Raw genomic sequence first — 144,179 nt, 5'->3', positions numbered from 1 at the left:
TACACACTGCTACCTAACAGACAACCGCAAGCACAGTCCACGCTAAGCGTATGGTCCCGATGGTGGCGCCGCTTGATTTAGCAGCGTTCTTTCCTGGAAACATGCGTCCCAATACTGCAAAAAAATATATGACGCCGGAAACTCGTTAGTGGGACATGCCATAGAGTGCGAAAACATACTTCCCATTTTCTCATTTCGCACACACGTTTCTGACGTATGCGAAGCCGCCCGGTCGTACGACGTTTGCGTAATTTATTACTTTTAAAACATTTACTTTAATGTGCAGGTTTATTTAGTGATGTTAGGACGATGTTCTCTGCATGAATAGATTATTAATGAGGCTTATTTAATCACGAGTGCCCTTAATAATTATTGTTGAGACAATATTTTACTCTAAATTTCTCTTCAGAGCCTAATTAGGTTAATATTCGTTAGGCTTAATAATTTCGTTGTAATTAACCTCCAATTGGCTTCCTTATCCTTATATAAAGATGAAACGAGAGCCTCGCGGCCACCACTATTGCGAATGTCCCGTCTATTTTGTTTTTTCACGCTATTTAGTAGTTGTGCAAGTCACGCCTTCCTCCCAAATCATGTAAATAATGACGGGATCCCCAATACAGAAGCGTTATACCTATTGTCCCCTTTCTGTGTGTGTTTTGCCTAATGCCTTGCGTGTCGGAGAAAGTCTGACAAAGAAAGTCCTTATTTGCTTTCGTTATCGTCGCTTTTTTGTACTGTTATCTATTATAGCGAGTTTTTACATCCTATTAGTAACTAAGGAATGAAATAGTGTGAAAACATTATATACATCGTATATGAAACGCCTGCATTAGGAAACCCCTCAAAAAATGTAAACGGAAGAAATCTGAAATTGCGAAATTTATTCAGCGAGAACACGACATTCGACGAGATACATTCCAATTTTCGATATCTACGATAATGGCATCCCCTAATGAACAGCAGACCAAAGCGCACGTACAGTCTTGTGTCCGCGGCGTGCATTTCCGAACAAACTGAATGTCGCGCGCGACATGACTGTTCTGGCCACGCAATGCGAGAGTGCGTCGAGTTGCTACTGCACAACAGAGAGGTTCGCAGAAATTTTTTGCAGGCGGAGGGGGCGTGCATTCGTTGGGTGGTGGGGTGGGGGTTGAGGCGAGGTAGGTTAGCACCAAAGATGCATTATTTGCGGTCTGAACTGCACACATGAAACCAAAATTAGAAACAGCAAATTAGTGCCGGGCTTGGAAAAGCTACATTGAATTTTATTATTGACCAACGAACTAAACTTAAGCAAAATGCGAGAAGGCACTATCACTTGGTGAAAAGAGTGATCAATTTCGTTGTGCGAAGGTTCTCAACTCATGTGAACTGATCACCAGCACACTGCACAATATGTTGACCAATATATACAACTGCAGTCAGTCTGTCTTCCTTCAATAGCAGCTGAAGACACCTCAAGTTTTTCTGGGCAAATATCGTGATTACACGAGTTTTAAAGTCATTCCTGTGTTTCATTACACGCTCTTTGTGCACATTCAACATACTAAGGACATGCAGCCTGCAATTTGTCATTGTTGGGCGTAGCCAGGTTTTTACTCTCCTCATTGTACTGAAGCAGCGATCGACAGTCCAGGTGGTAACTGGCAAGGCCAGAGCTTTTCGAAACGCGCGGAAGAATGTCTTGATCAGAAGCAGAGGTTCACAGTAAGTTATTTCTGAAGCGTCCCAGTTTAAAAATAAATTATGGGTTTTACGTGCCAAAACCATTTTATGATTATGAGGCACGCCGTAGTGGAGGACTCCAGAAATTTCGACCACCTGGTGTTCTTTAACGTGCACTTAAATCTAAGCACACGGGTGTATTCGCATTTCACCCCCATCGAAATGCGGCCGCCCTGGCCAAGACTCGATTCCGCAATCTCGTACTCAGCAGCCCAATACAATAGCCACTGAGCAACCACGGCGGGTGTCCCCAGTTTCGTTGTACCACATCTCGTATCAAGAGATGCCCGCTTGCTTGAAATTTGCGATGCAGTAAAAGCCTTGGAGTTCTTCGGCAAGAACAGCAAACTCAAAATGGCTCAAGTACTTCATTTTTGCTGGAGGCAGCTACAGAAGCTTAAAGCTCTTCCCATTGCTTTCAGAAAATCGCCGAGCCAAAGAGGCAGTGAGAGAGTACAAGTAAGGCACATATGTTACCACATGGTAGAATTCCTCCGGTGAATGAATCCCGTAGACGTTTCGGTCCGTCTGACGAGAGACTTGACTTGGTAAAGATATTGTTACGTGTGGAAAGACACAAACAATAGAAACTACTTACACGGTATTTACACTGAGGCAGTGTAAATACCTGCCCCCCTCCTTCCGAAATGCGGCCGCCGTGCCCGGGATTCGATCACACGACCTCGTGCTTGGGAGCCCAACACCCTAGCCACGGAGAAACCACGGCGGGTGCAGGTCTCCGTCGGTGGACGGGAAACATTACCGGGAAATGTTTACATTACCCATTTACGCAAATAACGATCGCTGGATATCTGCCACTGGATATTTACTGCTCTTCAAATAACCTTTTGGTGCAAACTTTGGTCACTCGGTATGTGTTGCTGGTTATGCACCTCTTTTCATATTATTCATAATACTGAACAATATCAAACATGTAATCAATAATTACCGTCCAGTCATAAGATACATTGCTAATAGCAATAACGTCGCCGGTTATCTGTAAAGGAAGGGCGCATCGTCAATATGAATTTGCATTGAAGGGTTGCCATAAGGCACAAATCTTGTTACTAAAATTTCGTATGCCGATTATCTTTGTAAATCACTACACAATGTCTCTGAAATAATTCTTTTCGTGTTTCTGAAGGTATTATTGCCGTTCGCGTGTTTAATGGTCACGCGATTTTGTTTTACGAGACTACGATGCGGAGTGCCCCCACTGAACTTTTTCCTTCACAGGCCTGACCTGGCTATATCACATGTGTGTTCTACGTGCAGTGACAGTGAATCTCTTGACTTCCTTTATCGATGTCTCCGTTCATTATTCAAAGCTCTTCAGAAGATCCCTTCCGATAATTTGTCTTGAATTCGACACCACCGGCAATTCTTTCCTTTGGCACTACCGTGCTAGATTATAGCCACAGGAACGTTAACGTCTCTGAGCCCCTCTGCAACCTTCTGCGAGACAAAAAATGATTCCTTGCTAAAATTGTTTACTTTTTGTGCTCACATAACGTTTACTGCAATATTTAAATATTTGAGCCTTGATATCTGCAGCAGTAGACATTTTAATTCACATATTTAATAAAGGTTTCAAATTTTTTCCCTAGAAAAATTAACGATAGTAACAGTCTTTCCACCGCCAGACTGCTGGCCGGTCTCCCATAGTGGTTTCTGCCATTTAACTAAGGAACAAAATCGAGAGTCAATACGTGACAATAAAACCAATTCGCAGTCACAAGCTATCACTATTGATTCGTCTGCAGCCGCTTAAGTGGTAGCTATGTATTTGAATATTGGAGGGGATGTTGTGGAATAAAAGGAAGGAGCAGAAATTTTTTTAAAACAAAAGTGTAATTTTACTGGAACGATTGCAGAAATACTTAACTGCGGTATTCGTGACAGCACTGGCAGGTACTGCACAGTTTTTTTTTATCATGTTTAAGAAGCATATACTCCCATGTCCGGAAAAATTATTTTATGAGAAAACTCCAACCCACTTCGGCACAAACTTGCAATTTTGTTATTTAGTTTAGTGGACAATCTTTCAATTATTACAGATGATAAACATTAGAATTAAAACCAGTAGACTGAAGTTTATATACAGTTATATAATTTTCACTTCGCATAGACTAAGCAAAAAGACTGCTGCCTCTAGCACTAGTTAAGCAAAGGCTGGCAATTTTAAAAGCTTTCTTCAAGACACCGAGTTCACTCCTTGGGTCGCCGTCACCCCGGGCACCTCGTCTACCGCCGGTGTTAAACGCGTCGTTGCTTACCACGAGCTTTCTTTGCCATACTGTACAGCTCCGGTTTAACGGGCTGCTTGGCCTCCTCCAGAATTGCTATCAGTTTTGCGGCATACATCTGCTGGGCCGGAATGATGAACGTGTGAACCACGGCTGGTTCGCCTGAGCGCGAGACGTGGCTCGACCTATGCGCGTAGAGCTCCGGGCAGTCCGGGCAGTCGTAGTTCACCACCAAGCACACGTTCTCAAGGAGCAAGTCATGCGCGACCTTGTCCGTCGTCACGAGCACATTTGACGCACCAGTCCGGAACATGGAAACGATCCAGTCGCGCTCCTTTTTCGTCTTCATGCCGTGAAGGCCAATGGCAGACCAGCCACGGACTCGCAGATTCCACGCAAGCTCGTCTGCTTTCCTCTTCGTGTCGGTGAATACAACGGCTTTCTTTGACTTCTCCTTGAGCCCGTCGTCCAAGAGCTGCGCTAGCTTCGTTTCCTTCTCTTCCTCCTGGCAAACGTCGACAGTCATAACCACGCTATCTTCAGCGGGTAGCTGTGCCATCCCGAACTCGATTTCGATGTAGTCGTGGAGCACGTCGTCGACAAAGGGCCTAAGCTCGTTTTGCCAGGATGTGACCCACATTATCGTCTGGTGGTCCGGCCGGCAGAGCTCGGCAACCTTGATGACATGGGGCTTGAAACCCGTTGCCAGCATGCGGTCTACCTCGTCCAGCACGAGGTACGTGCAGCGGTGCAGATTCAGCTTGCCTTCTTCGAGGAAGTTGATGAGGCGTCGAGGCGTGGCCACGCAGATGTGGCAGCCCCTCTTCAGCTCGTCGTACTGACCTTCCATGGGCTCCCCGCTCGAGGCGCACACGCTTCGCAATGCAGCGTGCCCACCCAATTCTAAGGCTACGTTGTGAATCTGCTTGGCCAGCTCTCGTGTCGGAGCCAGCACGACGGCGATGGGCCCATCTCCCTGTTGCAGGGGCGGCTGACGGCTGACGTGGATTACTGCCGGCACGAGGTAGGCCAGCGACTTGTGTGATCCCGTCTGCGTGATGCCCAGAAAGTTTCTGCACATGAGGGCGATGGGCCAGCAGTGTGCCTCTATGCACGTGGGCGAAGCGTGGTCGCGTGAGGCCTCGATGCTCTTGACGATGAAGTCCGGGAAGTTGGACTCTTCCAGAGCAAGGATGGGCTTCGGGACGTTGTTCCCTTTCACCGATATGCCGTTGACGTTTCTGTAGGCGTTCACTTTGGCCATCGACCGGCTTGTCGTGGCAGGGTGCCCTACGTACAGGTTCTTCTCCAACGGCTGCAGCCTGATCTTTGTCCAGTCAGGCTTGCGTAAAAACCACCCAACCTGGCTGTTCCGGTAGTTATTGGCTGAATTACGCAAATCATAAAACCTATTCTCGAGAAAGTCTCCTTGGGGTCTCGCTAGACGCGGTGGTGGTGGCCAGAACCACATCATTTCGTTCCCCGCCTTCAACAGGATGTCTTCTACGATTTCGGCGTCGGCGGCGTACGGGCCCGGCGGTCGTTGTTGGAGCGTTGGTGTTGATGATGATGACGTCATAGACTGCGGCGCATACCCACTGAGTGGTAACAATAGACCAAGAATTTACATCTGCATCTAAATCACGAAAAACAAAAATAATGAGGTCGGAAAAGCAAAATACGTTATCGGAACAGACTTTAATTGCTGGATAAAATAAATAAAGGAAGAAAATTCACAGCAGAGCCCATTTCACGCTGAATGTTTGTGTTAAAGGGACCGAGAACCGCCTTGTCATGCCGTGGGATGCTGGTTGAAATGAAAACATCGTGATTTATATGAATAAAATCGAGCATGATTTTCGCTAGTAAGTAAGAATCAGTGGATGAGCTAAAGCCTCGCAGCAAACACTTCATTTCTTGAGAATGAGATCAAACGTCCTACGTGATATGCTTAATGCGCTGGGGGCAAAAAAGCTGGAAGATCTGTGGCCAACGGAGCGTGCGAGCCAATAGGGAGCGCGAGCTGCAGACACAGACATGTATTACAGCGCACACATGGTATGCGAAAGCTAAAAGCTACAGTTCATCGTCAAACAGGGGCGTCTAAAGGTTGCTATGAGTGCGCTACCACCACTGAACTTGTATTTCAAGATACCCACGCCGTGCACATATAGGCACTGCTACCTAGCAGACGACCACAAGCACAATTCACACTAAGCGTATAATCCAGATGGTGGCGCCGCTTGATTTAGCAGCGTTCTATTCAGGAAACATGCATCCCAATACTTCAAAAAATATATGACGCCGGAAATTCGTTAGTGGGACATGTCATAGAGTGCGAAAACATACTTCCCATTTGCTCATTTCGCACACATACGTTTCTGACGTGTGCGAACCCGCCCGGTCGTACGACGTTTGCGTAATTAATTATTTTTAAAATATTTACTTTAATATGCAGGTTTAATTAGTGATGTTAGTACTGTTGCCTGCATTAATATATTATTAATTAGGCTTATTTAATCACGAGTGCCCTTAATAATTATTCATGAGACAATATTTTTACCCTAAATTACTCTTGAGAGTCTAATTAGGTTAATATTCGTTAGGCTTAAATAATTTCGTTGTAATTAATCTCCAATTGGCTTTCTTATCCTTATATAAAGTTGAAACGAGAGCCTCGCGGCCGCCATTATTCCGAATGTCCCGTCTATGTTGTGTTTTTTCACGCTATTTAGTAGTTGCACAACTCACACCTTCTTCCCAAATCATGTAAATAATGACGGGATCCGAAATACAGAAGTACTAGACATAGTGTCCCCTTCATTTGTTTGTTTTGCACAATGTCATGCGTGTCGGAGAAAGCGTGACAAAGAACGTCCTTATTTCCTTCCGTTATCATCCATGGCTTTTCGCTACTGCTAACTTCTATAGCCAGTATTTACGTCCTCTACGTAACTAATGAATGAAATAGTGTGAAAACATTATATACATCGTATATCAATAAAAAATAGAAACGCTTGCATTAGCAAGCCCCTTAAGAAAAGAAAAAGGAAAACAAACTTAAAAATTAAATTATGAGGTTTTACGTTCCAAAGCCACTTTCTGATTATGAGGCACGCCGTAGTGGAGGACTCCTGAAATTTCGACCACTTGGGGTTCTTTAACGTGCACCTAAATCTAAGCACGCGGGTGCTTTCGCATTTCGCCCCCATCGAAATGCGGCCTCCGTGGCCGGGGATTCGATCCCGCGACCTCGTACTCAGTAGCCCAACACCATAGCCACTGAGCAACCACGGCGGGTGTCCCCAGTTTCGTTGCACCACATCTCGTACCAAGAGATGCCCGCTTGCTTGAAATTCGCGATGCAGTAAAAGCCTTGGAGTCCTTCAGCAAGAGCAGCAAACTCAAAACGGCTCAAGTACTTCATTTTTGCTGGAGGCAGGCAAGTTTTATATGAACAGAACAAACGTCTACGGACTTTTCACGAGTCAACTATCATACATTAAGCTTCATCGGAAAAAAAAAAGAATGAAAGATTTACACAAGGCTTCTCAGCTTCGGCAATAACTAATTTCACAAAGATCGTTGCTCTTAATTTTACGCTTCGCAATGCATCACCGTCACCAGATGTTTCGAGCTCATGATCTGTCGGTTGTGATGCCGAGGGCCCCGCGTGGAGGCTCCGCGTCGCCACAACTTTCTGTCACACGTCGCCCGCAGCCTTTCCAGACCCGCGTTGCCAGTTGCGGTCGCTGCTCGAAGTCGCAGTCACAGAGGCCCACGTGCTGAGGTCCTGCTTACATCTCTTAGGAGTGAGCAGTGCAGGAGGGCGCTATGCTGATGTCTCTGGCTTCATGGGCCGCCGCTCGCCGGAATGATCCGCGTGGATGATATGCGTCACGTATCGGTGGTGCCGAATCGGGAGACCGTAGTCAATCGTTCGGCACGTTCGCGAAGGGCGAAAACAGAGGAAGAAGGTGAAGAAAGGCATTCCTTTAAGATCGACCAAACCAAGTCAAGTGGCAATTTCTTATCAAAAATTATCACATGACACGTATACCACATATCCATTAATCTCGTATATTCATATGAGAACACATATGAACCATATGTGTTGCCATATGATCACAAAGATCAAAAAGATTTTTTGGTAGCGAAGGGAACCAAGGAAATCTGAAGAAAAATTGTTTCCTTGGCTTGTGACGTATTGCAACTATTAAGTGGGGTTAAACTTTGCCGAAGGCTTCGCTTTCTTAGAAGTAAGAGGGAATGAAAGTGAGAAAAAGGCAAGTTTGCCACCTGCGGGAGCCGAACCCACAACATCGGTCTCACGTGCGCGGTGTTCTTCAAATGGAAATAAGGTGGCATCTATCCCTGCATCAACGTTGCCCAATATTTCACACCAATAAAATCAAATGGTTAACTTTATTACACAATAATATGAAAAGTGCTTACAAATATATTTTGTCCCATTGCCTAAAGCTACTCGTGATGGGTTCGATACGAAAAATGCATTGCAATAATTAGCAGTCTTATACAAACGAAATAGCGAAAGTATCATACATAAGCGGTAAATACTATATATAACCACCAGAACTGCGCTAAAAACGAACAAAGCAAAACAAACAAAACTCAAGGACGTGCTTGGCAAGATAAGAAGTGGCATTTGCACGTAATGTCAGAATTTCTTGCGAGTTGTATTTCAAGAGGCAAATTATTCCACTGCTTAACACCAGAGAATTGAATTAACCTTTCGCCGTACACATTCGAACTTAAAGGGAGATTAAGATTATCGTTGCGTGCATGCCCTATGTTTAACGACGGAAACGTGAAAATGGTACGCGGCAGAGGTGTGCTTGTGTTTATTATTTTATTTACTAAGGAGGAAGTCTTGTAGTCTCGTATGTCAGTAAACGGCAGTATACGCAGCCTCTGAAATAGAGGATTAGAGGAATGACGCACCGACGAGAAAGTAATCGCACGAACAGCTCGTTTTTGTAATTGGAATAACGGATTAAGGTATGTGATGTACGTTTGGCCCCACGACTCGCAACAATAGCTAAGGTGGCATTATCAAATGAAGGATGCATCGTCAATATGAATTTGTATTGAAGGGTTGCCATAAGGCACAAATCTGGTTACTAAGATTTCGCATGCTGATTATCTTAGTCAATCACTACACAATGTATCTTAAATAATTGTTTTCGTGTTCCTGACGTTATTGGCGTTCGCGTGTTTAATGGTCACGCGATCTTGTTTGACGAGACTACGATGCGGAGTGCCCCCACTGAACTTTTGCCTTCACAGGCCTGACCTGGCTATATCACATGTGTGTTCTACATGCAGTGACAGTGAATCTCTTAAGCCTTCCCTTATCGATGTCTCCGGTTCATTATTCAAAGATCTTCAGAAGGTCCCTTCCGGTACATTGCCTTGAATTCGACTCCACCGGCAATTCTTTCCTTTGGCACTACCGTGCTAGGTTATAGCCACAGGTACGTTAACGTCTCTGAGCCCTCTGCAACCTTCTGCGAGAGACAATGATTCTTTGCTAAAATTGTTTTTTACTTCATGTGCTCAGATAACGTTTACTGCAATATTTATATATTTGAGCCTTTGAGCCTTGATATCTGCAGCAGTAGACATTTTAATTCACATATTTAATAATGGTTTCAAATTTTTTCCCCAAGAAAAATTAACGATAGTAACAGTCTTTTCACCGCGAGACTGGTGGCCGGTCTCCCATAGTGGTTTCCGCCATTTAACTAAGGAACAAAATCAAGAGTCAATACGTGACAATAAAACGAATTCGCAGTCACAAGCTATCTCTATTGATTCGTTTGCAGCCGCTTAAGTGGTAGCTATGTAGTTGAAAATTGGAGGGGATGCTGTGGAATCAAAGGAAGGAGCAGATATTTTTTTTAAACTAACGTGTAATATCACTGGAATTATTGCAGAAACATTTAACTTCGGTATTCTTGACAGCACTGGCAGGTATTGCACAGTTTTTTTTATCATGTTTAAGAAGCATACTTCCACGTCCTGAACAATTATTTTCTGAGAAAACTCCAATCCACTACGGCACAAATCTTTCAATCTTGTTATTTAGTTTGGTGCGCTATCTTTCAATCTTACAGATAATAAACATTACAGTTAAAACCAATAGACTGAAGTTTATAGAGATTTATATAATTTTCACTTCGCATAGACTAGTAAACAGGCTGCTGCCTCTTGCACCAGTTAAGCAAAGGCAGGCAATCTTAAAGGCTTTCTTCATGACAACGAGTTCTTTTCTTGTGCCGCCGTCACCGCGGGCACCTCGCCGACCGCCGGTGTCAAACGCGTCGTTGTTTAGAACGAGCTTTCTTTGCCATACTGTACAGCTCCGGTTTAACGGGCTGCTTGGCCTCCTCCAGGATTGCAATCAGTTTTGTGGCATACAGCTGCTGGGTCGGAATGATGAACGTGTGAACCACGGCTGGTTCGCCTGAGCGCGCGACGTGGCTCGACCTGCGCGCGTAGAGCTCCGAGCAGTCCGGGCAGTCGTAGTTCACCACCAAGCACACGTTCTCGAGGAGCAAGTCATGTGCGACCCTGTCCGTCGTCACGAGCACGCTTGACGCACCAGTCCGGAACATGGAAACGATCCAGTCGCGCTCCTCTTTCGTCTTATTGCCGTGAAGGCCGATGGCAGACCAGCCCCGGAGTCGCAGCTTCCACGCAATCTCGTCGACCTTCCTTTTCGTGTCGGTGAAGACAACGGCTTTCATTGACTTTTCTTTGAGGACGTCGTCTAAGAGCTCGGCTAGCTTCGTTTCCTTCTCTTCGTCCTGGCACACGTCGACGGTCATCTCCACGCTATCTTCAGCGGGTAGCTGCGCCGTCCTGAACTCGATTTCGATGCGGTCGTAGAGCAGGCCCTCGACAAAGGGCCTGAGCTCCTTGTGCCAGGATGTGACCCACATGATCGTCTGGTGGTCCGGCCGGCAGAGCTCGGCAATCTTGAGGACATGGGGCTTGAAACCCATTTTCAGCATGCGGTCTACCTCGTCCAGCACGAGGTACGTGCAGCGGTGAAGATTTAGCTTGCCTTCTTCGAGGAAGTTGATGAGGCGTCGAGGCGTGGCCACGCAGATGTGGCAGCCCTTCTTCAGCTCGTCGTACTGACCTTCCTTGGGCTCCCCGCTCGATGCGCACACGCTGCGCAATGCGGCGTGCTCATCCAATTCTAAGGCTACGTTGTGAATCTGCTTGGCCAGCTCTCGTGTCGGAGCCAGCACGACGGCGATGGGCCCATCTCCCTGTTGCAGGGGCGGCTGCCGGCTGACGTGGATGACTGCCGGCAGGAGGTAGGCGAGTGTCTTGTGTGATCCCGTCTCCGTGATGCCCAGAAAGTTCCTACAGGTGAGTGCGATGGGCCAGCAGTGTGCCTCGATGCACGTGGGCGAAGTGTGGTAGCGTGAGGCCTCGATGCTCTTGACGATGAAGTCCGGGAAGTTAGACTCTTCCAGAGCGAGGATGGGCTTCGGCACGTTGTTCCCTTTCACTGATATACCATTGACGTTTCTGTAGGCGTTCACTTTGGCCATCGACCGGCTTGTCGTGGCCGGGTGTTCCTCGTACAGGTTCTTCTCGAGCGGCTGCAACCGGATCTTTTTCCAGTCAGGCTTACGAAGGAAACATCCAACGTGGCTGTTCCGGTAGGCATTGCCTCCATACCGCGCTTCACGAATCTTATTGCCGCGGAAGTCGCCAACGGCTCTTCTTACATGCAGTGGTGGATTCCAGAACCACATCATTTCGTTCCTCGCCTTCAACGGGATGTTTTCCGCACTTTGGTCACACGAGACTTTGTCACTCCTGGCGTCGGCGGCGTTAGGGCTCGGCGGTCGTTGTTGGAGTGTTGTTGTTGATGATGATTACGTCATAGACGGTGGCGAATACCCACTAATTGGTCAACAATCGGTCAAGAATTTACGTCTGCATCTAATTGTTGAAAAGTAAAAAGCAAAAATCGCAAAAGCAAAATACTTTATTGGAACAGACTTTAAATGATTGAGAAAAGAAAGAAAGAAATATTACGGCAGAGCCCATTTCACGATGCATGTCGGCGTTATAAAGGGACCTGTGTCTCGCGTTTAAGTTTAATGGGACGCTCTACCAAGACGGGTAAAGAAAAATAAGACGAGTTCTTGATCAGCTGCTATTCCTGCTTCGCTTTGGTTTTTCAGTTAAATTTGTGCGTACCAACGCCTCCGTGGCGGGTACAGTATTAAAAGCAATGACGGACGTTCCGCCCCTTCTGCCGCCATGGTTGAGTGCTGGCCTCCAGATGCAAGTCGTTCTGCTGCGCCGGACCATTTGAATGTGGCACTGCCAAGGTCACCAAGCTGCTCTGACGAGCACGACATGAAATCCGACGGTGGGTATACCGAGGCCACAAACCGCCAGTTGATGAGGAACCTTCGTAGGACTGCAAGCGTGAGTGAGCTAAACTACAATAAGCCGCCCTCATAGCACACGTATACAATAGCCCAAATCCCCGCCGCTGCCTCAGGCAACCTCAATTCCCTCAGTAGGCAAACTCTAACTGCCTCTCTTGGGAGGCTGGCTCCAGGGCAAATCAGAGGGATCTTTATTATTCCGAGAGGAAACACACTGTTTTTGTGTCGACACGAACCATCATCAACACTTTGAAAGCTGTTACCCAGCTACGAAATATACTTTTCCACTCATTCATCGTACATGGAGGCAGCACCACCACCGGCGTGGTCGACGATGTGGATAAATATATTGATAATGCAATCTGCCAATGTTCACCTCCTCAACTGTCCATGTCACAGACATACAGCGTTTTGGACGGTCGATCAGCATAAAGGTCATTTTTGAGGGAAACAAGTTACCAACACATGTGAAAATGGGACATGCGAGACATCCTGTCCGTCCATATTTCCTTAAGCCATTACAGTGCCGTAAATGTTAAAATCAGGCACGTACTGCTCTGTGTGCGAACAAGGCGACATGTCCCCGCTGTGGTCCCCGCTGTGGAGTCTACATATGATGGGCCTCACTTGAAGTGCCCTAACTGCGATGCGCCGCATGAGGCAACGTCAAGGGATTGTCCAAATCAAAGATTGAAACGCAAACTGAGCGGTGACAACAAAGCGCACGTAAAGCTACGAGCCGTCGGCCCACCTAGGCTGCGCCACCAAAGCAGATCGCTTTCAAGCTAAAGCCCGCGCGACCATGCGCGGCCAAAGTACAACACCGCCCCGCACTCCCCTCCACCGGTGCCATGCGTGCGACGGAATACGGCGCGCTTCCTCCGCTTGCGCACGCGAGATTGGGCCGCCATCGTCGGCTCACCGTCACAGGTTTCACTCGCACACATATCGTACGGCGCGCGAGGACGATGTTATCGCGAGACGAACCCGGTACGTATGCATCGGAAAGAAAACCTGTAGCAGCTGCCAGAGTAGGTCAACCCAGCGCTCCTCCGCTTACCTTTCCCCTCCGCGACGCTTCGCCTCGTTTCTCCATCCCCACTTCGCTCAACGCTACCTACACGTTCCTCTAGGTGGCGTTACTTTGCCGGGCGCTCAATGCGCTCCTTCGTGCATTCCACGTCGCGTGACTCTCTGCACCTCCAGGCGCCTTTCCCCCGCCGCTTGTTTCGCGGCTTCAACAGACACCGCCGATTTCATGAGCTGGGTCACTTACGCTTGCGCGTAAGTTGGCCGCGTCTGTACCGCTGCCCTGAAGTTATATATGGAGGCAAGAATAGGACGCTTAAGCTTCGCCTTTAAAAGTGAAAAGCGATAGCATTCAATGATCCCTAACTGCTTCTCACGCATTGCAGCAACTGCAGCTTTTCTAACCGTAATGTTTACGGGGAAACGCTGGCGGCAAACGCTATGCATGACGGCGAGCTTTCTGGTAGAAACGCGGCCTCTTGCGTGGTCCGATCTTTCGTTATTGTTTCGCACTTTTAATATTTCAATCTGAGAAGGAAGGCATGCGCTGTCGGTGTTTTGTTTCATCACATTTATTTGTCGGCTGTCATTCTGAAAATTCCGAGGAATAACTTTGTGAAGAATGTAAAACAAAGTATGAGCAAATTTAATGATAGAAGAACATATTTAGTGTCATATAGAATGCTGCGAGGCCTCAGACAAGCACCGCCGATTTGAAGAGCTGGCCTGTTACGCTTCCGCGTAAAACTGCATATAATGTCCCGAATGATTCCCTTGGCTTCCTTATCTGCTGACTTCACGTTCTTGTGGCTAACAAAACTCGGGCCTTCCTCATTGTGGAAACAACTGTGCTTTAACCCTACTCTTCTTTGTTTTCAAGGGTTTAGCATAAGGCTCGGTGCTACTTATGGAAAGAAGTATCATCGCCTCTTACTGTCGCGATATGTTAGCAGTTTCGATGAGTAAAAACAGAAAAGTTGTACAAGAGCCTTTCGTCATTGTTGCTTCTGAAACGACAGAGGCCTACATCGAAGCACCTAGGCAATTGTTTCGTTCATTCATGAAACAAATAGAAGGAGTTAAGCTTGCAACGTGAAGCTAGCGCATATTCTTGAAGCAACTGCCAGAAGTTTAGGTCGAATGGTGCAATACAACCATTGTTTTGCGCAAAAATCAAGCTAAGGATATCAATAGTAGCATTAACGTTCTTCGTATCACTTTAGTACACTTTAATACCAGAGTATAGGAAGCCTCGAGCTCGCTTCTTCCCGACGCCGCCCCAGCAGCGGGGGCCGCCGGGGACCTTCTCCATCGGCGTCGCCGCCGCTGGGAGGCAGTTCTCGAAAGTTCGGAGTTGGAAGACCAGCTCTGGGCCGTCCGGCAAGCCGAAGATGCCGCCCGAGTACAAGGACTTCGAGCCGCCACCTGAGGCCACCACAACAAAAACTGCCAGACCATTCTTTTTAATAAAGTTTCTTCTTATTCTTCTTCTGAATAGCAGCTCAAGAAAAAATACGAGCGAAGTAATTTTCCCGTTTCATATAATAGCTCATTTATCGGTCTGCGAATTTGACGCCACCAGGGCTCAGTGGTTGTAAAATTAGCATTCATCATCATCATCAGCAGTAGCAGCATCATCATCATCGGCCTGTTAATGTCCACTGCAGGACGAAGGCCTCTCCCTGAGATCTCCAGTTACCCCTGTCCTGCGCCAACCGATTCCAACTAGCGCCCGCGAATTTCCTAATTTCATCGCGCCACATAGTCTTCTGTTGTCCTCGATTGCGTTTCCCTTCTCTTGGTACAAAAAATTCACATAGGGAGTACTCAATTCGTTTCATGTGTTTCCTGAAGCGTTCTTTAGGAACATAGCATTTTTGTTGTTTTTCGGCATACTTACTCATTCGGGACTGTCATTTCCATGAAAATGTGATACGAAACCCTAGAACGGTCAGGTGCGTCTAGATAATTCATCAGTAAAAACAAAGATTAATTGAACTCGTACGTGTGCCCAACCTGTTCGCTAGATAAAAAGGAAACTGAAGGTCGCTTCGAGGGACTTGGCCTACGAATATCAAAAACTCAACGAGAACGGCGACTTGGAAGGTATCAGCACCTGTGATTAGCACATTCTTATTTGGTGCAGCTATATTTCTTTGTTTGAACTTTACAAAAGAAAACATAACGTTTGACGGAAATGAAATCCAACTTTTCTCAGTCCCTGCGATATAAAGTGTAGGAAAGCTGCAGGTTTTTCAAAGAATATTAGATGTTGATTGTATCACGCTTCTGAGAGCTTTTTCACACTAAATATGTCAAACAGAATATTAAAAATTAAATTATGGGGTTTTACGTGCCAAAGCACTTTCTGATTATGAGGCACGCCGTAGTGGGGGACTCCGGAAATTTCGACTACCTGGGGTTCTTTAACGTGCACCTAAATCTAAGCACACGGGTGTTTTCGCATTTCGCCCCCATCGAAATGCGGCCGCCGTGGCCGGGATTCGATCCCGCGACCTCGTGCTCAGCAGCCCAACACCATAGCCACTGAGCAACCACGGCGGGTAAGCAGAATATGTCTGCCTAAAGGAAGAAATTCAGGGACGAAAAGGATATTTCTAAATTCAACCGGTCGCGAATGGTTTACCCCTGTTATTTCGATACGTTTGTCAACAGTGCATTAAACTCTTTGTCCAGTGTTTAAAGTCACGGGGAGCACCGCCCCCCCCCCCCCTTCAGGTTTAAAGGTGGGGCTCGCCCCCCTCGGCAGGTCAACTGTAACACGGCGGCACCGATTCGACTAGCGCTGGAAGTTTTTATTGGCAGTAGGGCCTTGTGCGAGGCAATTCTAACTTTCACATTTAATCTTTAGATTAATGATTTAATCGCAATTAATCGGGCGATGTGGCATAAGGAAAAGAAGTCGCAGTTTCGCAGGAAGAGCGAAGCATCGATTGAGATAGTAAATTAGTAGGCAGCTATACGAAGGATGGCAGTTTTATCGGCCTATAAGCTTGTAACCATTCGCTTATACCAACTAAAATAGCAAGCGTGGTGTCACGCACGCACAAGCAAATTAACCTTCGTGCTGCATCTCGCTTGAACGCGAACTAAGCGGTGAAAACCCAGCGCACAAGAAACTATTAGCGCTCCGCAACTACACTCTGTCCTCATCGCAGATCACTTTCAAGAGAGGTCCCGTGCGGCCGCGCCATACGCAGCAGCCGCCGGAGTAGAACGCTTCCTCCCTCCCTCCCGTGCCTTGCGCGCGACGGAAGACGGCACGCTTCCTCCCCGCTTTCCTGCCTTGCGCGCGAGATTGCACCACCATCGTCCGCTCACCCTCGCAAGGTTTCACTCGCACATACAGCATACGGCGCGCGGCGACGATGTTGTCGATAGCTCTTTGACGTTATGTGGAACATCACGGTGACGACGACGGCAGAAATGCTCCTGGAGTGTCCATATAATTGCTATCGCGATAATACCCGAACTACACTCAGAATGATATGTGTATTTGCAGAACATCCATAAAAATTGCTTTGGTTCTAGAGAAAGTTGGCTACACTACAATACTTGAAGTTGCCTTCTTCAGCACCAATAAAGTAAACAAAAGTTAACGTCCAAAACACAACTTCTGCGGCCTATGTGAGCTGTGACGAAACAGACTGTCACGTATAAGTCACATTTAGTCATGTACGAAGTCCCTAGTGCGGTACACATCAAATCCAATATTACAAGGAGTGCCATTCCACAGTAGTCACATCACGCATGCCTTTTAGAGCGCAGCTCCGAGGTGCCCGTTCCTGCGGTGACCGTCGGCGGCGGCGGCGTGTAACCGAACGAACGAGCACAACAGCGAAGGATGAAAGAGCAACGCGGATCGTTCTGCGAGGGTCGCTAAGAGATGGCGCCAGAGCCTCGTACGTCGTCTGGTCAATTCTTTATCTTTCTTCAGTCACTACTTTTCACCGGCTAACAAATGTTCAATGTTATCCCACAACGCAGGACGTGCCTGCATGCATCATAAGTATCCTGAATGTTAACGATAGTTCTATCCGTTGAATGTTGTTACCAAAGCTTTTTGTAATCTGATTGTATGCGCGAAGCGAATTGTGTAGTACTTTATGGAAGCCATGCGGGCACAGTCGATTACACTGGAACCTTCGACGAGTCATATATAAAAGCCGACGCGCTTCACCTTCAGATCACATTTTCGACGATCACCGACTCTGATCACCGCTATCATTGTGTTTGAGTGTTACTTGTCTTGCTGCGCACAATTTCGCCCAATAAAAAGTTAAATTTGCGACTCACAGTTTCGACACTGTGTCGTTCTTCACTCTCACTACCACGCGAAAATATAATTTAACGCAAAATAGTGTCAGCAGTTCTTTCTTAACAATGAGCTCCGCAACCGGTGGAAGTGCTTCGTCTGCCGCAGCTGATGAAATATAGCTGCCCGATCAGAGGCTCAGAGCCGCCGCCGATAGGACGCTGTCGTTCAGAATCAAATTCTTTTCCGCCATGTATCGCGAATTCAAAACAACAGCTGCGCTAAAAGTTCGCATTAGGCAGTACCGTATTCGTCGGCGAACTTTTAAAGAGTGCAACTCCTAGGCTCTTAGGCGCCCGTTCCTGCGGCCAAGCGGCGTAACCAAGCGAACGACGTAGGCGGCTACATGCGACAGTCTATCTGTCGCGTGTAGCCGAAGCAACGGAAGTCTCAGAATGACCGCTACAGGTCTCGCATAAACGCTACTTAAGCAATAGTGTGCACGTCACTACATCGCTTGAATGATAATCGTATTACCGTCGACATACATTGTTCTTGCGTATTTCCCTTCGCCCGTCTTTTATGTAGACTGTTACCCGTAACGCGCTCACGACTTTCAAAATCCTAATCAAGCATTCAGTACTACACTAAATCAAAACCGTATAAACCACCAACACTCCCTGGATGTCCATGAGTTGTTTCAGCTGGACATTCAATACCTCATATAGAGGTTGAGATAGCTACAGTTAAAAGCACCTTGATAACTTGAAAGTGGCGATACTCTCCTCCCCGCAGCGCTTTCCTCCTCGATTCTCCTCTCGTCCGGCTGCGCGCGCTGCGCACGGCCCGCTTTTTTTTCCCCTTGGCTCCCGCGGACGGGCCGCAGCATTCGGTGAAGGCGCGATATTGGGCCAGTTGCGCGCCCCAGTGGTGCAGAAAATGTTGAAAAATGGTGATAACAGCATTGATAATGCTGAATGTAACGTTTATGAGAAGGCTGGTTTCTTCTCAAAGCCGTGTGAATGGGGCACACTGGTTTAAATTAGCTTTGAGGCGAGCTCTACACTCCAGACATGTTTTCTGTCGCATGACAAGATGTTTTACTTTGTGCATCTGATCTTGTATTGCTTGTGGTACATCTCTCTGCGTTTGCCTTTTTGTTTTCTTGCCTGTTCGCGCATGAGCTCCGTAAGTATTATATTCAGCGTGCCTTCTTATAATGAATTAGTCGCGAGCAGATCGGCCGTCCATGTGTTTGCCTACTCAATATGAAAGTAGCTTTTGCGCTGTGGTCTCTAAACTGAATAAGACGGTTGCGTAATTTCAATGCGAACAAGCATGCATGCGCGATAATGTGGACACCCCCTGCACATTGCCTGTATCCGTGAGAAAAACCAAACAATAACCGTCACCCACTCATGCATGCGTTGTATAGCGCAATTCGAAGCAAATTCAAGAACTGAAAAAACGTAGTGTGGACTAGCTACCGCTCATCACCTGCAATATCACGGGTATACTTGCCATTAATTTCTTTCATGTCCTGCAATCATTGTATCTAAGTGACGGACGCACGTATTGAAGTAAGCTGTAACGAAATCTCCTCTACAAGCAACTATTTGGGATTTCAGTAAAACAGGCAACGGATCCTATAACAGTCACGAAAAGCGTGATCGCGAGGGTGTATCTTTGCACATAATTTGTTCACAGAGGAAAGCAGAACATATGGTGCTGCATTTCCGACTGACGAACAGTTGACGACGTGCAAGGCGATAGAGTCCCAGCAGAATATTCAGCATACTGAGGACAACCCAATTTTTTTGCAACGTACAAATTGGCGCAGCAAGAACCCTGATGAGCAGGCCGTAATAATTTTTTTAAATACCGTATTTGGAGATGATTTCCTAGGAGCAATAAACAAAGTTCTTTCGGCCAATGTTGCGCAGTTGGTGTCATAAAACTCAGGCTTCTTGCTGCAGTTACATGAGCTGCAGCACGGCATAGCGCTACCGCAGGAAACACATCGTGCAACGTTTTCTGCGCCGAACAAAGGAGAAAAATGGCGACAACAAAAAACGCAAGCAGAACGCAAGATCCACGTGCTTCCAAGGGTGACGGCAGGGAGACCAATCGTCGTTAAGAAAAACGGGAACAATACCGGTTCCCACGGAGGGGACGCGCAAGGGGCGAGGAGACTGCGAGGAGGTCGCGCGGCGGCGCCAGAGTTCAAAGAGTGGCGATAATTTCAAGTTATCAAGAGACTTTGGCTATAATTACGTGATATTAACGTTCATGGTACTGTCAAAAGTCCTCTTTTTTACGTTGAAGAAATGTTAGATGCCTCTGCTGGATATTTGCTACATTGTCTGATTATTAGTATGAAGCTGAGATGTTAAAGGTAGAAGGCCACTCGCCACAAAAACCAAGTCGATAAAGTCGGGCTAACGCACGCTGACTCATTTGAGAACATGTGCGTCATCGCACTAGCACGCCTAACCCTTTGAGCAACGCGTCGCGCGGTTCCCGTTCTGAGACCACGTGACTTGCTCCCGTTGCAACTGTATGCAGTAGACTTGCTTGGCAGGCGACACATCAAGAGGCCCCCTTTTTGCCGCAGACGATGCGGTATCCTCGTGGTTGAGCTTCCGCTGTAAGATGCCGTGTGTTCAAAACGTGCTACTGCCGCTTACTCAGAGATAAAACATGATGCAAAACAGCTCAAATAAAATGAGGGGAAAAATTGAGAGTGACAGGATCGTAATGGCTACTCTATACTCTACTTTTCTTCCTCATGTCTTGCGCTACTTTACGTCATGTCTAGGCACCGTGCAACTAGCTAGCCAAGCAAATAATCTTGCTCGACCCAGAGGTAAAATCTGGTACGCAAGCGTCCCCAGTTCCAACACTGGGCTTTCTTCGCCAGAAGCCGGCCGCGCCATGCAAAGTCCTGTAGAAACTTTGTGGGCGCGTACTCGCTTCGCCGAGTATCACTCAATCTGGTTTAAGTGATGGAACGTAGATCAGCGAAGCAGGTCTGTGATCACTTTGTCTCCGTTTGCATCCCTGTGAACTACTCACTACACAGCTAATCGGACACCCGTGCAGTGAGCATCGAAAACTTTAGCGAGCGGAATTGTTTTCGCGCACCGAGGTGCACACATAACGCCTGCGCCGCAGACGAATCGCAAGGGCGGCCTTAACCTGCGACTTCGCAGATACAGCCGCGAACATCGGAACAAAAAGTCGCAACGAAGAGAGACATTTCGCAAGCGCGCCACACCCAAGTGCCGATGGCATCGCGTGGAATCGTACCAGCCAGACCGATCTTATGTGTGCGCCCTGTTTGTTATATACGCGCCCCGACCTGCACTTTCTTTGCCACGCAAAGACGTGTGACCCGCGCCGCTTTCCAAGAGGATAACGATCGCTCCGTGGAAGTTACCGCGTCTTCCGTGTCGCGGCCGACCAGCCCGTGCAATCGATGGCCTCCATACGGGGCGGAAACTGCGTGTACCGAAACATCTAAAACGACGCCTACGGCTCGGTTCGGCCCACAAAAGGGTTGACGCCGCCCGTGGAAGGCGCTCTTCCACGTGCCTCAACCTTGGATTTCGGCGCCTTCTAACAAAAAGCAAACGAAAATATGCAAACGAATGAGTAAATAACCTGTGTTGGAAAACAGTGCGCAGCGAGCGAAGACGAAGAATGCTTTTAAGTAAGCAAATGCGAGTCCTATCTTTCTCAACGCTAAGTGCTCTATTGCAGGGTGCGCGCTTAAAACGCTCTGCTCTCTCTAGATATGTATGCGTGTATTTTATTTCATATAGATGACGTTACGTGCTGTAAGGAATTCGCAAAAAGAAAAAAAAAAGAAATAAATATCGCAGTGTTGCCCCGAAAGGTGAAGCATTGACAGCGGCAGCAAACTTGTATCAGACGAAGTACGGCTCGTATTGTCGTGGGCAGTATAAAGTGCAGTAAACATTTGCGTACGAAGTAAATAAATGTGGTGTCACGTACGCGCCCAAAAACGCAGGTGAACAGAGTTCATTGAATGACCACTAACACATCGCCGTCACAACGCTGGCGTAATGTGCGGCACCGGCAGCGGGGAGCGCACGTGCTTCTCCCAAAGCGAACGTTCTCCGCTGCCGCTCCCTTCACAGTTTCAGCATGTGTCGCGCATGCAAAACTCGGCAGATCACGTGACGTCCACCAGTGGGCGCGGCAATTAAGACAGCTCGCACGATGCCACCAGCCTACACCAAGGAGGTTATTTAAAAAAAAAAATGTTGGCTGTCCTGTAACCGAGAGATGTAAGCATGAAAAGAAAGTTCGAAGAATGAAATCGTGCGAAATTCACCCTTCTTTGAAGCATGATTAAAATACGCATCCCCTTAAACGGTGTTAACACCTTTCCAGATGAAGGATGTAATGCACATTAATGCACTCACTGTTCGGGTGTGTTAAGTAGAAAAGCCTTTTTTGCGAGAGAGTAATTAAGCCTATGAGTAACTGATCCATTAAACCCATTAAAGGGCACCGTAAACGTAAATGTAATGTGATACAAAAGATAAAACAGCACCAACAGGTAAAAAAATATGCACCGACACTGACAAATTATAACCGGTATGCTTGGAAGATTTTAGCCACACGGCAGCGCGCAAAGCTCCCACCACTGCGATGCAGATGCCGTGCTCAGGAGGGCGAGCCATAACTTCAGCATAGCTTCGGAAATGGCGTCGTGTGCTGTACTCGGTAGGCTAATGATTTAGCTGTGCCCCCAAGTCCTGCTTGCTCAACAGGTGCACAGTCGGGACATCGATGCCGCTCATTGAACTGGTGTGACCGTGTTAAGCTATAGAGGGATCGCAGCGGCTTCGCTTAAATTATCGCCATAACCGCAAGTTGATTTTTGCCGGTCTGAAATCGGCTCATCTATGACGCTGGGCAAAGCGCTAGCTAGTCCCGTCTAAAACCATTCGAACTTGGCAGTTCAGTGACTGAAAGTACGCAATCGTTGGACGTACCAGTGATTTTATCAAGACTGATTTAGCAGCAGAAGAGCCAAACGTCGCAACCGCTTAGCCGACGGGCAGATTGCTTTCGGTTAAACGGTACATATATAACTCTTTCATTCGTCTGAAGATACATGCGACACGGTCGAAGATGTTGTTAAAGAATTTATTTACATTCATCTATTATTCTGCTTTGCGGTGATGTTACAGTGTTCAAGGTTAAGGCAGTTCTAACCTGACAGAGGTTCCGGCCGTCATTTGTGCCGCCTGTCCGGACATCACTGGAACTAAAAGCTAAGAGCCGTGCCATTACTATGCAGCATTGCTTACAAGGAAAAACCAGCGCTCGGAGTGCGGACGTGCAAGCAGGACAAAGAATAATGGATGGCGAACTCAACACTGACACCGGACAAAAGAATCGCCTATCAGGCTCCGCAGTGTCCCGTTACTCGACCGCAACAAGACAGGAAGTGAAGGTAAAGGACGTGGCTGGTCCGCCATGGTCTCCCGTTTCCTTGCAGCTCGTATACCTACGCCACATGACGTCCGCTGTACGTACGCCGGGCACAGCAGCAACGGCAGTCCACGTCTTTCTCGTCTGGCGGGAGGACGCGCACGCGGTCGACAATGACGCTGCAGATCAAGCTCTCGACTCTGCTGCTCCTGGTAGCTACTCTGTGGCGGCCCAGTTGCCAAGAAGCGGCCAAGGAAAGCTCCAGCAGCGGGGCCAAGAAGGCCGAGCCCATGTCGGGAGGCATCGCTTTGCCCGACCTCTACCTGTGGAAGGACTCCGGCCTCTCAAGCGACCTGTCCCTGCCCGACGCGCCGCACGCGCTCCTCGACGTGAACTACGCCGGCATGCTCGTGTCCGAACTCAACAAGACGTACACGCTCGAACAGACGAAGGACGCCCCGGAGGTTAGGCTGCGGGGCTACCTCAGGTGCGGCTCTCCGTACTCGCTGCTCATGGTGGATCCGGACGCGCCCAGCCGGAAGCAGCCGGAGAAGCGAAGCTGGCTCCACTGGATGGTGCTCAACGCGCCGAGCAGTGAGCGCTTTCACGACGGAGACGTCGCCATGCCGTACAACGGTCCGAACCCTCCCAAAGGGTCGGGACCTCACCGGTACGTGTTTCTGGTGTACTGTCAGGACGGGGCGCATCTGAGCAAGGAGGAGATGACGCCCAAGGAGAGGCCCAGCTACAGGATCACTGAATTCGCCACAAAACTGGCCACGAAGATGCCCGTAGCGGGCTGCTTCTATTACGTCGAGAACGCCTGAGTGGAAGTCGGCGTCGCAAGACACCTTCAAGCGCGTGGCGAGTATGCTGCGGTGCCGAGGCGCATCAGCTGAACCGCCGAGCGTACGTTGTGCGACCATGGCCGTCGCTGAACTGTGTAATACACCCGAAAACCGTTGGTAGAGCAAGTTGGTACGATAAAATTTTCAAACAAGAGGCAGTGCCCACGTCGACTGTTTTCCTATCGTCTGTACGTCTTTCCTGGGTATGTGGCAATAGCAGTGTACATCTTCGTAGACCTGGTTGCCAAAAGAAACACGTTGAAATGAATCGGCCTTATGCTGCGAAATGTTTTCTTTCAGTATACTCATGCTAGTCTCGTTATTTTTCGCGAAGACGCCATTGCACGCTTAAATCAGATCACGGCCCCGATTGACCCAGACTGGCTGCGACCACGAATCGCAGGAGACTGAGGGCGCAGCACAATGTATTTGTAGAGTCGCGCGACACTGCCAGAATTTTTGCATGCGACGCATCATCCGACCTTTCAAAAGTATTGAAAGTTAGGGTAGCTCGTACGGGTTCGTTGCTGGCGTAATGGCGCCACAGAAAGTAAGGACAGTGTAGAGATAGCGAACACAAGCGTCGTGGTTGTACTGAATTGGTGCTTCATTGCTCATTAAAGCAATACAGTAGAGCTTCATTAGAGCTTCGCCATCATGCATCACAGCAGACTGCAACACACGTCCCAGAAACGGCAGCGAAGAAGTGCCTTTTCTATCGATAAACGCATCCTCGAAAAGGTGCCGCCAGCAATGCGACCAAGCGCATACACTTCCTCAGAGGTTGAGACATGGAGGGTACACGTCGTCAAAAGCACATTTCAATGTGTAACGCTTAGTGCAAAATTCAGAATAAGATAAGCACCATTTAGAACGTTACTGTCACTTTTTTGCACGTTGAGGCAGGTATACTTAGCGCCGCAGCAACGCATATATAGTCAAACCTCGATTTAACGAAGTGCTTCCCATTTCCCGGCAACACTCCACAGAGCCTAATGCACTGAGAAGCTTGAAGGAACGAAGTAAACTCAACATCTCACCCAATTTAAAGAAGTCTTGGGGGAAACTTATTCATGTTAAATCAACTTTCAAGCTTTCAAAGTATGGGAAAAAATGCATGCAACAGGAGAAAAGCCGCATTCAAAATGCCTCAGAATTATATATTCCTACAGTACGCACATTGCCATGCTGGTGAAAGGCGGGCCAATTTCCTTTCATGAAACAGCCCCTATTGTAGTGTCTCAAATTCCTTAAGCTCAGCGTCAGCTCTACCAGATGGCTACAGCTGCTCTGTCTCGGCCGAGTTGAAACAGGTATTGCCTTCTCTCTGAAGCCTTAGTGTGCAATTGTGTAGTCCTGCAAAGCTCATGAAGGCAAATTCTGCATATTTGCTTATTATACATTATTTGACCGAGTGTTCTCGATTTAACGGAATTGAGTTCCAGCGACTTCGTTAAATCGAGGTTTAGCTTACTTCCATTTTATGATCCACTCACTTTTATTCTCAATGCCAGCAAGGGTGCAATGCCAATAGGCAAAATTCATCAACACCCCCAGTCCCAACAGGAGACACGCATGGAGATCCAGGAAGCAACCAAGATTACAAATCAGCCAAGATTAACAAACAAAATAAACAGCTAGTGCATTAGAAAAACGATATATGTACGAGGGCAAGGAGGAAATGCACCTCAAATGCATTTCCCTTTATTGTAATTTAACGCCTGTGCCACTAGCCGTGTTGGCGTAGTGGCTTCGCGTTGCGCTAAGAACGAGGTCATGGAATCGAATCCCGGCGGCGGCGGCGTTTCAATGGGGACGAAATTGAAGAACGCCCACATACGGTACATTGGGTGCACGTTAAAGGACCCCAGGTAGTAAAAAATTAATCCTGAGTCCCCCCTCCTCCCCCCCCCCCCCTAAGCGTGCCTTATAATCATATCGTGGTTTCGGCCCGCAAAATTTTAGAATTTAAATTTAATGCCTATGGCCGGCAAGGGGAAGCTATCTGCCTGTCAGTCTACGAGCACAATGTACTAGCAGCAACGCTGGCTTCTCTGGGTTCATTCTCGCAAGCACATACCATACCGCTACAGGTAAGCGTGCCAACTCAGATTCAAGGATACCGAAAGTATTGCAAAGTAAACACTATTTCAGCAAGTTATAGTAAACATATACACAGTGGGCGAGACAGGTAAACTTAATGTTTAAGCTTAAACATTTACTTCGTTATAACAGTGTTCGCTATATTGAGGTTCGACTTGCTATCCTTATGTGCACGAGTCAGGGTATATCGAACCTAAACTCAGCCGAAAAAAAAAAAAACGAACGGAAGCTCTGTGAACGGGAACTGCCAATGTTCACCTTCTACAGCTCTAAGTCCGTATTGAAATTCTGAAATTTATTCATAATAAATTGAAAAAATCAATTTCTTGGCCAATCCCCTTTAGTGGGTAGGAGTCACATACTTGATATGGAGCACCAACTAAGGTGTGCGCAACATTGCATGGCGCTCGGCGTGGCAGTGTGTGACGCGATGACGTGAAGTACAGATGGACGTTGTCAAAAAAAAAGCAAAAAAAAAAAAAAACAAAGATGACAAGCAAAATGCCAACAATCCTGATCTACAGCGACACCTAAGAGAAGCACCTAAATCAGTTCAGACTAATAAAGTATTCCTCGGAAACTCTGCATTAATTTTAGAAGAAGTTGATTAAAGTAGAAAATGACGTTCAAGCTGAATTTCTTTAATTTCGTGCAGTCAAGAGTTTCAAACAATATTTTATTTTTTATTTGGGCTGACATTAATTATCCCAGTAGATGTTCGTTGAAACTTACCATGATCGATCTCTGGCTGCTTCAGAAAAGAATGAGCTTACTGATAAACAATTAACTAGGCCCTAGAAGACGCCCGTCAAAATCCACGGCACCACGGTGAGCTGGGGTGCTATCCTGGACGCACGTTTGCCAAATTACGCCACATCGCTGAATTTGGCAATGGTGGCATGTCGAGCCAATCGGAGAGGCCGTAGAAGACCTCCGAGGTGCCCCCGATTGGTTCAAAATGCCGCCATTAGAGAATTTGGCAATGTCCAGAACAGCGCCCCCTTGGTGCAGGATCTTGAAAGCGGCGTTGCCGCCCGTCGTACCTTTTTGTGCATTTTTATGGCTTACTAAGCCGCCTCTCGTGGTAAAAGTGACGTTTTTTTGGTATTATGGAAGAGTAATTTTTTACTAACATACACGCGAAATCCATTTTTTCGTTAATGTCCCTTACAGCAGCAGTACAGCAGCTGAAAGTACACGTGCCACTCTGTCGTCGAAAATCATCTCTATAGCACTGCCTTCTGGTATGCGCACTGAACTGCAGTGCTCGCACCTTTCGGACAAGACGCAACGCGCTCGGAGTGGTGGATCTGCGACATTTTTACGTCTTCTGAAGCTGTTGTCGTAGCTTCATGCCATTCAAGCAATCTGTTGCCAGCGACGAATGCCGTAACACCAGCTGGCTGCGTTGCACCGCCGTTGCCATTGTAAAAACAGCCATCCGCGGTACGCCGGACGCTACTGGCTTGGACGCTGCCCGCGGAACTCGTGGACCGCTGGCGTTGAAAAGAGCACACGCAACACTGTCTTAGTGCCAAAAGATGACAAACAAGTGTATAGGGCCCTGTATCGACTCGAGCTGTAACTAGAGGTTACTACTCGAGCGATACTGTGAACAAGCATTAGGAAAGCTCGGAAGCAACATTTCTTGCAACTTGCTTAGGAAGTAACTAGCCTATGTAATGAGGTCTTGACTGGTTACCCGGATGATCATGTTTTGTTCTCGCAACTTGTCCGCATATGCTTTCGTTTGAGTGCCCGGGTAACGGCTCTGGCTTTTGGCTAAGGTCACTTGAAGGTTGCAAACAACGGGAGCTTAAAGCATTTCATGCTTAAAGGCCAACTGCAACGGAATTTCCCTTGGGTAAATTGACTATAAATGCCTAGCGCACAATCTCTTAAGTAATCTTGAACAAGCCGCAGGGCTAGTAATCGCCTAATTTTGTTATTAGCAGCTATTAAATAGCACCTATGCGTCTGCATAGGTGCTATTGTGCACCTGGCGGCAAAGCGGTAGCGATGCGGACGTAGCGCATAGTGAAGAACCGTACGCAACTGCTGATCTCTCGGATGCGCCATGCTGCGCCTTCGCAGCCAGGCGCATTGCTCGCTCGTCATTTGCGAGTCGATGGGCGTCACTATCGGCGTGCGTTACCCCTGCTGCGCACGCGATTGGAGCCGTTGCAAGAATGTCGATGCTCGGATGCGTACTCGAGCACGGGCAATGGCTGTGCAGTACACAACGCCGAGTAGAGGAACGCCGAACGTATCTTCCTTGCCCCCGCTTTCCGAGAGCAAGCGCGCAGCGCGGCGCGACACGCAAGTGTGATGCGGACCAGCTAACACGAACAAAGCATGTAAACTGCAGTGGACGACGCTGCATGCACTTCAACAGCACAGTCACTTACCCATGAATATCTGCTTGGCAAGCGCTTTCTCAAATTGACTAAAAGCACTATTGGCCTCGAGCTCCACCACTGGAAAAGCTGGCGCCACCGTCGGCGTGACGTGTATTAGGGATCACGTGGACATAGCGGCCGCGTCGGCTGCTTCGAGAGCGCCGAAGCGAGTTGAAAACGAGAGTTTAAATTCCCTCGTACGCTGCGGTCCTCATTAGGTGGCGAGATTTTCCCGCTTCGAGTGTCTCCTTTCCAACGCTTGAAAGCACTAGAATAGGTAGTGGCTGCCTTTGAAGGCGCGCAACATGGTAGGCTACTGCTCGGTGCCGCAGTGCCGGACGTACGCAACGGAGCCAGGTGTCAGCCTTATTCACGCGTAGCCGCAGGACAAGAAGCTGCGTGAAGCTTGGCTCGCGAAACATAAAACCGGCAAACAGCCATCGGCTACAACTCGGGTATGCAGCAAGCACAGACGCGAGGAAGATTTCCGCTACGGCGCCGGGTCTGCGCGAGACTCTCACCCGAGTCCGCTGCCCGACTAATGTCATGGCGGTTTGGTCTATGAACATGTCGATGCTATAGATACTGGCAAGTTCACTGGAATGGAAAAGGAGCGGTAAAACGCACATTAAAAAAAGGCGTGGCATATGGTCATGTTGGTACGTGTTGTGAATTAATGCACTGGATTACAAAAAAGAAGCAGCGGGAATCGCACGCTGAGAACACCGATAAACATACAGTGCGACGCAACTCGAGAAATAGTATTGAAAGGTCAAAGAATTTAGAAGAAAAAAAAAAAAAAAGATTGAATCGTCGCGACGGCACATCACAGTCCCTGTAGGCGTCGAAGTCTCTACAATGAAATTATTTTGAACAGCTCTGATAGTGCTCACGCAACAATGGTTGCTTGTATACTGTCAAATGCTCATATTCTGCGGCCTAAAGCTCATGGCACGGTGCGAAAACGCGCTCACAGCGAAAGCAAAACATTGTGCGCGGACATGCATGCAGACGCGCAGTCGGTCGCTGCGAACCCGTGCGATCGCTGCATTGATCGAGGCTTCATTCTGTTATGCCCCATTTGGTTTTACAGACAGCCCACTCTAACAACATATTTCACTTAGTTTACTCTCAGCGTTTGGCTACCTTTCACGCAAGAAGCCGGTTCGGGGGACTCCATTGCGGCGACCGCGCGCAGTGGCGTTCACTGTACGTATACGGTAAAGAGATAGCGTCCGTAAACGATTCTGTGCTTTCAGTTTGCCCAAGATTATTATTTAGACAGTAAAAAACTTCTCTCGTTTCGAAAGTACTCGCAGAAATGTCCGGGAGAGCTCGCGCGTGGTGTTTTCAGTGAGCGCTGACAGCAAAACCTATGAGGAGCGCGCCGCGTGATCCCTCATACTACGCCAGCGAGGCGCTTCCGATAGATGGCGACTCCGTAACTCCTCGCTGCCAATATGCCGCGATGGCGCAAGAAAACCAAAGGCAACGTTCAAAGGTAAGTGATATATGGGCAAGTTCTATTCAAGAACAATATTATCGAGCGATCAATTCCGGTAGTGCATCATCTTCAAGACGTTTCACACGTCTCAACATCGGAAGCGTCAAAGACCTTTCTGAACCTATCCCACAAAGCGCCAGAAGCGAGCAGGAACCGCATGCTGCATTTGTCACGAAGGAGAACGCGACGCGGCCGCCATGGTGCAGATGCAGCGGCGAGCAATGCAGAAATGCAATGCCGCCACAGCGAACTGGGCAAATACCGCGGCCGCAGTCCGGCCTGTCTGGCTGCGAGTTTATGCACACTTAGCACCGAGCCCCTGTAGTCTAGTCTGCCCGCCCACTTTCCTGCACATTCGACGCGCGAGATTAAGCTACGATCGTGTTCCCCTAGCACCCAGCCGCGAAATACGCAGTTGCCGCCGGAGCACACCTCCCCCCTGGCCCCCCTCCCACTGTCTTTCGCGTGACGGAACACGGCACGTTTGCTCTCTGCTTCCTTCCCTTGCGCGCGCCAAACTGAGCCGCGGTCGTCTGCTTCCCTTCACGCGCTTTCACTCGCACATGCAGCATACGGCGTTGTCGCCCTAGGACATTATACTAACGTCACGGCAACGCCAACGGCAAAAATGCGGCTGGAGTGTCCATGTAATTGCTATTGCAATAAGAAGTTTTCATTGAAAAATGTGGCTAGTGCTGACTTCACAATTTTGCTTCTGTGTAGACACCATCAAGTCAGGCCTGTGAATAAATGACAACTATTACAATTTTCAAACATTTTATTTCGAAAATGGCCCGGTAAAATTAAAAAAAAAAGACAGCTTGAAAAAGTCTTACAGCATTACAAAAAAAACACCATGCTGCAGTATAGCAGTTGTAGGTACCACCATCACCAATATGGGCATTTCCGTGGCATAATTCGAGGCATACTGTGGAAGAATTCTCATATGAACTGCTGCTGCCCTCATAACACACACTCGTGCAGCAAAAGAGCTGCCCTGTATAAACATGCGAAAAAGACCTGTGGTGACGAGCACAATAAACATAGGACAAGGAAATAAAAAAAAAAAAGCCTTAAATACGTTAATATATATATATATATAGTATGTATAGACCTTTTCTTTAAAAAAAATGCAAACACCGCCACTTGCTCATAAAAGAAAAGCCAGGTAAAACAGAAAAAAAAAACTGCCAAGAAGTGCTCCTTTTTCCTCTCCCCACTTTACCATATTTTTTTTTTTTATTTGGAAGGCTGAAAAATGGCACTTTTTGATTATGAGATGATTTGTCTGTTGTCCCCTTACCCCCTATACAAAACAAAAAAAGAGTAAAAACAAGAAGTGTTTCCGATGATTCGAGAGAGACGGGGTGGAAAACGAAGTGAAGAAGTGCACCTCCTGTGCTCCCAGTCTCGCTAAGTTCGCGCAGTGTAAGCAAACATTACGGAATGTGTCAACCAACCAGAAAAGATAACCAGATGAAGGGCTCCTACACTCTCACCCTTCGCACAACCAAGGCTCAACGGGAGCTTTATGGAAGTGCCATGGTATTGCGCAATGGGCAAGCCTTCCTCCTTCTCCCTTTACTGGAACGCACAATTCGGCTTTCACTATACCAACTGGCTGACACGACCCATAAAGCCTTGGGCTGTATGCTGCACAGAATTGACGAGACAAAGTACAGTTGCCCCCTGTGCTCGCAGTGAGATACAACCACATGAAATCTTTTCGCCGTCACTTTGAGTAGAAATTGAGGAATGCACACAGGAGTGTAAACAAGGCCAGAGAAAGACAACGTGCCATGAGCAGCCCCTATGGGGCGACGCACCTAATAAAAGTGCAATATGTGGTCCTTCTAGTATATAATATAGTATAAGTTGACACAAGTGTGGGGGTTGCACTAGGCGTGGCCATAAAGAAAAAATTTAAAATCTGGGCTGCTTGTCCTACTAGCAGCGTAGCGTTGGATGCTGCAGCTTTAATTGCGTCTGTGCAAATGAAAAAAAAAAAAAAAAAGAAGACACTCGGAACACAAGTAGACGGCATTCCAGCAAGCTGCAACATACCCAAGTTCGCACGGAAACCTATCATCTCTTTTTGCGCATGCCGACGACGCAAAGGCACCATCAGAGAAACAAGAAAAACGAGGCCCACAAATAAATAAAAGCAAAGAAACAATAACTGCAGTACAAAATGTGCAACAGCTTGCACAGCCTCGCTCTGTGGCCTCAACGCATAGCACGTACCTGTCTCTATGTAGTGCCAACGTCTCTTGACAATGCGTGATTAAACATAACATTGCAGCACTCGCTCCATCATGTCAACCGAATAGAACAACAGTTAGATACACTACTGCAGACGAATGAAATGTAAATAACACAGTTCGAACTAACGAATGATGGGAGACTGTGGTCAAGGCAGGCTGGATAATTCTGTTAGTGGAAGAAGAGTGCTGTTTTGGAGCTCAAAATCGACCAGCACTTATTATCTGACCTACCTCAGCTGCTACCTCATTTTGCTACCTGCAATTTCATATGTCTGGCTTATGCTTCTTTTATCCCCAAAAGAAGTTACAAGCAGGGTAGTGAGTTGTGCACACAGTAACCAAGTTATACAAGGTGGGAAAAACTACTCCGAGATCTATTCCCGCGTAGATGCCTCAACAAAGGCGGCCTCGAGAAACACGAAGCAAGAATCTTTTTTGCATCAATGAGACTCGTGCCTGTCATGCTAAAGCACGACAACACAGAGAGCTGCTGCATTTGTGCCGAGGTAAAGGCACTTACGGTGCTTGCAGTATTGACCACCAAACTTGGAATGATGAAATACTGACAGTACCCAATTGAATCAAGGTGACACGGTTCGAGTATCCTGGCAGTCCTAGCACACCAAAATGTGAAACAGCAGTGCTGCTGCATGCTCCTTTTCCCGCATAAACTGCATATACCCTTTTTTCCAGATACCTATATTGTTTTCGCCAGCTCAGCATCAACAAGGGTAAAACACAGCCCTGGCAGTCTACCCTAGGAAGAAGGCAGAGGTTATCAACGGATTGCCTCGTCTTATTCACAGTCAAAAAGTACACGTCACTATGTGCAAAGACAAGGGCTGTCGCTCGTTCGAATGGTGGTTCTGCTGCCAGTGCTCCCAAGTCTGTTTTTCCTTCTGAGCCTCCGAATACCCAACACCCAATCCAAGTACCACTGCACAAGTTTAGCCAACCAGCAATGTCACCAGTGTACTCTTTGGTGACCAAAAAAAAAAAAAGAAAGCAGTACATCGTGCACTTCACAGACTGTAAAAACAAGGAAAAAGCTCTTCTCCCCCGCCTCTGTGCTTTCTTGAGACTCTCTCGGTCATGTAGCGGCAAAGCATGTGCCTAGGAAAGTATGGGGGAAGGAGGTATAATCATCGGCAAAGTAAACGCGTAAAAACAGAAACATTCCTCGTGATCCTTCCCTGGTGAGGGGGAAGAAAATGCAAAGATGCGCAGTTGGCCAAGAAAGTTTACGGGTCACGAGTTTCCGCAGCACAACACGGATTTACGCGGCAGCTAGACACGAGGCTGTGTTGCCCAGGTTTTGCGATAACTTGGCTTCTTGTCGCGAATCCCACGTTTCACGAACTTTCGCAGCCAACTGTACAACGCAGCTGCCCCTCACTCCTACTCTCTCTCACAACTTATTCCTCTTCTACAGTGCTGGACATGCACGCGCCCACATGCTAGAGTTGCACAGCCACAGGTTAACATGCATTAATGTGGGTGTGGTTGGGTGGTGGGACTGTGCTTTGTTCCTTAAACCAAGAACAAGAAAAAAAAAAAGGTGCGCAAGAAATGGCTAAAAAAATGAGGAGACCAACAAGTAACAGGGAAATTAAATAAAAAGAAATGCCTGTTGCTAAGAGGAACTAGCTGCAATGTGAAAACAATTATGTGGAGAGGAATAAAAACAAAATAAATGAAAACAAATGCACATGGTGTGAAATACGATAAGGTTCCAAGCGGCGGGTGCTAGCTGATGAAGGCTGGTTCAATTTGTAGGAGAGCTCCTGTTTTGAGAAAAAAAGAAAAGAGAGAAAGCAGGAGAGCAGAAAATTAGAGATGGGCACAGATTACAATAGAGTTTTAATAACAGGTAAGAGTAAGCAATGCTGGCACTTTCAACGCTTCGACTGCCGAGTTTTTGACTGCCAACTACATGGAGCACACGGATGCCTTGGAGAATGATGTCAGCAAGCAAGGCTGACGAACATGCGGTTTTCTCATGCAAGCCAGTGGGAAGTATGCGGCGAGATGCTTGTGGCGATCATGTGCCAGCGTTTCTTTTGCATTTCTCAAGTTCAGATGCTGCCGCAGCAACCATCCCACATCGTATACAAAACTCCTTTTGGAGCCACCAAGGTGATGCCTCAACGGAGCTCGTATGTCACTTGCCGCCCGTGACCCCTCTTTGCAGTTGGTATAGGAGTGCCATTCTTGAATGCCGACAGCCACGGTTTGTAAACAACACGTGCGCAGGAACAGCTATCTCCCATATTGTTTTTTGTTTTCATGCAACCCGGTTATAACAGTTATCGGTTATAACAATGGAATTTTCGTGGCACTTGAATATTGTTATAACTGGGTTGGACTGTACCCTAAATACCGCGGTTTTCAGTGTCATGTTAGCAACCTGTACCTCTAAGTCTCAATGCAATCCTAGACAAGTTGTTCAACCAAACTTGTTTCTTTTTAATATTAACGCCACCTTCACTGTGCTTTCACTGTGCTTGTTTATGGTGTAATGGTTAAGGTGCTGCTGCACCTTGTAGCTTTTCACATGTTCGTGAAGTTATGGCGACTTAGTGTATTTGACATAATGCTCGCTTTGCGAGACGAGCAATTTTCATGGCTGAGAAGGTGGGAAACTCCGCCGTGGTTGGTGGCTCAACGCCAACACTTCACAAATGGCACGACTAGTGGGAGGCCCTCTTTAAATGCAAGGCTGGTCGGAAGGACTCTGTGGACCTAGTGGTGACATGGTACTGTCCCCGAATTGGAGGACTGTGCGGCCACCTCTAAAGAAGCAGTTAATCTCAAGCAAGCTCCAAGATGATGTGATTTTCGGGCGATCGCTTACGGGGATAGTTTCGCTTTTGCAAGACTCGGCTCGTTCTGGCACCGAACCCCACAAATGATATGTGTGACAGTTCTCTTCACACTGATAGTGAGCTTAGGACAGTGCCAAAAACTTATTGGGCACGCTTTCGGTGCTGAGTCACCTACGACCTAATGGGTTCGCCCAAGAATACCGCCCAAGGAAAGCTGTCTCCACCCCAGACAACAATAAGAGAACTTATTTCCAGATTGTGGTCTCTTGAAGAAAGATACCATTTCTTCTTCCGTTCATCTTCTGTTACAATTGCAGTTTTATTTATTCATTTATTTACTTTTCAATTTCCCGTGACTGGAAAGTCGACCCTTGCACTGCAACCGTGGCTGCATTACATTCGAGTAAATACGGTAATTAACTTTTCTTTAGCGCACAATCCTGTGCGTTATGTGCGGGTTTGAGTATACACATATGGTGAGTATGCAGTTAAGAGGCTGAAAGAGCAGGAAAATTACAAATGGGCAGCAGGCTCCATTAGCAAGGCTTACCCATTGACGAGCGTCTCCTCCCGAACGACGACGAGGGTGCGCTTCTCGCGAACCACCTCAATCTTGCACTCAGAGCGCAGCTTTTCAGTCAGTTCCTCGTGGTCAGCAGGCAGCAGGTCTTCCAGCTCGAGGGATTTCAGGTCACCCACTGTGCTTGTGGTGGTGGTGAAGTTGGACTCGTTCTTGGTGATCACCAGGCTGCTGATGCCACTGGGTTGGAAAACATCCCAAAGGGAGAGAGATGGGTCCAACGACTCCTGTAGGAATCACGATGCTTTGCAACGCATACCCGAAATGGAGAGAAACCAACACTAAAACTTAGCTTATAAATTTGAGTGTCAGCAACTTTAATTATATGACTTGTCAATTTGGCACCACAGCTAAACATGGTTCTTCCCGATGCTTTTGCAAATGTCGATTAGTCGTATCAAGCAGAGGTTAGGCCCTTGTGCCACGCCTTTGGAGCATCCTGCCTAATGCTGATCACTTGCCTTGGATGGCACAAACACAGTTTTGAAAATATTTTGTGACCATAATTCACACCGTTACGATTGTGGCTTCAGTTCTAAGAACCATATGCTGCCTCCAACGCCTTGATTTGTTGGCAATTCATGAAAAAAAGTCTTTCTTTTCATGCAGTCAGAAACTGCACTGATAATTTTTTCTTTATTCTTGCTTGTCCTTTTTCGTTCAGATGCACAAAATATGTCTCGCTTCAGTGATAAAATTAGTATCGCGCTGATATGATCCTGTATTGTGCGATTTCCTGGTGCCAACGTTTAAGATTGAGAAAACAAAAAATGACCCATTACAGTTACGATTATTTTTTACTGGCTAATACGTTCCTGAAAAACACAATCTTTAAAAAAAGAAAAAATCTTTTGGCACCAACGTTCTGTACATCACCAAACTGCAATCTTATGATACATTTTTCGGCCACTAGATCCCATGTGAACAAAAAATGCGAGGCACACAAGATTTAGAGCAGAAGGCACCTGCCACAGCAGCTTCCCTGCAGTACTTGATCACTCATGACAAATTATAAAATGCCAGAACACGCTTGAGTTTCCTCTTCTGATACTAGCAAATCAATTCACAGGCCGCTGCATATGGCATTCACAGCTATCACCCAAACCCTACTGTGATAAGCATCTTGATCAATCCAATTCACATCATGTGTGGCAAAGTGTCATTGGAAGCGTACTGCACACTTTCAATAGGTGATAACTACAAATGCGCTGCCGTTCCCTGCTGCAGGCCGTGCAATGTGAGAGTCACGTTTTGCTCTGGCAGCACCGCATTATGACGTCACCCACCAGATCTATTTCGTTTCAGTTTCCTGTTGCCATCTTAAAATGCTACACAACAGCAAGATGACAAAGCATAGTTTGGGACATTCAGCCTCCACCAGCTCAACACGCATCGGCAACTCCCCCTCCCCCCCTACTTCCACAATTCTCGCCACACCACAACTTCTCGCCAAAGAGTCCCGCCCAAAGAAGCTCCCTACCCAGACTGAATTCGAGGAGTGCAAACGTAGGCTTGCCAAAGCCACAAAATCTACAACGTGCATCACAGGCTGCCTTGGGCCCCACCAGCTCTGCACACGTTGGCAACCTGTGCTGCAATGATTCGTGCTAGGCTGATGTCAACTCAATTACAACTGGCAGATGGCAGACTCGGCCAAAAGCACTAAGCCCCGATGACCCCGCACTGATTGCATGGTCAATCTTTGTGAACCTTGCAATACCGCAGCGCGTCTGCTGATTTCGGTTCAACATAGCACCTGCTGCCCCATTTGTAGCCTAGAAAGCGCCTGCAACGGCTACCACTATAAGAGCGTGCACAAACCTGTCCGGCGGGGAGTCCAGACCACCTTTGTCGTCGTCGCCGCCTTCCGACAACTCCTCCTTCGGTGATGTCGGAGATGTGGCAGCAGAGGAGGACAACTCGGGCTTCTTCTCTGCCGACTCTATTGCTTCCTCGGACTTGGCTTCACTGGTTGTTGCAGCCTCGTCATTGGCTTCCTTCTGTTCCCCTCCCTCGGCGGCCGATGCTGCGGGAGCTTTTGCTGTTGCTGCCTCTTCCTCCTTGCCCACCTGGGGTTCCTGGGGCTGTGGGGGTTGAGGCCGCACACCTTCAGGCAGGTCCACCTGGCAGTGGGGGGCCACAAGGCGTTTGGCAGACAGGGAGAAGCGCTCGAACTCGCACGGCGAGCTCAGGTAGAAGCCTTCGCCGTCCTTGGTGAACACAAGGCTGCAGATGCCACTGGGTCACGGTGAGGTTAAAAAAGAAGTCTTAGTTACGTATAGCAAAGCAAAAGAGAAAGAGAAAAGGTAGAATGAATACGCACACATTTAGTGCTGAATCAAGGAGTTGAACCACACTTTAGGGTGGCTACTAAGCTGTTTTGGTGTTAAAAATAAATGTTGCGGGAGTGTGTTGAATTTGGCTGGTTGGTTCATGATAAAGGAGGTAAAAACAGCACAAAGGACAGGACGAAAGCAGAGATGGCGTATGCATGAAGTACAATGTTGCAGTACACTACTGTTCTGTGCGGTTTGGACAGCACCTATCACCAAAATTATGACAAACTCAAACGCATGGTGCAACTCCTGTCAAAAAACAAGGGAAGTAGCAAGATGGTCTATTTTGGTGACAGCTAGTTCATTCACCTTCAAGCTGGACCAGTACAACTAAAGAAATACAAAGAAACATGTCTTTTATTTGAAGCATTTCCTGGGGCACATGTTAGCTTTTTTATGCTTGTTTTGTTTCATTCAGAACGATTTGCCCGTGTGGCTTGCTGACATTACCTGCTGCTGGAACATCTTGTTGGCATGGTAACCTCGCGAATAGCTTGAAACATGGACATGAGGCAGCTTCTACTTTTGGCAGTGACACTGAACTTCAGCTATGGTCTTCTTTAAAACAATGTATAGACAAACTTCAATAACAAACATGGATATAACAAATTATTGGATATAGCAAAATAAATCTAGAATGTCCTTGGCTGATGTGAGCATGTGACAAGTTCAGTAGAACCTCATTCATACATTTTTGAAAAAGAAAAAGAAAAAACACGAGAAAGAATGTACTAACCGGGAAAACGTAAGACCTGAAGTAACTAAAAAAAATTTGACAGACTCAACTATAGTTGACATCTACGTAATGTGAACCATCCCGCAGACCGTTCCGGCCCGAGATGCATTTAGCTGTTTTCCTATTGTGTGGTGTTTTAAGATGGTGACGAAAACCGAAACGAAATCGAGCTGGTGGGCAATGCCGGATGCCACCAAAGCGAAATGTGATGCCCACATTGCGCCACTTGCAGCAAGGAATGGCGGCGCATTTGGATTATCACCTATTAAAAGCGCGCGGTACGCTAACAATGGCACTATGCACCACGCACTGTAAAACAGATATGTGAAGATTAGGGATGGGCGTTCAGTGTTGTCGAATATTCGATTGACTTATTCTCTATTTGTTATTTGCTTCAATTTTATTTTCAAGTATTCAATATCTCTGAATTACTTGGTGCTCCCGAATAGGCAGCCGGAAGCCACGGCAGGCCAGTAAAAATACACATCTTGAAGGCTATGCTTAAACATTATGGCTGTCATACAACGACTGTCAATCTTGAAGGCTATATGTTTTTGCATTAAAGAGCCAGAAATGTGCGACGCAAAAGAGCAAAAATGGCACTAGTGTCTAACCGAAACGAAGTGGCAGAGTCCGCATCTCTGTAGCCATTAGCGGAAATAGTACACGAGTGACAATGCAGGAACGCTTTGTGCCTATTTGTGTCTTTAAAGCCTTTATTCTTGCGTTTACCGCCACGCATAACACCGTGTTGGCTGCAGGCTTTCATAATTGCACAGTCGCCATCCATGATCATGTCGATAGCGGTCGCGGTTTTTTCCGCAGCAGTTGCATCAGAAAGTAGTTTCATACTCAATACGTGCTTCGGCCGCATACTTAAAAAAAACTGCGTAGTCACCATCTACGAGCACATAGAGAGCAACTGCAGTTTTGTCTGCAGTTGATGCAGTGAACGTTAGTTTTGGTCTGTCTCAGTGCCTTAGCAACCACAAAGTCGCCGTTCATAATCGCGTCAATAGCGGCCGCGGTTTCCTCTGTAGCGATTGCGGCAAACGGTTGTCTTGTTTTGACTCAGTGCAAAGCTGTCGAGGATGAAAAGCACAGGCTACATCGCGATGGACATGTGACCTGTTGGCAATCAGCTCACCGGCGAAAAAATAATTGAGATGAACGCACACTAGTGCAAAGTGTGTCACAAATGAAGGTGCGCGCCGCGGCTGTGCTGCAAAGGAAATTGCAAGCCCACGGTCGCCGCTGCGAGAGCCAATCAGTCACGATATGAAGAGAAGGTTCAACACTGATTTAGTGCAAAATAGCAAAAGGATTTTCTCATGAATTTACTAATAAAAGCGTGTTGACATAGTAAGCACTTGCTTATTCTTTTCTGGATATCTCGAAAATGCGACATTCTGTTAATTTGGACTCAGACATATTTTTTTTTATCACGTGAAATCTGAATTAACGAGGTTTTGCTGCAATATGTGATATGTACTATTGGAACTATTCGACTTTGAAATTATTTGACCAAATCATTATTTGGTTTGAATGCACTTTGAGCCTCAAATTCACTATTCGCCCTATTCGCCCTTGCACTATTCAACTTGAAGTTATTTGACCAAATCACTATTTGCTTTGAATGCACTTTGAGCCTCAAATTCACTATTCGCCCATCCCTAGTGAAGATGCTTATTTATCCAACAGGTTTGGCGGTGACAGCTGTGAATCCGGCATGCAACGACCTGGGCCAGAGATTTGCTGGTGCCGTAATAAGAAAATGCTCACCGTCATTTTCACGTGAGACGGGTGGCTATATGCTGTTCTCAATCGCACGCATCTAGCGCATTTTTTTTTTTCACTTTACAGTGACCCTAGAAAGATTACGGTAAATTTTTTTAGACATAACTCCCTAAGAAGAATTGGAATCTGCAATAAAAAAAATTCCACCATGGGAGGTAGCATATGGCAAAAAAAATTGACCCTCAAAGGGTTAAGCAACCATGCAGAGGCGACCGACTCCTGACGTGTTCCCTTGCATTCGTCTTCCGCATAGCCCATATGGCCTTTCAGTGTTCAGTGTTCAGCTTCCTCGAATGAAAATTTTTTCTATTTTAATTTCGGGGGTCTTATGTTCCAAAACCATGATCCGATTATAAGGCACGCCGTAGTTGGGGGCTCCGGTTTAATTCTGACCACCTGGGTTTCACGGCACACAAGCGTTTTTGCATTCCGTTGCCATCGGAATGCAAATACCACGGCCGGGACTGAACCAGCGACGTCAAAATCAGCGGTGACGCACCATAGCCACTGGACTACCACATGACACACGCGGTGCCAGGACACTTAGCATGCATGCACCTGGGAAAACTACACAAGATTTCATCAAGTCGCTAGTCTTGTGGCTCACCGAGAGCCGAGAACAGCTGCGAAAATTGTCACACGCGTGGCACACTCTCACTTACTTGATGTCCTCACGGCGCAGGCATCCCTCGAGCATCTGGCGGCGCAGGTCGGGAAGTGAGTGAAGAGCCACCTCACCCAAGTTTGAGAGCACCGCCAGGCAGTACTCAACGCGAGCAGGGTCGCTACGGCTCGGGAAGCGTGCTATGGCCGACTTGCGCAGCCGAGCTCCCTCGTGCGCCGTCAGTTTTAGCTTCCCAAATGGCTTCAAGCTTGGCAGTGTGAACACCTGCAACACAGAGAACACGCACATGTAGAGAAAACTTGTGAACAATGAAAACAGCACTCCTAATACGTAGCGCCGAATCCTCTCGTTTAAAATTATACAGTGCAGTCTACTTATAATGGTACCACATATCACAACATATCAGTCATGACGATGAGTCGACTTAAAGAGTATCAACTTATGCTTTGGGGCACTGAGAAAAAAAGAAAAACATTATTCACTGCATTTATCGGACATAACGATCGAAAGTCTGTTTTCTGGAAAGCATTTTCCTTGCAGAATAATCATGAAATTTGCATTGCAAAGTTCTGTTTAACAAACGATGCTGAGACGAGGCGAAACATTTACCTACACGAGTTACCGTATTTACTCGCATAATGATCGCACCCCTGAATTTTGTTGTCAAAATTAGATTTTTTTTTATTTCCCGTGTAATGATCGCACCCCGAACTTGCCGCAGCGATATGTCGTGTGCCAAGTCTAGCTAATAATGATCGCGCTTACCATCTGTCTAATGCTACGTGAACGACTCTTCAAGACAAACCAAGCGGTCTGCATGCACCAAACATTCTTAAACAGATGCCTCATTTCATTACTTTCATCACTTTCCGCACTTCCATGACTAAAAAAAAAGCTGCAACCAAACTTGCGTTTATTATGCGTAGGCGTTATAATGGTCGTGGTCAACAACAGAAAAGGCGCCTTTCAATTCTTCTCATCTACACTCGTGGGCAGGTAACAAATCGCGAGCGGCAACGATAGTAGCCACCAACGACAGTAGCCACGTTTACACTGATACGTTAAAAGTGTACCCTATTCACATGCCAACGCTTGTAACGTAGCTAAGATATTCGCCCACCCTTAGCGGAAACATGCCGTATTAGGATAGTAGTGAAGACAGATGCCGCAGTTTCCGCAGCATGCCGGCCATGTGTTTCTATGTCACTGGCAGCGAAGCGCGCCCATCTGTTTCTGTCCCCTCAAAGTGGACATGGCAATGTCATTGCTGCAAACTTGCCGATATTAACGATATTACTCATTACTGATACAGAAGACACTGTTTCAATGCACGTAATGTACTCACGAGAAAAAAAAAAATCGCGTTCGGCTTGCTCCGCCGGCTGCCATTTTTGTTTTGGTGTCCCACAGCAAACGCGGAACGAAAAAAAATTTTTTTTTTCTTTTCGCAGGAAATTTAACCCGCGTAATGATCGCACCCTTGATATTGCGTCAATTTTTCTGACAAAGAAAGTGCGATCATTATGCGAGTAAATGCTGTAGTATCTGCTGCCATTACTGCACAGTACCACCCATGCACAGTTTGCAAAAGCTATAGAGAGCCTCGCAACATAGCGTAGTGTGCTATACAAGCTGGCGCGTGCTGCTTGGCCTCTGCATCGCCCATGATCGTGCAAGCTTCCAGAGAAGAGAAAAGAAAAAGTAAATGCAAATGGCGCTTGCACGTCTGTTCTATAATCTCTCACTCTCTCTTAGAAAAAGCAGATACGCCCCTTGGAAGCAGCCCAAGAGCAGCGGTAGGTTCGCCAATAAAGCGCAAAGCTGTGTCAATTGAGACGAAGCTGCAAATACTGCAACACTCAAACAAGTACGAAGCTCACGCAGTTGATCATATCGATGATTCTGAATACTGGGAGTGCCGCAATCATGGAAGCTGGAACCAGTGGCCATGCTGATCGACGGGAAAGGCGGGCTTTTCGCACCAGGGCTAAAGCCCCCATGGGTGAAATTAACACGGTGGAAGCCGCTGAAATTACCGAGCTCTGGAAGCACGTCGCTACTGATGCTAAAACAGGTGGTACTTCGATGGACGAAATTATGAGTGCAGATAGCACTGGCTCATTCTGCGAAGAGATCTCCGACGGGGCTACCATTATTGCGACACATGGCGGCGTTGTGCGACGGAGGCGACGAGATTGACAATGGCCCCCCTCAGACGGCAACCCCGATGTTCATCCAAAGTTAGCTGTCATCAAACCATTTGCTCATTGATTTCATGCACACTAAATTATTTCCGCCTGTGTTCGCACAGCAGCTGGACACGATGCACACAGTGGTTTTGAACCTGAAACTTCCACGAAAGTAAGTGAAGATTTCTGAGTGTTTCAGCACACGTATTGCTTGACATGCTGTTTAGAAGTATAAATAAAATTTTTATTTTTCACAGCCTACTTTTTACAAAATCTACATTTTAGTGCAAGTGGCAAGTTTGGTTTCAGAGCTACGAAGGTATGTTTGGCAGCTTTTTCTTTATGGCAGCCCACATATAGTGATGATCGGTTATAAAGATCGACATTTTCTTTCGTTTTGATATTGTTTTAAGTGGATTGCACTGTAACACCACACAAACAAGTAGAAGTGTCAATCCCAAATCTATACCCATGATTTCAACGAAAAAGATGTACTAAGCAGGCGAGGCTCACAAGTTTGTTATGAACACCAGCAATCTTCACTGTGCAATCATGTGTCAACAATGAAATCTATCAGAGTGAACTTCAGGCAGAATCAAAGCTGGCATTAGAGACGTTAGATGCGCAATGGTAGCAAAAGCTAAATTCAGTGTTTAGAAACAACAGATTGTATCACCAGCATTATTTGCAACTGGAAACTTCCAGCCATTTATTGGGCACAATATGTACTAGCCAAGCACAACTATACGATAACACTATGTTATGGTTCGCATGTTAGTGGAAGCCACAACATGATGTCCAACTAGGAAGCTTAATCACGTGTAATTAGGCTCCCTTTTTCACCCACTGGATACACTACTAGGTTAGCAAGCAGACGGTATTTCATCTCCAGACAGCAAATATTGACACTGCCCGCTCCAAAATGCAACGTAAGATGCACTAACAAGCCAGAACTATGATGCATTCAGTGGAAGCACATCAGGTGGGAATCAACCAACATTGCGCAAAACAGCACAAAATGCAGCAGCCGGTCAAGTGCAGCGATCCGGAATGGAGGTTACACTGTCAATATCTGCACCAGAAACTCACCTTCAGCTGCTCCTCGGAGCAGATGAGCACCCTCTGAGGCGGCACCAGGCCCTTGGGCTCCTCCTCAAACGGGTCCGATATGGGGTAGCCACGGGCATCAATGATGTGGATGGATATCACTGGAGCCTTGTGCTTCAGGTGGATCTCCTTGCCTGCAGGGAGCATAAGGGATGTTTCCAACAAGCACGGGACTGTGATTTATCTCCAACTAAGGCGAACTTGCACATCCTTTGCAACCCATTCAGTTTAAAGGAGTAGTAACCCAAAACTTTAAAGTCGAAATAACTTGCAGGATCGATTTCTGTGGACACACACACCTCTACAACATATCAATAGCCAAACGCAGGTTGATACATATTTGAATTAAATTTTAAACTACGTGGAGCAGTCCACCAGATGGTGCGGAGCTCAACCAGACAAACACAGACATAATACTGCAGTAACCAAGTGTATTTTACTTCACTGCTGGCGTAAATTTTCGGCAGTGGTGATCATGTTGCTGTTGAAAATTCACGCAAGCAGCAAAGTAACATACACTTGATTACTGCAATACTAGCTCTGTGTTTGTCTGGTTGAGCTCTGCACCACCAGGTGGCTGCATTGTGCAAACCGTTCACGTTTGCACCTCCGGTCATATGGTAAAATGCTCAGTCCGTTTGCGTTTATCAAATCACAGGACACGCTGAAACTCTCTAATGAATGCATGCCGTTTGCTGTCCCCAAGGGCTCAGATCACCACAGGCACGTGCAAAGCAGCTCTGAAGGCCAGCCAGTGCACCTATTAGGTGTATCTGTGCTCATACTGTGACAGAAATGCGTGTATAATTAAAATGTACATACTGTGTCCCATGACAGTAACCCCTTTCTGCTCTTGGTATGCTTCATCGCAACACACTGAATATGCTTGACTGCATAACAACACTTGATTCTTGCCATATTTGTTGCGCTTCGAAGCAATCCATAAGGATGACAAAGCCAGAGTCACCACAGTTGCTGACAGCAGCAAATTCTTTCAATGAAAAACACAGCACCGAAAAGCATGAAGCTTGGTCATGAACATAAAAGCAACTAGGCCTTAGTGTTGCTGTGGTGACTACGGCTGCCAGCGGATTGGTGTGCGAAAGCGCTGGTTCAAAGCTGTGAGGTAATCAAGATGGAGGCAGCAGTGGCTTTGATTAGTGACATTTTGGACCTGAAGTCACGAAAAAAGTCCGAAAATTATAAGCCAAAGGTTTCAGCTTCAAAAATTCAAACGTCCCTATGCACTGGCTCTATAGGGTGCTGCAAAGGCATCCCAATTATTGGGCATGTCCAACGAATCGGGCATTAACTGTAACCACCGTGCACTGAAACGAACAAGGTTTTGTGTCTTAATTACTGGGTCATTAGTTACTGGTCATAGAAAAGATCCAACAATTTTTTTGTCAGTACTCCTTTAACACTAACATGAAAGCAATCCTTTTTTCTCTTTTCTCTCTCTTCCTATTTGTCTTTTTTTCAAAGAGCATGCGCACTGAAAGGTGCAGAGGCCCTTGTTGAAATCTCCTGCCACGACACATTCCCTCTGTGTACAACACTAAGAGCTGCAAAAGTTCCGTATAATTAATATCTTTCTGCTGGTATCGCTAGCTTTCCAGGTGCATAATTGCAGAGCATACTTGTCTGTGTCATGGCAATGGTAGTGAGTTCAAGAAGTGATGACAAGTGGGATAAGAACCACTGCATGCAGAGAACTGTGAGCTCTCGCTTCAATTTGAGGGCTCTCATTACGGTGTGCTAAGCTGTAACACTCGGTCTAGACAGCAGTGGCGGTGCGCCCTATACCCCACACTCATTCGCCATATCTGTTACCCACTTTTACGCCACCCCTTCAGTTACAGTGTTATTGTCTGTCTGAATGAATCGAGCAGCCACAAAATGAGAACTTTCAAGCAAGTTCCTTTTCAAAATCAGTAACAGCTGAAAAAATATTGGAGGACGCTTAAGCTTCGTCTTTAAGAGTGGAACGCAATAGCGTTATCGGGCCCCGTTCGCATTGCCTTCTGACTCATTTGCCATGGTCTTGAGTCACATAGCTGAGTAATTACTACGAGAGGGCGCATGGCATTTTATGCCCTAACGCCGACGTCATGACTCCTCCTAGTGGCCTCCGTGAGCAGTGGAAGCATTCCGCTTCTGTCTAAATGTCGCGCATACAGGCATTCCTTCCCTCACGGCACGGTTGAGGTGTACACGGAGAAGTAAAACAGTTACTTCACCATTCATTTCCTCCAAAATATACTTTTTATGCGATACAAATGCATCCAATTGTCCAAGTACAACGAACTATCACAATCACCATAAATTTTGCATAATTACCTCATTCATAATTAGAATATTCATTATTACTCATGTACACACAAGTACATGTCTCCAACACACTTCATTAAGGGGGGACGCGGGGATCAGATCGCTAAAATCGCAAAAAAGATCGATTTTTGGCAACGACGCGTTTCGGTATCTGCAATGCCTAATCTACATTGTATCAATATGGTTTGACTGAAAACGCACTAAAAGTGCCCGAAAAAAATTAATTTATCAGTGCGTAGGGCGAGAAAACAGCTTTAAATCGCGTAAAATCACCGCAGTTCGCGGAGCCCTAACTCGTCTTTCCCGCCACCGACCGCCGCCATCTTGGTATCGTTCGAACGCTCGAAGTTTCGCCATTCCGTTTCTGAATTCTTCGGTCGTCGCCATCTTGTAACAAACGCACAAACACAAAAGAAGCGCGGGTCTGCTAAAGGCGGTCATACAGGCCCTGCCATGAAAGCGGGCCTCCGATTGGTTGCCGTACTGAAAGGCGTCTCGCCATTGGTTGCTGCTGCAGCAGCGGGCAAGCTGGCAACCACAGCGGACGGCAGTTGTCTGCTTTGAAAACCACGCCGGCGTCGTTCTTCGCTTGACACTCGCAGAATTCGGATTTATGAAAGCTCCCAGGTCAGTGATGGATCGTCGCTCGTTCGAAATGAACTTTTAAATGAAGCACGCCTTCGGAAAACGGAAGCGCAAGCCTCCTACGGCGAGAAAAAGACGGCGGCCAGCGGGAGAAGCGGAGAACCCGACTGAACACGCGGATAACGTGCCGCGTTATCTTGCACCGTGCTATTCCAGCAGCGAAGCTGACAATCGCCCTGTGACATCGATACCGATAACTAAGCCACCGGAAGACGTGCCAATGGAGGCTCTCGCACCTGTGCGTACGGCCGCGCGAGTCAGCAACCGAGATCGCGTTGTTGGAGGCGACGCGGGTCGAAGGTCTCCATCGCCGGCAGAGACGGTGTGCGTTTCCGATGCATCGTGCGACAGGGACACGCAGCCTGCGAGTGAGCCCCAACCGTCGACGAGCTACATACTGTATGGTAACTCAAGGCTCACCCGACGAATCGTCGCACGATTCAGACGCACCTCGAGCCGCGTTTTGTGTCAGCGGTGACTGCAGAAGCGCAGGCATGCAGCGTTCGCGACTCCCTTCGCGCAGTGTCAGCGACTGAGCGGAAGCAGCAATGCCAAGAACAAATTTAGGCCCCTTGTGACTGCGAGTTCATTATTATGCCTGTTTCTGCGATGAACTCTTTGATCGCTAATGCTCTGTGCCCAAGATGCCAACAGCGTTCTGTGGGTGTACACTGCGATACCAGGCTCGGCCTGGCAGTGAAAATGGTGGTCATGCACGACTCCAAACGGCGCAAGAAAAGGATAAAGAACGCCTGAAGAAGGCATCCAAAGCCCACCAAATAAAGAGGCAAAGGTGTAAGAAGATGCCTGACAGCAATGATTCAAAATACAGTGCAGTCCACTTATAACGATACCACATATAACGATATATCGGTTATAACGATGGGTCGACATGAGAGTGTCATTTTATGCATTAGGTCTATGGAAAAAAAAAACATTTATAACGATAGGTTATTCACCGCATATCGGATATAACGATCAAAATTTGGCAGTCTGGACGGCGTTTTCCGTGCCAAATAATCGTAACGTTTGCGTTGCTTAGTTCCCTGAAACGAACGATGTCGAGGCGAGGCGATGTTTACCTCTGTAAGTTCGTATCTGCCGCCATTACCGCGCAGCGCGTCTCGCCCCGCCCGCGCACGAGTAGGCGCAGCCAACGTTGGCGCAGCGCGCCACAAGATGGCGCTAGCTGCTTCATGCGCGTCGGCCACAGTCGCTTCGAAAGAGAGAGAAAGAAAAAAAAGAAGCGACAAGCAATGCGGCGTGGCGGCGCCCGTCCCGCGTCTCTTGCTTTCCTTAGATCACTATCATCCGGCGTCTCTCTCACGATAGCAGGCTGACGCCACCGAAGCAGCGTGCAACCAACGGTTCAACCAAGTTCGAAGATGGCGCCGACAAAGCGCAATGCTGTGTCGCTTGACACGAAGATGGATATATTGCAGGACTCTCGATGCGGCTTCAAGGTGAGCGCCCTCGTGAAGAAGTATGAGCTCGTCCAGTTAACGATATCAACCATCTTGAAAACCGGGAGCACCGCGATTGTGAAGGCAGGAGCTATCAGCGGCCATTCCGATCAGCGGAAAAGGGGTTAGAGACCCTTTGTACGCCGATGTTGAAGAGGTGCTTTACCAATGGTTCATCACCAATTGCTTCAAGAAGGCGGGCTTTGTGCGTAGTAAGGACGAACTTCCCCAACCCGCTGAGACCGACCCGGTGGAAGTCGCTGACATAACCGAGCTCTGGGAGCTCGTTCCTACTGGTGACACAGGTGGTGTGTCGAAGGAGGAGTTTTTGACTGCAGACAGTGCTGCCTCGTTCTGCGATGAGGTCACCGACGAGGCGATCGCCGAAGATGTGCTGTCTTGACAGACGCAAAGTTGTGCGACGGTGGCGATGGCATCAGCGACAGTGACAACGAGATCGACAGTGGCTCCTTGACCCCGACCACGATGTCCACGCAAAGTGCACTGTCGTCGATCGACTCCTTAATTGATTTTGTGCATGCTAAAAGATTGCCGCCAGTGTTCGCGCAGCAGCTGGAATCCATGCACACCGCGGTTGTGAAGCTGAAGCTGCCGCAAAAGCAAGTGCAGATTTCGGACTATTTCGGCGCGCCTAATCCTTGACACGGTCATTGGCGCCAGAAATAAAGTTTGTTTTTCACGGCCTGCTGTATACATCATCCATTCTTTAGAGCAAGTAGCGAATTCGAGTTCAGAGCTGCAAAGGTAAAGAGCGCAAACGCGTTTAAATATATTTTTTTTTTTTGATAACTGCAGTCCAGATATAGCGATCATCGGTTATAACGATCATATTTTTCGTCTTTCTCGATATCGTTATAAGTGGACTGCACTGTATTACAGCCCTGGTGCTTTTTAGTAAATTTGCAGTGCTTTTAAAACTTTGCAAACTTTGTAGCCAGTTTTCTCAATTGCATTTTTTTTGTCAATCACCTCGCTCGTGGAAAGCGTAGCACAACAATGGCTTGACTGATTTTGGTCCAGTTTGTTTTGCTGTGATCTGCAAGCTGTGCTGTACTTAAAGACAGTCTTGAAATGTTTCTTTATCTTTCCATTATTTAATTATTTCACAATTACTACATGGCTCCATGCAGTGAAGCACAGTCATGTGCATGTTATGTTGAGCAAAAAATTATTAGCACACTAAAAAAAAAATCGAACACTGTCTTGATGTAGATTAGACATCTGGGCAAACATGCAAAGTATTTCCAGCTCCCTATCATGTTTCGTTACTGTGCCAGGCTTTCCACAAGCAAGGAACCTATAAATTCTTATAAAACAAAAACTAATTAAGATATCCTAATGAAATTTTAGAATTGTCTCTTTGTTGCAATGTGCAGTGTGTGTGCCAAATTTCAGCCCTTTCTGTCAAGAAACAAAAAAGTTAATTCTGATCCCCTCCTCCCCCCTTAAGTCAAATACAACAACCCACTCACTAGGTCCCCTAGTATCCACACCTAGTGTCCGCAGCCACTAAGACAGACCTTAAATGGCAACTGGAAACGAGGTTTATGTTTCAATTTCCACCATGGTGTAGGAATATTATGAGAGGTGTACAAACGGTGCCTGGCCGTGCTGAGGGCACGTTGACAACTTGCGTGTGTTTTGGCCATCCTCCAAGGGGCAGCGCTACGTTTTCGGGGCCCTCAGCTCGTTCTAAAGGGTGAAGCCACATCGACACCACATCATCGTTCGCGTTCGTGACACGCAGTTGCGAGCACTTCTGTGCTTTGTGCTGGTATACGTGTGTTGCTTTCGCACGGTTTCTTGTGGTATGAATGATTTTGTGAACCTGTTCACCCGTTTCTTTCTCACCATGGCAATCGAAGCAAGCACAATGCGAGGTATAGTATGAAAGAAGCGGTCGGGCGGGTCTGCATAACAACAGTTTCCCACGAGCATGTCACTGAAGGGGCTGCTCTCATTGGTCTCCGCCATTCCATGCTCGTGTCCTTACATCTCCCGCTCCGCGTTCGCTCTTTCATCTTTCGCTGTGCTTGTTCACCGATGGCCCCAACAGGGGGGCGCCATCTTACGGAAACTGCTTGAAGCGAATGCAAAACCGGTATGCTAGGACGGGCGCCGTTCACACACCTCTGATAGTATTCCTACACTGTGGGTGCCATGCAACATAATTATGTTTTCTTGCATATTCAAATTACAACTTGACACTATCATGTCTGTACCGTAAAATTCTGAGCAAGCACCCTCACCGGTGCAAGAGCACTCCAACTTCACTGCTAAGTGCAAATTTCCGTGCCGTTGCGGCATGCACTTGACAAATGACAGCCTGTTGCCTCCAAGATTTTTCTCCGCACACTTCAGTCTTTTTTTACGAGTGATAAGACATATTACATGCAAGAGGCCTCAGACAAGAGGACACTGAACGGTGCGAACGCTAAGCAAGGTGTCAAGTAAACTGTTGTGCGATCGGAGATCTTGGAGACACACGAGATGCACGATAGCTTCAGACAAGACGCTTCACAACTACTTCAAACACAAAGCATAGCTTGCTTTCATGTGCCAAAGTAACCTTTTTTTTAAAGGCTTACCAAGGGTGCACTGAACTGGATCGGAGTCCCGCTTGTCGCTCGGGGGAAAAGCAAGGGTGTAAACAAAGATGGCACCAGCATTGGTGCCGGCCCAGAGAGTTGGTGTTGTTGCTGCATCTGAAACGATAGAAAGAAAGACAGTGATAAGAACCAGGAATTTGCGAGTACTCCAATTACAAATATGAATCGAACAGTGAAAGTTCGACCAATGCAATCTCAGAAATATTTAGTTTTTTTCTACAGAACCCTGTTGTATGTTTTCAAAGGGATAGCCTGGAAAACGTAACCATGAGGAAGAGCGCAAATCGTCAGGCACAGTCTGAGTGGCTGCCAGTGCAGTTATTTGATGTTTCGGTGCTTGTACTGTGACCAGGTACAGCACACGCACACATAAATGTTGCTCATTGCATCAATTTTCTTCAATCTACATGGCAAACTACGTTGGTGGAAATTGCCAACGTGGGGATGCTCTCGTCAACTGTATACGGAAATGTCACTCTTGGCAAATTCAAGCAAGTGTTACCACCTCCAAGCGTAGTGTGAGGCAGAGCAGTAACAGATATTTTTTTTAAAGCCACTTTAAGCCTAACAAATTTTATTTTTTTGGGTTGAACGAGCTTTTCGGACTGTTTGATTTTTCTGACTACCGTTTTTACTAGAATCTAACGCACACCGTTTTTCCAGATAAAACAGGTGCGAAAATTGCGTGCGCATCAGAATTGCACTACCACATCGCCATCGACATTTCAACATGGCCGCCTCATGTGCACTTCGAGCCAAGCTGCTGTAGCTCCCTCTATGTGCTGTAGTGCGTGCGCTTAGGTTAGTCCACCGTCAGCCTTCCCGTTTTCTGTGTTTGCTCTAACAGCATGAAAGTGCCGACTGCCAAGAGACGCGGAGTTCATCACGATGCCACAATTGAAAGGAAAGTGATCCCGTGTGCGGAGATGGACGGTAATCGGGCTGCATCATGGGCGTTGGGAGTTCTTGAAACTTGCAAGCGGGACTGGCGCAAACAGGAAAAACGTTCTACTCTGGCGCCTGCACACCCACCTACATAGAAAGCGATCTGCGATGGAGACAGAGTCTGCGCATCTAGGTGTACCATGCTGTGTTTTCGCTGCTTAGTTCACCTTGAAGCGAGAGGCCACATAAAGCTCGCTCCTGCCGCCGCACTTCATTACTCCAGCGTTTTGATAAAAAGTTTCCGTGGTCATCGAGTGAGACGTGTTCATGTTTCCTTGCGTGTGCGTAACACCATACCTGTTAATTTAGTTAGTAAGCGAATGTTTAAATGTTTATACAGCCGATAAAACCACTAACCTTATCTTTTGTATAACTGTCTACTAATTTGTCATCGAAATCGATGCTTCGTCATTGCAGCGAAACTGCAACTTTTTTTTATTTATTGCAACTTTAGTGCATTCGGAGTAAATATTTGTTTTTCCAAATGACAGAAAGTTGTATTTCTGTATGAAAGAATGAGTTGTGCCGTAGTGCAAAGGACTTGGCTTTCATTAGGTCACGGTAAAAGGCTTTGTGTTACAATTGAGGGCGTTTTTTTTTTTTTTTTTACTTTCTTTTGGTCATGATAAATCGGTGTGGGTTACAATCGAGGGCGCAGTAGAATCGAGTAAATACAGTATTTTTTTGGTCCCCACGAGGTCTGGAAAATCGGTTAGTGACTGCAAATATTAGCTATGCACAGTATGAAATAGGACACAGAAAAGAGAAAGTAGGGATGAAAAGGGCAACTTCTTTTTGTACTAATTTCTAGCAATGCGTCTACGGCAACCTAGACAGCAATTCACTTGCGTCGGATCAAGCTGCTTAAAAAGCTTATTTCTAAAAAGGGTCTGTTGTAGCTCTACAACACTACCTCCTCTTTTCAACGATCAGCAAATGTAGGGGGCCAGACAAGAACAAGAAAAACTAGAAACAACAGGACATAGCCACCGGGACTCACTGTGAAGGATGAAGCTGCTGGAGAAGCAGAGACATCGGACCATGGACGAAAGGGCATCATCTGTGGAACGCGCTTCCACCTGGCGCTCGACAGGTTTGGCCTCCGACAGGGGTGAGCCGGGGTCGATGGCAGACTCGTTGTGCCGAGAAGCAGGGCTGGCCATGGCAGAAGACATGCTGCCTTCTTCCTCCCCTCTCCTGCGCAATACCTTGTGCGCTTTACCAAAACGTAGGGTAAGCTGCACTCTCCAAATTGCCCTGCTTTTCGAGGTCTCGTCCAACACCTATTTCAGCTAAATTTTTTAAGGCTGCAAAGGCAACACAGATTAAGCGTAAGTCTTTTGTTGAGCTGAATCCAGGCGCTGAATATGTCAGTGACAATGCCAGGTCGCTGACACCCAATTTATATTCTATTTGGATGGCCCAGCCAGTGTAAGCTGATAGACCTTTATTTATTCAAGGTATTTATTCAGAAAATGTTTATCTAATTTTATCATTTTAAATATAAAAGTTTTCCTAAGGCGACTCACTCGTTTGCTCAATGGTGCATGCGTAACTTTTTTTTTTTTGTGCTAGGGTAATAAACTTTACATGTTCTAATGACACGGAGACAAGGCATCCTGCCCAATTTTGTTGAAATTGGCATGTCAGTTCAAAAGTTTACTTTTCAGCCCCACATCCCCCCCTCCCCCAAAGGCCAACTGCAGCATAATTTCACTTGAGCTAAATTGCCTATGCAGTCGAACCCAGATATATTGAATCTGAAAGGGATTACAGAAAAAGTTCTATATATAGGTAATTCGATCTATAAAATTAAAGTTTGTAAAAAAATTTCAAAGAAATTTTACAGCGGTTTGATGTATAGAATAATTCGTTATATGTGGGTTCGATGTACCCGATTTGCTATGTACCGTATTTATTAGAATCTAGGCCAGCAGTTTCTTTCCTTTTCTTTTTTTTTCAGATAATCATACCAAACTCTAGGGTCGGCTTAGATTCGCGGATTTTAAATAACATTCCAATTCGTAATTCAAAATGATAATAAATATGGCCCACAGCTAGTGCCAACAGAAAAGACAGTATCGCAGCCGCTACTAGCCACGCCCGTAGCCAACTGAAGTACACAGGTGATGATGTCATTTTGACCTGTAGAGCATCGGCGTGCGGCATGGCGTGGTTGTAACCTCTATAGTGCCGCTTTCAAATGAAAAGTTGTGCTAACTGCACAGGCATCGACAAACGTTCAAGCCAGGCGGGATCGATGAGAGAAACATCTGTCGTCGTCGGAGGCAACAGGAGATGTTTTTTGCGTGTGCCGCAACGAGGAGATGACAGCGATAAGTGCAAGATAAGTGCGCGATAACAGAGAGGAGCTGTTCACCGAGGTCGCGCTGCGTTTACATGAGTACGAGCCTTGCCGCACTTTCTGCGCATGCGTGGGCGCTCAGACGTGAGCTTGCGCATGTCCACAAGCGTACGAGGCTAGCAGCAATGACGACGCAGAGTGAGCTCGGCACGTTCATTTTAAATAAATGCTGTTTTCATTTTGTGACCGCTGTCCTCACTTTCTTGTTCGGCCTACACTCAAGTAACGTTTAATTTTTTTTTGCTTCTGACGTTTAGGGTCGGTTTAGAATTGGGGCTGGCCTAGATTTGACTAAATACGGTATATACTTAGCATATACTATCAATGTAATCTTGGCAAAGTCGCAGGGCCAGCAATTGCCCCAATTTTCTTACTGGCAGCCTTTATATAGCACCTAAGCAGACAATGCATGCGTCGGGCGGTGAGCGGTAGTGACGCGGATATGGCGAAAGTCCCAGAACCGTACATGACTGCTGATCATTCAGTGCTTGGCTTGTCGAAGGCGCAGAGTCGGTATGCTCGCTCAGTGGACCCAAACTGTAGGCCAGTCTGCTGCTAGTCAGCCAAGCTAGTGCGCAATGCGCTCTGCTCGAGTGGCTCCAGCATGAGATAGAAGACGTTCTATTCCAGCACCAGCCACGCTAGACCGCGGAGTGCCCAATTTTTGCGGACGTACGTAACTGCACCAAGCACAGATCGCGTCTGCATTACACCGGGCTATATCCTTGCTTTTAGCTTGGTCACCCCAATGGGCTCTTCATCTCTGAGTGGAGCCGGAATGCATCGAGGCTCTATAGACAACCAGATATAAAAAACCGGCCTGACACTGAGAATATTTTGCATTGAAAGAACATTGTAGGTGCAAAACGGCATGGGTACAGTGCACGAAGCAGCAAGCCGAATAAATTAACTCTGTGGCTAGCAGACGTCTGCGACCTGTTCGCTGATACACGGGAACCATATACAAGCAAGGGAAGCAGACGACCCAGGCACTGGTTCTCCAGTTTAAATAGTATGTCACTTCTGGCGAGTGATAATGGCAGCATTTCTTTCAGTTTTGATAAGAAAAACATCAATTTTTTTTGCAAGCATTTTGTGAAGCACACACTTCTTATGCGAACCAAAATTTAGTTGCAGTTGGCCTTTAAGTGAACTAGCTGGGCCTGGCCTTAAGCTTCCCGGTACAACACACAAATATAGAACACAAGCCAATGAACCTTATTTCGGTTCTTGCAATGAGTCAGGCTCCCAAATTAAAGCAAATTAAATTCAGAACTCCCTATTTTGGTGCTTACAACTAATGCAGGAACATGTCATGCAATTAGTCAAAATCCTTGCGCACATTGCATGCTGCTTAATGACGCACCTGGGCCTCCGGCTCTCTGGCGATTTAGTCATGGACTTGTCCTTCCGGCCTCTCTGGGAACGACCCTTGCGCAGACGACGGAATGACTCACGCAAGGACTTCTTGAAGGACTTCCGGCGGGACATCATATCGCCTGATGCGGCCAGGTCTGCGTAAACACAAAAATAAATCGTAACAAGAAGATGTGAATACAGAATACATTTCAAATTATATTTCTTATGGTTACTGGCCAGAGCCAGAGGCTGTGTTTTCTAAGGTATAACATTATTAAGATATTACAACCTTCTAAGGTATTATACCTTATTTTCTTATACCTTATCATTTCTAGAACTCAATTAAAGAAAAGAAAATAGCTTCCCTCTATGCTTTCCTTGGCTTCATGTGGTTTGTGGCTAGCAAAAAATGAGCCCTTATTTGGCTCTTCTTCTCATTCATGGCTCTGCTTCGCATTCATAAGAGAAACGAAGCTTCTTAAAAATAATCAAATTAAATGCCAGAATATGCAAAGACAGCTCTCTCAGGTGTTCAATACAGAAACAGCTCCTCTCAAAGCAAAACGACACCTACCGTGCGGGTTCAGCGTGCACTTCGAGACAACCACTTTCTTCTGTACAAAGTCCAGGACACCAAACCCATGGGCTGTTCCAGCGGCAATACTGCAAAAGAAAGAAGGCACCAAACATGTCGTTTAGCCATAATTTGGCAGACACAACTTGACAAAAGCATGCGCTGTTTTCCGTAAAACATTCGCAAGTATTCACAGGACTGCGCTCAATACAGCCAAACAAGGTGAACACTATTTTCTATATGCAGTGGCCATGTCCCAAAGTGTGACATACATTGGAGTCTCGCAACAATGAAGTCGCACCTTATATGAAAATACCTTCGTTACATCCGATATTAGCTATGAGCAACTACTTATTGCAAGCTCATATCTGAGAGAAAATTTTTTGAGAACTATGTCGTAACGGGGGGGGGGGGGGGGGGGGGGGGGGTATAGCATATGGACGTCCTTTACAGTACAGCCCTATCCACATGCGGCTGTTGTAGTTGGCAACAAAGAGAAGCGCCCTCCTTCTGCACTTACAGGCCCCACTTGGAGTGCAGTGCCAGGGCAGTGACTCCAGCAGGTGGCGCTAGCTGCAGCACAAGGTCCGGGTGGAAGCCAGCCTCGGACTTGGCGGCGCAGTTCTTCACTTGCAGGGCATCGTGGCCCTTCCACACAAAGCTGTCACGGTCGCCCACAAAATTCAGCTGCACGGCCTGCAGGATGGATTGTTGTTGTTGTCATTATCAACCATGTCAACATATGTAAACACCATGTGGACAGAGAGAGAAATGGGCTAGCCGTTGTCTCCTGAATAAGACCTCTCAACCGCATGAAAAAAAAAAAAAAGAGGAAGAGGAGGAAGGCACAGCACATCGCATTGCACACACGAGTACGAGCACTACAAATTCGCATACCACAATAACCCCCGCTAAACACGAGGCTTTTGCCCACGTTTTAACATGCTAAATTCGCGCCTCTTGCATTATTGCACAGCTCATACAATCAAACTGTAGCCACAATGACCTTTCACTACATAAATGTTGAGATGTTGCCAGATGATCTCGCCCCATACGCTTCCCTTGTTTAGTGCAACAGCCAAGTGGGTGCCTGCCATCGAGAAAGCAGAGTGAGGATGTGTTCCAATTCTGACCAGCATCGAAGACAGCCTATTTTAAATGCTAGGAATACAGCTCCGAGCCCAGGCAACAAAATGCATTTCGAAGACATCTCTGGAACATGACGCCATATAGCGCTGACAAGACAAAGAAAGTAGCTATTATAGCTGTACTCTTAACATTTTGTGTTTGTGAACATATGAAAAAACACAAAGTAGCTTACATTAGATGCATAAATCTTTACTTCGTTGGCCAGTAAGACGGCCCTCCTATCAAGTTTCCAAGTACTCTGCTAAGCCGATGTCTTGTCTGGACAACGAAGTAGCCCTGCATCATTTTCTGACGCCGTGTTCGCAAAGCTGTCTTTTTTTTACCGGCTTTGTCAGAACTGGAACTGCACTTAAGATAGCCGACATACACTTTGCTGTCTATTTAGTCACCTACGGTGGGTGAGTAGTGGAACCCATCCCGAGAAATCGACTGGCATGTTCTACAGCATCCGAATAACGGAGCTTGTGTGAATTTTCACCAAATAACCGAGTGCATCTGATTGCACTGCTTGCAAGAAAGCAACACCAATACACAACCTGCACTGCTAGCAGCAATGAAACAGCGTTGGGAGTAGTGCCGGCATCACACTGGCTCGCGGCAATGCCCACTGACCTCAGGAGTGGCTTCAGACTCTTCCGGATCGAAGCTGAAGCAGACCACTTGACCTGCGGTGCCGGCCACCACAAGGCGCCCTGTTTGCAGGCAGAAGAGGACCTTCTTCACCGCCAGGCGGGGGTCGTCACTGTACGGGTCAAATGTGCCCACCTGCACGAATGTGTTGCATTATTGGCATGCGAGAAAGCTGCTGTTGGTGTGCCTGTGAAACCGCGAATCATCTCCAGAAATGCTTCTCATTCTCAGTTGATATGAAAATGCATCCAAAGACATGCTAGAAAACTTGTGTGGCCATGCCACCAATTCCAGTGCTTCTGGCCATATTTCAGAACAGCCTCACACAGCTGTACATGAACACTCTATCAATTAATAGGAGGACACACAGAGAGAAAAAAAATTAACTTAGACTGGTAGATTATCTATAAAAAATATATTTTCTGCATTTCGTTATTAGATGAATATATTAATTATTAGTGCAGGAAATGCAATTGAAACTTTTCCTCGTTGAATTTCACAAATGCACCATGGTGCCACCAATGAAATCAGTGTCGCATTAGATTTAATTATATGTTCCGAGTATGTGGGCTTTTTTATGTGCGAAGAATTTCAACAAGTTCTCCAGTTAAATTAAGTCTATGCTTACTTCTGAAAGAAATGTTGTCCTTCTTTACCGATGTACAATGAGCTAGCAATGAAAAGAGACTGCTGGAAACCTAAGGCGTCACACGGGAGAGCTGGCAATAGGAATCTCAGTGGTAGTATCACCACCCAAATTTAACTTTTGCTTCCTTTCTGGCTTACAAAAAGCCTCAGCTTGCAGCCAGACAAGCATGTTCACAATTCCAGAAATCTGCTCTAATCAGTTTCAGTTAACTTCACATTTCACTTTATTGCCACTAGCACATGAAGCAATCAAAAAATGCTATTTTATGGGAGGAAGACTTGTCACCCACCCAAAACTACAAGGGTTTTTCAGAAGGAAAGCTTTGCATCTACCTAAGGGGTCCTGAACCATCCCTCGGGCTTGGCGAATAACATAGTCTGCGGGCGCATACGCAGCTGTGAACATCTCAGCCAAGTTTCAGAGCGGTTTTTTGTAACGAAATTTCGGAGGTAGGTGCGGAAACGCGTCAGGAACGCGGAAAATAAAAATTGAGAATTAGAATTTCGGGCTGATTTTTGGTCTCGAAAACCCAAGTCCCCCCTTAAAGCTGCAATATTGACTGAAATAGAGTTGTGAAAGGACACTTTAAACTGATTTACAGTTTCCCTTTTAAAGATAGTCTCGTGTTATGCGGAGCACACTCACTTTGTGGAAATGCAGCCACTCCTCTTCCTCCTCCTCGTCCTGTGCAGCATGGAAGCTCGAGGGGCCGTCTCCTGCCCCAAAGAGGCGCGCTGTTCTGAGAGTCAGTAGCTGCCGCAAGCACGACCCAGAGGCATCCCAGAAGCGCACGGAGCCATCTTCGTGGCCCGTCACCAGCAGGTCATGCTGACTTGGCTTCTCAGCCGTCACACGGCCACCCACCAGTGGCCAGGGCTGCAAAGGAATGCAGGACGTCCCTCAGATGCAGTGACGATGTGTCGATACAGCGAATGCTCGGGCGTCCCATGTTCGACCACTGTCGATCTCTTAAAGCCTCTGCCTAATTTGTGGGCCTCTTACTTTGTTTCCAAAACCAGAGAGAAGTTCACAGGAAGGTGGACGCTTGAAGTGATCAACAGTGGTAGAACACGAAATGTCGCTGAAGACAACGTCGGCTTCAGCAACATTCCTTGTTCTATCAGTCAGTTGCCTTACCCTGTGGAATTCTAAACGCCTATGCGATGCAGATATAAGTTAGCACCAGACTGCTAACAAAATAGGCCAATGTCAAGTGACTTTTGCTAGAAACGTTATTAAAGTAACATGAAACTAAGGACTCATAAAACTGCGATAGAAAAGTTCAGGTGTCTCTTGCTTGTAGCGCTGCAGCCATGCATGCTTTTTTCTGCTCCCCAATCACCCTTCTATACGTTGAGTAACAAACTTCTACTACCAAAGCACAGATACAGGCGACTCTCGTCACAACAGACACTGATAATCCAACAAAAAATGTCCATTTTATCTAAAGTCCGTAATATCCGAGACACCCGACTTCCGAAACTTTGGTCACGATGTCTAACAACTTCATTGCAAAGAGTGAGTGACAAACATACAAAGTAAAAAACGAACAAAAATTGCAGTTTTGGCCGGAAGGCGACGCATCGAGTGCAATAGTAAATTAAGCAAGATAAGCGCAGCGGCAGCAATGAGTGAATTGACCTCCGTGCTGTATCTCACTTCAACGCGAACTAAACATCGAAAGCACTGTGCATATGAAGCTATCGGCACTGGGTACACTTTGTCCACATTGCAGATCACTTTGAACATGAGGCCCGCGCGGGCGTGTACTTTGTCTATATTGCAGATCACTTTTAAGATACAGCGCCCGCACAGCTGCGCCATTAACAGCGGCCACCGGAGTCGAACCCCCCCTTCTTTCCCTCACCTCCCCCTGTGCTTCATGCGCGAAAGACGGCGCGCTTCCACCCCGCTTTCCTCCCTCCCTCGTGTGGAAGATATTGATTCCACGATCGTCAGCTGGCCCTCGCAAGTCAGCAACCAGCCCGTGTCGACACAGCAAAAGTCCGTTTTATACGGCAGATTTTCACACAGGTTGCTGTTAATTTCGTCCACTGTAGCCAATAGTCCGTTGTAGCACAGTCTGTTAAAAGCGAATTTCGTTGCATTAATAAAATAGGTAGAACAAACTAAGGCTAAAATATGGTCCATTATATCTGAAGTTCTGTTGTACACGGGTTCATTCTAGCAAGCGTACACTGTACTTCGCACTACTCTGTATTTGCTGTAGAACAGTATTGTGCTGTCATCTAGCACAAACTTCACAAATGACAGCAGTTGTCCCCGAAATTCTGGTGCACATCTTCGCATCTATTCACACCTTTTTTTATGTTGTTGTTGTGTCTTGCTTTATAAGACATATGACATTCAAAAGGCTTCAGATAATATGACAGAGTACGGATAAAACTTCCTATTAGAAGTTAAATTTTACACGATTACACATCTTGGAGGCACATATGACACACAACAGGTTTCACGTAAACACTAGAAGCATTAGGTAAAACTTGCTATTGAACGTAAGCAATTGAAGACAGTCACTTAAAGAAAATCCTTAAGTGCTACACAAAACAGCCATAGCTGGCCTAACAATCACAGCATGATGGTAACAATGATGATTGCAGCACAATGGCTCCACACTGAACTAAGGATCAAATCCCAGGTAAGCACAAATATTTGTATTTCATGGCGACTTCTTAGTCAAAGAAGCATGATATGCCCACAACAGACTGCACAAAGGCTAGAGGATGTACAGTGAGACCTTATTAATATGAACACCACATTAACAAACTTTCAGATTAACAAACTTTTCAGACATCCCCTGCCAAGTATATATAGCCTCAATATAAGGATATTTCAGTACTAGGAACTTCAGAATATTGAACTTTCCAGAATAGCGATGGTTATTCAGTTTACAACGCTTCCGTACAACGAATTAATATTCCAAAATCTGGGGATTCTTAGATTTCCGCGTATCCTTCATGGCAGCCAGAACAGTACGCTAATAGACGTGGACGCTGTGGTGCATGGATTCAGAAACCTGCGACAGCACCGCAGGAGAAAAACGTGGAAAGATGGGAGGGAACCTTTATAATATAATATATAATTTATAATAATATTTTATTTATAATATTTTTTTCTTATTATTCTAAAGGCAACACCGCATCAGGTTTTGCAAGTGCATGCTCCACCTAGATAAGTGTCGCCTAGCAACAGAGGCACGTCTCTTCCTTTTTTCATTTTTCTTTCCTCCGCTCTTCTTTCTGTGGCGTACCAGCTACACACACGGGGATGCCATTGCATGTTCTGGCCGGTGTTGTTTACACGCGCTTGCACTTTGGAGTAGTTCAGGTGTCCACCACAAGGAATGTGAAAAACAAACAAACAAAAAGAAGCATTACACTTTAGAGGTGACATGGAGCTTTCTCTTTGTTGGTGGTTTCCTCGGTGTCAGCCTCTCTTTTGCACGCACCACTCTTACTGTACAGTGCTTCAGTGGTGCGTGGCGGCAGATTCTATGGAAAATAGCAACAGCTATGTTTTCAGGGATAGCAATACGATGACAACTGATGAATTGATGGGCAGAATGGTTAATTTTTGGGTTTTCACTATAACCTTTCAGAATAACAAACAATTTCCCATGGTCCCCTGAAGTTCGTTATATCGAGTTTCACTGAACTCTGAACAGTCATCGCTGTACAACAATGGCCTACTCACCTTTGTTGAGCACTGGAGCGTCTGCTTGCGGCCCATGTCAAGAAGCTTGTCCCAGACGTCCTGGGGCACGTTGCAGAAGTGGTTTGTGCATGTGATGGCCGAGGAGTGCAGGCTCGACAGGCAGGGCAGCGCAAAGCTGGGCCAGTCATCCGAAGACAAGTCCACCACCACTAGCTCTTCCTCAGCCAAAATCACCAGGGCCACAGGCTCAGCAGTCTCTGCAAGGTCAACCCGAAACCAACCACAATGTCAGCACATGACAGGCATCTCTCACTGCCTAAGATCTCTGACCAAAACAAGCCTAAGGTGAGTTAGCAGGAATATATATAATTCTTTTTTTAAGTGGTGTTACCTCACAGTTTGGAAAACCGTCATCTGTTACTGAAAAACCACCGAAACGTACAGTCAGTCAGATTTTATGCTACATCCTACACTGCTGGCAGCACAATAACTGTGGCAGTTTCCAAAATCATCCCCTGGAGTTGAGACAATGTTATGCTGCCTTATTTGGATGAGAAAGTTGCAAAACTTCTGTTCTCCATGTTGATCATGACAGCCAAGGGCTGATCTTCCAATACCAAGACATGGCTGCATGAAAATTTGGCAAGAGCTTTTTCTGTCTGACGAAGAAGAAAGCATGAATAAAGGCAACACCTGCACAAACAAGCTGCAGCTTCAGCACGAATGCATAAGTTCACAACATCATAGTTTGCTTCTCTTTGCGCTCAACTCAATAATTTTCAACTTCATGGTGAACACCAGATTCTGCCGCTTCACGCTAGCATCGTGCAAGAAACTCGGAACACATGGAATAATGACAACAAAATGATGGCACGAATCACCACAAGCCTCACAAATGTAAGAAAGACAAGAAACTGATTGGCTGTGTAAGCGAATGTTGCAGGGCAGCCCAGAGTCAGTTCTTGCAGGGGTGCACTGTTGTTGTTGCACATGCCAACTGTTATAGCTTCTTGAGATGCACATGCTGTTAACATATACATCTTCTATAGATGTGCTGGCTAACGGATACACTGAAACAAAAAACTGCCTAGATAACCTCACTGCCACAACTATACGTTTTTAAGCACATCATTCTTTGATTAAAGTGAACAGCTTGATGGAAGCGCTGAGCTATTCGCTTACACTGACTATCATTATCAATGGTTGCTGCACATTTTTTTTTTAACTCACCGGGGTCGTCTGCCTCCTTATCCACGATGAAGAAATCGACCACTTTGGAAGTGAGATCCAGCACTTTGGAAGTCTCCCCATGCTTCACCGAGACTGTGTGTCGATCACCATAGTTGGCTCGTGGCATGCCACCCGAGAAGATGATGAAGTCATCCCTTTAGGAGAAAGCAGGGATGTGTGTTTTAGGAGGACGATAACAACAGAACCGAACACATCCCTAAGCTGCTCCCTTTATAAGCTGCGTGTTGTTTTTAAGAATACTGCAAGGGCTACAGTTCAAGTAGGAGAAATAAGTCGTACGATACGCTCTTCCACCATCTGAAACCCTTCAAAATGTTGGGCTCATGAAGCTGTACCATTCCTTCAACTCAATATACACGATGGCCGTGATGTAAATGGTCATGCCGATGGGAATGAAAGTTGCCTGTGCAGCAGTACTCGCACATTCATAGACAATCAGTTTGAAAGCCTTTGGAATTTCTACGTGAAGTACTGGCATGCCACATTTGCTCAAATGATGAATGCACTTGCGTAGTCCACGTATCCCCCATTTTTCCAATCAAAAAGGGAGTTATTTCTTTTTCTTGCATAAAGATTATGCAGTAGGGCACACACTACGATTCCGCGTCTGATACGGCGTCCAACATGCCAGAATGGCAGCCAAATCCAAGGTGTTCTGCCTTGCCATAGCAGTGGATAGGAAGCTTGGCATGAAACAAAAGTAGGAGACGCATAGCACAATTAGGCTGCCATTTTCGGTGTGTCATACTGGCAGCTGAATCACACCATGCGTCCAATCCAGCGTTATGTCACAAAAGAACACCCCGGATCAAACTGCCGTTTCAGCATGTCGGACGCCATATCATAGTGTGTGTCCTTCTTATTAAAGATGGCCACAGAAAAAAAAATTGCTTGAAATTTTTCCCCCGTATAATGAGCGCATCCCTCATCTTTGTGCGAACTGTGGGGAAGAAAAAAAAGGTGCTTTCATTATGCAAGTAAATATGGTACTTGTTTCTGCCAGACCAGCCCTTGTTTTTGCAAATGAAATGTGTTTTGAAATGTTCGGAAACACTCACTTCCCAGTGGTCCGCTTCCACAGGATCTTGTTGATGGCTTTGCATGGGTAGGGACCTGTGAAAAGGTTCACATTCCAAGACACTGCCTGGCAGCACGGTCACTCTTGATTTGTCATTAAGCCTAAAACCTTTTACACATTTCTCTGCATAACACGGCAAAACTGCTACACCTGTCACTGCACAAATGTACGACCAGCCCATTCTGCAGCGAGAACACATTCTCGAACATGCATTACATGAGGCAGCCCCAATGTATGTTTAAGCACAGTGGTACTCATGCTCATGGCTGCCACGGAGCTCTTGACCCATTTAGGTATCCTTCAGGGAGGGCCATCAGTATGTCTTTTCTCTTTCAAGCAAGAACATTCATTTAAATACTACTGTCAAGCGAGAACTACATGTAAATAACATAGCATAAGAACCTTTCGTGATCAGAATTTGGGTGTCTTGAACTTTATCCACAGTTCATGGTAAATTAGAAAAGTAATGGTGCACGGGAGAAATTGAAGGTGACAAACCTTTGCACGCCATCAACCCCATTTGTGATTTAATTTTTGGACTAATGTGGATCATGCAGATTGGTCTCATTGGACACAAAGCCTCAACATACGTGGCCCAGCATTACGAATAGCTAGCCTTCAGTTTGTAGAGGACAAGAACGATGCACTGCCGCCAAAGTCCTTACAGGATTGCAAGAGGTCGTTGTGGAAACTCACCATAACACTGTTCCACAGATTCAATGGCCTTAGAGCTGTTGACACTCCAAACGAAATAGCTGCAGTCATTGTGGGCGCTCATGAATTTGGTGCCACTTCCATGCCACGCCACTGAGTGGAGATCCTGGATCCAACAACCCAACAAGGAAAGTCAGCACAATGTTCTGAAATGAACTCTGCAGTGAGCCAGTATCTCATGAAGCTGCAGTTCGCAGTTCTTTTTTCTCTCTCTCTCTACCCCATTTTCTTTTTTTCAGAAATAAATGTTCCTAAAGAAACAAGCCAGGTTAACATATTACTTGCCATCTTGTAAACAGACCGTGCAGAGACATGCAAGGTAGTCCATTTAAAATGATTATTGTCTGTAATGATGGCTATTGTACATTTCATTACAACTCATGAGGTTTAAAATCTCAGAGCAACACTGAGGTTTGAGCTATGAGGAATGCTGCAGTGGAGGGCTGTGAATTATGACCACCAGAGGTGTTCAAAATCACAGTTCAGATGGCTATCGTGTACTACATTGTCCTGTATACCATAAAAAGCAAAAAATATGCTTGGATGTGATGTACTGGCAATGCACAACTGTAATGGACGGATTTTCCAATATTTTCATCAAAATCATTATAACTGGTCTGCACTGTAGCAGACAGATATGAAGTACGCATCATGTGCTGTACCAACAAGCTTTTCCTTCGCTGGACTAACTAGCACATTAATACGAAAAACCACCTTCAGAGGTGTTCAAGACTTCAAATTAGCATTTTCTGTATTAATATCGAGATACTTAATGTCACAGTGAAATGGCAAACTGAGAACATGGTCAAAGGAGACACAGTGTGCTGCATTTATCAAACATATAAGCATGGCCGCAAAACTTATAAAATTAACAGTGTACTTTGTTTAAGCCAATCTCTGCTCTTTTTGCACCTTACCACTCTGCTACTTCATTAACAATTCCTTTTCTAAAAATATTTCCATGTATAATTCACAGTGCTGTCTTACTTCAGCATACACCAGTATGACCATATGCAGTTAACCCCAAAAGAAATCGGGCATATGCATACAGGAGCACTGGCTAGCTCAAATGCAATGCAAATTATTTACCAGTTCAGCATGATTGAGAATTGATGTCAAGAATTGTTTAATGCATTTCTACCCAGTATTCAGATGTCAGGGGTAGTTAGTCTCCTGGCTTTTATTGCTTTGTACATTATACTGTTCAACTGCCACAACAGCCAACAATTCACCTTGTTGCAGATGTAAGTCTGGTCGGCATTGAGCGACTCGTTATCCCACAGCACCATAAGGCCTCTTGAATAGCCGATGACCATCTTGTTTGGGTCCGAAGGGTGCTCTGCGATTGCCTCCACACCGCCAGGGTTGATCTTGTAGTCTTCAGGAACACTGCAACACAACCGCACCGTGAGGCTCCAGAGCATGTCACGTCTTGCTTTGTTTTGCCAAATTGTGAACAAGACAGTCAATGCACCAGAAGCTTTCTCTTACAGCCGATAATAACCTCTAATGCTTCCTGAAGCTACGGCAGAAAACATAAACACAGAACAGCCAAAAAAAGGCAGATAGCTTCAAGTTACAATGAACACCGCCATGGTAGAGAACACAAGGCACAAAAAAAAAAAAAAAAAAAATAGAAAGAGCATGCTAAGCCTGTTCACCATTGCAACCACCCTTCCATTTGCCCCCCTTAAGCTGAAGGCAAGTGAAGAACAAGTTTTGCTACAACATGGTGCTTTCATGATGCAGGATTATTAGAAGTCAGAGGAAGTGCCTATGCCTTACAATCGAAAATATGCATGAAGCAACATCTTGTGGCAAATTAATGCTGCCAGATTTCCATACATCCTACCAGGTTTCAGCCACTATAAGTCCCATGAGGTATTAACTAAGCCGACGGCGCCCCTGTACATATACAGCAAGGATTATGTGCCATTCCTATCAAGGCACCAAATGGACAGAGGCTCACTTCTGAGTTACGAGATCTTGGTAGATGATGGTGTCAGTCATCTGGAATGACTTGATGTCCAGCAAGTGGATGTCGCCTCCTTCGGTACCCAGGTACAGGTGATCTCCGGAGGACTGGACGGAACAGGTGAAGATGCGAAGCCTGCGCAGGGCGAAGAGTAAGGACGCTTAGCTTGTGCAACTTGCAATTAGGCTGTCTTGGATCCAAAGCTTTCTCTCTCCAAGAGAGAGACAAAGCTGCGCATCAGTGCCCATACTTGAAACATTGGAAAAAAATTTTGCGACAGGTGATTTCTGACACAACGTCCTTTATTAGCATGGCCATTCTTCCATTAGTACCTAGAAAAGTGTTTCAGAAGCCTTGCAACAATATAATTCCATATCTTTATGTTCTGTATGTGAACACTTTTAATGTTTTTGATCCAGAGAAGTACTTCGTGCAGTGCTGCTGTCACTACACGCCCTGAAGACTAGAAAGATAGCATTGTAGAGGAAGTACTCACTTGGAGTCCACGGTGCAGGACTCGACATGCTCAAGTACAGAGTCCTCACCACCCTTCATGTTGATCTCCCACAGGTGGAGTGTGTTGTTCTCCAGAAGGGTGATCAGCCGTCCCTACAACCAAAGTTTACATGAACCAATCAAGAAAGGACATCCCTGGACTGCTTCTCCACTGTAGTGATGTCTTCCAGTTAACTTATAGCATGAAACAGTTTTCTCTGTCAGACAAGATTAGTTAAACATCATTTTACAGGAAGCAGTGTAATGTGTACAAAGCCTAAAGAAACTCAAGAAATGCCTCTGTAGTGAAGGCTGTTGCAAATGTATAAGCGGATGGAGACAAGACAATGCTTTTCGAGTATGCTTGACTAAAGTCAAGCAGGTACCGGGTAGCACCGAGTGCTAATGGAGCACTGTCAGCATTAACCTATGCTGGGTTGTTTTCCTACAATGTCCTCAGTGCTCGACTGGCAGAGAAAAGTAACCCATTGGTGGGGAGGGCCATTATTGAAGACCAATGGCTTCTCTTTAACTTTATCCATGCTCAAAAGGACATTGTTATGTGATGCGACTGACTTTTAAGGCATTTTTGTCAATCTATCCTCATTCTGCGCAAGAACAACACAAGTTTTCAAGTTATGTCGTTCTATATTGCTGCAACTAATCCCTGAAAATTTATCAAAAATTAACTTCTTTGGCAAAGCAAACCTCTTGTTTTACTAAAGGTGATGTATTTCTCATTTCAAGTGTAACTAGCCTAGCCAGGCACTGTTTACCTTGCGTTGGCATTCTTTCAGCCAGCAGCTTTGGACAATAAACCCCAAAATTCATATGAAAAGTAAGAAAAACCATGTATGCAATGAGCTCACCTGCTTAGGCACAAAGTGCAGCTCTATCACGGGGCTGCTGGCATCGTGTTCAACCACATACTCGACACCGGGGGCGCCATATCTGGTGGCAGTGTCAAGGGCACACCATCACATCAAATCGGGAAGCTCAACTAGTAGTACAGTCTACGCTCATTACCACGGACCCGCTTAAGACTTTCGGATATAATGGACCATATTTCAGCCTTAGTTTGTTCTGCCTATTTTATTAAAGCAACGAAGTTCGCTTTGAACAGACCACGCTGCGACGGACTATTTGCTACACTGGACAAAATTAGCGGCATTTTTTTTTTTCAATATCGGCCGTACAAAACGTACCTTTACCGCATCTACATGGGGGAACAACTGACTTGCGAGGGTCAGCCGATAATCGCAGCTAAATATCGCACGCGAGGGAGCAAGGCAGGGCGGGAAAGCGCCGTCTTCTTTCGCCTGCAAGGCACGGGGGGAGGCAATTGGGAGGAGTGTTCTACTTCGGCAGCTGCTGCTTATGGCGCGGACACTGTATCTTGAAAGCGACCTGCGATGTGGACAAAGTGCACCCAGTGCCGGTAGCTTCGCATGCGCTGTGTTTTTGATGTTTAGCTCCCGTTGAAGCAAAAGACAGCACGAAGGTCAATTTGCCCGCTGCTGCTACCGTGCATATCCTGCTTAATTTGCTGTCGCAAATGATGCTTCGCCTTTTGGGTGAAACTGCGACTTTTTTCGTTTGTTTTTTTACTTTGGACCTTTGCCACTCACTCTTTACAATAAAGTTGTTAGACATCGCAACCAAAGTTTTGGAATTGAGACGTTTTGCATATTATGGACTTCAGATAAAACGGACGTTTTTTTGTCCGATTATCATAATCCGTTGTAACAAGAGTACACTGTAGTAACATAAACTCTTAAAAGCCCTTACAGGACTAAAAAGCTTACTTTTGACATTTTCATATTTTTTTTTATCTGCCTGAAGTTCTGTTGGATCTCTTGTCAGGTTTAACGTACTGAAGTTGCAGGGTGGTTTATTAGGGATGCTTTAGTGGAAGGCTGCAGATTAAATTTGACCACCTGTGGTTCTTTAAAGGGACACTAAAGATAGCAATGTTAAATCAGCTTAGGCTGATACAGTATTCTTTGAAAGCCCTATTTTCATCAATTTTGCAATATGCTGATTATTAGAAAGAGAAAATGAAGGTCAAAGTCACACTTCTTGAATTTCATGTTGTAAGGAGCCCCAGTGCCGGTACATCAGCGTGACATCATGAATTTCAACATACTTTTGGGTATTTGGGCTGAATTAGCCGAGTAAATGTTATGAAAACTTGCCGCGTTCAATCTTCGGCTTCTTTAGAACACAATGTAGTCCATCTTTACTGATGAGCTTTTAACTAGGTCCTAGCAGGCACTGTCAAAACCCATAACGTCACAGCGAGCTAGTGCAGAGACTTCAAGGAGGCATCGCCACCAGTCTTTACACTTCGCGCCTTTTCTGGCTTGCCAAGCATTTTCTCGCGGTCAGAGTGCTGCTGCTTTTGGTATTTCAACAGGGTAATTTATCAATCTTAAGTGAAATTATTTCTCTATTTCTTGTCCACTTAGCGTACACCCAAAGACAGAATGCTCGAGTGTTTTTGCATTTCTGCCCCCCATCAGAATGCGGCCAAGATTGAACCTGCGACTCCGTGCACAAAAACGCACTGCCGTGGCCACTGACCAGCAGCATCACTGCTGCAATTTCCTGGCAAACCACGAAAAATTGAAGTTTTCCGGAGCATTCATGATCTTGTATTAAATAGCCTTTATTATACAAGTACTGGTTTTGGTTAGAACCTCCGACAGCTAGGTATACGACTTACTGTCCATCTAGGTATACGGAGGCAACAGCTCCAATGCATCCCTCGTCATGTGGGCACAAAAAGAAAACCTGCAGTCGCAGCACACACACATGAACATACTTCTGTAGCTGGTACATATAGATGTAGTTCAGTGTTGTAGTTTCATATACATTACGTTGCAATGTGTGCCCAATGACTACAGACATTATTGTAAAGAACGAACTGCAATTGCATTCCTAGTGTGCCTACTTCTTTATTTTCAGAGAGAAAACAAATGCTTCATAAATGAAAGTTACACAGGAGGTGTGTGTAAAATAGCAGTGGTTAACGTACACTGCAATTGAAGCATGCTAAATGCGAGAGTAATCAGACAAACTTGAATGAAATTTTGCAAACTGAATGCAAAACAAGCTCCCTATCTGTGTCAACCAGTGGCTGTAGCAACACTTTTAAGGATACACTCTGAGTGACCCTGTCTTGGTCCCAATGGCAAAAAGCTCCAGGAATGGGTCCCAGGCCAGCGCTGTAGGGCAGTGAGGAAATCCATGGCAGGCAGTCTGTTGAGTAGTCAAGGAAAAAAAATTGAAAACAATTATTTAATAGGTTATAAAAAAGGAAGAGCGGAAGGATAAAGAAGGCAGGTTTCAATGCTTTTGCTAATGACACCAAATGCCACACACATAAAGCTTTGTTTGGTTTTGAGTGTGCTGTTTCACATTCATTAATAGACTATAGTAAACATTCAAGTGACAGCAAAAATGCTTTAAGGAGCTGTTTGTACAGGTTCTTTGTTCATGTCTAGGGCCCAGGAACACAGAGCTTATAAAAAATTTTTGTAAGCTGGTGGTGTTTCAGGATTCCCTTCATGCAAAATACAGCCCCTAAGATCTTCTAGTCAGACAAAAAATTGCGTACATGACTTGCTTGGGAAAACACAGCCACAAGACACGGAAACATTTGGTGATGGCATGGTGACTTGGTGGGGACATGAATACAATGAACAACAAAAAAGAGATAGGGGCCTATAGACCGAGGTAATCCATCATTCGATGCCGCATATGTACATGCTTCCTCTGAGGAATACTCGCCATGGTGTTCTTAACATGTCACTGGCTATAGTGGCCAGAAAAATGAATGGCATAGTACGGAACTAGAGATAGCAGGTTTTTATAGGTCATGTCATAAAATGCAAATAAAATATATTTGAAAAATAAAAAGAACTAGAATGCCGACAACATTTATGACCAAGTTTGACAAAGTATATTAAAGAAAAGTCAACAAGGAAGCAGAGGACTCAAATGAAAAAAAAAAAGAAACTTGAAATAGGGAACAGAAAAACATGCAAAACACAGTTAACAGCTGGACAATTGTTGCCATTGTTCACAGAAAAAAGAAAAGATAATTTATACTTCTCTGAACACATGGAAAATGGCAATACAAACCTGGTCGGAGCGGGATTATTTTGTGCACTTGACATTGATGCAGTGTTTGAAATCATGCTGCTATAATTTAAAAGAATATGCCACATACTTTGTGCGCACATGTGTGCAATGCGGAAATAAAGACTGGTATAAACAGGGATTGAAAACTTTAGTTTCTTACTAGGTGAAATCAATGCGTTGAAACACTTCAGCACGGCATCATTTATAACCTTAAACCTGCTTCCAGAGTTCTCACTGCGGCTCAGATATCGAGAACATAAAGGTGAAAAAAAGGAGAGGTGGCGACGTGCTTGAATAGAGCTTCAGCAAGCGACCATGCAATGCAAGGAAACTGCGTCTTTCTTGCTTTAACACACACTTCAGATACCACTCCTTATACATTGAAGTTTACTAAGTCATAGCGCTGTTCAGAAAGTAAATGTGACTAAACATGCCGCAAAAGCTTGTTTACATGAAACACTCGCATGCAAGTGTGCGGTCGAGGAAACTGACCAGGATTGAAACAGGCGCTTTTCATGAGAAAAACATTTCTTTAAAGTATTTTTTCAGTAAAAATAGCATACAGCTTCCATTATGAGAGTGTGCATGCGAATAAGGAAAACACAGGAAAGAAGTGAAAGGCAATGCACTGCATTTGCCATGCCAAGCATTGTTGCATCCCTATCTGTGCTGAACCAAGATGACGACAACGAAGACTTCTAGAACACGAGCGGAATCAAAAGAAGAGAAAGACTGCGCTTGCAGCGACTCAGTTCTTTCAAAAACACACTGTACTCTATCTCACGAGTAACTTGAAGCAATGCTGAAGATAAAAAGTGTACACAGGTAATATCCTTGGGCAGCGAAATATATAGTTCCAGACTGAACAGTCCGATTAGTGATGGAATTGAAAAGTGTTATTTTTGCTTGGTACATGATATGTTACAGCAATATGTGACATGTTAGGCCTTTTGTGCATGTACGCTGCATACCCGGATCACCGTGGTGATTAGTGCCGGTAACCGTAACAGCCACCCTAACCACGATGACATAGCAATATGGCAGCGCCCAGACAGCCGGCTTCAATCTAAATTCGCACTTGTTACTGGCTCTACGTACTGAAAGCAACAACGAAATAGTAAAGTCTGTCATTGCTTAGTCTCATCTCATACTGAGGGAAAAACGTCAGGTATGTTTTGATGCTGCTAGGGCTCTAGAGGTGGTGCCGAGCCGTAAATGCGGTTTCATTACCAGTAACCAGATGGCACCACAGCATTAGCATCGATGATGCACTGATTATGCGAAACACTATGAAGGCCAACTATTCACTGTTTAATTTACTACTCTCCTCTAGTACGGTACGCGATGACGGTGGCGAGCAAACACGAAATAGACACCGAGCAGAGAGAGAAAGAGAATAAACTTTATGCAAAACAGCATGCAAGCGTAGGTAGCTACTCCGCTCTGCAGTGGGTGGTCCCTTCAGTCTAGGAGTCCAGCGTCCTTAGCTGCCCTTCTCGCTCCGCTTGCAAGCTTTCTTTCATTCACGGTTATCTGATATTTGTTCCTGCTAGCCTTAAACATCACCGTTATTGAGCAAAGTGCTGCTTGCGTAAATCTGTCACAGCAAGAAACAAGTTCCCTAGCCATAAGAGAGTCCGTATATAACAGTGGCGCATAAGGCAGCTCAGCCACATGTGACCCAGCGAACACCTGCCGCAGCGAGAGGCCGAGGCCGCAGCTGCAACACCTGCGCGAGGATGCAACACGCACCCAAGGTGAAAGCAAAACAAAGAAAGCCTACATGCTCCTTGCCGCTGCCTGAGGTGACTCATGCTGCTTAGGACCGACTGCTATGCCGATATGAAATTGAGCCATGGAATTATGTCGGCAGCTGTCACATCATAGTTAATTTACTCCCTGGAGCTTGAAATTTCCCACGTGTATATACAGCAGCATTGTAGCAACTTCAATGCTTTGTGACGATTATGCCAGTGGTTTTATGACTTTCTATGTCAGCTGAATGTAGCTTAATCTTGTTTAAAGCCATTTACTTGGGCCCCTGTGAGCTGGTGTTACAGAGAATTTTCCGCTATCAGCTCAGCATGCAAGACAAAAGTGAAAAGAAAGAAAATTCAATAGCAGTGGTTCTGAGCAGTAGTAACAATGTATATGCAAATGAGCTTGCAGACAAAAGTGACTCAACCAAAGGCTACATTTTTACTTCTTGACATCATCTGCACTCGCTTGTCAAGTATCTGTCATCATCGGCTTTATTGACACTCGTACGTAATGAAGCCAAGATAATCAATAATAATTCTTGAGCCCCGATTTGCTTTAGCTGGCTATGCAATATCAAAGAGTATCACATTTTTTTGCTTGCAAACTCCAGTAATTCCACAGTTAATCAGAACTTCAGCATGGAAACTTTTTTTACCAAGAAGCACAACTTGTGACAACCTCTGGAGTGTTATGGAGCACCAAATAGAAAAAAAAAAACAAAAGTAGGCGGCCAACATCATGGCTGTTACATAAGGGCACCTTATCTGGCCCTATGAGCAATCTTGGTGATACTTCAACGGAAGTAGTAAGACACCTGCTAGGGCGTGTTCTACCACACCATTTTTTTTAAAAGTTGGTACATTATTACAAGATATGGGAGAGACTGAATTGCCATTTCACCATGCTGTCAGGAGGCAAGCCTCACTGCCAAGACACAACCTCCACTTGCTTCTACTGGCGTCTGTAAGCAACAACCATGGTTGTGGAACTGCATCACATTTACATCACGAGCCTTGCCCTTTTTTTCTTTCTTTTCTAACTGCAGGGCGCGCTTCTATTGGTAGTTCTGTGCATTTTGTATTGGATGATTCACAAAGTCACTTATTATCCAGTGTGATACAAGTGCATCTTCTATGTGACATGTCTCTGCTGGGAAGCAAAGCTCCTTCGAAAGGGTGCACGGCCTGCCATTTTAATTTCAAGCTCTTTTCACAGTGTGCATTAATGTAGTACCTGGCAGTCACGATTGTCAGTGAATTATCTATGCACCATGGTTGGCTGTTTGCAAAGACCAAACCTGGTGGGTCGGAGACCCATAAGAAGTCTAAGATGCTGCAACACTGGTAGCATAAAGAAAACATTTATTAGCATCTTTTACGTGCCATTCTTCAAACAACCTAGGTTCTTAAAAGATGCCATTAACATAACTTTGTGTAACCAGTAACTCACGAAATGCAGGTGCTAACCACAGCACAAAGTATCGGCAATGTTGGCTATTCAAACTTGAGTTGCAAGCACATAAACCCCGTGTCGCAGAAAATCCGGCATCAACGGTTGGTGCATCCAGCGCCAACCGTCGTTTCGGGAAAAATAATTTCGAACCCCGCATACCCAACCATGTAGGCCCTCCATGTGGCGCAAGGAAATTACTGAAATAATTGAATTTATCAATGTAAAAGACGTAGAAAAATCGTAAAGTACGACTTGCATACAACCTGAAGACATGACAGTGTTGGATGGTAATTTGAATATACGAGAAAACGTAATTCTGTTACGTGGAAACTCAAACACAAATGCCCTTTAACGCATTAGCGTTTTCCAGCTGCCATTTGAGGTCTGCCTTAGTAGGAGCAGGGCGGCCCCCTCAATTCCTTGGACACAATAAAAAAAAAAAAAGAACCATAAAGCTCGCCTTCGTGCATAGCATTCGCCACCAGCGTTTCCCGGAGAACATTACAGTTACATAAGCTGCAATTGCCGGGAAGTATGAGAAGCACTCAGGGATTTTTGAATGCTATCGCATTCCACTCTTAAAGGCGAACCTTAAGCATCCTCCAAATTTCTTTTGTTAATGGTGGTTATTTTTCTGTTTCACGCTTTCTATTACTTGAGCCACATGCTTCGCCGATGGCAGCATTGTTGCCATCACTGGAATGTGTACTGCCCGTATAAGCACCGCCAGCCGACACCTTCCTGTTCTTTCCACAGTGCTGACCAATTGTCCTCATGACCTTATCCTCGGACTAGAATTTCTTACGGCACATTCCACTCTGGCCGACTGTTCCGCCGGTACCCTTTGCCTCAAACTTCCTCTTCTCCCGCCTATCCGTGCCGAACTCCCGAACAACTTTAATACAACTGCCTTCGTCTGCCTGCCACCTAAAGCCCTGATTTTCATAGATTTAGGGTCATCTTTCCCTTTGCCTGATGGTGATTACGTCGTCACACCTGTACCTGATGTCCTTTTGATGCGCAATATCACTGTGCCCCACTCCATTGTAACCGCTGCCGATAACTGAACATGCCTCCCCGTCGTCAATTTTAGCCTGACAAAGTTCTACCCTTAGGCATATCAGTTACCACGCTGTGTGCTATAGCAGATAACCATGTCACGACATTTAACAAGATAGCGTTAAGGGCCCCGTGCCGCAAAAAATCCGGTATCAACGTCCCGCATGCAGCGTTGACCATCGTTCCAGCAAAAATCACTTCGAACCATGCATACCCAACCACCACACAGGTACTCCATCAAGCGCAAGGAAGTTACTAAACTAATTGAATTTCTCAAGATAAAAGACGTCAGAAAAATCAAAGTACAACTTACACAAACCTACAGACATGATAGTGTCAGATTGTAATTTGAATATATGAGAAAACATAATTCTGCTATGCGGAAACTCAAAACACAAACCCCTTTTCCAACATTTCTACCGTACGTGGAGCGGCCATGGCCTTCGAGATTTTGAGCGTGCGGCATGGGCAAATCTCAAACGTCATAAAGCAATGCACCCAGTTCCTTGCAACACCTCCAGATGGCGCTCACCTCCACCGCATTGCGACCCACGCAAGAGGCCATGTTTCTACCAAAAAGCTTGCCATCATGCATAGCGTTTGGCGCCAGCGTTTCCCGGTAAACATTACGGTGACATAAGCTGCAGTTGCTGAGAAGCGTGAAAAGCAGTCAGAGTGGAATGCAACAGCATTCCACTTTGAAAGGCGAAGCTTAAGCATCCTCCAATTTTTCTAATTCCAGGTCCTGTATTATAATTCTGTAAGGTGGCTAGAATGCTGAAGTTATTGAGCAGTAATATTTTTTTGTTCATACCGATTTCTGACTGAACAAGCAAGAAAGTTCATGCTGTACAAAAACAGGGAAGTAACAAATACTACTATGCAAAAGTCATCACCTCTACATTTTAAGCTTGTTGCAGGATAAGAAGTCACTCCCAGGGCATACCTCCATTTGCTCCCTGTCCTATGTAAATTAAATCTACTATGAACTTGCAGTATTCAGAAACGCAATGTTTCATCTAAGTCTCATAATCTCATTGCTTCGTATAATTCTCCACCCCTCTTGACTGCAACTAGCTAGTTCAAACATCCTTTTCCTTGGCACCTGTCGCCCAAAGCGCAGATACCCACACATTATCAAAATCCAGTGAAAAGCAGTCGCAGAGGAAACGGAAAAACAACTTGACTAATGTGGCTACGCCCTTTGACCCTGAACACATTTTTTCCCCCTTTTGTCTTGTTTGTGTTCTGTTATGTTTGCTCAAGGATCAGAAGGAAAAGAATACTGAGATACATTATCAGAAGCGGCACAGGATAACAAAAAAAAAATGCCAGGGTGGTCATAAAGATATGCCAAAGCTGGCTAGCTAGCTCAAACATCCCCTTACAAGCTGATCCCAGCAATTGCAGAAAAAAAAAAACATTGATAGGAAGACAGGTGGAGGGAGGGGAGGGGAGAGAGAGAGAGTGCATAAAGAACACCAGTGACGCCCTCACCAAGACCTCCCGCAGCCATGTGACCTTTGATTCCTGGCCCGACATGTGCAGCACTAGGGCACTGGAAAATCGGGTTACTTCTCTGTGACACAGCAATTAGGCATTCTTGCTTGCGGCCTTCGTGGAGGCAAGAAGCTGACTGGGCAGCCTGCCAATGCCAAGAAAGCAGCAGGGAGGCTGTCTCATCGCTCGCGCAACTGCCTTCCGTTTTCTTTTTTTTTCTGCTCCTGCTGCCTCTGACCACTAGGAACGTCGTAACCATGTGTATATGAGGCAGCATCACGTCACGATCCCGTCTGCTGCCGAACGACTGGCCGTGAGATTGGTACGACTGCCCTTTTACCACCAGCAGAACTTCACCTCTCCAGCCGTTTCGGACCAAACAGTAGTTATTAGCGGTTAAGTAACAGCGAAGAGAGTAAGAGCGCAGAAAAAAGACTTTTGACGGCAAACCATTTGAGTAAGTGGCAGCCAAAAAAAACATGGGCATTTTGCCTAGACATGCACTTGGCAGTGGTGACAATTGCATGCATTCCGTGAGTAAATGAGTGACTACAAATTTATTACTACTTGAATGCTGTTTAAAAGAATACTGTTAACTTCATTCATGCAGCCACCAAGCAAATAACAATAAAATGTTGCATAACAGCTAACCGGTAGTTTACGATGTGTAGGTCACAGACTTAACCTGGCTCTGTCTCGTTGAAAGTTTGCAGCACACCTTTGATTCCAGGAAAGCAGATAGCACCAAACCTAAACCCCATGCGAAAGCCAAATATCAAGCCAAGCCAAAGTGATATATATCAGATCTCCAAGATTCCTGAAGCAGCACTTTGATTTATAACCTGGCTTTTCAAGCGAGTGAGCGAGATGGTGTGAACAATGGACTGGACTGTCACCAACTCTTGGCGATGCCCAATTTTCTAATTACAATTGGTAAATAGCAGTAAACCACTAGTAAGAGAAATGTAGTAACCTTGAATCTGAACATGAAAGCAAATGGAACTACAATTTCTGTCGCGTGTGGCACCCTCCCTGTACGAACCCCAAACTAAATGAGGGTGCACCGCCCAGAAAAACATCATCCAGGAGCACTATTCTGTAAGTGTCCACCTAGTAGACAATGCTCATTTCATCTGCAGCTAAAGTTCCAATTGGCTGGGCTGAGGTACATATCAGAAGGAGACGGGCACCCCCAGCCAATCAGCACTTCAACATGGACATATCCACTAGGTGGACACTTAGTGAGCAGCCCTCAGATGCCGCATTTCTAGTAGATCACTTTCGGGGTTACCTCTATCAGTGCACGCTGAGAATGCTGGTCACTGAAACACACTGAAACGTCACATCACCCTAAGGTGACAATACCCCCCAAAATGATTTCACTGAGTATACAGCCCCAAAACAACACATTGTTTTGGGAATTCATGTGCTGTTTTTTGAAACATAGATGACATATCTTCACCCATTCTTTCAGGCAAACAACTGTCTTGCAAGAGATGTGCTTCCTTCAAATGCCTTTCTCTCAATAAACGGGCCACTTCTTGGCCCAGAGCACCAGAATTAAAGGGGCCCCAAAGAGTGACACCTTATCAATTAGGGTGGTATCAATCATTTCGAAACCTCATTCTCCCTCATTTGGTGAGAAAACGTTGATTATTGCAGAAAAATATGAAGGCCAATGTTCTCCTTTCCAAATTTTTGCAACGAGACATTAACATCAGTACGTCAGCGTGACGTCACAAATTTCAGAACAGTTTCCACATTTAGGCTGTTTCGGCACAGGAAATGTGCGGAAAACATGCTAGGTAAATCTGCAGTTCCTTTTCAACATGTTATTGCCAAAAAAAAAAAATAATAATAGTAATAACTGGGCCAGAATAAACATTGTCAATATCTACAACTCCATCGCAAACTGTTGTAGGAACTTCAGGATAGTATCGCCACCTGTCTTTTGAACTTTGACGTATTTTAGCTAACCAAGCCTTCGCTCATGGTACGAGTGGCCATTATGATGCAGAAACTTGGGCTAGTTGGCATCAATGCAGTTGCTGTGACATAGTTGCTAGCGCGAAGAAGATTACGGAAAAAAAGTGGGACAGGACAGAGCGCTCTGTCCTGTCCCACTTTTTCTTCCCCATAATCTTGTTTGCGCTAGTAACTATGTCACAGCAAATGGCCATTTTGCTATTGCAGAAGCCTAATTTAATAATACATGGTAACTTACTAAGCCTCCTTAGTGTCTCTTCATGGATTTAATGACTCCTTGTGCCTGTATACTTAACAGCCACTACCAAGATTAAAATTTACGTTCTTACCTTGTTGAAGGCAAACAGCTCCCGTTGCACCTTGAGCCGCTCCGCACTGACGTGCTGGGACTTCTTTGTGATGAACTTGAGCATCTTCACTATTCAGGCCTGCGGGTTAAGGGCAAACACTTTTTGAGTTAACCATTAAAAACCACGCGTAAAGCCTTCCGGCGACACGTAAAAAGTAAAACTGCATGACTAAAATACAAACTCAAAAACTGACGTTAGAGCATTTGACGACTATGCATGAAAAATAAAAGCGGAGAGCTGAAGCCATGGTAACCCAACCTATTGAGAGCACTTCAACTTCACACAGGCATGCGACAGATAGCCACAACAAGGTGTCCCTTATCTGCAGCACTCCAGGTGCTAATTCTGGCATGGCTAGACCGCTCAACTCTTCCCATGCGAGCGACAGTGAGGCGAGGGCATTTCGAAACATTTCTCACATGTACCTACTGCCTGTTGCTAAAAGCATTAAGAATTGTGACGCCAGACGAGAAAAATGCACACAGGAAAGTAAAGGGTTAACCATGTATACACAGCAAGTATAAATTATTATACAAGGGACCAGCTATATTTGAAGCAAACTTCATTGCTAAAGAAGAGGGGAAGAAAAACAACTCAAAAATGCATCTCGCATAGAAAAGTGCATGTATGAAATGCTTTGCGATTCGGCACGAGCACATTTAACATCTTTCAAGAACAGCATGAATACACCTTGAACATGTTGTTCGCTGCCTTCTTCCAAGTCATGCCAACTGGCATGCAACAAGGCACCTCTGCCCATGAGTGCACCTCGCGTCAACGGAAGCATAGCCACGACGGTTTAACCCTGTAGTGCCCAACATATGAAATATGCTACGTCGAGTTCGATAGCTCAGAATTCCGATTTAAGCACGGGACACATAATGCATAGCCAACAGCGGTGCTTTTGTTACACTAAAGCAAGTTTGCAGTTGTAGATAGCCAAAAAATTAATTACTAATTAATCCTTATACTAGTCAGGGCACAGCTCAGGTAACATTTTATTTTGTTTAAATGCATTCTCGGTGGCGAGAAATAAAGGTAAAGGAGTATGAATTTTTCTCGATCCACAAATGTGCTTCAGCACTAGAAGTTTAACAGCAGCAGCATCGGGGATGTCTTGCCAGTTTCCTTTTGTACAGCCCTCCCAAGCTCTAGAGAGGAAGGCAAGCTGTCACCACACCCTCCACAGTTTTCTAGTACCTAGGAGTCTCATCGGCATGACAAAAGGAACGCCATTGCTCATTATGTGTAGATATTCCTTGCCCCAACAATTCGATTTCTTATACCCTGAGCGGCCAATCATGGCGATACCTTAAATGCAGGTTTTTGTGAGACTATGACACGGGGCAAAAAGAAAAAACTGGAACATTCAAGAATCGTCAAAAAATACTCCTTCAGAAATGGGCAAAGTTCATGCTCCCAGTGGCTTTGCTTATTCTGACATTAAATGTATGAGAAGCTCGGACAGGGCCACCACAGCAGCTCACAGCAGCACCCCTACCCTCCCCGAAATAGCTTGAACTCCTCATTTTTTTTTTACATTTCCAACTCAGGTTGTCAATAAAAAGTGACCATTACTTTTTATGCTCAAGTTCAAAGAGAAATCTATCCACAACCAGGATAACTCAGTTACCTCGGCAACACCGACATTTCCATTCGGAGAACAAAATACGCCCAGTGAAGTTTCCTAAAGTGGCATGACACCACAAATGTTAATATGAGACCGATTATTTGCAACTCTGTGCCTGTGCCTCCGGCACTGTTAACATTAGCTTGCAATTCAGGTGATAATTTCACAGAACCACACAAAGCCCATTGCATCATTTTTGCTGTGCTGAGTATGATGCCTCAAAAATTTTATTTAAATGCAGGAAACTTTATGCAAAGCTTTTAGTACAAAGCTTATAGTAGCAATGTCAATGTTCTGGAGCCAGTTTTCAGTTGCATATAGTGAAGCAAACAAATTACTTAGTAATTACTATAGTCATTAATTTTTACCTGATTAACCCTTCTTTTTAGACGAATGTAGTTATATCTCTAACTAGAAATGAGTATGAAAAAGATGTTTTTTTTTTTCATTTTCCTCGATTTGGAATGGTGTTTGGGCTTTGAAGTTAGAACACGCCTGTATCAAAATAAAATACTTTTTAACTAGTGACTGTGCTAGGCACGTGCATACTTTATACAGTAACGCGCTACCTAAACTTGGTTTCAGCATGACCCGACAGAATTGCTGTCAGGACATATTTCGACAAAAAGCAATGCAAATCAAAACATCATGGTCCCGCTACCCAGCCCAACTTTTGATACTCTGGGTAGGCACTCTATCTCGCTTTATCTGCCTAGTGTCCTTGTTCGTTTGCAGTGTTACACATTTAAAATGAATAACTTTCATTTATGGTCCAGAAATGTTAAGAGGTTCAATTCACATTCGCTTTTGTTATGAAAGCCTTGGTACTGTATGGAATGGCACGATTCCTACTGGTGTCTTTCTGCAGCTCATCTAACAGTAAACCCAATGCAAAAAGCCGGTCCAAAGGCAAATATTGGTATTCACACAATCTGCCCCAAGAATGCAGTGTTATGTAATTTTTAAACTACTGAGTGATATTTTAAATATCTTTTTTAAACCTCCCTCTCTGATAACATACTCATAAACACATCGACAAGGAAAGAAATCAAGCTGTTTTCTGAAACTGTTTGGCGATTGCTTGTGAGGCATTTTGGACTACGCACTACAACGTACAGTGCTCACGGTATGAAATAGGACACGGAGCATTTAGTGGAAGTTTACATATGTGCAAAGTACGCGAGAGCACCATGTCATGTCGCTAGGAATTTGGTGACTAAAGGTGAAGAGGACTCCGATGTAAGTGTATGCGCCACAATTACGTCGATGTGACACGAACTGCAGCCGGTTGAAACGAAACTATGCGCATTACTTAGCCCTAAATTGACGCGTTTCATTCCGTGAGCCCTGTACATAGCCATACTTAATATTCTACTCGTTGTACCAAGTCAGCAAATTCAAAGGCGACGCTTGATGCGACATTTTATATATATTTCACGCGGTGTCAGGTATGCTCTAGACATGAATACGAGCCGGATTTTACGCCAGCTTTCGCTGACGCCGCCTTTGTCTCGTCTGCCTGCAAAATTTCGCATCGCTAGAGAGCAAGGCGTGAGCTTTCTCGTAAAGCAGTCAAAGGGCGACGTCGCTAACGCAACGATAAAAAAAAAGGACTACATAGAGGTGTGTGCTCTCAGTACAAAGCAAAAGTAAAAAAGATTGCGCGTGTGTGTCAGAGAGAGAGACTGAGAGGCCAAATTTGAAAGAAAGAAAGAAAAAGTCCCAAGAACGAACGTTCTCATTTCACTGCAAGCGACAGACGACGAACAGCAGACGACAGTGCGGTGAGCCAGACAACGTTCTCAGGTTAACATAATGTCGGCCACCAGCCGCAACGACCGTCCTTGAATGGGAGACCGTGCGAACTCAGCTGCAAGTCGACACCGAATCGGAAAGCGTCAATGTCAAGGCGCAGCGGCGTGCGCGATCTGCACACCACGCCAAACAATGCGCCCCGGGGCACTGCCAAGCGCGTCCCCTCCCTGCGTCGCGCGAAACCGCACGGCCTTCACGTAGGCACGGCGGACTGAAAAAAAACGAAAAAGCCTGCACGGTGTCCTGCAATTCCTAAAACGCTGTTGTCAAATGACACGCCACGCTCATTCCCCCCCCCCCCCCCTCCTACAGAGCGGGTAGTACATGCGGTACAACAGGAGATTAAAGAAGAAAAAAAAAAATAGAACCACGCGGTATGCAGGCTGAGGCGGCTAGCAGAAAGTCCTAGTCGTTATTGAAAAGTTTGTCGGACAAAAACCGCACAATCGGCGGCGCCTACAGGTGCGCGATCACGCATTTGCGAGACAGATGAACTACGTATTTTCTTCCGCTGAACGTGTCTGAACAAAAGAACGAAAGAAAAAGTGGAAATCGTGACAGCTCAGCCAGCGCCTAGCGAGACGGCCGATGTCCGATTTCATAGCAAAGCAACCGCCCATAGAACGAAAAAGAAAGCCGAAAACGCCCACGAAGACGTTGCACGGTGTTTTATTTGTTATTTTCGCAACTTTGGTAAGCACATCAAAGTTCCTGCGAAAGCTTCCAAGCTTGTCACGCCTTTTTTCTGGCTTGCGCGATCTCTCCCGAGTTGGGCGTTGACATCGCTTATGACAAACCAGCCTCCATCGTAGGCTCTTTTTCTTGCTTTGTTGATACTTCGCCTGGGCGCTCAGGCACTGACAAGTGACGGCACGCTGAATAAAAAGACTGACAAAAACACTGCGTTTCATGATCAGAAAAACGCGTATTGTTCAGGCAAAGTCATCCGAAGCGGTTGACGAGCCAAAGAAAAAAAATCGCGAGCCACCGCAGCCAAGTTGCCGAAGGAGCGGTCAGCGGGCAGTGCAACGGAGAGAGCGGCTGCACCTGAAGGCCGGTTTTATAGGTTAGGCCTAACGTTGCACCGAGCGACATTTGTGTTTACGTGACAACTCCGCGCGGAGTAGCGCCGGCCAAGGCAAAGTTTGATCAACTGGCCGCAGCAACGGGAGCTCGCAAGAGCAAAACGGTAGCGTACTCACAGTGAATGCTCTTCAAAGTGTAAACATCCTATGACGGACTCTCCAACACTTCAAGCAAACCGGCAACACACACACAAACGGCAAGACACTCAACGCATGTGTCCACACAGCGCGTACCTGCGCGAGACGGGACGCTGTATTCATACGCGCCTGAAGAATTTCGGTCCTTCGCAACTCAGAGCCAAGGAAAATTAGACAACGCTGGCCGTTTACCTTACAGCACACGCTTGTGTAGCCGTATATACGCCGAATCGGCCTGAAATGCGGACAAAAGCAGAACGTGGAGCAGGGCGGACTACTTTCTATCTCGGCTGCATGACGTCACCGCCCAGGGGCGCATCGCTTGAATAGGCCATTGACTCGTGCGCGCACCCAAGCTTTCAGTTATTTCTGAGTGTTTATTGTTACCAGCCTTCGGGCACAAAATGTGAGGATTCGCGCTTCGAGACCGTCCGATTTTCAGCCTGTGCAACCTCGCGCCGTCGTCTCGAAGCGAGTGCATTGAGGGGCATGGAGCGTTTTGCAAGCCCTGTTCGTAATAACCGGCGCGGCGCTCGGCGGAGCGAAATGCGCGGCGCATAAAAAGATAAAAAAATAACGAAAAAAGAGGTGAACGCGGGCGTGGCAAAGGCGACGCGGATGCAGCCCGTTCCGTTTTGCCCGTGCCGGGTCTGGCTCCATAAATATTTGCGGTGTCGCTGGCGAACCGCAGAGCCCATAACGGGAAACTCGTCCCCTGCTTAGGACAGCTACCGGGCGCACTAACAGGCAAAATGAGAAAATGTAGAAAAGGCAGACTCACGAAGAGAAACTCGGTATAAACTTGTCTGCGTGCCGACGTAAAGTTGATGCGGAGATTTCGAGCGAGCTCGCACGCACTGACTTGCCGTTCGAGCGCTCATAAACTTGGCATATCTTGCGGCAGTTCGTGTTTATTTTAACTGTGCGCTTCAGGCTGTCTGCCCACATTTTTGCTTGTTTGGAGAAAGAGCGATTTGTATATCTTGCGGTTTTATCGCGCTGTAACTCGGTGGCGGGGCGCGTCTTGACGTGAACTTGCTCCACATCAACTCAGCTTCTCCAGCCGCGCTGGCCTGGAGAGGTCAAGGGCCTTGGCCCGTCCGCGCTTGTTTCCGGCATGGTTATGCAAATGCAAGACTCGCCATAATTAATCGCGCGTTAATTTCCACACAATGCGCGGCTCACAATTCAAGGAGCACGCGTAGACAGCAACAGCCGTCACAGCGATGCTTTCTTTTCTCCGATTTCCGTTATTTCTTTTTTTCTTATTACGCATTAAATTGTTTATTGTTATATAATTCTCAATAAATCACAGAGGTATTCTTCGAGATGCATTCGAAGCTGCGTGGGAATGCCGAAGGGGTAAATATGTTGAGCACAGAGTGATTAAAGGAATAATTATAGGTACCAGAGAAGGAAAGCGTAGTCAGGAGTGGCAAAGTAGTTTAGAGAGGGCGATGGCATTAGGAATTCTACAGGCACAAGATGGGTTGTGCTGACGCAGGACAGGAAAGGAGTAAATGAAGACATGCGTGGGGGCCTTTGTCGACTCGGCTTTCAATTAAGTTTCTAACCGACATGACGATAATGTTCTATGATGAAGGTTCAAATAAGGTTCAAACGCGCGCAGGAACGAAGGGCAGGCCACGTGACCGTGACGTGTATTTAGGTGCATGCATTCACCTGCGTGTTTGTAAACAAAGGAGCGAGGGTGCGTATGCAGTAGCGTGGCTGACACGAAGGCGAACGTATCACATTGACGCTGCGCTCGTTCTTCAGTCCTCACCGCTTTGAACAAAAGTATTCAGGGCTCAAGAGTGAAAGATGGTTGGAAAGGTTAAAGGGACCTCCAAAGCGAAAAATAATTTTGAACCGTAATAGCAAATTATTTTCGTTTTCCGCAATGCGAAATAATGAGGCACTACCATCGGTGTGAAGAGGCTCATATGGTAAGCCAGAAAGGGCGCAAGAACGAAAAACGAGTGGCGACGTCTCCTCGAAGTTCTCGCGACAGCTCGTCGGAATGTCATGGGTTTTGACGGCGCACGCTAGCTCGGGCCTTTAGTTAACTGTTCATCGGTAAATATGGAATATATTCTAAAAGAGACAGCTACTTTAACTCAGTAAGCTTCCAGGACTTTAAATAAGCAACAACAACCCAAATACTAAAAAAAATATACTTTGAAATTCGCGACGTCAGCGTACCGGCGCTTGTAGATAGGTTTCGGCGCGAAGTTAAAGGAAATGGAACTTTTACTTTCATTTTTCTCTTCCAACAATAAACCTATTACAGTAAAGTAACCGGAAATCGAGTTCTGAAACAATAGTTCATCCCTCCGGGCGGGAAGGAATCGCCTGCTGCGGAGAACGTCGTAACTGTCGCGCTCATCATCATAACGGTCCACGTGCCTGGTCGACGCCAGCCCGGGAGAAGCTAGGGGCCATCAGCGCTGTAGGCACACCCGCTCTGGTCTCCCTGCACCAAGGACTGACCAATATCGCGGCTTAAGAGAACCTGCGTTGAACTTCGACGCTGACGTACACCGCGATGGGCCTTCGACGAACTAACTTTTGAAAACTATAACTGCCCATTCAAACATTTACCTTGGCTTTCGGCGTATATTCTCGCCAGTCGGCTTCGTCTAAATGTCAATGTGATAGCTAACGCAGCGTCTTTCGAAAGTGCTAGCCAGTGCGCCTATATATATATACATATATATATATATATATATATATATATCCATGCATCCTGATCACTGGTGGATCATGCTTAGCGAAACGTTTTTCATGTGCGATTGGCTCATAACGAGCGCTATGATTTGCGCTGTGATTGTCTTCTTCGTGGAGGATAATATTAGTGTAAACAGTACGAGCCTCGCCGCACTCGAACGTCACGTGGTGTCGATGTGTTCCAATGGCACCTTAAGGTACGTACCCTGTATACGCTGTATGGCACTTGAGCACGTATACAATGCAATGGCGGCTTAGTAACTTCACTCCCTTCAGCGTGTGATGTGTGCCCTTGTACTACAAGAAAACAAATTGCGCGCTTGGGTGATTAGCTTGTCCCGCAACGATAACCATCGTCTATCTCGGGAGCATGTTGCCTTTCTTTTTTTTAACGTCGCGCTTCGGATACATTCAGTTCACGAACGGAATAAGCGTATCAGCGTAACACAGCTTTCCTGACAGGAAAGTAACGAAATCAGGGTGTTAAAGGAAACGCAAGCAAGGATTACGCAATTATCGTTTCGGGACAAAATAAACACCAAAGGGTGTATAAAAACTTTCAGGATGCAAGTTTATTTCAGAAAGAGCCATTCTTCACTCCGGAATCCGCCGGCAGCCTGGCACATCTCAACCTATTAAATCCTCCTCCATGGCACTTTCCGCCAGCTGATCCGACTGCGCGGCCTCCCAACAGGAAACCCGTCGCTCTGTCGCTTCTAATCCCGCGTAGCCAAACCGGCGCTGTAAGCGTCCACGCCCTCAACGCGTCAGCGGGGGCATCGGAAATGAAAACGCTGCGTACACCACGCAGCGGTTGGCGCACATGTTGCGATACGAACGCGTCCGCTGTTGTACGTATACACACCCTATACACACAGATCATCGCACGCCGCAGTGAACAGCGGAGAGTCGCGGAGAATAGCAGGTTCCGCCGCCAGTCCCCTTCATCGGCAATGAACTGAAACCGACGCCCCGGCTGCCGTTCACGTGACCCGCTTCAAACGCGCAGACGGGAACGGGCGACTTTTTTTCGCGTTGCGGTGTGACGTAGTTGACGCAAACTGCTGCAGCTCGGTCGGAAACGAAGGCTACCGTGAAGGAGACCTCGTCTCCTGCTCTCCCACGCCTAGGTTCTTCTTTTCTTTTTCGCGCTACATTGGCTCCTTTGCTTCTCTTATCCGCGCCAGCGGATGGGATCGCCGCTGTCTTGAAGCCAGTCAGTCGGCTCGGAAACCGCCTCTTTCCTGGCGCGAACTGCCATTGGCCCGTCGGCGTTGTTTCTCGATTTTTACACGCTCTGTTGCACGGCCACGTTAACTCGTTCTTTAGTTCCTTCGTTTGCGTGTCTTGGTGCGCTCGTTTTACCTTCGTCGCCAAAACCATGGTCAATCGGACGACATATGCGCGCCTGCGGTTACAGAAGAATGAGTGTGCGCTTGCAAGCGCCGTTTTCTTTCTTTCGTTCTTTCTTTCATCTCTCTTTTTTTCTCCGAGCACGCGTCGAAGTGCGTAGAAAAGGGAGCTGCGTCAGAAATCCCAGGCAGCGCGAAAACTGGAACGCCAAGCACAGAAGGCGGGACTCAGAAGCACCGGAACAGTGGGGCAGTGACCCGAGGCTTAAAGGGACACTAGAGCGGAGCAACACATCAGTTCAGACTAATGAAGTATTCTTTGAGAACACAGCAGGCAGTCATTTCCAAATAGTGGTTTAATTTTAAGTGAGAAAATGAAGGTCGAAGTATCGGTATTCGAATTGCGCCCCCAAACCCCGACGCCGGTAAGTCAGTGTGACCTCAGGGATTCCAAATTATGTTTTCCAATTTGAGCCGCGTTGGCTGAGTAAAGGTGCCCGAAACTTGCCATGTTTAATATTTGGTTCCTTTAGAACACACTCTATTGACTCTGTACCGCTATATGATTGAGTAGGCCCTAGAAGATTCCATCAAAATCCATGACGTCACAGCGACCAGGTGCGGGAACTTCAAGGAGGCGTCGCCACCCGTCTTCCGTTCTTGCGCTTTTTATGGCTTACCAAGCGTCTTATCGTGGTAAGAGTAGTGTTTTTGGTGTCCTAGAGAGGTAATTTACTGATGCAGAAGAAATCATTTTTCTCTTTAAATATAGTAAATTAAGCATGCGTTTCAAGATAACAGCACGAAAAAACAAAACAAATGTGGAAGTTACGCAAGCGCGAAACCACACTTATATCTTGTAATGGAATACCGCATGGTATTAAACAATTTCGTTTATTTATTTCTTCGCTATCTTTCTTTTTTTTTTCATATGGCCTACCACATGCTTAGGACCATCAGATGTGTGCCCATTAATGGCCAATCCTACAGAATTGGTTTGTGTTACTGCGGCACAAGAGGTCCACAATCCTTAAATCTACCAGGATATGCGTCATACTTCTCTGCGCATATATACATGTCGTCACCATTCACCCTTCGACAAACCTATGTACATGTGGCTTTCGTCCTTGTGCATGGCGTCCCTGCGTTAACGTCCAGCTCACACATGTGCATCCGCCTGCTTTAGTGTTCTCATTTCAGCATAGCTTGCCAGTGGCGCAGTGCACAAACATTAAAAATATGGCGTTAGAGTCAAGTTGGGACCTTTCTGGTGGATGAACACGGTCATTGCACCAGCTTGCACGCTGCATAAGATTAAAAATTTAAGTTGTACGGGATTTAATAGACAGCGCTTGACTGATACTTCGCTTCACATGGATTCCAATCTTTTGGGCCTGCCTATATATTCTTTGTCCCCAGCAATAGTCCAATCGTATAGTCAGTGGGAATTCGAAGGCTATGGGATAAGCTGTTTTCGTTCCCGAGATACAATGTGATGTCATCGGGGAAGGCTGTCAGATTCACAATACCGCTGCCAGGCAGTACGTGGCAGACCGCACATGAGAGGGTCTTTCAGTATTGAGCGCGGAAATGGGCTCAAGCCCTAGCGCAAGGAGTACTGGAGAAAGAGGAAATTAACCCTTGACGATCCCCACGGGTAACGGGAAATGGTGCCCTTTCACATCCATCAAGAAACAATGTGCTTCGAATATTTGAGCAGGCATTCTTGAGAAGCTCAATAAAATTTGACGAAAATCCAAACGCCGTCAGTACAATCTAAATATGTAGCTATGTTCAAGGCAATCGATCGAATGCCTTTCTTTTACCTAGGGAAACCAAGAGACCACCTGCTGATCCGGTCAGCGTGCACGTCATCATGTCAAGCTTAGCGAACGAGAGATTACATATCTCTCTGCCAGGGACCGAACATGCCTGATGGTGTCCCATTTTGGAAGACATCAGGCTTCCCAAGCTCCGAGTGGAAAAAAAGCTGTAAAAGTTTTGTAATCAACGTTGAGAAGCGTGACTGGCCTCCATTACTCTGGACGAACTGATGATTGATCGTGCTTGGGTATTAGCACAATGCCAGCGTCGCGAAAACTAACCGGGATATGAAAGTTCTCAAAGCAGCGGCGAATAACAGATGTGAAAGTGGCACCAATATCTTCCCAGGAAGGTTAAATAAAGCTCGTCGTTCTCTAATAAAGTTCTGTAGTAAGCGCTCGTCCGTGTCTCTTCTTGTGTCGTCTGTTTGGCGCTTTAGTACTTCACTAACATGCACCAACTATCCCAACAAAATGTTCTGCTGGAAAAAGCTCGTCGGGCAACCAGCCCGGCCCTGGGGCCGAGCCACGCTTCACGTAAGGCAATTAATACAGCCTTCACTTCATCATGCAGCTGACGGCAGTGCACAAAGATGGTCAGCCACCTCAGGTGGAACCTGAGGCAGTCGACTAAACATTTTATGAGATCCTTGAGTGCCGCGATTCACTTGCATGGTCGTACGCACTATATCTTAAAAATGCGTTACAGGGAGTGAAGAATAACACTTGTGTTACTATAGGTGGCGAAGTAACAGGAAGTGCTCTCGTGGCCGCGAAACCAACTGGATTCGGCACAGTCTCTATCACAGACTCTGCTCCGGTACATACCCGGCAAATATATGCAAAGTCTGCCACACTGATATAGCCTCTTGCAAACACTGAATGTCAGAATTTTTAGCGCGGGCCCCACTGATAATTCCGGCTTGTTTTTATAGGACTTCTGGACCCCTGTGCGTTTATAAAGAACTAATATTCGGGGTGTCAGCCATATTAAGTCATAAAAGTGTCACCAAACTGACCTGGTCGTGCTGATCAAGTCGGCAAACCGGGACCAAGGGGACATGTACTACACATGTCACAAGGCACACTTGGACGCTCCCAAAGAAGGCCGAGGTTTCTTCTTCGGCCACTGTAACTTAGCGCGGCAATCCGAGACGCCGTCCGAGCCATAGGCCGACGTGTGGGCACGCGCTACTTCTCGTGGGACCGCCATTTCTACGTCGAATCCATCTAGGCTTGGCGAGAGTCTAACGCTATACTGTCAACTCCGAGGCTGAAGCTGTTTTCTGATGAAGATTATCTCGGTATAGTGGTTTTGTTGCGGGATCTATGCCATCGCCACCAACAACTTCTATAGGCGAGGTTTCGTTCAGACCTAACGGTGCAACCGCTTTTCGAGAAGAGCCACGGATCGGACGCTGCGTTGGAGGCGAAGCAATTGAGGCAGGTGAAGCCACAGTAAATTTCGTTGGAGTATCAGCGTGTACGGCACAGGGCCAGGTCCTTCCCCGATGTTTAAATCCTCGGTGCGATCAGGAACGCTGATGATTGCAGCCGGAGTGGAAGCTCCATCGGCCATAACGTGCGGATTCTTTCCTGCTTGGGACGCCGGCGAACATGGCGTGTTGCGATTGACGGCGGACGAGGACATCTCGACAATAGCACGTGATTCTTTGTAGTCAGTCCAAGAGGCTGGCGAACATTGTGTGCTGTGATAGCCCGAGCTGCCCGAGCTGTCATTTGCCGACGTCGGCTGATGCGAAGAGGATGTCTTCGGCCACAGCGCCGCCCACACAGTCGCGACCGCAGCTGACGCCGGCGGCAGGGATGTAAAGGCTCCAGCAGCAGCGTCCGAGTACAAGCGCCGCACAGGGCACGCGACCGTAGGGTGACCTTCCCCGCAACGCCGACAAGGCCGGTCACATCCATCGCTGTCGTGGCCGTCTCTGCCACAACGGCCACGGAGCGGTGCGGTACGCTGTGCACGGTAGTGGTCGCTGGAACCGCACCGACGACGCAAGTTCTAAACCGCGATAAAACCTGAGTTGACCGACAGAACCTTGCCGTATGGTGACATGTCCTGGACGAGGACTTGGTTCGGAGCAAAGGGGTTTTAAAAAAAAATTCGCTGGGGTGAAGATGCCGTCTCAAAAGTGAAGCCGAACCGCCGCCATCTTACCATAGGCAAGAAGTAACGTTAGCGAAAAGCGGAGAATGTACGAATCGCTTTCTTCCCACTCCGTGCTATTTAGGGCGCTTAATTTAGCCGTATACGGATATCGTTGGACGCATGCCTTTCTGTCCCTAGTTTCAGAAGGAAGCCTAAACGCCTTCTTTCTTTTTATTTTATGGCACATCATGATATCAATACGCAGCCAAAGATAACAGTTTAGGCAATAACTTCGAGCTTTTATATTCAAATACCAATGACTGATCAAAAAGGACTTGACCTGTGAGAAGCTTCAACTGTCGCGGCTCTCTTTCAAAGTAGAACTATAGGCAAACGCGCTTCACCTGTGCTGCTAAGAAAACACGGGAGCTGCCACTTGTCGTGCGACACTGCGCGCCTATCATCGAGGCAACGGGCGCTTTTCCCTCCCCGCCCCTCGTTCTTCTGAAGCGGTTGCCCTTGTGACCGCCTGCAAAGTTCCAGGAAGCTGCCGAACCCTTCCCGTGGGTCGAACTGAGGAGTCCGAGGGCACAGAGCACCCCGAAGGACCCACTGACAGCCTTCAGAATTCCACAGAACTGCTGCCCCCTTTGCCCTGGAGACCGGTGGTAAGCAGCTTGAACTTCTCCCGCGACGAAAGAGGAAAGCGACGCGGTTGACGTCAGCACCGGCCCTGCCTCGACCTGCCGACGAGGGGACACCCAAAGGGATTTAAGGCAGAGCCGGCCCATTGTTAGGGGGAGAGCTGTCACCAGCCGCTCCGTCGGTCTTGTGCGCTGTTCGGCTTCGCTACTTATCTGCTATAAGCTTTTCGTCTCCTCTTCATAGACTCCAAGAGTCCGTCCCTCATCCTCGACCCCCCGATCGCAATACACTCCAGCTTTAGGATCAAAGGACGAGAAGAAAAGGCAGGCTACGTTGGCCACGTGTGGGCCGGCCGGAACGACAGGACAACGCTCGCCACCGAAGACAAGGCAGACAGCATCGACTAATACAGTCGTGGAAGCTATGCTTTTTACGCTAAATTGGAAGTTGAAGCCTCCAATGTGCTGAACACAGTATACCTCAGAGAAGTCGAATATTGAGGTCGTTTTCCGTAGTGTATGTGTGTAGGGAGGGGGGGGGGGGGTAGAGGTAAAGGATATGATTGAAATATAGATATGTCGGTCGGGTTTCAGTTCAGGCGACGGCAGCATGAATAGAAGACGCGCTCTACGAGCACCGTATGCAATAAATGAGTCTGCACAAGCTAAAAATAATATTGTCTATTTCTTTATTTTCCTTTATCTTGTATTTTGCTTTTGGATGAATAGTATTTCATTCGCATTGGTGTTTTAACAACTGTTTATATTTGAAGAAGTTCCCGACTTAACAATATATAATTGCCGGGTCCTGCCAATTACTTCGCTAAATTGGGCCTTAACTGCACTACAACGCGAAAGAAACAAATCATGGCCATGACTATACTACTATACTCGCGGACAATTTTCTGTACCAAATTAAGGGAAAGCTCCGAAGGGTGAGTAGGGTGGGGAAGTGACTTTTGCACATGGTGTTACCGCGCCAAGTGGTCCGGCAGAACTTTACAGCGCATTTGGGTTCTCGCAACCATGGAGGAAGGAAAAAGTTAGGAGGGAGCATCGCGCAACGCGATTGAAGCAAAGCGTGTCGGCCCAATACGTGATAGTCACGTCAGCACGCGCGGTAAATTTTAGGGCTCCCGCTTCCCCTCAGCATGCAGCACTGCTGCAGTGCCCCCAAACAAGTGCTCATTGATTAAAAACCACCGGGCACCAAACGAACCGGCAAAGCTCGATTCTTGCTCCGTGATCCCCAACGCAAGAGGTGATTGTTGGGTCGACACTGAGCAAAGGGTCGGACAGTCACGGAGCGTTCGCTTGCCAAGGTTGGCTGCGTGACGTAATGCTCTCTCCCAACTTTTTCCTGCCTCTATGCTCGGAACAGAAGCTGAATCGACGCAGCTTTCACGTGCAAAGGTTTCGCGCTTTCCCTGACACAGAAGGGAAACGCCGCCAAATAAGTAAACTTCAACAATGAATGAATGAATGAATGAATGAATGAATTCGGGGGTTTTACGTGCCAAAACGACAATTTGGTTATGAGGAACGCCGTAGTGGTGGACAACCGATTGATTTATGTGGCCCCACTGCACAGGGCATGGGTGTTCTTTCATTAAGCATTATTTCGGCCCCATCCACATGCGGCCGGGATTCGAACTTCAACAATCAATAGTGTTAATTAGTGTCTTAATTAACTGTTGTAAATGATGTGCTTATATGTTTTCACTTCCCTTGCTTAAACTTGTGCGGATGAAAATGCGGGACTTATTTCCGGAGCTCTCTTTTAAGGCCAAACTACACGTACGCTTGCGGCGTGCGTAAGGTCGCGCCCGCACGCCTTGTGTTTGCCGCGCCTCGCGAGGAAGGACGGTCTGAACCTACAAGACGCGCGCCAGTGGGCGTTTACTTGGCTCTTCATTAACGCGACAGCGTTAAGGAACTCGTGTCAAAGAAAAGCAGGTGTCGTCGGTGTTGGCGACGTTGGCCGTGAGCGAAAAGTCCCGGAAGGCAAGTCATAAATAAAAAACAACTTGCAAGATGGGCTGGGTGGGAATCGCACCAAGGTCTCCGGAGTGTGAGATGGAGACGCTATATACCATTCAGCCACGAGTTCGATAGTTCAAAGCGGGACAAAAGCGCCTCTAGTGAATGCGGTGTTGCCTTAGAAACGTGCCGTAGGAAGTTATACTGCGGTGTATATCGGTAATTATGAGCCTGTAAATTACAGAAGTCACAGTTACACGAGTAGCGAAGTACGTTTCCGCTACATTTCTACTGCGCTCTGCGCACGCGCAGAGCCATCTTGCGGCAAACACAGAAGACCCCCTCCTCGCTATGTACGGCGCTGCCTCGACACGTGGCGCGCCACTCGCCCCATGATCGCGTCCGCCTTCATGGCGCGTCGCGGCCCGGCTGTCCGTGCCGATCACGACGTTTGGCTCACGTAGATCGTTTTGAGTGGGTGGTGCGAACGGGGTGCGATAATGCTATCGCGTTCCACTCTTGAAGGTGAAGCTTAAACGTCCTCCAATTTTTTGCTCATTGGTAGACAACGTTTCGTATTTTAGAGAGATAGCTCGACTACTCCAAGTACCAACCCAGAACACGCCTGTTTCCGTAAATATGACCTTCAAGCTTAGCCAAGGTCAAACTGGGACTAAGCCTGCCACTATACCGGCGTCTGCTGCGTACGCCGCGTGGGCGCCCACATCTTCAAAGCGATCTGCGATGTGTGCAAAGTGCGCCGAGCGCTGGTAGCTTCGTATGCGCTGTGCTTTCGACGCTTGGTTCACATTGAAACGAGATGTAGCATGAAGGTCGATTCGCTCACTGCTGCTGCCGCGCTGAGCAGCGTCTGCGTGTTGTCTTGTGGTGCGATTGTAGATGCGGTAGTTGCTTTCGGCGCGAAGCAGCGTCCGTGTTCTTTCCCGAAGCAAGCAAAACCGTGATATCGCTCGACAAACTTAGTTTAACCTTGTTCAACCGTGGCAGATTTTTGCGAGACAGCCAGAGCACAGATATTTGTCTCAAGAAGCTCAAGAAGCCCATGCTCGCGCCGCGCTTCGACGCATACAATCGATGCCGCACTATCTGCGCATGCGCAAGATCTTTCACGCGCCGGCAAGCGTATATGTAGTTTGGCCGTGCGCACGCTTTGCCTCCGTAGCTTCCTCTTCGTTGCCACAGAAAGTTATCCGCGAGTATAATATTGAAAAAACGTGTATTTACTATGTGTACAAGAAATGACGAAAGCATATACGCAGGTACAAGACTATGTGGTATAGGTACACAGATAACGTATATGTACACACTATTAAACAGACACTATGCAGGAACGAATATGAAGAACATTACACGTAATACAGCGAAGGAAAATTGAATGTTACTTCGGAAACCCCATAGTGGGACTTGTCAGATAGTGCGTAAGTGTTATTTCCAGTCGCTCACCTTGCACTCATGCAAATTATCATTAGTAGCCGAGTTACACACAGCGCGGCTCACCGTGTCAAGGATGACGCAATGTGCTGCAAATATTGCAATGACCTTATTGGTGTACTATAATTAGTCGGAACTCATCTTATTGGGCGAAATTAATGTAAAATTTAATAATCTTAACTATACGTATATTGTCTTAATCATCCTTAATTAATTTAATGTCTATATATCAACAGAAATTAGTCTTACATCATCTTGGCCACCATTAATCAATCCGCGTTCGAGAGATGGCAGCAGGAGCACGCGCACCTACAGCAGCGCGCGGATGATGACCTTGGTTACGGCGAGGCCGACGGCGAGGCTCAACGGCGACGCGAAACGCAGGAATGGGCGCCAAATAGCTGCGCTCTAAAAGCCAGCCCAATCAAGGGGCGCGCTCTCTTTCGACCAGTCCAAGACAACGCTGCTCGCGAGATACGAAACAACAAGCCGAAGGTCTCACACGGCACGTTAGAAATGTAGTCTAACCGCTGTCGACTGCGAAGATGCTCGCTGAAGCCAACGCGCCACGCTTACACAACTGACGGAAACCTTGCCTCAACGTGTACAGTGAAATATTACATTTCCGATAGAGGATATCAAGCTCGGTACCCACAGCACAGAATCCCGATGCTCTATAGCCATTAGGCCACGCACGCGCACGACTGAAAAGCTGAATAAAACACCGTTAAGCATTCCTCTCGTTATGCCAGCGCTTTGAGGCGCTTTTACGCATCATTGAATCATTGAAAAAATTCGCAGTTCCGCCCGAAAGGCGAAGCACCCGGCCATTGCGATAGCAGATTAGTGGATAGCTGTACCAAGTAAAGATAGTAGTTTTATCGGCCGTGTAAACTTGTAAACACTCGCCTATACTAAATTAACAATGATTGAATATGTAAGCGTGACTCAACGAGGACGTAGAAAGAAACAGACACACAATAACAGCGCTGTCTTTGTGCGTCTGCTTCTTTCTAGTTCCTTGTTCAGTCGCGCTTACACATTCTATTAAGGATTCAAACCAACTAGCCCGCTAACGTGTTTTAACTAAATCAACCAGCAAGGTGTCACGCGCGCACAGGCAAACATGAACACATCTCGCTCGATGAGCGCGGGAACTCGTTGTGAAAATTCTGGAGTGAGGAATCGCGGCAGCAGCAAGGCGAACTGACCTTCATGCATCTCTCGCTTCAACGCGAACGAAACGTGTAAAGCACAGCGCGTACGAAGCTACCGGCACTGCGCGCACTCTGCAAACACCGCAGATTGCTGTGAAGATGAGGCTCGCGCGGGCGCGCACTTTGGCCACGTCGCAGATCGCTTTCAAGACACATAAGCGCCGGCAACGCGTCCCTATGGCGTCCGCCAAAGGCGTCTACTACGGTGTCCGCCATTCGCCTGGCCAACGCCGTAGTAGACGCCGCGGTTGTGTCCACTCTTTACGGAGCGGCGGGCGACGAAGACATTGAGGCACCCTAGCAGCCACCGGAGAAGAACGCCCCTCCTGCCGCGTTTGATGATGATAGTGATCTAAAGAAAGACGCTTGATTCCTCGTCCTACCCATCTGCCTCGCGCGCGACTGGAGAGGGCACGCAACCGGGCCGCGTTCCTCGCTCGCGCACGCGAGATTGAACCGCGTTCGCCGGCTCACCCTCACACACTTTCACTCGCACATACAGCATACGGCGTGCGGCAACGGTTTTATCGACGTTGGACTTTATACGGAACCTCACGGCGACGCCGACGGCGAAGGCAGAAATGCGCCTGGAGTGTCCATATAATTGTTATCGCAGTAAAAGTGAGCGAGCGGCATCTTCTATCTGACGATGAAGACGGATCGTACGGGATGAGTTCGTTGCCGAAACACGCTGCGCGTCTCTCATCGTGTGGCCGTGGGGCGTATTTCTGCAAGGTCGAGCACGTTGTGTCGATATGTTTCATGATGAATAAATGTTCCGCTTGATTGGCATGCTAGTTCCACCATAGGTGACTGAGGGCCGCGCTCGTACTGAAATTGGCAGCGCGTCTCTTGTCATTGTGCGCCATTTTGCCATGCTGTAACTCATGAAAGCTTCGCATACACCGATCTATTCCCACCGTGCGTGAGATCAGCATAATTTTGTTATTCTTCGCCAGACTCGGCGGACCAGGATTCCTACCTAAAGATGTGGGCTGGAGGCTCTCCCAGCAGAACACAAATTCATTACGTTAGTTCCATTGTGACGTTGCGCCGCCGTGGCAAGCCAAGCGAAAAAAAATAATATGATGAAAGCAGATAGAGTTTCGTCGTAATTTTCTTTTATTGCGATAGCAATTCAGAATCATCAATCGCTTTTTCGTCTTAAGAGTTATCCTACCTGCGTAAACATAGGTGAGTCTCGCAAACTGCGCATTTGCGACGAGGGAGAGATAGAGAAGAGAAGGAAAGGCAGGGAGGTTAACCAGACTGAGTCCAATTTGCTACCCTACACGTGGGGAGGGGAAGGGAGAGAGAGAGAGAGAATACATGAGCCTATATCGCTCTTTCACATGCACTAAGTTAGGTGTAGGATGTCTATAGTCGGGCACTCAAGTCTGTTGCCTTCAGGTAGCGAAAAAGCGCTCGAACTGCTTTCTGGGCTAACGAACTGTGAGGCTAGGCTCCCAAGATCTTTGCTTCTGTAAATGGCCTGTCATCCAGTCTATTCAAGGCACACTGGATAGTCTGACGTTGATTATCAAAGCGAGAACAGTAGCACAGAAGATGACTGATGGTCTCTTCACACTTGTACTTAGCGCACATTGGTGAGTGCGCCATTCCAATACGATAGCTGTCGGAGTTGGTGAATGCAACTCCTACCCACAGCCGACACAGCAGTGTTGCGTCACGTCGTGAAAGGATTGCTGGTAATTTAAGTTTCAGTGATGGGTCGAGGCTGGATTCCTGATGTTACCTATATATGTTGTTCTCTTACTTGAAATAAACACTGCTGTAAGTCAGCGCCTGCGTGTACCACGTCTCTCGTCCTTTCGTGCGCTATAAGCCTCATCATCTCATACCAACTCGCCCAAAACGCTGCGTTACTAAATTATATCGACACTCCAGGCCACGGCGGGTGCTACAGGCGAATTTTCGCCGTCGCCCTGGTGTCTCGTGCCCGGTACGCTGTAGGTGCGAGGGAAAGCGCGCGAGGGCGAGCCGAGAAGGATGGTAGCTCGATGCACGCCGTCTTCTGGAGCACACCGCAACGTTCGAAGTCACGTGATCAAGCACGGTCGTCTCCGCTAGGCCGGCCGTGGCTGTGTGTACGGCTGAGCGCATATAAGCGGCCCGCGCGCCCTATCTTGGAGGTCATCTGCGCCGGGTGCAAAGTTTAGACGAGCAGAGATGGCTGGTGGCTTCGTGCGTGCTGTCTTCCCTGGCGCCTGCTCTTGGAGGTCGCGTAATCTGAAGTTTCGGACACACGTTGCAGCGAGATGCGGCACGAAGCGTTCTCTCTGCCGGCGTTCATAACGCCAGGGTTGTGGCAACGAATGTTCGCATATTCGAGCGAGATTTGTTCATTTTTGCCTGTTCACACCGTCATCGGGATGTTGTCGTGGCCATTCACTCGTCGTCATTCTTCCTTCGTCACCCGACCTCGTCATGCCGTCGTCGTAACGCTGTCATTTTGCTATCGTCATCGCTTCACAAACGTCATCCTACCGTCGTCATACCACCTTCGTCGTTCCAATGACGTCATTCATTTTTCGTCATTCTGTCGTCGTGCCTCCTTTGTGATCCATTCATTGTCACTACGTCGTTGTCTCACAGTCGACGTCACGCATACGTCGTCATACCGTCGAGCCATCGTCTTCACTTCAACTTGGTCATCCGGTTGTCGTCATACCGTCGTCGTCACGCCAGCGTCGTTCTACCAGCGTCATCGTTTCAAATTCGTCACGTTATGGTCGCCATGCCATCGTCTTTATATATCCTTTGTTCTTCGATTGACGCCATTCCTTGTTCGCCATTGCATCACCGTCACTGCATCGCCGTCGTGCAGTCGTCGCCACGGTTGCTCATGACGTCAGGTTGCTCGTCGTCAGGTCGCTCCTGAGCAACCTTGGCAAGCGAGGGCCGTGTATACTGCGTATAGCCAAAGCAACGGAAGTGCGCTAGAGATCTTAATTGAGCCATCGCTGTGTCACTACAATGCTTGAATTCTGATCACATTACCGCCGACAGTCAACGCGAGACGGTTCTTAAGTAATTCTTCTTCTTATTCCCTTCTTCGTCAGTCAACTGTAGTAGCTGCCGAGTCGTATCCGACTGTCCTGCGTTGAGCGGCGCCAGTCGTCAGTTGAGTACTGGACGTTTTCTGTTTTTCCTCAGGCCACCGTAACTGCGCTGCCGCAATGACATCGACAGAACCTATGGCGACAGACGAGACGCCTATACACGGTGAGTAACGGCCGCTCGCACCACTCGTAGGTACCGTAAAGTTTATGCGCACGCACGCGCGACGCACATCACGTCCGTTTTGTCGCTCAGCGCTACAGCCATGAATGCCTCCGGAACGCGTGTAAAACGACACGACGCGAGTTTCCCTGCAGCTCCCTGTCTCGCGTTTCGCCAGCGTGGCTTCTTTTTTTTTTTTTTTCTGCACGCCAGCCAGACAGAGCAGACCGCATAGTGGTTGCCGTCGGAGTACTGCTGTGTACACGTACAACGCAGAGCGCGGGCATAGAGCGCGGGCTTTGTGGCGTCGGCGGCGGGTAGTATAATGCGTACGGGTGTAAGGGCGAGGCTTGCTCTAATTAAGCGTGCCAACCTCCGCAACGTATACCGAAGTTCGGCCCGCCGTTCTCTCCCAGCTGACACCGCCATGCGCCCACAAGCACACGCCCTACTTCGGGGACTTGATAACGGGCGCCTTTAATACGGCCCGACACGACGCCTGCGTGTGTGTGTGTGCATACGAAGACGCCCTTAATTAAGCCCGCGCCCAAATCCTTTCCCGCCGCCCAGCGCATAGATCACCCGTCAGAGGTGTTTAATTGCGCCTGTTGCAGAACTTCCAGAGGAACCCAGGCGGCTTATGAAAATAAGGCTGTAAGGACGCCGTCTGTTCTTAGGCATGGTTAGATAGATAGATAGATAGATAGATAGATAGATAGATAGATAGATAGATAGATAGATAGATAGATAGATAGATAGATAGATAGATAGATAGATAGATAGATAGATAGATAGATAGATAGATAGATAGATAGATAGATAGATAGCATTGTGTTGTGACAAGTGTTGTTACTTCGCCGGAAAAAGAAAGTCATGTGGCTTAAACCAGACACGCGCCTGGTTTGCTTGCCCATAAACCGGAGGAAAGGGGTAAGATAGGAGAGAGGAAGGAAGAGGCTCGCCGACGCCGATCAGGCACCGACGTCGGTCAGCGACGCCACTCGATATATAAGAAATTGAAGAATCAGAACGTGGGAGATGCTAAAATGCTGAGGACTCGGTCGTGTGTGTATGGACGTCGAAATTGGCAAGGGACGAGGTATCGCTGCTTAGCCGTATACGGTGACAGTAACTACAGCAACAAATAATAATAATAATAATAATAATAATAATAATAATAATAATAATAATAATAATAATAATAATTCTTACCCGAAATCTTTGCGTTAAGAACAATTGTGCCTTCCTTTGCAACACATTTATTGAAAAGCAACAACAACGTAAGGAAAAAAAACGCCATAATTCTAAGAAGATGACGAAAAAAGAGGGACCGAATCTGCAGCCTTTCATACTCGTATTTAGCGGCACTCCAGGACCTCAAGGTGGCCGCCGAGTTATATAGCGCGTTTATTTCCTGCCTTTCATCGCCTCTCCAGTCTCGCCTGGATTTCTTAGATCGATAATAAGTCGCTTTGTTTTCTTTTCTCGGTCGCTTTCGTCGCTGCATATATATATGCTCATTATGTTGCGACTCGTAGGGTAGAAGACACTTTTTTTTAATGTTTTTCCTAATGAGTAAATGCGTTTATCGCTTGCGTATAGTTAATGGTTTATGCATATGTAGCGGTGGGTATAATGGGCAGCTTGGAGGAGGTAGGTGTGTGACGCAGCCGTCATAACTTGGCGCAGAGGGCGGGTATACTGGGAGGGGACCGCTAATTGAAGGTGTTAATTAATCGAGTCTTGCGGAATAAGTGGAAGAACACGGATAAAGACCAGCTGCAGCCCATACTCGCCGGTCTCGTCCAACACTTTTGTTTTCACACACGCGCTCGAAGCGAGCGAATGTTTCAAGGTGAACCAACTTGGGGAAAAGTAAGAAACAATATTATACGTGAACACGTTTACATTTAGTAAAGTGAATTCATTCTTTCCTTTGTCTCGTTGTTCACACGCACAGGCTTCGAAGACTGACTATTTCTACACCTCCGAATTAGATATCAACCGAATGCACGCGCGAAACAATGTTGATGGAAAACTTACCAGCTCGGTATATACAGGAGTTTGTATATAAAGAACATTGTATAGAAGTATATAACATTGTATAGAGTATTAACATTGTATAGATTATAGAGTAAAGAACATTGTATAGAAGTATATAAGTATTGGTTGCTCTAGTTGCGTTTTTAGTTAAAGGAATATTTCGAAACGGTGATCCCCATCTACCCGTTCGATCATGCTAGAGCAACGCAACTATTCGGCTTTAGTTCTAAAGAACTTTAGTTTAATTTTGTTTATTGAAGCTGTCCGCGGGTCCGTGTCGATTTGCTTTGGCGCCGTGGCAGTGTAGCATATTTGATAAGTATAGCCTACTTTACAGTTGATGTACGAGACGTATTTCAAATATTGGGGTAACAATTCGCGGTCCAACCGCGAGCTAAATTAAACCGTACGTGACTGCTCAAAAGGTTAATCAAAGAGCATGAATTTTCTTTTTGCTTCGACGAAGGCTTGCCATAAGCCGTTATGTTTTGTACACGCTCTGTGTTGCTGTGTGGGAAGGCTTGTGTCTTTATGTTTTGTACACGTACAAAACATACGCTGTTTCTGTGTGGGAAGGCCTGTGTCCTATATGAATTCACCAATGTTCTGTGGTATTCGTGGTCGTTTACCAAGCAATCACTGCCAGACGTGGCACTGTAGCGGAGGCCGGCTTGGCGGAAACGGACGGCAGCTAGCTGTCCGCTTTCTGGACAAGTTCGTATTAGGCGGCAAACATCTGCTTCCGTTACTTGGAAGGAGACAATTTGGGGCACGCTGTGTCCATTGAAAAGTATGGGTGACAGCCAGCGTGTAAATGTCACTGCTCGAATAGGTCGAATGGGTCGGAAGGAACGAGCTTCAACTAATCTAACTATGCAGTATCGTGTAGTTTTTGTGAAGCCCTTTTAACGTCACTATGGGGAGAAAAAGAGAGATATTTAACGAAATGCAGAGAGGTCGGCCTGAGGTACATTTCTCTAGCCAGCTACTCTGCGCTCGGAGAAGGGGAAGGGGAAAAGAAAGAGGAAGGAAAGAGGAGCATGACGGGCGACGATGACCAGAGATGGAGGATGTAAAACATAAAATCAACCAAATTAGTCTACTCAGAGCCTACAGTCCAGGCCCGTACTATTTAACAACTCAAGTAAGGCCTGGATAGCCTTAAAACTCGATTTAACGTCTGGCCAAGGGCTTAAGAGGAAGCTTTAGCTCGGGTCGAACTCCGACGCGGCCTATTCAAATACATGTAAAACGCAAAAACGTTTTTCTGAGATAATCTTTTGACCGATTTTAATGCTATTTGTTGCATTTGAGAGAGAAAGTTAATTTCCAGTGACTGTTGGAAGCGGAATTTCGATTTAGGGCCTGGATATTGTTGAAAGAATTTTCAGATATTTGAAAGTTCGAAAGAAGTAGAAGCACGAAGTTTACAAATTAATAGCTCTGCATCAAAAATCGATATCGCGGTTTTGTAAGCGGAATCCATGGCATCATTGAAAGCGGACAAATTCGATACGTCATTTTATATCTTAGGCAAATTTGTTACGTTGTTTACGAAAGTTCTACAAAAGCTGTATTTCCATATTACTTAATTTTTTTTAGATTCATGTGTAACAAATCAGTTTTGTCCGCTTTAGATTTACTATAAGATGCAATTCACAGGATTGTGGTATCATTTTTCGTTGCTGAGTTACAGAGTTGTAAAGTTGATCGTATCGTTTTCTGTAAATTTTAGATTTTTGCAAATCTTAACAAGAAATTGACGACCTAAACAAAAAGTTAGAAACCAACATTCACTAGATATTAAGTTTTTCCTTTAAATGCAACAAACCTCGCCAAATTTGGTGTAGTGGTTGCTGAGAAAAACGGATTCTCCTTTCACATGTATTTATATAGGAGCACCCGAGCTACAGCTTCCCCTTAAATAACGCCATCCAACAGCGGCGGGCTGTCGAGACGCGTAATGTTTCAACTCTTGTCGCTCTTCTACGTGCTGAGAGCAGTCACACAGCACATGACCTCATTAGCATTGCACAGCTCGCAGTGTGGAGACTCGGTGCGTCGCATGAGGTGCACGTTTCCCAGCGTAAACGCCACCCCCAGCCTGAGTCTGTGCAGAAGACTGGCACAGCTTCGTTGAATTTTCTGTGGTAGCCTAAATTTCATGGTAGGGTCCAATGTTTGGACCCTACCAAAGAACCAGAGCCACTGCTTGCAATTCGTTTTTCAGGAGCGGGCGCCCCGCTGCCGTCTCTCAATTGTCGATCATCCGAAAAGCGACAGAGAAGCACTGGGACCATCCGGATAATCGCTGCAGAGGACTCGAAAGATTCGAACCTATCATGCCGGCGTATATACTCGTGTGGTATGTAGGCGCCTACATGCGCCTCTGCATACGGAAGGGGATCGGGGACAGAAATGCCTTATAGGAGGAGGAGGGCAGAAAAAAAAAGAAGGGCAAGAAGATATATGATCGTGGTATGTATATAGAGGTGAAACAAAGGTTCTGGCGTTCATGTATGTAGGCTAGAGCTCGTCGATCAAGACGATTTTTTGAACAAATTAGAATAGAAAATTTAAAAATTCAACGTTATCTTGGAGGAGAAGGCATAGGACCTAGTACGCTTCCTAGACCTAGTGCTTCTCTTGTGAAGCCGAGCTAATCATATTGATAAGTAACGAGCCCTTTCGCCTCCGTAACCTGGACATCCCCCCCCCCCTGCTCTCCTAAAACACGGTTTCTGACGGATTAAACTGAAGAAATTATTGCATCAATGGCAAGCTGCTGGTATTTCGCAAATGGCCAGTGAGAAAGGTTTATTCCGCTAAGGCTCCACTATTGAGGAAGGTTTGCGCAGCCAAGAGGCTGGCGAAGAATTTTAAGCGACTTGGTCAACCATCGCAGGTACGGAAGGCCTTAATACTTGCGTAGCGATGCCTGGGTTGATAGTGACTTTCTCAAGACTGAATTACTAGTGCATAAATTAGCACTGCGAGCAAGCTTATGTTATGTGTCATTATCCACATATATAGCTCATGAAAGTCGTGAAGCGGTAAAATTGGATGCATCCGTTTTTTTTTGACAAGATAACTGGTGTCCTTGTAAAATGAACTCCTTTCGGGACCTGTGGTTTGATAATGCGTAGTTGAAAATACTGTGCGTGTGTGTGTGTGTGTGTGTGCGTGTGTGTGTGTGTGTGTGTGTGTGCGTGTGTGTGCGTGTGTGTGCGTGTGTGCGTGTGTGCGTGTGTGCGTGTGTGCGTGTGTGTGTGTGTGCGTGTGTGCGTGTGTGTGTGTGTGTGCGTCTGTGCGTGTGTGGGTGTGCGTGTGTGTGTGTGCGTGTGTGCATGTCACCAGTTGAGAGAGTCGTCATAAACAGCACCTCAACATAGAACCAACATACATAGTTGGTTCAACGTTAAGGATGGTACCCAGAACACATGAGTGAAAAGAAGGCGCGCGAGGAGCCTTTGTGTGTGCATTACTCCTTCCTTTCGCCCATACAACTTGCGTTGCTCTGACATTGTCTTTCAATGATATCTGCAGTTACCTTTGCTTTGAACGCGTCAGTCAACCTCAGGCTATGAGTGCAAATTTCCTAATACCATATCCCCAACTAATGATCTGCATTTTCTCCCCTTCCTTCGGCATTCATTCTATCTCCCTAACCAACCACGCCATATATCTGTTCTGCGCCACTGCATGACCCACCAAACTCCTTTTCTTCGTCGTAATCTCGGCTACAGTGTGCGCTATGCACTGTGTCCAAGCTATCTGCGCCCAGGTGGTGTCAGTGATCCGATCGCAGTTCTTGCACAACTCTTCGTAGCCCATTTCACGTGCCGGGAGGGGGCCGCGCCCGTACAAAGGATGCCTGTGGTCCCGCCCTCCGTAAATTGCGACGCTCCTGGCATTCTGCCCGTCGAGCACAACAGCGAGGCAGCGTGGGCTCAGCTTCGACAGCGAACAATGGTCCTGCCCAACGAACAGCCAGCGCCGCTGGCTCCCAGCTAAACGGCCTGCCCGTTAAAGGGCAACTCCGGCGTTTCTTTAACCATATTAGGATATTGTCATTTTCAAATGTCATTGACAGTCTTGTCACTGGTATACATATAGGGTGGTTCAATCTGCTTAGAAACTCATCAAAAATTTATTTAACCAATAAACGAGATGCCGAAACCGAAACGGATAGCTCCTTCGTGTGACGTTACGATGAGTCAGTGACGTCAGACCCTACGCTACCATAATGTAAACTCGCAGAAACCGGGCTAAACACGCAGTACAGGGGTTGCTAACGCTAAAGAAGCGAAACTGATGACGTCTCCCGACGACGCAGGGAGCTTTTACAGAGTTTCCAAACTAGACAGCGGCTATTTAAGCGACGATTTCAGCGACAGCGGTGGTGTAGACTCTGACGTCACAAACATATAGTGGCCAGCAGAAAGTCATGAGTCGGGAACGTAACCAAGCTTTAAAATTCATTTTCAGGAAAACTAAATGACTTACAGCCATATAGTTAAGCCCAGTTACTCAGAATGCAAAAGAGAATATATATTAAAAATTCTATGAATATCAGTGGATATCGAAAAATCGCCGGAGTACGTTGCCCTTTAAAAAAATAAAATGAAACGAACTGTACGCGTACAACTGACCCGATGACGAAGATGGCGGCATGACGATTGACTAGGTAATTTTTTAAGCGCCGTTCTCCTTGCGAACCCTCCCAGACTTTGCGGACCGTGTCTGCTGTTGCCTTGTCGAATAGGAGCTGTCCAAACCAAAGCGCCCAGAGATTGCTGCTTCGGAATAACAGAAACAGATGTCGAAGGCGATGCTTCTGCGGGCTGTTTGCACCGGAAGCAATTGCGGAGCCGTAAACACGTCATCGCCTGCATGTTTTGGAAATCATTCACAGAGAATGTGCTCTCGCGCCGATTTCCGCTAAAAGCCAAAAACGTGGGAATAAAACTGGCGAATGACAGTCCACGTTGCCTACTGTATTCAGCGCCGTTCATCTGTCTCAGTGCACACCTCTCCCCACAATTCTTCCCTCGACAAAGAGAGATAGAGAAATGACGAGGGAAAAGTAGGGGGGGGGGGGAGTTAACCAAGGATGTACCCGGTTGGCTACCCTACATTTGCGCAACGCGAAAGAATATAAAAGAAGGAAAGGGAAGAAATATAAGAAAGAGTCAGCCATTGTGAACACATTCGCAGAGGAGTGTCCGCTGTGACAGGCGTTCGTACATTCCAATAGCCTTCAAGGAGCGCAGAAACGCTTTTATGGCCTTTCGCGTGCAAGGGTGCGTAGGCCGTGATCCCAGCATCGTTTCCTCCGAGAGTGCTCAATTGTACGAGAGGCTGATTCCGTCGACAGGAGTCGTACGTTGTGACGACGTGAATTCGCATGGAAACTGCTCCTTGCTTTTATAATGCCCTGTGAACTGTGAGGTGGATAAACATAAACGTTGAATGACGTTAAATTTGCGACGAGTGTGGTGCATAAACATTGCATCAGATTGCACGTTGCGCAGAATGATAATAAAGACAGTTGTACGCATCGTATCTTGTTTTATGACACTATCCACTTTACAAAAGCTTCTCTTCATATCATATTCCAACAGGTGCATGCATTTGGATCCCCATATTTCTTTTTCTCACCTGCGTTTTTCAGTTAATGATTGCCGATGTATTTCCTTATTGCTGGTGTCGTCGTCGTCATCATCATCATCATCATCATCATCTCTTTATGCCCACCGCAGGACCAAGGTCTCTCTCTCCCAGCAATCTCTAATTGCCCTTATCTTGCACTTGCTGACAGGGGTATTATACTATCACGGAATTTCGCCTTTCAGCATCGCTTCCGTTGTATCAGTCCTAGGAGTTTATTTGCGGTCCTCACTTTGAATAATTCGTTCGATTACTGGCCAATCGTCCATACAATGGCAAAAGGAAACTTGCTCGTCTAGACATGACGTCCGGGCTAATACGACGTTCGCTGTCGTATATTTTCGATAACCCCTCCGTGCATATCGCCAGATACGCGACGTTTTATTTTCGTTGGCATGCATGCAGCTCCAGATATCACTCCGGTCTCCAGACGTCAAGTGGTGCCGTGATAAGAGCGGCATTACGGTTATTCTCGACCATGTAGAGCAAACGTTTCTGTCGCAAGGAGAAGCCAGGCTTGCGGCGGCAGGATGATTTATCGTATTTTGGGACATTCGACATCGCGAATGCTCGGACACTCTCGCGCACATATGTCCTCATTAAGCCCGAAGGCAAAGCTCAAAGAGATCGCTTTTCAAGTCGGTTCTCATTACCGACGGGTATACGCTCTACTGACGTGGAAAATCCGTGTTTTGTTTCAATACCACTGTCGTATATTGCAGACAACATTCCCATCCACGCGGAGAAAACAAATGAAAGAAATAAACAACAACAACAAGAAGAACGACGGTGACGACGACGACGACGACAACGACAACAACAACAACAACAACAACCACAACAACAACAACAACAACAACAACAACAACGCATTTTTGTTTCTTGTAAAAAACAACTTTCCTTTGCGCAGACACAGAGGTATAACATTGCATGCTATTGCTTGGCGTGTTGATGCTGTAGCCTGCATTTTCTTCTCTGCTCGCGGTATAGTTACTGTAACGCACGCCACAGGCGTTTTTCGTCGCCTGTGACGACACAACAGACCACAGACCAAATTGACGTCGATTTTCGCGAAAGCAAACTACAGCCCTCACAGAGTTCGGCCTATTCGTCCCGACTTTCTATTAAGGGCCAATGCTTTGTGTAATCTTTTACGAGTTAACTTGTAAAAAAAAAGAATGAAAAAAATCATTGACGATTACGATGTTCCCTAATGCGAAATTTGAGCACAGCTATATACGCGTTTTCACTTAGCGATATATTGGCTGGCGCGGACAATCTGGATCGTGCGGCACGTTGCAAACGGAGCGATGTGAGGCGCGACTGCCTCGCTAATCGAGATATGGCGAGAGGCGGCGCGTGGGTGACGCGCGGGCGCGATTCACAGCGGCCGCCACAGACAGATCTCCGCTCATGCAGCGCTTTGTTTCCATACAGACGACGCGCGCTACTCTGGCGCCACCTCCGAGTCACCGTCGCCGCACTACGCCTTTCTTCTCAATAAAGCCCCTTAAACTTCGTAAAGTAGTGCCACGCTTTGAAGAATGCCGCCTCCTCCTCGCGCGCTCTGGCCGACCCCGCGTCGCTATTGGCCTAATAGCATTACGTGGTCCCTCGCGCCGTGCATCAGCGCCATTTTTGTTCGAGAACGGTCAACGGAGTGGCGAGGAGCGCATGTTGACCACGGTGTAAGAATACCGTGATGTTGACGCCGTTGCTACGCTCGAGCACTGTAGGCGGCCCCACGGTCGAGGAGGGAGCGTAACAGAGAGGAGAAACGAAGAGGAGTGAAGGCGGAGGAGGAGAGTGTCTCTACTTTACGAAGTTTAAGGGGCTTTACTTCTCAAGCTTTCGCCATGCCCTCTTCCTCCGCTTTCCTCGATCGTCGCCGTCTTTCAACTCCCGCTGCGTTCCGCGTTCGCTTCCATCCTTCGCTGTGTTCGTTCGCTCGGTCATAACGGCAAATTTAACGCCGATGCTCGTCACAGGAATGGGCGCCTAAGAGCTGCGCTCTAGCTAAAAAAAAGATGGAGTGCAACGTGCATTAAAATGTGTACGGTCGTCATCTCGTTGTTCTGAATGGTACGTATTATATATTTTCTTTTACTTCAGCATTTATTCTACTTCCCGCGTAAATGTGCCTTGCACCACGCGTACAATGGCGATATATGCATTAATGAATTATTAGTTAGCCGCAGTTCATGTTAAGCTTGAGCTGCTGCGAGCTCTTCAACGCTATATCGAGGCGCGCTTCCACGGAAACCTTTGCACGAGAGCGTTTGAACTTCGCTTGCTTCCACACACGCAATTCGTGGCTCCAGACGTCGTCGCCTCCGTAGCAAGAGCGGTGGACACGGCGCGTTTCTTCGATATCCGCGTTTCTTTTGTCTAACGTACAGCCGATGAGTAATTCCCAGAACGGAACTAAAATTCCAACTGCGCGCACACACGCACATCCCGCACGCGCGCGTATAGCGTTGCCACCGATCGGTGCAACGCGCTTCTTGTCGCGTGAGAAAGAGAAAAAAAAAGTTCCGTCCGGCTACAGATCGATCGAACTCGCATTCGGACGCGTCAGCGGCGCGGCGATAACGGAGCCAGTTTCTCGACCCCGCGCGGCGGAGGCGGCGGCTGCCAGTCCAGCGCGGGCCGGTTCCCATTTTATTTGGTCGCGTGCTCGCACGCCGACGGCGGTCCGCTCCTGGGCGAGTCGGCCCGTCAAAGCATGCGACGCGTGCACCTGCATTTCCACGAAACCGCGCGCGGGGCACCGTCGAGGCGTATACCCTCGATCGACCTTTCTCGCGAAAAGCTCGCGCTTGATAAACGCGCGCTCCCTTTGGATAAATGCGCGCGCAGTGCTTCGAAAGCGTGCAGCTGACCCGAGTTAAAGAGATACGTGTTCGCCTGTCTGTAGCGACGTGGTACACTGTTACCGAGATAACCTTTACTACAAGGCGCTGTAAGTAAGGGTTACGACAGACAAAAACATCACTGCCATCGATTCCGGTCCTTTTCTTTTGTTTTTTTTATGCCCACCCCTCATCTAACGTCCCTTTGATGGGACCCTTGAGGTGGTGATAAATAAATAAATAAATAAATAAATAAATAAATAAATAAATAAATAAATAAATAACTAAATAAATAGATCGTGACTTAGTCACGGTTACTAAGGTGACCATCATGCGGTACTTTACTAAACATTTACTATATTAGCATCGAAGGGCACAAACTCGCAGTCGCGTAGTATATTTCTATGAAGGTTATCACGTTTCCTAACAAATAGTAAACGAAAGCTAGCGCACTAAGGCAAATGAATTCTGCGGAAATTCGCAAGTTTTACGGAAGGAAAAAAAAAAAAGAGATATCATCCACCGGATAGCATAGCATGATGCTCCTTTGCAGCTCTATCATTTCTACTAGTGGCTTGATGAAAGTGTTTTTCGTTAGCATGCGATCTAGACACTGTCGGCAAAATAACATTTCGGCGTCACTTTGGTAAGCCATTGTTATTTCATGATCCAAATCCACAAACCAAGATTTCATGGTACGCGTTTACCAAGGTGACCTTTGCTAAAGTTTTGAGAATAATATTAGCCATGGTAACCTATAGTCGAGATTAGCAAGGTAACTTTTATTTATTACTTTGCCAAAACATCCCATATTTCGAACTTGCCGATCCACAAACCCGTTATCACGTATGCATCTCGTACCGAGGTAACGTTTTCTTAAGCATGGTGGATAAAGGTCGCCATATAAATTAAGCTTAACTGAATCCGCCCGCATATAACACATATGCTCTACCAACGTAACGTTCGCGAACGAACAGTACGAATGGTTATCTTGGTAACATTTCCTGCACTGCTAAGCCTTGATGAATACATGTTTCACAATGACAGCTGTTGTATAAATTTTCTATAAGCTACTAACAAGCTAACAAAGAAAATGCCTTAATGTACGCTGTTCAACTCAAACAAAATTTGCATATATGACAAGAAAATTTATTTGCCAGTAGGCAGGCGTGCTTGCGACAGCCAGTTAGGTTCGATTATTTACGTGACGTCAAACGATTCTCCCGCTTTAAAAAAACAGCCGTTTCGCGCCCACGGATTTGTCCTTGTGTCACCAGTTTTAGGGTGAAACGAACGCCGGGGCAAATTTTATGGCCGGTCTTGATGTCAGTTCTCAGAAAATAGCTAACATTTTAGCTTGAAACAACGAGGTTTTATTTTCTAATCATCCTAGTATTAGCAGATCAAGGTCATTGAGCTGTGAGCGGATTCCAGCTGGCTCGGCTCGCTTTCGGAGGTGAAAGGCAGGTGTGCCGGCTTTTTTTTTTTTTATGTAGCTTGTGCTGAATTCTTAGGTTGTCACCGACCTGTGTTCGCAGCATTAGCTGTCATGTTGTCCAGCAGATTTCGCAAAGTCAAATGCAATTTTAGCTGAAGAACACCTTGTTTTTTTTGCATTAGATTGCATTGGAATTATGATATTTTAACGTCTATACGCCCAAGAGAGTACAAGCTTCGAATTTTGTGTAAAATTCGTGTTTCTTTCATTCTCTGAAGAAACAATTTGACCAAACATTCCGATGCAACTTGAGCAACTACTGTGGTGGCGCAAGATAGCATGCGTATACGTTCGAATGTTATACCGTCTATGGTTACACACTTTCACAGACACATGTCCTTGCTGGAACTCTTTTTATTTTGTGAGGTAATAAACTTGGGCGGCACTTAAGCTTCGCCTTTAAGAGTTGAACCTATGGTAGAACACCATAGCATTCAAGGGTTCCTCCGACTGCTTCTCACGCGTCCCGGCAACTGCAGTTTATGCAACCGCAATCTTAACCGGGGAGAGAGAGAGAGAGAGAGAGAGAGAGAAACTTTATTTGGTTCATTAAGGCTTTAGCGTTAGGTCTTCGTCTTCATCGCTGCAGACGCTTGACCTTCTTAGCATGGTTGGGCCCCTAGCCCAGGGCTCCACTGAGCCGCGCTTCTTCGCTTGCGTGCTGCACCATTGCCCTTTGGGCGGCGAGCTCGCAGCTGGTGAGCCGGCTCTCCCACTGCTCCGCACTCGGGGTTTTGTGTTGGTGGAGTGTGTAGTTACGTTTACACTCCCAGGTTATATTGTAAAGCGTGGAGGTTGCGACGAACGCCGTTTATGAAGGCGAGCTTTCTGCTTTTTTTTTGTACTCCCCCCCTGCCCCCACCTCCGCGGGCGGACTGCGCCACCGCTGCCGCGAATGCGCCGAGGCGAGCCCCATCTGGTAGTGCTTCAAGGAACCGAGCGGTGCGCGCCGCTCTGTGATTGGTAGAAACGCGACGCGCCGCGTGCTGCTATCGGTAGAACATTTTCGCTCACGGTCAACGCACGGTCAACGCCGGATTTTCTGTGCAACGGGGCCCTTAAAGCTATCGTTTGAACATTTGCTACATACTGCGATAGCAATAATACGGACGCTCGAGGCGTCGTCGTTGCCGCGCGTTCGCGCTCGGGGTTCGCAAACACGACGCTATATACGCTCAGTCGCCTCGATGGCGGAGCAAGTGTCGCGTCTTGCCTTCCGCTGCCGGCACGAGCGCATGCGCACTGCACACGCAAGTTACACGCACGCTAGCGTTCCTGCCGGACTGCTGTGTGACTGGTTTGAGGGGAAAGCTTTGGCAGCGAACGTCGCGGGGTAACGTGGCCCAATAGTTTCACTAGCTGCCGACCAACTCTCGCGGTTTCCCGTCTGTCACATATCGTGTGCCATCGATGCGCGATATGCCTGCAACGCCACTGATGGCGCGCTCCTCACGACGCCGTCAGCGTGGTGAGACGCCTGGTAGCTACCAGGGCGCTGTTCCTTCTGCGCAGCAGTGGTGGTCGCGTTGCGTGCTGCGCCGCGGCAACATGTCGCAACCCGCGTGTATATATATATATATATATATATATATATATATATATATATATATATATATATATATATATATCACGGCCTCGGAGTGAAAGCACCGTGCTATCACTGTCAATGGTTCGTCCTAGGCGATACTGCCAGTTTTTTTTCATTTGTTTAAATTAAATAAGCCAATACAATTATCCGGCGGCCGGATCCGGAAAGAGGTCCTTAGCACAGAAGCCTGTTACTGTAATGACTGCCCAACAGACGATTTTTCCCTACAACGTCGTGCCTCAAAACCCGATCGTAGCTTTGGCACGTCAAACCCCGAACCTGCTCAGAAAGACGTGGTTCTTTATCGACTTCAGTCGATCGCGTTCCAGCTTTTCTATAAACGTTTTCTCCGGGCTCAGGGTTTCCTTGTTCTCCCGCTGTTTATCACTGTTGCACTAAGGACGATAAATTGTCATCTACTTGAAAGTACCACGTTGCTAAATCCCAGCCCCAGCGACGGCTGCCTCCGAGTAGCGGAATCTAATCTCGAGGCGCACAGTACCAATTGCAGAGCCAGAAGCATGCACGTCATGGGCGTCACCTTCTGAGCACCACTTAAGTTGCGGATTCCCGCACGAGTTGTTTGCTGCGCAGGTATAATCTACAACGCGGCTAGAAGTGCTGCTTCGTAGCGTAACAAATGCTGGTATAGGTTAGCGACAAGATGAGATACAAGGTGACGCGCGATAACGGCTTGTATCATTTTTCGTTAAAGCGTGTGGCTTACGTATAGAATTGGACAGGATGTTTGAGGGAAACTGGCACAAAACTTCAACAACTCGTTAGCTTTGTCGCTTTGTCGCTTCCGCTGTTTACTTACTGGAGAATTGCGCATATGATGGGAGACGAACAGGCGTGTGGAACCAAGATGTATGCCCCCCCCCCCCCATATCATTGGCTGTGAAACCCACAGTATAGGACGATGTTGAAATTGATACAAAACTTGAACAACTCGTTACCTTTGTCGCTCCCGCTATTCACTTACTGGAAAATTGCCCCTATGTTGGGAGACGGACAGGCGGGGGGAACTAAGCTGAATGCGCGCAATCCCCCACCCCCCTCATTGGTTGTGAAACCCACCGTATAGATTTGGACGGTGCTGCACGGTATTAGAAGCAAGTAGGCCGGCGCGCGAAACCCGTTTCCAACGAAGTGTCGTGCAAGTGGCGAGCAGCCGCGGTTTCGGGAAGTCCGCGCGCACGCTCGCGCGTTGCCGCTGTACTCGCGGATTCCCCGCAGCCCAGCGCAGACCCTGTACGCACACACACGCAGGCGAGTCGGCGACGCGTCCCTATACATGCGCCGGCGTCGCCAGCTGACGACACGTACGAGTCCGCACGCGGTGCGCGTGCGCTTTCTCTCCGTATACCGCATTTGCCGGGTAATAAGCGGCCGGTCCTGCTTAATTCTGCTGGCTGTGGCGTTGGATTTTGAAAGGACAGCTGATACGACGTTTCCGAATTTTAGTTCCGTTCTTTTGTTTTTTTTTTGTATTAATTCCCTATTGAAATGTTTCGTATGCATTCCTATATTTCCGTATGATTCTCTCGGAAGTTTTACGGAATTTATACGGAATTCATATAGATTCCGTAAGTGTCGGAAAATGTGTATACTACTTTAATTTCATGTGTACTATGCTGAAAGCCTGCCATTGCCATATTGCTGCCAATGTACGGGTGGCACGGCCTAGTCAGACAAGTGCTTGCCTTTAGCCGTGTCCCCTAAGACAATCTGTGTATTGTCTTAAATAAAGCAATAAAGAAAGAAAGAGAAAGAAAGCGTTATACGGAAACATATACGGAATAATTGTAATAGCATACGGTAGGTTCCAATAGGGTAAATGATGGTTGTAGACCTCGAAATTCCTCCCCCCTCCCCCATTTATATTGGCTTGCCTTGGAGGGTCCTAAATAATTTAGTATAATGGCTTTTTCACGAACCGGTTTTGGTTTCGTCTCTCGGGAGCTGGGCGTGCCGCGACGTCACGACGCAGAAGGTTGAACACGTGGTCGCAGGACAAATGCGACATCTTGACACTCGTCCCGTGGCCTGCTGTGTCGTTGCTCGTACCGAGGCCCGACGTATCCCGATACTGCCGTGTAGTCAAGTATAGGGGGACACCGGGAACAATGCGCGTTACTCCTCAGCGGTGGGAGCTCGCCCGGAGGAACTACGAAGACGTGACATTTTTCGGAGTTGTTCTTTGAACTCCTGAGAGGAACGCACTGAGGAAGGGAGAAATACAGCCTGTGAACGAGAGCTTCGGAACAGCACTACACGACAGCCGACTCCCATTGGGCTGTTAAAAAATTCAAAAAAAAGTTTCTACGCAGTGTGGTCGAGTTGCCGGAGTCTTTAAACACCGATCGCGCCTGCGGTGTGCCTCTTTCGTGCACGTATCCACCGTATAGTATATCGTGCTTTGCATTGGCTGCTGCAGTTAGAAAAAAGGCGGCGCTTAGCTACGGACTACAGTTACAGATACAATTAGAAAACGTCAAGGCTCATTCGCAATTGGACCCCCAATTTCAAATGACACTCAGTGCGGACGCCAAACGTTCCCCGTGAGAGGATCTCCAAGTATGTTCGGGGCAGTCGGCTTGAATCACGTGATGTAACGCAGGCAGCACGTCACGTAGGCGTCACGCTGTAGTAGCCTGTATAACGTACGTTTGCGTTCGTATGCGACGTCAGTACCCGTATACGTCCTGTACGAAGCGCCGCTTTTGCAAGAACTGCAGCAAGGATTTGGTGATCCTCAGAGGTGTTTCGAGTGCTCGGTATAGGTGGATGGGGTTTCGGTCGACCGCCTATTCATATTGACAACAAAGTGCCAACAGACAAGAGACGGTTGAAAACGTACAGACGTCAGACAGGCAGACGTCGTTTGTATGTCAGCCCTTTGTTACGAAGGTGAATGCGCAGACAAGCTTCATGTTGGTAAACAAGTAACCTGTGACGTCGCCAGCACGCAGGCGTATGGGCAGAACTTAATATGTATGTATATATACATAGTTTTTTGAAGAAACGAAGGAGCACACTTACGAAAATTGCATTTTTAATGTTTTTACCTTTCGGGCCGGGGCACGGCCTTCGTCAGAATTCATTCTGACGAAGGCCGTAAAAACATTAAAAATTCAATTTTCGTAAGTCTACTCCTTCGTCTCTTCAACTATACCTATGCACCAGACCTACAGAACTTTTCCTTGAAGTGCACACACACACACACACACACACACACACACACACACACACACACACACACACACACACACACACACACACACACACACACACACACACACACACACACACACACACACACACACTCACACACTCACACACACACACACACACATATATATATATATATATATATATATATATATATATATATATATATATATATATATATATATATATATATATATATATATATACTTCCAATTTCTCGTTGAGCCACATGAGTCTGTGGCCGCAGTAATCTGCGGCTTAGCTTGTTTTCGTGTACGACTACGAAAGGATCAGGACTAATATAACAACGCGCGCCTGCCAGATCCAGGAGGTTTTGCGGTAAGCAACGGTAGGTAGCTATCTGTATGACGTCATCTCTTGGAGCAGGTCTATGCGTCTATACAAACTTGACCCCCTTTTGCTTCTTTTACATTTACCTATATTACTGTGATTGTGTGGCAATTCAGACTGTCTGTATGACGATACGACCTATTGACGTTCGCGAATCAGTATACCGCAAAAACCTACAAGTTAAAATGGACTTTTTTTTTTTTTTTAGAAATCTGAGGTCGGAGAAAAGCGGATCGGACAGCGCAGTAGTTGGACTATCTGGTATATATCACCATGGGGATGCTTGAGTGAAGGTTTGCGTGTCCCTTTCATTGTTTATGTTTCGTCGAAGTGGCGTTCTAGTTTCCGAACAAAGAGGATCGACAACTCAGGCCAACTGACCGCTGCATCCCAAGTTCTCAATCCACTTGTAGCCCTCCCTCATAGCCTCAAGTGGATCTCCGCGCCACTGTCGTCTGCTCGCAAGACTCACAAATGACGCACACAGGCGTCATTGTCTGTGCTGGAAACCGAGGAAGGAAGCTCGTCCATCAACCCTCCCTCGCCCCCCCGCCATAGCTCCTTATGAGTCATCTCTTCGTGCCGAACGTACAACGCCGAACGTAACAGAGTAACTATGCATGCCCCCAGAGGAGAAGTTTCATCCGTCTCTATAGGAACGTCTCATCGACCGATCGCGTACTTCTGACGGCGAGCGCTGACAGACGACTGAAACTCTAGAACACGTATTATGTGACCGTCAGGGCATGCGCCCGAGGGACGTACGCGGAACGGTTTACTAGCTATCGTCGGCGGACTGCCACTGTAGGAAGGCCCTGTTCTCGGCCCACAGCTCGATGCTACAACTGCGAGGCGGACAGCGAAAGCGTTATTGCAGTTCCGGCATGCCACGGTACTGGCCGAGCGGATTTGGTTGGGCGGTTGTGCAGTGTACGCAAATGCGCATCCATCACTTCCTTTTTTTCCTCGTCATCATTCATCAAGTATGCTTGCCCTTCCCTTCCCTCTTCCCCAGTGCAGATTAATGCTGGCTACAGCATTCCAGCTCGAACTAACGCTTGTGCCTTTCCTGTAACCAAAACCTATTTTTCTCTCTGCACCGAAGCCCTTCGGGAGCATAGAGAGAGACACGCACATAAGAAAGGGGAAAGACAGGCTGGTCAACCTCAAGGGAAAATCCGGTTTGCTGCCCTACACTGGGGAAGAGGGGAGGGGGGACGTAAATTGACAAGCAAGTAGAGAGAGAGACAGAGAGAAAGAGAGCACAGACATACAACCACAGCCGGCACGAACTGTACTATAGCCCTTTGCCACCGATGCCATATGCGTTGACTCGAAGAAAAGGTTTTTGGCAGCGAGCCCACAAAACCGTATAGCTCACGCCGTGAGCCCCGTGGAAGGGCCGTCGGAACTGACGGAACCGTTGTCGGCGACGAGGATCCCGCCGAGAACGCGTGCAGCTGCGCCGTTCCGCCATCGGGCGCGTTCCCGGAAGGGGGGAGTGCAGGGTGCCAGAGCATCGGGCGAAAGCAGCAGCAGCAGAGCAGCAGCAGCGACCACCTTGCGAGCGAGCCGCCTCCGCAGGTGTACTCGCAGCGACACCTGCACGGCGCTGACAACGACAGGGGACTCGACGTTTGCGAACGCTGGCCTCCGTTCTTCGTACTACCGCGACGACGACGACGACGACAACAACAACAACAACAACAACAACAACAACGACGACGACGACGACAACAACAACAACAGTTACTACTACTACTACGAATAAGCATGTTAGGGCGCCGATGGCAATTAGCAATTTCTAAAGGCGTTCCTAAAGACGGCTACAACTTTAAGGTTTCTCCAGCAGGCTCCCGTTTCTGAGCAAGCTCCTATTTCTATGTCGTTTCATCTCGATACGCTTAGCAGTTCGCAACCGGCAAACCATTGACTACCACGACAAACATTTAGAAGCCCAATTAGCCCGAATTCAATAAATTGTCGCAGCGTCCCCATACCACCACTCAGAGTTCTGAGAATTCTCCATCATATTTCCGCTAAAAAAAAAAAAAACGATTTACCTGGTTTACCAAGTTTTGTCTTGGTTCACTATTTACCGGTGAATAATACCCCACGCTATAAAGCTCGAAAATATAATTACTATTTTGGTAATTGTCTTCAACGTGGCTAATTAGCCCACTCACCATCGCCCGATCAGCCCACACTCCGCATTTGTAGCTTTGAATAGCCGTCGCCCCCGATATTCCTCCATTTCGATTTTCTTGAGGTCTATAGCTAAATAGAGTGGTTCCCTTAACATGTCTTATTCGACATTGGGAGGAGCCGATGGTTTGAGCGGATGTTATGAAGCAACCATTCTTCGCCGCATCTTGTCGCATTAACAGCTTCGCTGCAAGAGAAGAGGAAAAAGAACAGCCGTTCAGCCATTTTTAAAACATCGTTTAGACAACCTGGTATAATAAGAGCCCAATCGGTAGTCTGCGCTTGTCCTTGTGACTTATCTCGTCCACCTTCAGTCTTCGCACTGTACACTTACGATTATGGAGCACCAACTTGTCCAGTCACTCATCCTGATAATATTTTCCTTCCGGAGATTTTGTTCTGCTGGAGCCTTTACTCTTGGACATTGTCATTAATTAGGGTGCTTGCTCACCCATGTAGGGATTTTTAGTTGTTTGGAAGAGATTCATATGATAAATGCTTGCTCATCCATGTAGGGATTTTTAGTTGTTTGTAAGTGATTCATATGATAAATTCTTCGTACAAAATTTGTCTGTACAAATGTGATACACACATCTCATCTTGATTCTCGGCCGATTCCGAAACCAGTGTGGGTCGCGCAAGTACACCGAGGCACCGCTGACCAATCTATCCATCAGCGTGACGCCATGTTTAACCATGGCCTCCGAGATTGCACCCACGAACAAATTTGCGACGCTCCGATTTCGCAGGCCACGGTTAAACGAGTACCAATGTCCGGCGCATTATGAGCACTGCCGTTCACTAGCGCGCGAATGGGATGACATCGTTGTCCGGCAGCTCCTGGCCTGACATTTATTTGTTGGTCGTTACAGGAGGACGTGAACGTCATTCTTGAAATTCAGTTTTCGTGTTTGCTTCGTGTTATTTAAATCACCTCCTTCTGTAGCAGCAGGTATTTTAACTTTTTTTTATTTCCCTCTCAGAGCCCTTTGACATTAGACGAGTTACAGAAGGAATAAGATTACACACATTATTTGATAATTAAGCAGTGGTATGTATACCTGAGGGTTTGTTGAACAGATCATCAAAACACATCATAGGTAGTATAAAAAAGAAACTAACATTATTTCATGGAAATGCGTACTTTTATACAAGCATCGGCTAATGTGCTTTTCGAAAAATTCTCGCAAACATCAACGGATACGAAGTCAGCGGGAAGTTCTCTCCATTCTTTCGATGTTCGTAGCAAGATTTACTGCAAAAGAACGTTCGCGTACGTTGCATGCGCGCGTATACTAGCTTTATGCTGATGATCAATGTGCTAAGTAATGTGGTCGTGACATGAGTTTTGGATATAGAGTAGGGTGGCGATACAACTGAAAAAAAAAATGATAGGCGAGCAATAATACGTAGCACGGCTGATATATCTCGCCTTGCGGTGATGAAACTCTCTCTCTCTCTCTCTCTCTCTCTCTCTCTCTCTCTGTGTGTGTGTGTGTGTGCGTGCGTGCGTGCGCGCGCGCGCGTGTGTGCGTGTGCGTGTGTGTTCCTTCGCGTGCACCTAAATCAAAGTACGCGAGCGTTTTTTTTTTCGCATTTCGTCCCTCCTCGAAACGCGCTCGCAGCGGGTAGCGAATCGAACCCGCGACCTCTTTCTTGCCTAGCAGTGCAATCGCTTTACCGTCGGCAACACGCTGTTGGTGAGGAGAGCGAAATCGGCGAACAGGGCCTACACTTGTTTGCAGCGTCTTCGGTAGCACGTCTCGTACGTCGAGCTACAAGGCACACGAGCGTCGCACGTGGCGCCAGACGCCGTGCGTTTATATGTATCTGCCATATAGGTGTACACAATGAAGAAACAAACAAAACTTAAGGCTGAAGAAGAAGGAGAAGGCGAAGGTTTCCGTACCCAGGGGTCTAACAGCTGCTCGCAAATGCCGCTCCTGCTGCGCCGACGACACACGTTAAAGAAAAGAGAAAAGGAGGAGGAGGAGGATGGAGGGGAGAGAAAGACGAAGCACGCAGGGAGAGAGAGAGCCCAGTTGTGAGGAAGGAGAGGGGGCATCTATGCGTCAGACTCGACTTTCTTTATAGCGTATGATGTAGACTTCGTTCCGGACTCGATCGAGGTACGCACGGGCGACGGGACACGAAAGCCTCCCGCGAGCGTGGTCTGCAAAAGAAATGCGCATTGAGGGGGCATCTCCTTCGAAACGCCATCTCGCGAGGCTGCGCTGGTCGGAGTGTAAATATGTGTACACCAAAAAGGGCGCTTCGTCGCAGGATAGGTGCGTTATTCGCGAGGGAACGAGAAGAACCAGGTGAACCGAGAGGCTGGACGCTTTTTTTTCTTCTGTTTCTAGTAAGAGCCGCACGAAACCAACACACAGCAATATCAAGGAAAAGCATAGGGAGAAATTAACTGTGTTTTGGATTGTGAATGTATGGTTGAAACATGGGTAAATGAAAATGAAGATGGAAGAAAAAGACATATTTAACTTTATTTATTATTAATATGATTGCTGCGAACAAAACAAACAAAAAAGAAAATTACGCCCCTCGGTTCCCCTTATTTTTTCCGACTCGTTGCATAGGGAGTGCCCGTAGACTCTAACTGCGCTAGTTTTACCTATATATCAGTGGCTCCATGTGCAAGAGTCACGGAAACTTGCTGTAGTCGGAAGTCATAATTCTCTCGCCGTTTAAAAGCAACCTTACTTCTTTTCTTGTCTACAGATTTCAGCTCGTTTACCTTCCCGTCACCTTCGAACTAGGTTCCCATTTGTGATTTTTGAAAAAAAAAAAAAAAAGAAAGAGAAGTCCGATACGCCTAAATTTTCGCACAATTTTTTCTCGGCCAAGAAAAACGTGGTATATCTCGAAATGTGAAAGCTTCCAGAGTTACTCAAGGCGAGACTGAAATAAATAATAATAATAATAATAATAATAATAAGGCATAAACGCGCGTCATCGCGTGTGTCTATTTCTCGACGCAAGCGAGTTGCTCTTGTCAACTGTGCACAAAAAAAAAAAAAAAACGCTATGTCGGCGCGTCGTTTTTCCGCGACAAACGACCGCGCTGCAGTGGCTTCAGACGCATACACTTAGAAGATCACGTATTTCTGTGTGCCACGCGCGTATATAAATACTAATTTCCTGCTACCCGCTTCCCACCCTTTCATTGTTTTTTTTTTCTTTCATCGCCACTTCTCGTCCCCCTTCACTCTGTCACACTCAACTTTTTTTTTTTCTCTCTTTCTGCGAACAAGTACTTCTGCAATGTATCTCTTTCTCTCCTTGACAGCAAAGCCTGCTGTCACGTACCACCGTTTAGCATTTCGATTCACCTTTCGCAACCTTTTCAATGCTCTTGGCAACGCGAACGCTTTTATTGCGACAAGAATTATGTGGACACTCCAGGCGAATTTTCGCCGTGGTGTTCCGTATACGATTACGTACGTCCGGCCCCCAAAATTTATGGGCTATACGGGATGTCAGAAAGCGTTCAATTCCCGAGCGCCCTGTAACAGTACCCAGTAAAACTTCATACGTCAATGTTAGCATATTCTAGTCGAGACCCGAAATGTCAGGCTGCGGAGGTAATCGGGCTTTTCTCAGATTTCATGGTCCGCAATATTTTGCGACCGGCAGTGGCTGTGTTTAGAAAAAGTTTATTTCGACAAGAGACGATACGAACACCGAGTCATAATCACGGCACAATTCCATCGGGACGATAACATGTAAGAAACGAAACACAGCACGTTTTCAACGTAAGTAATGTCCGAGTACTCACGCACCAACATATAAACGCATATACCCACGGAAATGCACAGTTACACATAAACTAAATGCCACATGTACAAAATGATTTTCAATATATACAGTGTACACAATGGTTATGTACAATGATGATGTGATAGAACACTTTACACAATTTTGAAGTGATGTGCACGAGATGTGTATATATACAAAAATGATCATGTATACGAGAGGACACACACCCAGAAATCACGGGCCCCTGCATCCTATGTGCATTAAATGAATACTTCTGATTGTCTGGCTACAAGAACCAGACTGGACGAAAATTCAGCCATACGCGTCCATCAGCCACCGACAGGAAACGGCATGACCACTGTCGAAGGAACTCTTCTTCTCCAAGGAAGAACAACTCCTCCGACAGAAACGACAGTAGCTCAGAGTAGAGCCTCCCCATAAGTGGAAACAGAGCGCGGTGACGACGTCCCATGGCAACTGCCTCGCACCGGTTACGCCATAGACAGAAGGCCCCCGCAGCAATTAAATGTCGCGCGAAGCGGCCACGTGAATAGCGACCAGATGTAATAAAGCGGTTAACTCCAAGGCCACGAAATCCAGTATGTGCGGCCCTCCAAAATATCCTGGCAACGACGCATTGCAGCAGTACATGTTTATTGGATTCTTGAAGGGGGTAATTGGGACACTGCGAAGATGGGACAACGCCCCACCGCTCAAGCCTGTCCCGAGTTGGAAGCACTTGCCACCCTAGACGCCACATGAAGTCGCGTAGGTGGCCAGGCAAAAATGACGCCATTATCGCATCCCACGACACATTATTTGAACGTGCGAGGCGCGCTGGGGGATCTAGAGGAAGCAGTAAGGCTGACATAGTATCTACTACACGGTTTTGGAGAACGTCTACATCGGGACATACCTGTTGTATGTGGCGATAAAATGCCACGGCCGTACAGTAATATGTAGGTGCGTTTAACACTTGTGGTCCGTAATTTAAGTGTACGCCCGGTAACATGTAGCGAATTTTCGTGCCAAGGAAATAGCAAGCGAGTTCACGCGCTGGACACTGATCATGCTGTAACAGACGGAGCAGAAATCGCAGAGCAAGCAGCCGGCAGCGGACAGACACGGATGGGAAGGCGAACCCACCACGAGAACGTGGTTGCCCAAGGGCCGCGCGACAGACTAGTTCTGTACGGCCCGACCAGAAGAAGGCACCAAGAAGGGACTGCAAGGACCTGGTAACCCGTAATGGTGGCTGTACGACGTGACAAACGTACCACACTCGGCCGCAAAATACAGACTGCGCTAAGTACCTTCTTTCTGATAGGGGTAAATTATACCCTTGAACATCTTCAATATTTCGCCTTACATCTTCAAGAATTGAGAGCCACACAGAGTCTGATATGCCATTAAAGGTGTAGTCAAGGCCTAAAATGCGAAGAGAATTGCTCTTTTGAAGACGGAAAAGGGGACTTAGGCGTGTCTGTGGTGAACCAATGAACAAATAACGACATTTTCAAACATTTAGCGCAGCACCTGAAGTATTTCCGTACTCAGTGAAAATTCGAAGGCTACGGGTTAAGCTATCTTCATTCCTGAGATATAATGTGATGTCATCGGCGAAGGCTGTCACCTTCACAACACCGCTACCAGGCAGTGGGAGACCGCATACGTAAGGGTCTCTCACTATTGAGCGCAGAAATGGTTCAAGGCTGAGCACAAAGAGTACTGGGGATAGAGGGCACCCTTGACGAACGCCGCGAGTAACGGGAAACGGTGCACTTTCTCGACCATCCAGGAACAATGTACTTCGGACATTTGAATAGGTATTCCTAATAAGTTCAACAAAATTTGACGAGAAGCCGAACGAGGTCAGTACATTAAAAATGTAGTTATGTTCAAGGCGATCGAATGCCTTTTCTTGATCTAGTGAAACTATGTCACGCGTAATTATGTCACGCGTAACGAACGAAAGACTGTGTATCTCTCTGCCAGGGACTGAGCATGCCTGATGGTGTCCTATTAGGGAAGGCATCAGGCTTCTCAAGCGCCGGGTGAGAACAGCTGTGAAGGTTTTGTAGTCAACGTTGAGAAGCGTGATTGGCCTCCATTCCTCTGGGCGAATTGATGACGGATCGTGCTTAGGTATTAGCACAATACGACCGTCCCGAAAGCTAAGCGGGAAATCAAAGTTTTCAAAGCATTGGCTGATCACAGATACGAAAGTGGCACCAATATCTTCCCAGAACGTTAGATAAAACTCAACGGGTAACCCGTCCGGCCCTGGGGCCGAGCCACGCTTCATGGAAGATAATGCTGCCTTCACTTCCTCGGCTGATGGTCGTGCACAAAGACGGTCAGCTACCTCAGGTGGAACCTGAGGCAGACCACTAAGCAATGTATGAAATCCTCGAGAGCCAAAATCTATTTGCATGGTCGTACGCGCCATGTTTTCAAAGTGCGTTACGAAGAGCGAATAATCACGCGTGGGAGGTGGTGTAACAGGAAGTGCTCTTGGGGCCGCAGAACCGAATGCATTCGGCTGTCTAAAAAGCGAGTTTCTTGAAAAGCGCAGAACTTCGGGGTGTGCACACGGATTACGTCTGCATCGCCAAGCAGCAGCTGACAAAGACGACGCCGCGATGAGGCGTTGGAAAAGCCTCCGTAGCTCACGCTGCCAGGACCGCATCAACGGAGTCAGTTGATTGACCCGAAGGGCGATGCGGAGCTTCGTGGCAGTATCCGCCAGTTCTTCTGACATACGTCGTCTGAGTGCACGTCCTTCAACTGAACAGTGCAGACGCCACTGCACCTTGAGCGTATCCCATGACTCTCGGTCAGATCTAGAAACAGAGGCGCCCAAGACTCTTGACAAACAAGAGCGCGAGCACGCGTCATGTAGAACGCGGATGTCCAGACGCCAGGGTTTTACTGATGAGGAAGCAGGGAAACGAATTTCAAGTATTACTGGTTTGTGGTCGGAAATATAAACAGGGGATAAAGGTAACGTTATCACATCAGACCGGGTGACATACTGAGGTAAACTGCTTGGCACATAGGCACGGTCTAACCTGCTTGACGACGCACCGCGTCGCCAGGTCTAGGCAAATAAAGAACCATGAAAAAGTTGATATGTATCCAGCAACGAAAAATGCTGGACGAGGCGACGCAACTCCCGTGCGTTCCAATCAGGGCGACCCCAGCCCGGGCCTTGCACATCTGCTCGCGTGTCTAAGACGCAGTTAAAATCCCCAACGAGCACCACGTGACGACCGTCAAGGAAATACACGTCCAGGTCACGGAAAAAATCATTGGACTTAATGGCCTGCGCGGGTCCATATATGCACAAAATCCGTAACCTAAATGAAGATAGTACACAATCAAACGCCAATATTCGCCCAGTCCCATCATAAAAGACATGATGATCTCGCAAGAGAGCTCTGTTGAAAATAATAATACGAACTCCGCTAGATCGTTATGTCGCGAAAGAGAAGAAATAGTCTAGGTTAAAAGTGCGTTTGAAAGTAAGGACATGTCCAATGGTGAAAAAATTTGTTTCTTGTAAACACAGTATGTCACAACTTTTTGCGCGTGCCACACTGATAATTTCGGCTTGTTTTACAGGACTTCGGAACCCTTGTGCATTTAATGAAATAATCTTCAGGGTGTCAGCCATAATTAATTAAATGTATCACCAAACTGACCTGGTCGTGTTGTTCAAGTCGGCGCCCCAGGAACAAGTCCAGGGGTTAAGCAGTGCACGCGTCACTTCTTCGACCCTCTCGAAGAAGGCCGAGGTTTTTTGGGCCGCTGTAACTCGGCACGGCGATCGGGGCCGCCGTCCGGGCCAGAGGCTGACGCATGAGCGCGCTTTACGTCTCGTGGGGCCGCCATTTCTATGTCGAGTTCATCCAGGCTTGGCGAAAGTCCAACGCTACTATCAACTCCGAGGCTGAAGCTGTTTTCTGATGAGGATGATGTCGGTAGCGGTAGGGCGGCGGGATCGATTTCATCGTCGCCGACAATTTCGGCAGCTGGGGGCTCGTTCAGATGTAATGGTTGCGCCGTTGTAGGAGATGTAATTGAGGCGGATCAAGCCAAAGCAGATTTCGTGGGTATATCGACTGTAGTGATCGCAGGATCATGTGTTTTATCTGCATTTAAAACTTTGCTGCGATCAGGAGGACTGATGGTAGCAGCCGAAGTGGAGGCGCTTTCGGCCACAGCACGCGTGTCCTTCGCTGCTTGTAAGGCCAGTGAACATGGCGTGTTGCGATCCGCCACGTCATGGTCTTCTTTTTCAGTAGAGGAGGCCGGCGAAGATGGCGCGTTGTGACTTCCCGAGCTGCATGCCAGGCCTCTTCTTTTTCATTTCTTGACGCTGGTTCTTGCGGTGTCAGTGCAATTTCTTTGGTTACGGCGTCACGCGCATACGCAACCGCAGTTGACGCCGGCGGTAAGGGGGGAGAGGCTCCAGCAGAAGCGTCTGAGTATGAACGCCGCACAGGGCACGCGACCGTAGGGTGACTATCCCCGCAACGCCGACAAGGACGGTCACACCCGTCGCTTTCGTGGCCATGGACGCCACAACGGCCACAGAACGCTGCGGTGCACTGCGCACGGTAGTGGTCGCTGGAACCGCACCGACGACACACGCGTTGCAAGCCGCGGTAGTCAAACGTCACACGATGACCAGAGACTCGCAGATAATTTGGGACTGGGGTTGTGGTACTCATTTTCATACTCACGAAGCGTGTGCCCGTGAGCACGCCACGTCGTCCGCTCATAAGACCAGCGTTGACAGACAGAACCTTGCCGTATGGTGATAGTGCTTGGACGAGGACTTCGTTCGGGACGAATGACGGCAAAAAGACGCAGGTTAGGTTGATTACCTGCGGGCCGACGGGGACGACGGGACAACGCTCGCCACCGATGACGAGGCAGCCAGCATCGACGATTAGAGTCATGGAAGCCATGCCCTTGACGGTGACTTGGAAGTTTAGGCCTCCCATGTGCTGAACGATGTAGACCTCAGAGAGGCCAACCATTGAGGCCGTCGCGTCGACGACGGTCTCGGGACCATTCCCCGTAGGGACAACAACATCGAAGACGTGGGCCTTCGAGGGAGTCCATGACGCTGTAGGCGCCATGGCGTGAGAGGTGGACGTCCCCGACGTGGAACACGCAGGGGCGTCGGTAGAAGCGCTTGTTCCGTGCTCCTCTTCTTTTTCTTCTTCTTCCTCTTCCAAACCAGTCAAAATTCTTCTTCTTCTTCTTCTTCCTCTTCCAAACCCAGTCAAATAACACTTGGTAACGTAAATAAGAACTCGTACGCGTTAAAAAGTATAGATGCTATGCTATTCAACCAGCAAAGTTGCCCAAACCAGGTGCTATATACTTGACTAAATCATTCCTCGTTGTTTTAGAAAATTACAGCGCGCTAACAACAGTCATCAAAAATTTCAATCGCAGCCCATGCCCTTCATCCTAAAAGAATTCTCAAACTATGTAAAAGTGCAAAACATAATAGTGCTCACCATCTGAAAGCGACGTAACTTTACTGGCGCTGATCTTAACGGGCAGCGCAGTGGCGTCTGTGCGATCTCATTACATCGCCCTACGGGGGCGGGGGGGCGTTAAAGCTTAAATTTTAAGGGTGCCAGAAATTTTGGTGGACCCACGTGTACTGTGGCACGTGGGCATAGATAGAACACCGTCCGAGGAGTTCAAGCGCCATTCATCGTTGTCAGTGTTTATTCCACTGGGCAAAAAACTATCATTATTTCTTGCCTCTTTCACATTTGGTCGACCAACGATGTCTTCTTTTTTTATCCTTTTACCTTCTGGCACACATCTTTAGGGCGCCCCGTACTTGCGATGAAGAAGGATAGATGCAACATAGCAAAGTGTGGGTGAAGGCCAGTGTGCTGATTCATGATTTTGGGGGAAGTTACTGCAAGGAACGCAGAAGAGGCTTGAAGACAAGGACAACACAAAGCGGACAACCGCCGCTTCGTGTTGTCCCTTTCTTCAAGTCTCGTCTGTGTTCCTTGCGATAAATTCCCAAAATCACGAAAAAGAGGGTAAATAATTAGGACATGACGGCGTTGTGTACCCTTTCCGAACTCGCTGTATATACTGCGTGGCTCAACCTGTCCTCGCCTTTAATTTTTTTTTTTCTTTATTGCCGGTCGTTGGCCCGGATAAAAATTTCACATTCACAAATAATCACAAATAAGTGGGTGGGAAGGGGTTCCTCAGGACCCAATAAAGTTCTTTCCTCCTCCACAAATAATCAAAAGGCACACTCACAATATGTTGAAAACAACCGCAGAACTTGCGCGGCTGCGCTTGTGCTAAAATTCCCTTATCGCCAATAATAATTCCACTCGTGGCAACCACTCTGGGATGCACTCCAGCAACTTTTGTTCCTCTACAAAGTTCCGTATGCTTTTTTTGAAATACTGGCGAGCCGCTCTTGCATCGAGATCGGCATGCCTTACCGCAATTCTACATTTCCAAATGCTATGCAGGGCCATAAGCATGATCACATCGAATGGGGTACCATCATCACTTTCTATTGGCAAGTAGCGAATCCCATACGCATCTAGGGGGAAATCCTTTTTGATTGTGCGCTGGAGCACATCCCAGAGGAAAACGGCATCCCAACAATGCAGAAAAACGTGTTCAATTGTCTCCTCCTGCCTGCAAATTGTACAATGAGTGCCCCAAGGAACTGATTTGGACAGTATAACACAGGCTGTCAAATGTGTTAAAAGTTTTTGTGCTGTGAGCGGCAGCGCGGTAAACTGGGGTAAGTGCCTGGGATTCTGGCACGGGGATTGGCGGGCGACCCCAGACACTTTTGCCAACATGAGTTTCGTTACGACTCCGGTGAAATACTCGGGTGTTCCCCTTCAGTGCTACAAAGACAGTGAGTCGTACTGGAGGAGTGAAGTGGATAAGCTGCGGGACACAGTAAACAAATGGAATGGCTGGAATTGGTCTATGTTTTCCAGAGCCACAATTTGCAACATATTTTTAGTCAGCAAACTTTGGTACATCCTCCAAGTCTTGCATTGCTCAAGGGTAAACATCCAAAAAATTCACCGGGTGTTCGCAGTGTTTGTGTGGGCATCGTCTTGGGAGAGATCAAGTCGCACCAATTTGTTTCTTCGAGTTCGAAATGGAGGACTTGGATTGTCACATTTGTTTTTGAGACAGGTAGTCAATCGTTTTTTTTTCTTCAGGGATGCAAAAAACCCGTTTTTATACACTGTCTGCCAACTTCGCCTGGGCAAGCACTTGCCCGAAATGGTTGTCTTAGCGGGCAGTTTGCCAGGGGCTGTTTATGGTTTTCTACGTGAAGTTGTGGCTTCATGCAGGTTTTTGTCAGCGCGTTTTTCACTTCAATATTTGAGTGACGTTAACCGGAAAAAACTGTACAGGGACCTGTGTGATGTTATTCTTCCCGTGCCTTTATATCGGTCTCTCTACAGAGCTAGCCATGGGCACAATGTTCTGAAGCGCGTTAAGGCGATGCTAGTACCGTCAGGCGCTAAGACGTTCTTTTTTGAATTGCACTCCGGAACGCTGACCGTCAAACCGTGGCTGGCTGAAAGAGGTTTCTTTGTTCCTCGCCTTTAATTTCACCTCTGTATGTTCCAGCGTGTCGAGGGTTATATGTGCGGACACTGTAGATGTTCCGAGCGTTTAAGTTTCTTCTTATTAATTTTCTTGCTCTCATTATTACTATTATATGGCAAAGGAGTAGCCGTTCCCATTAGAGGGGGGCTAAATCTATTTCCTTTATTCTAAATTCCAAATAAACAAATAAATAAATAAATAAGTAAATAAATAAATAAATAGCTGAAAGGAGCGTTACGTGAACTCTGCGCGAGTGCATCTTCCGAGATCATAAGGACAAAGCTTGGTGACACCGGAGGCAACCGCGCTCTATGTATCAGCGTCGCGTCGCGCGGCCAGTCGGCCGATTGCGGTCTTCCGTAAACTTCCTCACACTGGACGACCCGATTGCACACGTGGAAAGAGATTGTACACACATGGCGGCTCGTTTCGTGATATCAGCAGCTTGCGCTTCGCCCCCGGGCAACGGGCGCTCGCTTCTGCATGTTATCATTCGCGACGTGCCTCGAAGAGGGAAGATTATACGACGGACTTTTCTGTTTTTCTCACCTGCCATCGCTGTTATAGCTCGGGGCCAGCAACAAACGTATACTTATGCGTGGCGCGTTTCTTTCTTGGGATGCGCCCAGCGGCACCGTGCCGGGTCTCTGGTCCAGACTAAAAAAAAAAGAAGAAGTTAAAAAAAAAGTCCGCAGTTTCGCCCGAATCGGAGCAGCATCATTGACAGTGACAGCGAGGCCTAGCGCTGTGCTTGAACTCCACCCGGGTGGTGTTCTCATCATACACGGGTGCGACGTGTTGCCGCGACGCAGCACTCAAAGCAACTTCTGCTGCGTAGAAGAAACAGCGCCCCGGAAGCTACCAGGCGTCCCAGCATGTATTCCGGCAGGTCTTAAGCAGAAGTGGGTTTCAAAGAAATGGGATGCATACAGTGCCATTTCAATAACGAAAGAATGCAACTGGCAAAGACAGCTCTGGACTGAGAAATGCGGTGGACATTTCGGACACGGCGTCCAATAGGATAGCATTTCAACAACTGAGAAAAAAAAACGGACGGAAAGGGAGAAGGAAAAGAGAAAATAGAATTCGTCTTATGCACTCGAAGGAACATAGACAAAGCACCATCACTGAGAAACGCATCAAACAATCGAGAACTCGTGACGCTCTAGATGACGCATTGCTCAACACACATCGATAAGAAGAAAAACACATAATGGAGCAATGGACAATGAATCAGAGGATTGCGACAGACGTGTGAGGCACGACGCACAATACGGTAATGTAAATGAGCAATTGAGAAAAAAAGATATAGCGACATTAAATTCGTGTTGTGCAACAAAAAGAAAGCCCGGGATGTTGGTGTTTCATGAGAGAAACGTGTTCACAGAAGAATGCACGCAGAAAAGCAGCAATTATGAGACGTTGTTCTTGCATGACAGGACGCGATAACAGTAGAAGAGGGCCTCCACATTCGTCCACTGCTAATGGCCAAGTGCACAACGCGAGCTGGATGTAAGGCTCGCTTGAATATTAGCGACTCACAACAGGTAATCCATTCTTTTTATCGGGAACGCAACTGTAGTGTTATTGTTGTTTATAGGGTGATATTACCCGTAGTTTTTGTCACACTCCATGGATTGAAGTTTAGATACATCGTCCTAAATGATTACAATCGAAAACTAGAAGTCGACTCTTTATAGACAATTGATGGACTGTATACGCAGTCTATTGAAACGGGTGTATATATATATATATATATATATATATATATATATGTGGAACTAGAGAAGAAGAAAGGGAACCGAGGGGCTCGATTTTTGTTAATCACAATCTATAAAGCCAACCGTCAACGAAGCCAAGGAAAGCATACGGGAAATTAGCTGCAGTTGAAATTGAAATGTAGAAAATAGTAAAGGAGGGGGGAGGAATGGAAGCGAGAGTGGACGAAAAGATCGCTCCCCACCGGCGACAAGTGACGTTTTCGTCCACTTTCATTTCCCTTTTTCTTAAATTATTTTCTACATTTCGATTTCAACCACAGCAAATTTCCCCTATGCTTTCCTCGGCTTCATCGACGGTTGGCTTTATAGCTTATAATTTAATATATATATATATATATATATATATATATATATATATATATATATTGATAGGGCGTAAGGTTGGCCAAGGCTCGTATACGTCGCTCGACGCTTTGGCACCTTTGTGCGCGCAAGTCTTTCTGCTTGGAGGTTGGGTTGCATACTGGTTCCGTTGCAGGACTCCGGTTTCCGGCTGCTTGCTTCCCGGACCACCATTTAAGGTGCAGGTTTCTTTGCGAGCACTCCGGCATTTTCCTGACCGTGACTGGGTGCGGCTGTCTCGCCGAATAGCTCGTGCGTGCGAAAAAAATCATCGCCCAAGCACTCCGTACAGATGGTTAACCAGCGAAGCTGAAACGTGTGGTCCCAATGTTTATCGTTGGGTTAATCTCTACGGTTCAATAAACGATGGCTTGGTAGGCTGCCGGATCCTCGGTAGGCTGCATGCGCTCGGCTGCACGAGTTTGTTCTTGTGCCCGGGCTGCGGCTTCGGCACGGCGTAGACGTACTCGTTCCCGGTTCTGCTCGCGGCGTTGCTGATCGAAATCTGCCTGCTCCTGAGGAGTACGTGAGGCGCGTGGCCCACCCATTTCGGAGCCGGAGAGAAAGTGCTGCGCGCGCACTTGGATGCAACGGACAGCAACGATGTCACTACTGGCGCAGTTAATCCAACACCACCTAGGGAGCACAATGCCTTTTCACTCGGATCCATGACGTCAGGTTAGCTGGCCCGACTGCCATAGAATCTAATGGGGATGCTCCCTTTTAGGAAACAGGGATTTTGACTTCACCGCTTTGATCACACCAGCCTTCTCAATGGAAATTTTGGGCCAGGTTGCATGACGTCGTGGATAGGAGTAAACCGCCCTTGTGCTTTATCTAGGTGGTGTTGGCTAATCGCGTGCCTCTCTCTCTCTCTCTCTCTCTCTCTCTGTTTTTTTTTTTTTTTTGCGCATGTGCATGGGGTTACGCCGGAGGAGTTTTCAGCGTACAGGTGACCGACAGACGGACGGACGGATGAATCGGCTAGCCTTTACAACTTCGTCGTAAAAATACAATTGCGTATGCGATGGTGGGATTGAACATCGGTCCCTCAGTGCCATCAGCCCGATTATTTAACCATTGGCCCATACTTCCGTCACGTCGAGCCGCCTGCGCCACACTGCACAGCACAGCTGGCATGCCCAGTTGGCACGCATGCGCGTTCCAGTTTCCTTTGCGCTTATGACGCAGGAATGAAATGGGCAAATTTATAGGATTTCAACAACGAGGGCCGAAGATATTATGCAAAAAAGAACTCTTGTGTCCTGTCTGCACGCCTCACTTCTTTTTTGCATAATGAATCCTTACCAACTAGCTCAGCTTTCTGTCGTTCCGAGGATATTCCCGAGAAACATACGGATATCCTGCAGCATTACAAATCGTAAAGAAGGGTATACCCCTTACCGCACCCCAGTCTAACCAGAGAAGAGGCAGTTGCTCTGCGGCGTCTCCGAACAAACTCCTACGTAAGTACACGGCATTATAATGCATAGAATGCATCCAACCAGATTCTCGCACCTTTGCCTGCCCTGCGGGGCGCCGGCCGGACACCCTTCGACACATGGTGCTGGGGTGTCCTAACCTTGTATGACCCAACAATCGAGAAGCTCAATCACGAATAACCGAAGACAAAATCAGAGAAGAATACTGCCAAGAATCGTGGGAGCCATGTTTGTGACCGCGGACTTGGAGGACCAGCGCAAGCTGGTTAACGAGGTCCGGCTGGTGGCGGCGATAAACTTTATTTTTTTTTATAAACTTTATTACCAGACCCGGTAAGCATCAACCGTCAGTGGCTACCTGGACTGAGGAAGCCATCCGCCTTAGGTGAAGAAAGAAGAAATCTTTCTCACTGTTTCTGATTAGTAAACCCTTGTTCTCTCTCTCTCTCTGTAAATAATCGCTTGACGAAAGCTTCACTTCACATAGATTCCAAGGTGTATGTTGAACCTGCATAAATTTTGCTATCTCGGCCGTGGTTAAGCGCATTCACCACGGTAAAAAAAAAAAAAGAAGGGTGGGAACGGATGCTTGGGGGAGCATGGTCGTCTCGTGTTAGGGAAGGTGGGGCAGAAACAGGGGCTTAATGGTTGTGGATAAAGGGGGGGGGGGGGGGGGGGCTGTGTGGATCGAGGGCAAAGAAAGAGGCAGAACGTGTCTGCGCAGGCTCAGCCGTGCCAGCCAGGCCTGTTCATCTCCTCGACCTTCACTACACTACCTACCGCCGGGCCAACGCGGTTCCTGCAATACCAGCTCACTTGTTATTGGCAAGTGTTGCTGGAACAGGGGCGAAGCTATGTTGGCGGGCGTGTCGGATCGGACGTTCCGAGAACTTCAAATGCCAGGTTATAAGCGCATCGGAGGTTGTTTTCAGTTGTTTTCTATACTGGGCGAGGCAACGACGACAAACGACGAACTCCGGGGAAGAGGTGAGGAAAGCATCGCTTTAGAAATTGAAAATTTGACGCGCTAAATAAATTGCCAAAAAAAAGCGTTTTTGTATTCTGGTTCTATCGAAATAAGATATGATACAACGATGCGAGTACAATCATGGTTTAGCGAAACGTAATGCTTATAAGTGTTAAGCGGTTCCAGCCTGACTAGACTGCTTGAACAACGCGCTAACGATGTTGTTAGCTGAACTGAACACTAGCAACACCGTTAACTGTACTTCAGTCGATTAACTCTCTGTGGTGGCTGTGTCTTACTCACGACCAGTGTAGCCTGTAAGAAAACACGATAGATTAGCGGACCGGAAAGATACTGCGTTCATTTCGCTATCGAAAATGAGTCTCATGGCAGCTGTCAGGCTTATCAGACATTCTTGTACGTTCCTTTCCAGCATATGAGGTCTCTATCAGCAGGGTAGCGTATATATTTACACAGCTGTTAGAACAACGGCAGACGCAAAATCAGCTAGCCCTTTCAGTTGAAAGAAAATGCCTATAGGCATTTTGCAGTTTTGTACATGTGAGCCGTATAGAGAGGGGCGTACACGCACCTACGGGTTCAACGATCCTATAGGCTCGACGAGCAAAACTATTGCAGGCTGTTTATCTACATGTCTTCACGAGACATTACAGTCCTGACTGCTGCACATTACTTTGACAAAATGCTGCCCTTGCGCAAATGGCTTGCTTTAACTGCCGCCACTGTCAGGATGGACAAGGAAGTACTTCGAGACAGTGGCATACGTCGCAAATAATTGCCAAACGTCATTGTTTGCTCATCGAGAGCGGCTCTCCGGTGAATTTCAAAGTGGCCGAGCATAAATTGCGGTTGGCGAGTGACAAATTTAGGCGCAGGCAATCAACAGACTTCTGCGCTTCCTATGGCGTCGAGCGCGTGTTCGTGCTGCGACAGCAGCGGACTCTCGCAGCCGGCGACCGTCACTTCCTCCAGAACAAATTCATTTTTTCTCTTTCTTTCTTTCTTTCTTTCTTTCTTTCTTTCTTTCTTTCTTTCTTTCTTTCTTTCTTTCTTTCTTTCGGAGCTCAAGGCGCCCGTTCCTGCGGCGAACGTCGGCGTGGCGTTGTCCCTCGTAACCGAGCGAAAGAACACAGCGAAGGCTGAAAGCGAACACGGAGCGCAGCGGCAGATGAAAGACGGCGATAGCGATGAGTGCGAGGGGGAAATCAGAGGAGGAGGGTGCAGCGGCACTATGAGGCAGAAAGGGGAGGAGGAGGGTAAGGCGAAAGCGTGAGAAGAAAAGCGTATATAGCGCCCCGCGAAAAGGACTTTGCGGTGACGATGGCCACGAGATGGCGCCAGAGTAGCGCGCGTCGTCTGTATGGAAGCAAAGCGCTGCATGAGCGGTCTGCTGCGGCTGCTGTGAATCGCACTTACGCGTCACCCACGCGGTGCCTCTTGCGATATGCCGATAAGCGAGGCAGTCGCGCCACATTTCGCTCCGTTTGCAACGTACCGCACGACACAGAGATTGTCCGCGCGCCAACCAACATATCGCGAAATGAAAACACGCATACAGGTGCGCTTAAATTTCGCCTTGGGGAGTATTGTAATGGTCGGTGATTTTTTTCTTCGCACTATGGCATGGATGATTTAGTAGATAGATAGATAGGAAGGGTGTGGGAACGTGAACCAGACGCGTGTCCGGTTCGCCACCCTACGCAGGGGAAAGGGGAGTTAAAGGATGCAAATAATGAAAGTAAGGCGAGGAAGTGAGCATATTAGCGGTGCGAACACGTGTGGCCTGCGATCGCGGTTGTACAATCGACAACTGAGGCCAGTTAATTTGGTAGGCTGAAGTAACGGCCAGACATGAAGTAACACACTTGAGCCCTATACAGAAAGAAAAGAGCCGTTGCACAATGCAAACATAGTTAAAAACAAGCAGCTAAATAAATATCATCACCTGACCTTCCTCCCTTAGCTGATGTCACGATCGATCCTTTTCAATCGTCAGTGCCCTCTTTGTTTGTGCTTGACAAGCGTTGCGTTGGAAGACGATCTCATCTTACCAAGCAAGCATAAATGAGTTTGTGTGCTATAGCTAACCACGAAGCTCAACAAAATTGACTAGTGCGACGCGTGGTAAATTTTAATGCGGTCGGATTGCAATGTTGTAGCGGCTTTTACAAGCCGCCGTACGTGAGCAGCTTACACATGCCCTGTCCAGCGAAGACGCATGCCCTCAGGTGAAGAGTATATAATGCGTACCTACGAAGCGTAGAACCACGTATACGTCGCACGTGAGCACGCGCTCGCGCGCGCGTGCTTTCGTACCGAAGTTCGCGTGCTTTTTTGTGAGCGTGCAAACACCTGAGCGTGTTTGCGTGTGTTGTGCGTGATAACACCGAGTGATAACAACAAACGCGAGCGGCGGATACGTGCTGAGGGTGTGTCGGTCGGCCGTCGCGGGCTATCAGTTTATGCGCTGAACGAGGTCTCCTTTATAAGAAAACACATCATTCATGTTTCCCAGGAAAGCGCTCTTTAAACCTGAAATCGCGGTAACAGCTGCGGGGACTGGTATTGTCTGGGCCCCTCCCAAGGCAACAATTTCCCGTGTGGTGTCCAAATAATGCACCTTTAAGGGAAGGAGTCCCTCGGGTTGGGGAGGAACACTTCTTTCTAAGCCTTGAGGCGCCGTAACGAGCGTGTTTAGAATTTCAGTATGGTAGATGCTGCTAAGGGCCTACATACGAGAGCATGCGAGTGTATATGTATGTATGTATGTATGTATGTATGTATGTATGTATGTATGTATGTATGTATGTATGTATGTATGTATGTATGTATGTATGTATGTATGTATGTATGTATGTATGTATGTATGTATGTATGTATGTATGTATGTATGTATGTATGTATGTATGTATGTATGTATGTATGTATGTATGTATGTATGTATGCCCGTACTACCTGAAACATTAGGGATATCGTACAGCTTCTTTCCGACCTCCATATTGTTGTCTCTCGGACGACAACGATCCTCCACGAGAGCTAGCGAAGTGTGTAATATTGACAACTAATTCCAAGTACTGAAACGCGTACTAGCGATCCAAAAACAAAGCCAAGCTCGTTCATTTGCTCTCTCTTCCTTTTCCTCCCCCTTTTTCGTTTACATTTAGCGTCGGTCCCCGTGAAGTACAGCGAAATGGCTGCATTGACGAGGCTGCGGGCCCTTAAGCGCCAAAGGATATTTTCTTTTAAACTTCAAATAAAGAAGTGATGCTGATCCGATGTGCCATGCAAACTGTCGCAAGCGAAGCGGCAAGACTAAACGGCGCACCCTCTGATAAGAGACGCACTGCCAAGTTCGACGACGAACGGACCGCGCACAAGTCAGCCGAGACCGCGGAATAACAGGAGACACCACCGAACACAGCCCCTGAGCCTTCGAACATCACAGAGCTATCGCGCCTGAGCACGTGCGTCCAATGGAAACTAGGGCGAGCACGCGCTCTCGCACGAACGTCCAACAATACGGGCGCACGAGCCGATCACCTCGTACAGCTGCATGCTTGGCTATCTATTGCGAGAGAAGCGCGCCTGCGATTGTGGCCCAATGGTTAAGCGTACGGGCTCTTTGTGCTTGGGAGACCGAGGTTGGAGACTACCATCGGGCACGGGCTTTCTTTAGTGCGTATGAGTTATTCGGCACGACAGCAGCAGCAGGCACACCCAGCAATATCCTGGGAGGGTCTGGTAAGAAAGCGTTGCTCTAAAACCGTTCTCGCCGCGGATAGAACACAACTTTCCGCAGTACAGTACCTTCTTAACTTCGCCGTGCCGAAGAACACATTGTTGTAATCGGCATACACTGGTAAACACGAATTGATAGGAAACTGAATATGTAAAAAAAAAAAAAAAGAACGAGCTTTTCCAAAGAAGGTGAAATTTCTTCTTCTTTTTTTTTTGCATGAACTTTAGAACTGACGTTGCAGCATTTTTCCTTTAATCGTTGCTTCTATCATTTTCATCGTTTCGAGCATGATTATCCCGACAGAGTAGACGTATAGCCAGTACCACCTGCTGGGGCTAACATCTTAAATAGAAATAATAATAAAAAAAATTTGAAAATGAACGAGTTGCTTCCTGCTGGTAAGCAAGTGTTTTCTTGTCTGTATTATAGATCGCTCAGTCAAGGCTGTGCGTCAGATGCAGCCGCGATGGCATTCGTGCCTCTTGCATGGGCCTTGCGTATCGCGCAGTAATTTATTGACACCTTTTTTTATGAATTTTTTTCTCGACCTGTAGGTGATTTGCTTCGCTTACTTTACAAATTGTACTTTATCGTTTACTATTTCCATACTTAAAGGTCAGGGAGTGTGCGAATAGCACTTTTGGAGACCGAATCGAATACGAATCGAATAGCGCCAGAAAGAAATGGGATCGAATATCGAATGCTTTTCAAATAGCTTGCGAGTAATGTGCGGTCTTCTCAGCAATAACAGCAAACAATCTTAACATCTGGATAACAACAACAATAAAAAACTTCTGCCATTAAAAAGGACACAAAGGGAGCTTTAGGAACAACTAAGTGGATTGTCCGCAAATTCGCGGCTCTCACAGGAATACATGCTCATGCATTATCCTATAAACTTTATGAAGACTATAAAGTAAACCTTGTCAATACATTGTTGTCTGTGTATACCGTCACGATCAGACTTGTTTGTCGTCTGTAGTGAGGACAGAGGGGTAAAAAAAAAGCGCATTTTTGCTAGTTCGAACTGTCGCAGTAGATGGTGCCACTATAAGTATGTTGCAATGAAGCATATTTTAATATATTCCAATTGGAGCGATGCGGGCGTTTCTTCTATATATCGTACCAAACAATATACCCACTGCCGAATGGCTACACAACATATTATTGCGAGTGATCGTGCTTAGCCGGAAATATCTGTTGTTTAGAGCGACGCAGGGTGCTTGATGCGCGATGTTCCGTCCGCTGTAGACGAGATGGAAAATTTCGCATTTTTGCCTGAATTTCACGTTTGAACGTGCGCAGTGTATTCGAAAAACACGCGTAATTTTCAAATAGTGACTGTTTCATTGGAGGACCTAATCGGCTAATCACTATTCAATTCGAGGACTGAATTGAATAGGACAATATTGCTACGGCACAATATGCGCGATCACGAAAGGCCAGCAGTGTGAAGACGACGACGACGATTAGAAGCTAGCGCGGGCTGTTGCCTCTTGGCCAAGCGCAGCGTATTTTCCTTGTAAATATATTTGTACATAGCTTTTCGTCTGCGTCTTCCTACGTAACATATCTGGTGGAGGTGGACGTTCCCTGTACCTCGTCACGGAGCTTCGCAGTGGACGGTACGTCGAGCCTTCCTTCATGGCTCCCGGCGACGACAACCCGACTCCGCCGGCTCCGACACCTGCTGCCACTTCGACGACCTACATCACTCTCCCCGCTCCCCGTGATCCTGGCGTATTCTCGGGCCAAGATGGGGAAGACGTCGATGACTGGATCAGCCTGTATGAACACGTCAGCCGCAATAACCGGTGGGACCCTACTATTATGCTCGCCAACGTAGTCTTTTACCTCGGTGGCACACCTCGAGTTTGGTATCGCACGCACGAAGATGAGCTCACCAGTTGGGATTCACTTAAGACACAGCTTCGAGACTTGTTCGGCAACCCCTACGGTCAACAACTTGCCGCGCAGAAGGCGCTTTCCGGCCGTGTGCAGACGTCAACAGAGCCCTATGTCACGTACATTCAGGACGTCTTGGCTCTGTGCCGCAAAGTTGACACCCACATGACTGAGTCAGACAAGGTTTCCCACATCCTCAAAGGCATTGCCGATGACGCCTTCAACTTGCTCGTTTGCAACAACGTAGCGACGGTGGATGCTGTTATAAGAGAGTGCCGCCGCCTGGAACTCGCCAAAAGCCGACGTATTGACCAGCAGTTTGCCCGTCTGCCCAACACCCCAGCGACATCTTCCTGTGCCGACGCTCCTCGTCCCAACAACACTGCCGATGTTACCAGGATCGTCCGGCGTGAGATCGAGGCCGCCTATCCGGCTGCCTTCGACTCCAGTCCCACCAACACATCTGCAGTCACGGTCTCACTGATCCAGGCAGTTGTCCGCCAGGAGTTTGAAAACATGGGTCTTCACACCATCTGCTCGGCCCATCGCCCTAATACCCGCCCGGCTTCTTCGATTTCGCCCCGTCCCGCATCTTCTTACCCACCACGTTTCCGCAACCCATCTGAATGGCGCACTGCTGACGACAAGCCTATTTGTTTCCACTGCCATCGAATCGGGCACATTTCTCGGCACTGTCGTAGTCGCTGGAGTTCCCCGAGCCGGCCTACTTATACTGCCTACTCTCGCCCCTCAGGTGGCCCTTCTCGTCCCTATGCCGCACGCTCCGATAATGCCGCCACTGATTCTCCTGCAACGAACCGCCCCTATTCTCGTTCGCCTTCGCCCCAACGACGACAATCTCGCTCTCCCCAGCCCCGTCGCTCCTATTCGCCGACTCCCTTCGGACGCCGCTCCCAGCCGGAAAACTAGACGATGCAGCGCCTCGAGGTGACGCTGCATTGCTCCCTACGCCGCCAAATCCTCTACTGACTTTGCCCACTCATCTGAACCTTCTTGACGTGCAAGTCGACGGTGTTTCTGTGTCTGCTCTCATAGACACTGGGGCGCATTTGTCCGTAATGAGCGCTGACCTTCGTAACCGGCTCAAGAAAATTATCACGCCCGCCACGACGCCTGTTGTCCGTGTCGCCGATGGCGGAACAGCCCCCGTAATTGGTATGTGTACCGCCCGCGTCTCCTTCGCCGATCGCTCA

At 47.0% G+C, this 144,179-nt stretch overlaps 2 protein-coding genes and 2 pseudogenes across 2 annotated transcripts; 1 reads left to right on the top strand and 3 right to left on the bottom strand.

The window, feature by feature from the left end:
• Positions 1 to 3,984: 3,984 nt before the first annotated feature.
• Positions 3,985 to 5,553, bottom strand: LOC129388046 (probable ATP-dependent RNA helicase DDX5 pseudogene; annotated as a pseudogene).
• A 4,551-nt stretch (positions 5,554 to 10,104) lies between these two features.
• Positions 10,105 to 11,855, bottom strand: LOC126520802 (probable ATP-dependent RNA helicase DDX5 pseudogene; annotated as a pseudogene).
• An 11,164-nt stretch (positions 11,856 to 23,019) lies between these two features.
• On the top strand, positions 23,020 to 24,194 carry LOC126520820 (protein D3-like). The gene has a single exon (XM_050169614.3). It carries the CDS (start codon positions 23,366 to 23,368, stop codon positions 24,017 to 24,019), a length of 654 nt encoding a protein of 217 aa, XP_050025571.1. The 5' UTR covers positions 23,020 to 23,365; the 3' UTR covers positions 24,020 to 24,194.
• A 6,612-nt stretch (positions 24,195 to 30,806) lies between these two features.
• l(2)gl (LLGL domain-containing protein l(2)gl) lies at positions 30,807 to 85,447 on the bottom strand. The gene is made up of 23 exons (XM_050169582.3): positions 85,335 to 85,447; positions 80,667 to 80,765; positions 71,597 to 71,694; positions 69,303 to 69,384; positions 68,435 to 68,547; positions 67,933 to 68,073; positions 67,196 to 67,352; positions 65,946 to 66,069; positions 65,230 to 65,284; positions 64,151 to 64,305; positions 62,960 to 63,177; positions 59,891 to 60,121; positions 58,579 to 58,731; positions 57,338 to 57,513; positions 56,818 to 56,906; positions 56,251 to 56,398; positions 53,520 to 53,716; positions 51,554 to 51,670; positions 44,488 to 44,639; positions 41,247 to 41,473; positions 37,537 to 37,953; positions 35,686 to 35,895; positions 30,807 to 34,094 (listed from the first exon to the last, which is right to left on the bottom strand). The coding sequence occupies exons 2-23, from the start codon at positions 80,748 to 80,750 to the stop codon at positions 34,076 to 34,078; spliced, it is 3,363 nt and encodes a 1,120-aa protein (XP_050025539.1). The 5' UTR covers positions 80,751 to 80,765; positions 85,335 to 85,447; the 3' UTR covers positions 30,807 to 34,075.
• Between the last annotated feature and the right edge of the window lie 58,732 nt (positions 85,448 to 144,179).

Source organism: Dermacentor andersoni, chromosome 3, assembly GCF_023375885.2.
Source record: "Dermacentor andersoni chromosome 3, qqDerAnde1_hic_scaffold, whole genome shotgun sequence".
Taxonomy (NCBI): domain Eukaryota; kingdom Metazoa; phylum Arthropoda; class Arachnida; order Ixodida; family Ixodidae; genus Dermacentor; species Dermacentor andersoni.
The sequence above is the reverse complement of the archived record's forward strand: the minus strand, read 5'-3'. Positions and strand labels throughout refer to the sequence as shown.

Excerpts from the sequence above, each read along its gene's own strand:
- LOC126520820 (XM_050169614.3), top strand. The coding sequence starts at position 23,366 with ATGACGCTGCAGATCAAGCTCTCGACTCTGCTGCTCCTGGTAGCTACT.